This window comes from Chroicocephalus ridibundus, chromosome Z (genome assembly GCF_963924245.1).
Source record: "Chroicocephalus ridibundus chromosome Z, bChrRid1.1, whole genome shotgun sequence".
Classification (NCBI taxonomy): Eukaryota; Metazoa; Chordata; class Aves; order Charadriiformes; family Laridae; genus Chroicocephalus; species Chroicocephalus ridibundus.
Window position 1 is genome coordinate 21,131,632 of NC_086316.1, and position 144,179 is coordinate 21,275,810.

At 40.7% G+C, this 144,179-nt stretch overlaps 1 protein-coding gene across 2 annotated transcripts; it reads right to left on the minus strand.

The window, feature by feature from the left end:
• Nucleotides 1–22,029: 22,029 nt before the first annotated feature.
• On the minus strand, nt 22,030–110,724 carry ZNF608 (zinc finger protein 608). 2 transcript variants are annotated; one of them, XM_063320737.1, is made up of 10 exons: nt 110,600–110,724; nt 106,308–107,356; nt 71,045–71,300; nt 33,338–33,425; nt 30,416–32,867; nt 28,224–28,641; nt 27,491–27,663; nt 26,429–26,582; nt 25,099–25,180; nt 22,030–24,107 (listed from the first exon to the last, which is right to left on the minus strand). In XM_063320737.1, exons 2-10 carry the CDS (start codon nt 107,193–107,195, stop codon nt 24,101–24,103), a joined length of 4,518 nt encoding a protein of 1,505 aa, XP_063176807.1. In that variant the 5' UTR covers nt 107,196–107,356; nt 110,600–110,724; the 3' UTR covers nt 22,030–24,100. The 2 variants fall into 2 exon arrangements, with proteins under 2 accessions (XP_063176807.1, XP_063176808.1); XM_063320738.1 differs by lacking the exons at nt 22,030–24,107; nt 110,600–110,724 and adding an exon at nt 108,314–108,953 and having other exon boundaries at nt 25,095–25,180.
• Between the last annotated feature and the right edge of the window lie 33,455 nt (nt 110,725–144,179).

Below are 144,179 nucleotides of genomic sequence, written 5' to 3' on the forward strand. Positions count from 1 at the left end.
TTGACTTATCTTTTTATCCTTTTCACGCTTTTCCCCCTCCTTTGCTTTTCTATTAGTTACGATTCATTCCATTCAATTTTATATTATTTATCTTAGATTTTTTACTGTTCTGCATGTTGTTCTCTTGCCTTTCTCTTCTGTAACTGTTCTTTTCCTCTCTGAAAGGAGCATTTCCATTCATTCTTTACTGCTTTTATACCCAGCACCCTTTACTGACCCACACGCTTTCTCTCTCCTTCTCCTATGATCTTTCTCTTGTTTTCTTTTCTTTTGCCTGCTTCTCTTCATTGCATTCTACTGTTTCTTTCTTGCTCCTCCCTAACACATTCATACTTCTTTAACCTTTATCACTAGTGTCTCCTTTTTCTTGCCATTGAATCCCTTCCTTTATCTCTTTCTCATTATGGGATTTCCCCACATCCTAATCTTCCATCTTTTCCTATCCGTATGGTGGATCCTATATATGGTGTCTCCTACCCTCTCATTCCTCATGGGGTCCTTCTTCCTGTCCTGCTCCAGAGGATACATTTCCACTGACAGAAATGCTGCTCTCCCAATCTTGCTCTTTCACCTCTTGCTTTATTTATACTACAGCACCGGCTGAGTCTTACCACATGCTTGGGAATCAGTGTACCCAGGGTTTGGATCTTGTGATTTCCCACACAAACAATCCTGATTATTTTCTACCTGAAAGCCACCTGGGTGTATTGTGGGTGTGTGTTCTTTGTCGGAAGCCTCAGTCTCCCTTGCGATGAGGGTCTTGGCCAGGTCATTGCAGAAGCTCCCCATCACAAACTTTCCTTGGTAGTTCAGATTGACTTCCAAGAGCTCCTCTTTCATAGCAATCTGGTCAAAAGTGTTTCTCCTTGGAAACCATTCTTAAAAGAACACACAAGGGTCTTCAGTGGAATTTTTAAAACACTTTATTCTTGGACAATACAGGAACCACACAGATCCATGCTCTAATGAGAATACCTATGTATGTCCCCCAACCAGAGTTTATCCTCCTCTCCTCAGTGATTCTGCAGGTTCAATTTATGACTGGGGCAGCTATACTCCTTTCCTCTTTTTTGTTACTCTCTGGTTTTCCAAGGCCAGTTCATCAGTGAAGCGGGGAGGGAAAGCAGGTAGGTCCATCTTCTGGTGAAAATTTGCTCACCCGTCTCAGGTTATTCACCACTTTGATACCCTGGTCAAATGGCTCATATCCAGTTCTCAGAGAAAGACTGACAACTGACCTCCATCAGCTTAGTCTAACTACTCTTGGCAAAGACAGTTAACAAAGTGTCTCCCTTCACCTCTTACATTCAGGATAAAAAGAATTAGGCACTTGGTTTTATAGCACAAGTGGGATGAAACAATACAGAGGAAAGTGTCATGGACAGTGAGTCTGAAATATAGTGTGTTTTGACAAAATGAGATGCAGACAAACCATCATGTTTTCTTGCACGGTAATGTACAGACATTACTTCATCAGTAATACACAGACACTGGAAATAGCATGTCACATACCTGGAAAATGTTTCTCCTATCCAAAAGGTGCAGTGATCTCTTCAGACCAGTACTTCAGATTGAACAAAATAGTAACTCTTAAGTGCTGCACTGATATACAGCCACTCTTTTCTGATCATTGCTGAGTAGTGCCAACACACAAACTAGCATTCAGAAAGAAGAAGTAGCTGAGGATTATAGGCAGCTCAGATCCAGAAAGAGCCAGAAGGTGTACATGAAAATCCTAGCAGGCATAAAGTCTCAAGTACTTGGAAACAGGAAAAAAAAGACTGCAAATTCACCTAGAAAGTGCCTCAGAATCTGGGAAATACTAGTTGTAGCTACATGAGAAAGAAGTGAAAAAAACAACTGAACTGACTAACTGAAAAAAAACAAACAAGCAAACAAACCAAACAAACCAAACAAAAACCAACCAAACAACCAAACAACCAAAAACAACAACAACAACAACAACAAAAACAAACAGAAAAACACCTGGCTAGGGCCTCTGACCCAGGTTCTGATTGTCTCCAGAGGTAAGTTCCCCTCATACTATGCTCATCAAGCCCAAACTGCAGTTTGCTATTGGGGGTTCCTTAAAACGCCAAGTGCAGAACAGCTGGTTGTCCATTGTCTCCACCTGAAAACAGTGATTTTAAAACTTTGCAAAGATTTCTAGCAGTACTTACACAGAAATCCCTTCTGTTGCTGAAGAATGTGAGCATCCTTAGAAAATCTTTGAATCTAGAACTTACTTAAAGATGTATTTTAGAAATTTCTAAGATTGTACTGTACTTTGTGCTTACAAAGATATGTCCATCTTTGGGCCTTCTATACATGATATTATCTCAGTGTTGTGGAAAATAGGTTGCATCCTTGAAAATTATGAGGTCTGGTTTGGAAGATTTCTTCTGTCTACTTTGTTGAGGTCATCCATCAAAACAGCACATCATTGCTGTGTGGAGTCTTCCACTTAGTGTTAGGATTGTGAATTAGAGAGGCAATGTTCAGATTGCCTTCCATATGTTCCTTCCAATCCCGCCTTTCAAGGGGGTCAGCTAAACAATTTCATAATCCATCAAACACTTGAACATTCTGCAGTTATTAGTCACCTGGAGAAATTTACAGCTTGGGGAAAAGGGCAGAGTTCCAACATGGATCCAAATATTAGGGAAGGCTGATGTCATAGAGTTAAAGGATTTTGTCACAAAGGGAATATTGTCATGAAGATTTAAATGTCAGAAGTTTATGCAGGAACTTACCATCTCACTCAGTTAAAAAAATGAAGTTTTCATAGAACTCAATGCAAAGAGTATGAAGTAAGGAATCCAGAAGAAGACAAGACGGACACTGCAAGAATACAGAATTGGAACAGAAAAATCAGAGGTACCAGAATGGAAAGGAGAAATCTGGGAATGAAGAAACAAGGGTCTTTTAGACATGGTACATGGTCTGACTATCCAGATATCAGGTTAGTGTCAATGCTAAGAGAAAATTTGGCCTGATGTGGCCCAGGACTGGCCTATCTTGCTGCCAAGGCACACCACTAGCTCTTGCTCACCTTGGTGGCCCCCAGGAACCCCAGGGCTCTTCCAGTCAGACCCCAGCCTGTGCTTTCGCTTTTGATTACTGTATCCCAGCAGCAGGAATTCATGTTTACCATTGTCAAACCTCACACAATTCCTTCCAACACAATCTTTCAGCCTGTCAACGTCTCTATAGAGTGGCTATTCCGTCCTTTGTGTGCACATCTCCTCCCATTTTGGTGTCATACACAAACTTGGAGTAGGTGCATTCAGTCCTACCACCTGGGTCAGTTATAAGGACATTGAGCACCACTGGTCCCAGTATTCGCCCTGAGGATCTCTGCTTGTGAGTGGCAGAGAGTTTGACTTTGAGCCATTGACCACCACCAGTCAGTTCAGCCAGTTTTCCATACATCTTGTGGTCCGTGTATCCAGTCCATATCTTAATGGCTTGTCAGCAAGGATGTTGTGGGAGGCTGTGTCAAAAACCCTGCTGAAATCAAGGCAAATGATGTCCTCAGCTCTCCATTCACCATTCATCTCTCTGTTTCACCATGGAAGGTGACCAGATTAGTCACGCGCTGTTTATCCTTGGTCAATCTGTGTTGACTTTTCCCAGTCACAGTCTTGTCCTTCACATGCCTGGATATAATAGCTTACAAGAGGACCCGTACTAGAATTTTACCAGGTACAGTAGTAAAGCTTGTAACATCCTAGATCTGTATCTGCTTTGGTCAAATTGTGACTTCCAGTAACTGTTTTCAGTTTAACACCATATATATAGGAAGGACACAAAGGAGGTACATCCAAAGTTTGTGGTGAGGCGAGGTCCTGCATGCCTGTAATGTCAGTGCCTTCACTAGCCTAGTGGGAACGTACACATATACTTCGGGGCACTTGTTTGAGAATATGTTAGACTGTGTGGGAGTGTTTATTTATGAATGCCAGGATGTTTTGACTTGCACCTTAAGATATCTCTGTTGAGGAGCTGAATGTCTTATCTGAACACCCTAAAAATCCAGGAGATAGGATGAATATTTGTTTGATATATTCAATGGAATAAATACCTGAATGCATTTCTTATAGGGCAACACAAAAGAGGTCTTACAAAATAACAGAACCTTAGTTTGAATATATAGAGAAGAAATCGGTTTTATAGAATAATATAATAGTGAAGGAATAATGTATTTCTACTGTAGTGTATTCCTACCTTTACTTTTAGGCAAGGTAATTTCATCTCTTACACTGTAAAAATAGCACATAAAGTCACAGAAAGGCTGCATTCTTTTTCAGAGGAATGTGAATATTAGCTATTCAACACTGAGGTGGATTCAAGACCCATGTTGGCACAATCAATACAGTTTTATGAATACTTAGTTTATTAGTGTCATAAATAATTAATTCGATTCAGGTAGATTCCTTTAAAAAGTAATTTACTAAGCTGTCCAACAACACAGCAACAAAACAACAGGAATACACTTTGTTAAGAGGCATAATTTTAAAAAAGGATTAGTTAGTAGATTAAAAATATGATAAATTCTTTTCTTCTGAACCTGCAGTTCAACTGCAGCATTGTCTTCAAAAAAATTCACAGCTATGTAAGGCGGAAGGACAAACAAAAGATGTTACTTTAAATGATAAAGATTAACAAAATGTAACATACTATAAAAGATATTTCCCATCTAAAAGAGGTGGTGGTAAATGAATGTATTACTTACTTCAAAATGATTTAAATATTGCTCAATAATTAATGCGCTGCTGTGCTAACGTGGCATTATAGAGAAGAACTAATTCAAAGGCAATTAGTAGTATTAGATGAAAGTTTTGCTTTGGGGATTTTTATTATTTAGAACCTATTTTTTATCATTAATTTAAACTCGATAGCTTGCACTTAAGCTTAGGCGGCTGTGGCCGCCTGCTATGTACAGACTCCGGCGGAGATGTGTGTTCTCAAGCCAGGCAGTCCCTGCAGCTCAGGAGCAGCGATGCCACAACAGCTCCCTGCATTCAAGCCGTCCCGTGGGTGTGCAAACATTTTTAACCCTGCCACCTCCTCCCTATTGTAGCTAAGATATAAGGGAAGAATGCAGCGTCCCAGCTTTGTCTTGCACTTCACTCCCACGGAGAGGCAAAGGTTAAGAATGAGGAAAATTAGGCAGACAGCCCTGTGTGGCCCAGAGAAAGACATGCTATTCTGTGGGGGCCAACTCCCCTTACATAAATGGGAGAAAGCTCTATGAATGAGATCATTTTGACTTCCTTTGCTCACATGCTAATGTGGGCTTTCTTTCCCTTAGTCAAAGCAGGTCAGCCGTGCAGCAAGGTTCAGCGCCGCATTGTGAGCCGTTTCCGAACCCCCGGTGCCTGCGCTGCGACTCGGCTCCGAAGTACGTGATTCACGCGGGCTTTTCCCGCGCCGCAGCCGGCCTGCGAGGGCCTGGTGTCCCCAGAGCCCGTCGCCCTGCTCCTGGAGACATCCCCGCAGCAAAGCCCTCCTCAGCCTACACCCCCAGGGGAGCCAGGGGAAGCGGGCTGGATTTTAGACCACCTTCCAGGGGCTTATGAAAATCAGATTCGTGTGTGCCCAGCCCTCACCAATAACACATTACATTTTAATGGGGGGCAGCTCCCCGACATTTAGTGATCACACGCTAGTCACAGTGATATGCTACCAGACTGACACTCTGCTGCTGTTTGTTCAGTGGCTTCTTTTAATCCTTGGATTACTTTGCCCTCAAATTCTTTTATAGTTTGCTCACTGAATTATGTTCACTCCAGAGAAGTGAATCCAGTTTCTTCTGTTCCCACAGTAATCATCAATTCAAGCTGAAGGGAAAGGGTCAAATTTAGAGGCATGTAAATGGTGGTGTAAATTTCTCATTAGCAAATCAATACAAATCTGTGAAATTCAGTGTCATTGAACCACAGTCAGCCCTGCTTCAAGTGAAAACAAATTCCATTAATTTCTGTGGGAATAGCATGTTTTTCACTCTGCGTTTGATCCACTGGGCCAAATTACCTCTATACCCTTGACATCACTGTGAATTTGAATTAATTAGAGAGGTCAGCATCTCTGACACGGTGAATGTAAATCTGCACAATTCACCTGCTGAGAGGGGAATGGAGCTGAAGCAGCAAAAAAAAAAAGAGTCAGAACAACAAAACATACTTGGCCACCATAACATTTTTATCATCCCCTTGAACCTTGATGGTGGTGGCAGCTTCTAGATACTCAACTTGTGTGCTGCATTAGCAGATTCGTACACTCAATGGACCTTGATGAGCAGATGGCTGGGAGGTGGCAGATAAAGTGCCCAAAAGGCAGCTGCCCTGCACACAAAGAAAATCCCATCCCTGCTGTCCCAAAGCCTGCCCTTGGCTGGCATTGCCCCAGACTGAGTGATGCTGCTGGGGGAAGGAAAGTGGCAGGACCTCCCTGGAGTATTGGCTGAACCTGTGCTGAAAGGCAGTGGTTATCTTACTCGTATTAAAGTCTTTTAAAACAAATTAGAAACAGCTATGAATGAGGAGAAGACACACCCCAAAACCTCTAAGATGTCCTTCAACCAACCAAGAGTCACCCCACAGCTCTCCACCAACACATCCTCTCTGCTCTCCTTCCCAGTGGCTCACAGAGCCCCACACGCCAGGGAGGGTGATTTATCTCATTGCACTGATAAGAGTGGTGCAATTTATTGCTTCTGGTGCAAGAAGGGAAACTTGTCACAGACGTCAGCCAGAGCGCACTCTGGACCAGCGGACAACAGCAGCTCGCCACTTCTACATCCACAGTGTCTGCAGAGGCTGAGAAGACTACTTATTCTCCACTGATTTATTTCAAAAATAGCCTTTAATCAGGCTTCAGCACTTATGGAGAAGTTAAAAAAATGTTGAAAATATAACGTGCATTCAACTGTTTGGAAATCTGTAACGTAGTTTTACATATATATGTGCATGTATACATACTAATATATACATATATATCTATCCATAGAAAAATTTAAAAGTAGACTTACACATAATATGTCACACATTAGTAACAAGAAAAAAAGAAAGGGAAAGGAATACACTTTACTGTGAAATTAGGTCTAACTATAAGCTTTTTAATGAGCTTTAAATTTTGCATCAGATCCAATTTTCTCCTCTTTTTCAAAAGACGTCTTACTCTTGCTCTATCGTATCACAAACCCACTGTAAGAGACTTAAATTCTTGTGAAATAGATGCATTAGTCAGGTTAGGTCACGTTCAGCAGTAACATTGTCAAGGACAGACTCGGCTGCTCTTTTCTTTACTATTTATTTTTCACATTGTCCAGATTTGCTTGATACTGTTTTGCATTTTTAGCACTGTTATCTCAGAAAGCCAAGATAAAGCATTATAGCAGAGTCTTGTTATTATTTCTGAAATATATATGAACAAAAGCCTATGCAAAGTCTAAGCCATTTGGAAAAAAAATACTATATTCAACATTGGAATTGTTTAATGGATCAGATTCTAGTTGGTCCCTTTAGGCAGAACTGTTTCTCCCCCACATACGCATGCAATTAATACCAATATACTTTTACAGGAGATTTGTGGGTACTTAGCTCTGTGTACTCGCCTGCACAAGAGCCTTACAGAACTCCCATAGCAGCTAAAATAAATTTGTGAACAAGCCAAAACAGGATGATAGCACCTACAGGTGTAAAGGCCACTGAACTGTATGCCAAACACAGGAATAGTCGCCCACTTTTCCCGCAACAGATATCAATACACGTTCAGGCAGACTGTGTTGTCTGGACTTAGCACCAGGGCCCTCCTTGCTGTCATGTATCTGTCTGCAAGAGGAGCTGGAGCTTGCTTTGCAGTCTGCAGCGCTGATCCCCATCTGATGCTCACTGAACACACTTTTTGGAAATGGGAGAGAATTGCAATACATTTCAGGACTGTAGATGTGAGGACACACAGCCTGGATTAAAATTCTTGGCTGTGAACGTTTTAGATTTCAGATCTGGATCGCAATCTAAGCAGACAGTCAATGTTGGATTTGCTGTGGTCAGAGTCTCATGCGAGCTGCCAGTTTTATTTCCTATCAAAATAGCAGGAATTTTATGAAAGCAGCTGTTCTGGAGAGATTTTCTGCTGATCTCCAGACTGATTTCAGCTGATTTGCCTTTATCTACCTTGCACCATACTCAAACTCTGGGAAACGCGCTTCAGCGTGCTCTGTGGAGCGACTGAGAGATGAGTCTGCGTACCACCAGCAGACTGAAAAGACTCATCTCACCTTCCCACTTTACTCGTTGGTAGGCTTATATATGTGAAATAGCAAAAAGGCAGAGGAGAACTGCGTGGTGTAGTATCTAACATGCTGTCAGACAGAGGAACAAACACCCAGCACCGAGGTGAAGGCTCTCTCTGCCTCCCTGATGTGAAGCCCCATCCCTTCTGCTGGGAACCACAAGAATACCAGCAGCAACACACAGCTGATGGAGGCTGTAAGACCTCAAGTATGCAAACCCGCAATTAAAACCTCAGCTGGTCCTTGCAGATCCACTCTGATGGATCATGGTACTGAAATCACTTCAGTCTAAGCTAGAGGATCATGAATTGCTTTAATTTCTGCTAGCTTTTGATGGCCCCCTCTGGGGTCATTATTGTATTAGGACTGAACTTTGTAGTACATTGCCAGGTCTCTGCCCTGGTACGTACTGTACATATTACATCATTCAACCAATGCTTCAGGAATTATTAGTCACTAACTTGTAGTGCAATTCTTTAGCTCTAACTGCTTATTTTTGAGTAACCTAATTAAAAAGCTTGCTAAGGATTTCTTCCAGCTCCATGTGGATAACATTCGTATCCTGTCCCTGTTATCATTCACTATTAAGAACAAGAACTGAAACACGCTGCTGCTGCTGCTGCTGCTGCTGCTGCTGTCAAATGAATGCGTCACTTACTTCTTTTTGGCGAAAAAGAATTGGTTCTGTTCAGCCTTAATAAAGGAAGGGTGAAGGGAGATTTGACTGCTGTGTACAGCTACCTAATGGTAGGATGTGAAGAAAGTGGAGCCAGACCCTTTCCAAAGCCAGACGGGTAGGAGAAAAGACAAAAAATACAAGCTGGAACATGGGACATTTCAACTAGGTATAATAAAGGCAATTTTCACTGTGAAGGTGGTGAAATACTGGAACAGAGGTCTAGAGAGGTGTGAGATTTCCATCCTTGAAGATATTTAAAATCCAAGCGGACACAGCCCCTCATCTAATCAAATCTTCTTAGAGCTAGATGTTGGACTACAGACCTCCACAGGTGTCTTCCAGCAGAAATTATTCTATGATGCGAAAAGCAAAACAAGGAGGTGGATTTAATAAAATATGGCTGAGGGTACACGTTTCTCATCTTCCTACACTGTCTCCTGAAAAGTCTCCTAAAGACTATGTCTCATCTGCCCTATTTCCAAGTCTGTATAAAATCTAAAGACAATTCACAGAATTAAATTCAAATGTGCTCAAAACTCTAAGTGACTTTAATTCCCTTTCATGCTGGATACAAACACAAAATGCACTTCCAGGCTTGGCTTCTGTATACCCTGCCTGTCAAGGAAAGTCCTGCTTTACAAACCTCTTGACAGTCAGGGGATCAACAAGCATATGGAAAAGGATGACTCAACCAGATCACCCCTATGATATTGTCTACTTGGCTTTCCAAAAGGCTTTTGACAGGGACTTTCACCATGGCTTTTAAAAACATCTTCACCAGCATAAAAACATATATAGGAAAAATAACTGCCTAAAATCCAGGAAGTTAAAAGTAGGAATAAATGGGCTGTTCTACAGTCAAAAGATAGATATGAGTCTCCAGAACTATAAAGGATATACCAGAAATAGAAAAGGTTCAGAGAAGAATGACAAGAATGATTAATATGTTCCACATAGGAAAAGGGAAAAAAATAAAAAAAAATAGAAAATATTAAAATATTAGGCTGGGAATCTTCAGTGTGGAAAGAGATGACTTAATGTGGAATATGTTAAAGTCTATAAAATCATGAGAGGTACAGAGTGAAGACGACTAGGGAGAAATTGTTTGCTGTTATTTCCAGTACAAGAATCCAGGGCCACCAAAAAAAAGGTAAGAGGGACTGCATGCAGGGCACACAGGTTCGGCAATGTCCATGCAATGGACAATGCATGTGGAAAACTCCTTGGCAAAGGAGGACACTATGTACAGAAGAAGTTTATACTGATTTTGAGAGGAGATCAAAGAAGCACTTTGCAGGGGGTGGAAGTAAATTATTGTATAGAAAGACCACAATAGAAAATCCCCCTGCTGAAAATTGTCAGAAGATGGGAGAGTGTTAGTATAGACACATTCCCTGGTCTTGCTCTTCTCTAGGCGTTTGCTTGTGGCCACTACTGATGACTGAGCTAGCTGTAAAGTGGTTGGGTTTATGTTCTTTGACCTTCCGTTACCCAGAGTACAGAGAAGAGTGCTGAGTGAGTAGACACCCACGCCCCACCTGAGTGCACTGGCTCACCCGTGGCCATCAGCTTTCCTGCCTCCGGGTTGATTCCCCAGTGCTTTGAACTCCCGAGATGGTCGATGTATGTGTGTCCTCCTGAGCAATGTAAGCATGTCCGGAGGCTGCCGCATGAATCTTGGCCATGAAGCTAAATTTCAGCAGACCTGAGATGGTGGGAATAGGAAAGTGAAACCACTGGTGGCCTCTGCTATGTGGCCTGAACCTTCCTCTGTCAAGAGCAGCTGGATTTCCAAGAGAGTTCAGGCTCTTTGCAGGGATCTCCAAATGCGTTTCACGAGATAGTTGCCAGATGCCTAAATCCCCTTGATTGCAGTGCGATAGCACTTCTGAAAATACATAAGACACCTATCTACATCTTTAGGTGCTTAAATCCCTCTAGCGTGCTGACCCTGTGCCCTCCAGAACTTAAAAATAACTTTGCCTAATTGGACTCCTACTTGACCCCGTGTGGTTTGAGGCCTGCTCTGTCTGCATAGGCTGACAGGGCAAATGAAAATATATTAATCTGAAGTGAAAAGCACTTACAGCAGATGGAGCGGGATCCCTTGAGGTACATTCCTGATCCCAAAGTTATGGACAGGCACAGCAATTTTAATATTAATATTATGTTCCAAATAATAGAGAAGCTGTGAGATTATCAATTTATAGCCTAACAAAACATGAATCACACTGTTATATGCCAGATTAAAGGACTGCAGTCTATAACTTTTCACAGTTCCCTATTACAACAATACTATAGTGGGAAATACTATTAAAGAGAAAATTGCTATATGTGGGGTGCATTTTTTCCTCAATGCAATAAAGGAGAAAGAAAGGAAGAAGGAAAATGATGGGGACAGGCCTCTGCCTGTAAATGTGTTTGTGCACATCGAGCTGAGCAGACTTGGCGGGCAGGGTAAAATAATTTAAACTCCACACAAAATTGCTCAGAAAGGCAAACGATAGAGCTGGAGGCATGTCAGACAACCATAGTATACTTACTGTGTGTGCATACGTGCTGAAGGTATATCTGATCACCGGATGATCTCACATGTATGCGTATTTATCTAAGCGTTCCACTCCTTTTTTCTCTCAGAGAGCAGTTTTGTTATCAGACACAGGCATTGCCATGTTTGGCATATTCAGGATTCGTTCCCATGTCTTTGCTATTTTTTTCCTTTGTTTTTTCCATTGCAGTATGAGGCACTGTAAGCACATTTTTTTGGCTCCTGATTAGGCGGAGAGATCTTCTTGTCCAATTCAAGGACGCATTCGCTCACATTTTCAAAGCAGATGATTAGCTGTCCCAGTCTCTGCCAAGACAGTGGGAGTTGCATAGCTAAATCCTTGTGCAGGTCTTTGAAATTATTCTCTCTTGATAACTAATCGCAGCAGCTGACCTTCCCAGTTTCACATCCATCCACAGTTTCCCAGCAGCGATGCAATGCACCACCTACTATGCCAGTTATCCAGTGGCCATTATTTGTGAAAGTGCACAAAAAAAATTTTTTGTCCTCTGTACTCAGTAGGTGTAAGTACTAAGTGCTCTATTCTTAGTACGTGTAAGTACTCTGTACTTAGTACATGCTTTAAACTCAAAAGTGGGTAAATGGGTAATGTGATCCTGGGTCTGATCCTGCTCATCTGACCTCAGTGGTAGCTCAGAGCTTTAGGATGCTACGACCCGCAGATGCCCAACTTACCTTTTTTTTAAAAAAAATGCCATGCCCATGTGAGAAGTAGCCAGCTAGGCACTGGGGCTGTGCCCCCAGTCTCCCTGTTTGGGGTCAGCAGAGCCCAGGGCAGACATGGGGCAGCTCTGTGCCATGCCACAGTGCCTGTCCCCAGCACTATGGAAGGCACATTCAGCCATGGGGCAAGCAGGGCACACTTGGCAACGGCATCCTAAAGCCCTAGAATTAAAATTGCCACAGCCCTTCCCCCCTGCCTCCTGAGGTTACAGCTCAAGAGGAGCAGGAGATGCAGAGGAAACTCTCCTGTTGCTCTCCCGCTCTCAGCAGAGGTAGTCTGCAGGGAACTTGAAGGGCTTCTTTGGGGTACAGTAATTATTAGCTAAATGTTTACTGGATCACTTCAAATGGAAACAGCATCTCTTCAGCAACACTACAAAGGGCATTTCATTAGCAGTGGAGATGAGCCTGTACCAAAAGCTCGGATTCAGAAAGTTCGTGTTCAGCCTTTGTGGCTGTAACCCTGCTCAAATCAGGACGTACTCTTCCCCCAGCTATTTATTTAGCTGAAACACATAAAACTCTTGTTAGTGCAGCTAGGATTGGATATTTCCTTTTTCTCTGTTCCAAGAGAAGCATTGTTCTACAAGAAGAAACAGCTTGTGTCTAAAAGTAAATAGGTTAGCAAAATAGCTGGTGTCAATGGGCAACAGGAGCACTCTCCCCATAGAGAACAGCTCATTCATTTGGGTGGTTAAGAAAATAGGAGCCTGACTTTGGGTGCCCAGGTTTGAAAGTATTGGCCTATGCTCCTGAACTGAGTCCTCTCACGCCCTAATGCAAATCATATCAACCTTTCTGTGCAGCAGACTGGTGAACCCTAAAACTGGATGTTTGTGGTAAACAAACAAACAAACAAAAAATCACCGCTGCCAACTTCAATGATAGTTATCTGAGCTCAGCACTGTGGTGCAGGTACGTTCTTTGCTGGATAATTCCTAACGCTAAATGTACATGTGCATGACAGGGAAAAAAGATCCCAAACAGCCGCGCCAACCTCATTTGAACATTAGATTATTCACTTTCCCAACTAATCAATAATTGTTATAATTAAAATTGATAGCTGCAAATAACATGACAGAGTGCTGCTGCCAGAATACTGATTGTGTATTTGGCTTGGAAAGATAGGCAGTAGCGTGGAACACTTATTTTCCAATTTGCTTTTAGCTGTGTGCAAATTGCTTTAGCTGTATCCAGCTGATTTAGACCTTGCCTGGAGGTACACTAGATTAATTGGGAGCCACACATTCATTGCTTACAGAATGGACTCCGTAATTGGTGAAATTTGTTAGTGCCAGTTATAAAATAACTATATAGTTCTGCTTTTTAGTTGTCCTTTCATTACTCTTTCAGGAAAGGGGAAAAACAATTAGAACCTTTCAGACGATCAAGATTGCTTTTAAGTCTTTATGTAAAACCACCAGTGTGACTACAGTCAATATTTTATGCAAGCAAACATTAGTGTGAATATGGTATTGATTTTTTTTCAAAACTGAAAAGCTCTTCAGCATACACAAGAGGGATTTTTTTTGTCCTTGTTGTGACTGAACTTTAGATAATGAAACCATTATGTTGTTACTACCCAGAGCTTTCAAAAATAACTCTTTGTTCTTTTTTGTATCTTAACTAGCTTATTATTAAACCGTAGAAAAATTCATTGTTGTTTGTTGGCACCCGAGAACACAAAAAAAAGAATATGGCCGTAGCTTTTCTTAAACCCAGGCTCCTTTTTGCCCATGTGTGTGTAATAGGGACACATAAAGCCTACAGCTAAATACATAAATATAATGGACTGCTTCCAAGTTATACATTCTTGTGATTATTGATGGATGTAGGAGTCAAGAGCCATGACCTAGACCTATTTCAGTTTCCTTTGTTCATAGCTTTACCCTAAAAAGGAATCAATTATAAACCAGTTACTTTTCTTTACAACAGCTATGATGCTGGCGATGTTCTGCATCTTACTTGTGGTGCAAGAGACTGGAGTAATTTCACAGAGAGAGTCTGTTCAGGCACAGCCCGTCTTTGTGAGGGGAAAAGATGCTGTTATGCCCACTGACACCTTCAAGGTTTTTGACTGGTGAGGATACACACACAGCAAGGCCATGCAATAGAGACCCTTGCATAGCTCTCTTTTACAGCTCCTGCAATCACACCGTGTGCGTAACCTTTCCCTTGCACATAACATTTGAGCTCGTCGACCAGTTGCAATTAAACTAGATACTTGAACGACACTCTATAAATTTCACAAATATTGGTGAGCAGGCAAAGGAGAGACAGCTTGTTAGTGGCCTCATTTAGGAAAATTTAAGAAGTTCACACTTTATTGAATATCTGAGAGTCTAAAACAGGCAAGAAAGCCATTGAAAACTGGTCTTTATTAGCTGCAGTGGTCACAGAACTATTTGCTGTTCTTCAAGTCTCTTTTCCTTGGCGATTAGCTAGCAATTTGCTTTTGATGGTGTCAGAAGATAGGGGTAATTCAACTGTTGATTCAAGTAGGGCATCTGACCCTGATGCTATCACTAGGGACTAATGGATAGTAAATACAAGAAGCAGGAAAAGCATAAACTAAAAAAGGGTGTCGGGGTGTGAAAGGGAGATGGGGAAGTGACCTGCATCCCTCACTGCCATTAGCTACCCTGATAAAGCCTTCTCCTGAAACCAGGGTCATGTGTTTGCTTTACAGATTTCATATAGAGAGGTTTTCAGTTCTCATCGTACTGATCACTGTATACTAGTCAAATGAGCTTTAGTGTGGGTTATAGGTGTAATTGTGTTACTGATAAATGTTGCCTCCATGAAATCAGTGACTTATATTGAAATTTGTTTTCCTTTGGATCTGCTACCAGGTGCTGCCAAGAATCTGAATGATCTGTGAATGAATTTTGTCCTCTTAAAGAACTAGGAAAAAAAGAAAACCTGTCAAAGTGAATTCCTGGAAGCTTATTTTCCCCTTTCAAATGAACAAGATTAAAAACAAAACAAAACCAAAAAAAAACCACAAAAAAAACCCACAACAAACCACCAAAACATTGCTAAATATGTGTGGAATTTACTATGAAAGTCTAGTACCAATTTTGAACTTATGAACATATTAAATACTGCATCTGAAGATTCATCTGATACCTCATCTAAGTGGCATGCTAAAGTGGCAATATGTCTAGAAATACAGCAGCCAAAACAAAAGCATCTAGTAAGGACAAAACTATCATGTCCCATGATGGAAATATCCCTCTTGCAGCGAAAGATATTCAAGATGGCTTCTTAAACATGTATCAGCCAGTTAATGAGGAGATATGGGTGCTTTGCACTGGTGGTTAGTAATCTAATACCACTATTTAACGGGCCCCAAAAGAATGTAAGAATCGATCTATTTAGTTACAACAAACAATGAAAGAGGACAGAACCAAAGGTTTCAACTTTCTGCCATGAGAGGAAGCGTAAATGGAGACACGCACTTATGGTTTGCCACGTATGGTCTCCTGGCTGATAATTTTCTACTCTGCAATAACATTATCTTCCTCTACTCCTGTCTTCACACAGCAGAGAGAAAACACTGGTTCTTGGTGTACAACATTTGGAAGCACATGAAATCGTGTTCCTTTAGGGTAGGGGAGTTGGATGTGAGCAATGGGAGAGGTGCAGTGCCTTCTAAAGACGAAGTAGTCGAGGCCATGCTTGAGTTTTAAGGCTGCCTTGTGCTTTATCCTGTCTCACCTTCTGTAAGTTGCTCAGACATAATAAGATAACTCTCACTGCTCTTTGGATCATGAACAGCCTGTTTCTTGATGCTGCAGACCTGTGCCACTGAAGAAAGTGGAGCACACTGAGATGGCAGCTCGTAAGCCAGCAGCATGCGAGCCTGCAGCAGCACCCAAGTGCTTCAGGACAGTCAGGTCTGCTCCAAGCGCATTTGCTCCATGTTAGCTGCATAAACAAGGTCCATCTCTCCTGTGCCAGAGCTTTCTTTACCAGGAGCCACCGCAGGCCCCAGTTCCAGTGTTCGGGGACTCACCTGCGCTTGCTCAGTGACTTAAGCGATGCCACTGTTGCTTGTGCTGCTGGGGTGACCTTGCTGAACCCATGGCTCTCCAAATCCCTGTATTTCAGCACAGAGCTCGGCACTGGAGTCTTGAGAGAAGACTCAGAATTCAGCCAGGTCACTTTCATGTCAAAGTCTCCTGTCCTCCCTACCCATCAGGGCCAGCTATAATCACTCCCTCACCTTTCTGTATACAACTTGAATGATTTGTCAGGCCCATACACTGACATACACACACTGCTCTTCTTTAATAAAATAGAATTTTACTGTATCCGCAACTTAGAAGAATTAACCCTTCTACAGGTGGGACAGGTTTTAAAAGCTTGTGACCTAGTGTCAGGTTCAGAAATGAAACTCCAAAGCTGAGCAGTCATTAGTACCCTAGAGAGCCATTTTATTGCCAGTGGGCTACAAAAGAAACCCCTAAGCAAATTAATATCAAATCGTGCATACAGGATTTATGTGTGACCCTCTAACAAAGGAGAAAATGAGTACATGAGCATCTGAGAGAGACCTATGTGTGCATGTACTCAAGGAAGAAGTAAAGAGCTATACTGAATAGCAATTACTGCTCCGCCTCAAGGGACCCAGACCTTACCTGAGTTGCAGAAGCAGAACCCACCTTAAGCCTAACAAGAGGTGCCCTAGCATAAAAAACAGTGGCCTCTGTCTTGCTATTTTTAGTGTCTTCTTTCTGTAGTAGTTTCTTCTGCACCTTGGTTCTTCAGGGAAGTAACTCCAAAAACGGGGACAGACTTTTGGCAGCTAAAAGGGAAAGTGGTCAGCTGGTTTCAACAAAGCCACAAGCCATTTACTGAGGATTTGGCAAATTCTCTATTAAAGGAAGCCAGTTTCTTTCCAAGTAGGAAGAATTAGCACAGCAGATACTTGCGGCAAAGCTTGGTATTAAATTGTTATGTTCCAATGTACGACATGGGGAGACATATTGTGTCATTGACATTTTAATGACCTTTTCTGTCTGGAGCTCTGCTTAAAAATCAGTGGCTTGATGAGGCTCTTCACTGCGAACACTTAAACGGACCTAGTGACAGAGCTGGGGAAAGATGCGGATAAAGGAGATTACAAAAGCCTTGCTCTGGCATGTGTATGCAATGGAAAAGCAGAAACTGAAACCGTCCCCGCGGTCTGTCTCACCCTTCATCTGGTTCCTCCCACTCTCTTCTGGGGAGCCCCAAAGGAAGGAGGCAGAGTCACATTTCTGAAGCAGCCGGCAAAGCAGACCACTGCTGCGTAGGAAGCTTATGGAGGAGAAACCTGCTCTGTGTAATAAGGGTGCCTACTTTGAGCACATGTATTAAGGGCCAGCTCCTTTTAAAGCTAATTGCAAATCTTGTCCCTTTCAGTTAGCCGCGTTGGATGAGGAGAGGAAAAAATTCCCCTCTCCCCTCAAGGTATTTCTAGTGTCACTTGGGACTTTCAAACACAAGTTTATGCTATTGAGGAAAAGGGAAAAAATTAAGGAAAAAAAGATTTTTTTTCATGGCAGCCTGTTAAGTATACAGGAGGTTCTTCAATCAGAAAACCCCAGAGCTTTTTATTCCATGCCTCATTTCCACTATTCTGTAAGAGTTTGATTTGAAACATATAAAGACAAAAATTCCTCTTTCACCTTTCATTTGTCTAATTACAAAAGTATTAGTAAGGGTCTTACTGAAGCCCATTCCCTGCATACCATCCTATTAGAAACAGCCTAAACCCAAGTCCTGTAAGGGCAGCCATTGCACATCCTTGTTCGCAACTGTGAGAGCACAGCCAGGGCTGGGGGCTCCTGGGGGCTGGCGGGTCCCGTCCCACCGACCCCAGCCAGGGAGCTGGGGTATGTGGGTACCAGCAGCAGTACAGCCCCAGCCCAGGGCATCAGGCGGCCCTGGGGCAGGGATGGACAGCCCAGGGCTGAGCCCCGCAGCAGGGCCAGGGGAAGGCTCCATGGGAGGCTGGGCAGGGCCAGCAAGGCTTGGTGGTGCCCTCAGGGCCCTGAAAACAATTAGGAGAACTGCAGTCATTTGCTCCACCTGTCAAGATGTAAGCTGTAAAATTAGTCTCCTGTATTAAGGGTTTAAATAGGCTTTGACAGAGGCTTCCTCATTTAGCTCTGTTTTTAGCAGGCACTGCTGCACTGTTCAGTCTCGTAAAGAAATCCTGTAGCGTTACGCTCAAAGCAGTAAGTAAGCACTATTCTACCATCAGCAAACTCAAATGATGGAAATCATGTAGTTAACGTACACCGTTATACCATCCAAAATGACTGCAGAATGCTGCTGAAACATCTATGAGGCTACTGGAACCAAACTACAGGTGCCAGCTTCGTCTGCAGGAGTTCATTTGTCCGTAACAGAATCTACTTTCAAAGTCCCTAGAGCACTTCTCTGTAATATTATGGCAGAGAATGAGAAGGTTTTTGCATGATAAATATAGTCAGGCTGCAAGTAATAATTACCTTTGCTAAATCCTTAAGTTTGCTAATTTATCAGTCCAGACAAGAAGTTTCAGAGTTGCTACTGTGGCTGGAAGCACTATTTAGCATAAGCTGCACAAAAATTACTAACAGACAGTGTGAGGATTTTAATGGTGTCTACCTTCCCACCACCACAACATGTATAACTTCAGCTGATGTCTCCTCTCCTGAATGAAAACCTCTTGCACTTCTTGGTAAAAGTAAGATTCCCTCAAAAAAATCTTACAGAAAAGGCTGAAGCTATGAGAACTTAGGAAATACTGACCTAAGAAAAAAAAAAAGCTTCATTAAGGAGAACCATAGTTCACAGTAATGCTATAGAGTGTTTAGTGCAGAAAGCTAAGCAAAGGGCCAAAACTGAAACAAATGAAGAAAACAGAGCTTTGCTCTCTAAAGCAGAACAAAGCTGGTTCATTAAGTAATGATTGCATGTCTCCAGTTCCCTCCGATACAAGGAGATACAGCTTCAGGGCTTGGTACCATTCCCAATTTTTGAGGCATTAGATTGCTTCAAAACACCTTTTAAAACTGTCATGGGTGTTGCCAGTTATCTTCAGCTCATTGTTAATAATGGTCTGCTCTAGCCACTCACGGCATCTTGTGCTATCACCCATGAGATGCTATAGCTATTATTCAGAAGGAACTATAAATATGAACTATGCCATATGAAGTGAGACATGTTGTCTGTCCCAAACACTTTAGGCTGAAGAGAGGCAGGATACAGCATAAGATACAGAAAAAAAAAAAAACAAACAACCACAAGTCAAAGGAGGGAGTGTGATAAAAGAAAAGAGAGAGAGAACTAATCAAGGGCTGAGATCACAAATGTATGCAGAAAGTTTCTATCTGTGCAAATAGAGCGAGTTTTGATGATATCCGATGGATAGAAGAAGGCTTATTGAATGGGCAAGTGGTGCTAAGAGGGGGGAGAAGAAAGGAGGAGTAAGAGAGTGTGGCAAGCAAACATTAGAGTGAGATTCTGAGGCAGAAAGATGAGGACAGTACATATGCCAGTTGTGATAAAGCCAGTGACGCCAGAAGGAAAAACGAGCTAGATTCCCTGCTTGACTTTCACTGCTTCCCTCAGAAGAGACAGGGTGGAGAGCTGCAGAAGGGCACTGTGGTGTTCTTTGCTTATGCCAGTTTTTGTGCTACCAACAATCCCTGGTGTGTTTTAGGATGGATTCAGGGGTTCTCTAACTTCATGTGCTTTGGGGGCACTTGTCCTGCCAGCACTTGTCAGAGTGACAAGTGGGACTAATGACCCAATGGCTAAGCCCAACCAATGCACCTTCCAGAAGCAAGGGGGGATGGGGGGAGGGGCATAACACATAATTAGGTCTGTGAGTTCTCAGGTGTTCTCTAAGGTCTCAGGTGTTCCCTAAGGCCACCAGGGAATCTAAAGCTACAAAACTGCAGAAATGTTACTCCTAGCTCCCATTTTCACCAGCTCTAGTCTAGCCCTGGTAGCCAGCCAGCTCACTCAGGCCCCTGTCTGATAGAGTTACATGATGAAGTTCAACCAGGCCAAGTGCAAGGTCCTGCACCTGGGTCATGGCAATCCAGGCACAAATACATGTTGGGCAGAGAACGGATTGAGAGCAGCCCTGAGGAGACGGACTTGTGGTGTTGGTGGATGAGAAGCTCAGCATGAGCTGGCCATGCACGCCTGCAGCCCAGAAAGCCAACCGCATCCTGGGCTGCATCAAAAGAAGCGTGGCCAGCAGGTCGAGGGAGGTGATTCTGTCCCTCTACTCTGCTCTGGTGAGACCCCACCTGGAGTACTGCACACAGCTCTCGAGTCCTCAGCACAAGAAGGACGTGGACCTGTTGGAAAGGGTCCAGTGGAGGGCCATGAAGATGATCAGAGGGCTGGAGCACCTCTGCTATGAGGACAGCGTGGGAGAGCTGGGGTTGTTCAGCCTGGAGAAGAGAAGGCTCCGGGGAGACCTTATAGCAGCCTTCCAGTACCTAAAGGGGGCCTACAGGAAAGATGGGGAGGGACTCTTTATCAGGGAGTGTAATGATAGGACGAGGGGTAACAGTTTCAAACTGAAGGAGGGTAGATTTAGATTGGATATTAGGAAGAAATTCTTTACCGTGAGTGTGTTGAGGCACTGGAACAGGCTGCCCAGAGAAGCTGTCGATGCCCCATCCCTGGAAGTGTTCAAGGCCAGGCTGGATGGGGCTTTGAGCAGCCTGGTCTAGTGGGAGGTGTCCCTGCCCAGGGCAGGGGGGTTGGAACTACATGATCTTTAAGGTCCCTTCCAACCTGAACCATCCTATGATTGCTCAAAAAAAAAAAAATCCAACCCCTTCTCTGTTCACATCCATTTTTTCCCAGTGCAAGCACCACAGGCAGTAGCTCCCTATCTGGGTTTTTTGGGTGTGTGTGATGGGCTCCCACTGACAGACCTTTCATTTCTCTAGCTCCATTCCATGTACAGGCTAGAAACTCAAATAAGTGCAATGCAGAAGCCGTGCTTCACCTTTGCAAGACATCCACCAATATCGGGATGAAAGATAGGAGCAGGTCACTGATTGCTGCTGCTTGAAGAGCAAAGTGGTAGAGCTGTCAGCTGGAAGTAACAAAAAGTACATGCCCTTCCCATGGAAAAGAGAGTGCAAATGTATCTGCACCATGCTGCTTTAGCTGCCCCTTTCCAATGATGAATTCTTGCAGCTATTAGTTTGTAAATTGTCTTCCTTATATTCCTGCTTCAGGTTGCTCACCCTTTGGATGCTCACACTGTGGTGAAACGACCACAGCAGCTGCACGTCAGTGCTCAGACGTGTGAGTGGATACCCTTTGGTTTTAGGGAGTGTGGAACCAGGGAGTCATGCTCGCTGTTGCACAGCCTTTAAGGATATCAGCATGGCAAGTGTTAAACCAAAAGCAAAGCTATGCAGATAGAGGGAAGACAATAACCTTAAGTGGTGGAAGACAATAAATGGCAATGGATGTTAGCCCCTCTTACAGACTTCAAGGATATCACATTAATTATAATTTTAACTGTTGCTTACCCTGTATCAATCAGAGTAATTCATTCCAGTTACCCATGACACTCAACCTTAAACCACACCAAATCAAGATCACCAATCGTGTGAAGTTATAAAACATGTTTTGCTGCAGAAGCATTAATGGCCTAGGCTGGGAAAAAAAAAATCAATGGTACATTTCAATACAAAAGCCACCTGAGCCTTTACTAGAGAAGTAATAAGGCATTTATTATTTCAAGAGCCCTGCATTCACAATATCCCCTTTCCAAAGAAAACACCCCTTCCTTCCCATTTTTTATGAGGCTAATTTGTAGTATGTCACCACTGTGAGACTTCTGAATGTGTTCAGAACAAGACAATAAGAGTAAGCCACAGATGAATGATGTGTAGTAAAAATCAATAAGCCTTATAACTAGTCACTAAGGGAACTGATTTTATGCCTATAAAAATAAAACAATTATAGCAATATTAATGGCAGATTCATCATAGCAATATAAAAAGTCCAAGTGTGCTTGTCTGTTGGGAATCTTTAATTCATCCTTCTGTATTAAGTATTCACAAGGTAGAAGAAATGGAACCGACTTCAAGAACAAGCTTTAACTTGCAGTAATTCACCCTGTCAAAAAAAAAAACAAACACAAAACCAAAAAAAAACAGTGAAACTTTAAAAAACAGTTTTGACAAGCAATATAACTGGGATATGCAGGAAAAGACAAAAGTTAAAGCCTCAAAAATCTGACCAGTAAATCTGATTTTTTTTCATGTCATGATTAGTGACTTCATATTACTGTGTACTGTGTTAACCACACTGTAACAAAACAGGCGGTACAGCCACATAAAGTATTTATTTTGTGGTAACGCAGATTAAGCACAGCAAGGAACTTTTTTTTTTTTTAATCGACACATCCTCTGTTTTTAGGCCTCTATTCATGGGGGAGAGGGGTGCATTCAGATATAATAGAAAAAATTTGCCTATATAATTTATAGCACACAGAGCTGCTCTACAACAGGTATCAGAGAATTAAGTTCCACTAATACCATCCAAGGTGTTACTATGGGCCTTTTTTGAGCTTATCAGTGTCAACTGAAAGAGGTCCACTGCAATCTGGCTTGGACCTCTGGAGTGGACCTCGCCCGCTGGGAGAGGACAACACCACAGGCCCAGCGGGGAGGCATGGGAGGGCTGCAGGTGCACACCAGGAACTGAGCCACAGGGAGAACCTCTGGGCACACGGACTAGTAGCTGTGTGTGGTAGCTGCAGCCTCCGCTGTCTACAACTATGACACATCTTTCAAAGCGGCCCATAGACACCGAGAAAGTACAAAAACAACTTATTTTCTTTATTCTGATTGCCAAATTATTTAAGGCAGGTATAAAAAATGAAAGCATTCGATATACATTTTACATAAAATAAACGAGATTACAGCATAAAACAAGTAACCAGGCAATGGCATTAAAGTCCCTCTTCTAAAACTCAGTAATTGTAAACATTAAAAAAAAGACTGCAGGACTATTCAAGTAATAGAACAATCACAGATGTCTTCTGGTATGCAGGCTATTAGGTTATCTGCCGTTCAAGATTATCAAAAAAGACATTTCATTATTCACAGATGCTCATTATCTCCATTTAAAATCTATACATTATATACAACACAGTTTTTGTGGTACTAGGATCCCCATGCCTTCCAAAGGTATATTTTTCACAATACACAATTACAATGAAACAGTGAATACAGTAACATTTTACACTGATGCATCTTAATAGGAGCCACCAAATAGACGTCTACATTGTACCAAAGTGTCATCACAGTTAGCCTCTCTGAGAGCTTGTGGGAAATATCAGAAGGGTATGCAAGGTTCAGGCACACTGATACATAACAATATTTATTTACAACTGGAAAGAAAGAAAAAAAAGAGAAAAAAAAAGAAAAGAAAAGAAACAAACAGCCTTTTGCGGTTAACGCTTTCTAAACATGACAAATACATATCTCCTTTACTGTGTGGTTCGCAACTTAGCAGCAGACCCTGTGTGCGAGCCTTGGTACTGATACAAAAAAAGTAAAGAATATATATATATTTTTATATATATATGTATATATATATATACGCATATATATATATATAAAAACAGAAGTCTAATTACAGCAACATTTGTTACTCTGTGATAAAATCTGCAATTTACAAAAATGAAATGACTGGTTTTTGCCTGCCATTAAGGCATTTCAAATTAACACCATGGAACTGATGTCTGTAATAAAGCGCTTCCTCATGTGATCCAGTCACATGACAACGTACATCTCCAAACTCATCATTCTCTGCAAAAAGAAAGAAGAATGTTTTAGCATGCAGTATCCTTTTCTCATTGTTTTTTTCTGCACCTCAGATATACCATGAAATGCAATCTGCACAGTACTCTCAACCCCAAGAAGGAAAGACAGCAAGCCATGTCCTCGTCCCTCCCTTGCCAGGAACAACACACTAACAAGTAACCTGTGCCGGCATTTATCTTCTGGGTTCTGACACCCTCACATCCATCAGCTCTTTCAGGGTTGCAGAACTTTCTCACTCGAATAATTATAGCTAAGAGCCTTACATGGTCACTTGTTTTCAGAGTCAGCTTTCAGAAAGACACCCATAACCATGGAATGTTACACTACTATTTAATACATTAAACTCTGAAACTTGACATGGCAGCAATGAAGGAACACTAATGTTAAGGATGCTTTTGGTTTTTCACTTGAGATGGGATCATTATAATACAGAAGAGTCTCTTTCCTCTTGAAAAGCAAGGATGATAGTTGAAGGGTAAATTCTACTGAAAACCTAGTAAATAACCAATGCACGGAATGGGTATGTTAACTTAAATACGATGTCACCTCTAATGGACTCCCAAGCAAACCTCTCTGAAAGCAAAATCAGCAAACCAGGCAGACTTGCAGAGTAGACAAAGTCTTTATGTTTTTCTGGAAGTACTTGGATCTAACTGAACATGAACTTTAAACCCATTTCATACATAATTTGGATCTTACATTATGTTTCATAATCACTTGTTTTATCTTAAAAACATAGTCTATGGAAAATCTCAGAAGACAGACTACTTCTTAATGATCTATGTTACAGTTAAAGGACACAACTAAGGACAAAATGTCACCTTAAAGAGAATAAAACTGCAATTAACCTGAAGTCCCTTAAGTACTTAAAAATTGAGTCATACAAGGAACTGCAGACCATCAGGCTATAAAATCTATGATTTGCTTTCTCCTCTCTATGTTAAGATATATAATTTAATATTTACTGGCTATTTACCTTCTTTGTGCAGGAAACATACCAGATGCAGATGCCTGCGCAGCCACCTGCTGAGTGGCAACAAGGGCAGCAGAGGTCAATCCTGAGGGAAAGAAGAAAGGAAGGAATGTTGATATACTTCTGGTTTTAATGGATTTTTGCGCTCAGAGAAATGTTAGGAAGTAACTTTAAGGCAAACAGACAGAAAACCCCACCATCAGAAAATGGTGGGGGTTTAACGCTATATAAATGGCAAATACTTCAGGCCACAGTGTTAAGACAGTCTGCCCACTTCATATAGTAAACTGAATTGTCCTTGATAGATATTTTACAAGAAAATACAACATTCCTACTTATTGTATTTCTTTCCAAGAAGTGCACTGCATGATGCCAAGTGGTTTGTATGAGTTCCTGAATAGGAAGCTCAGTAGAAATAATAGGCACCAGGAAACAACAAGAATCAAAAGTCACAGTGAATTACAGAAACGGCATACCAGCTGCTCAGAATACAACGCTTTCATAATAACTTATGATTTTACAGTTTTCCTACTGAACAAGCATAATGCATCCCAAAAGGCATATGGAATCACTGAATCAAACTGAGAAATGTCAAGACTTTTACACAGGAAAAATAACTGCTGAGGCACCAAGTGAACGTAATGAATTAATGTCATTTAGCCACCAATTGTGATAGCATGTATTTTGCTGCATGGGAGGAAATCTCCTTTTAATTCAGCTAGAGTCCAGGGCTACAGAAAAACAGTCAAAGACTGGTATAAAACCTAGGGAGAATGAATCGTATCTTACTGTGCTGCTTTTTCACTGGCTGCAACTTTGTGCGCTGCATTTGCCAAAATACAAAGAGTCCTCTTTCAGATGGTCAAATTATAACAAGCTCAAACCCTTGTGACTGTAATGCCTTGTACATAAAATATGTTCAGTATAAAAAGCTTTTGTCTTTGCTACACTTCTTCCATTGCTTACACAACCCTAATTATACAAAAAGGAGGTTGTTTGGTTTGGTTTTTTTACTGCCTTTCAGCCAGTTAATGTCAGTTTGCAGTACGAATCAAAACGTTCATGTGAATGGTAGCCTACCGGTACATCTTTAATGTACTTTAAACTCCAACACCCAGTTTTGGAAACAAAACTTGGTATTTCTCAGGTACGAAGCTATACATTTGCGCTTAGTCCATGCTGTGAATTTTCAAGCTTTCTTCCTAAATGTAAAGCACTTCTGATTTAACAAGGGGATCTCTATTCAAAATGCTTCATGTAGGCATGATTTCCAATGTCAAGGTAACAACTCCATGAGGCAAGCTAATCCCACCATCGGAAATCTTCTGCTCACCTTGAAATGGGTCATATTGTCCAGGTATAAGGGGGTAACCCATTCCAACATGTGTGTGATGGTGCGTATGGAGATGCCGCTGGCTAAAAGGAGAATGACGGTCTCGTTCCCTTTCTGCTTCCCGTTCACGCTCAGCTGCTGATTTTTCCACAGGCTAGCAGCAGAAAGAAAAACGATGTGAAATTTTTTGAAGGGATGAAATCACAATAAAACCACACTTGCCATTACCTGGCAACTACCTTTTGAATTCAAATGATGAAAGTTATTTTTTCTGAAGAACTATCTCTACTGGATTATTTGCACTTGATTCTAATCCAAAACTAGTCTATCTGGCTAATGGAAGATTTTCTAAGGCACAGAGACTTTGAGGCAATGCACTGCAGCTTGAAGCCACCAGGATGACTTTTAGTTCTGGGCTCCCTTCAGCTTGGCTGACTTGCCATTGCCTGAACAACCTAGCTGAGCTGCTGAAAGCTGATGTAAATGAATCCTCATCCCTCTTTAATGTACTCTGGGGATCAAGCCTGCTTGAATAGCAAGAAAGCCCTTTTAAAAATAGAATCAGAGTCAGGGACTTGCACACAATTAAAACTAGCACCAACTTATCTGAAAGTAAAATAACAGTATTTGCTCAATGTGGAAGTCTTCAAAAATGGGGACTGGTAATCTGCTATTTGGAAGATGCGGCTTCTTGGCAAATACAGGGAAGGGATATTACCAAACCTCACAGCCCAACTTCTCATTTCATCATCTGTTTCCAAACAGGAGCTTCCTCTTTAACTGCAATAAACTGTGCACCAGGAGGTGTTTCTGACTCTATGGTTCTACGTGAGTCCATTCATTTAAAGACAGGAAGACTCCGAGCACAGAACTGTGTTATATGTGTCACTTCCAGTTTATGCCACGGAAGCATCCTGACTATAAATTGCTTTTATTTTAAGCAGTACTATAAAGAAGAATCATGCATTCAGAGCTTGATGCCAGATTGTGTGCTTCTTAAAATTATGTTCTCTACCCCTCCCCATATGTACCACTCTTCAGTAACAACAGATGAAGCCTTACAACAGGGGACTTGCTGCGATACTGGTTGGCATGCTGCTGGAGCAAATCCAGTGCTTTGGACTCAGTGGTTGATTTCGCATTGATGCTTGGGCTGGTATTGACTTTCTCCGCCTCTTCTCTCCCTGACATCTTTCCATAAACTGGATAATGAAATCCTGGAGAGAGATAGGCCCCTGCAGGTAAACAATAAATACCATATCAAATTATTGGGTTTACATTTTGGTCACATCAAGGCGGGAGCAGGGGATGCCAGGACAGAGGATAACATCAAAAATGGATCACATGACTATCAAACGGCATCTTTGCTCTTCAATTTCTTCACCTAATTTACCCTGATGAATGGAGGTTATAAAGAGGGTTCAGCTGATAGCCATTTCAGACATTTATGGGTCCTCTTTAAGTGAAAGGAATAGTAACTATAATGGTTCTGACAGTAAGTGCTTAGAATATTTTTATAGGCAATAAACTATCTGTCAGTCTAACAGCAATAGCAGACTGTCAAGGGTTGAGAAAACTGTAGCTGGGAATTGTGACAGTTCATAAAAGCAACATCTTGTATTAAATCAGTTTCATCTACAGAACTTTCCCTAGTGGAAGCAAAAGCAAAACAAATGTCACCCATGAAGCTTCTAATTTACCCTAGCTACTAACAGAAACATTAAAATGCAGGCTTTACTGCATTTTGAGGGTGTAAATCTTAACTACCGTGCAAGGCAATTTTCAGAATACATACCAGGATAGCTGTGCATTAGGACAGGAGAGACTGCGCGATAGGCTGGATGGTTGGGATCGTACATCTGTGGATAAGGATAAGCATGCAAGTACTGGATATATGACTGATGCTGACTCATTGGTGAGGAAACTGCTACTCTAGCACCCCGAGAGTCCTTCCAATTTACAGGAGTCTTTCGATCATCGTTTTTTATCTTGCTCTCATCCACTGATTGAGAATCAGAACGCTTGACCTCTTTAGGCTCCTCTTTAATGCTCGCTAATGAGACAGGAAGGTTAGGCAGGGAACTTTCCTTGTTAGGTGTTTTTCTAGGGCTGTCTTCTTTTAATTTTTTCTCACGATCAAGTTCTTCTGGTTTTTGCTGATCAAGGTATTTGGGCTGATAGACATAATGATGCCATGTTCGTGAATCTGGATCCTAATATGGAGGAGAAAAAAAATTTTGTTCTGAACTTAGATGTTAAAATGAGATCACTATTGATATTTCGCATACTTCAGTTAATGTATTTTTAATAGCTGTTTTAATAACATATCCCTATTACATAGAGGAGAGGTTTGCTTGCTACAGGGTGCCTTGAGCTCAAAGTCAAACCAATATTCTCATGAAGAAGCAAGAGACTATTATCAAAATTTAATTCAATTGCTTCATCTTATATCCTTCTTCATGCCTTTAACTAGTTTAATCATGAAATACATATGCATTGTATCAAAGTTCTAAGACCACCCTATTCATAAAACATTTTAATTAAATCCCACAGAGAGATTTTCCCACTAGAGAGCAAAAAATACCCGTGAACCACAAAATTAAAGCTGGATAATGATATGCGAGAGCACTTGGATTACCTGGAACGATGAACCTGAAAACCTGATCTAGCTGGGAAGATTCTAATGCTGCCTCTGATATTGCAAACATACAAGAATCAGCGGAAGTCAAACATTAAGGCAGACTTCTTCAGCCACCAGTCTTATTTCAAGTTGGTAAAATTACACATGGGTAAGTATTTACCAGATGAGGACCACATGGTTTAAAGAATATGTACAGGATATCATAAATACATTTTTGCATAATATATTACATAGCCCAGTTTATAAACATGTTATAGAACTAGGTAGGTGAGTTCTTTACAAGACTACACCAAATTAGTACTGAGCAGTAACAGGAAGACTTTTTCCAATACAGGATATGCATGACCTAATTGTAAACATCGTCTCCAACTGATAAGACATTTATGGCAGATGCAACAGAAACATAAGCACACAACCAAACGCTTGGACAGGCTGGTTCAAATACTCATTTGAATCAGCAGAAATCTTCCCCTACTCAGGGCTGTACCATCCCACTTCCTTTAGAGCTCCCTAACTCCCACTCACCTGACCCCACTGTACCTTCAAAGACAGCCCGTAAGGGCGAAGTCTGGGATGCACTGTACACCAGACATGAAAGTATCAAGCATTGAGGCCCCAGTTCAGAGCAGAGACAGTCGCATTGCCTTGAATGAAGGCAATGTGACATCTAGGAAGGTCAGCACGAAGCCACTGGATGAAATTCTGGTTCCACTGAAGTCAATGGCAGAACTATCACTGACTTCAATGGAGAGAGGATTTCATCCATTGTGTAGGTCTGTAGGGGCTTGAGGTTGGTTGAGGAGAGAAGGGGAACTTAACTGCTTCAAAAAGGTCACCTTGGGTTAAGATAAAGAGCCAAGCTTCAAGCCAACTCTTCAAAGAACTAGCTCACCCATCCTTAGTAAATGCCAACTGTCATTTAACAAAAAAAAAGAAACACTTCAAACCATGTTTCAAATCTACTTCAAGTCCTCTCACAATGAAAGCTGCTTATTTTGCTCAAAATTTCTCATTTCTGAACTATGCAAATTGCTTAGAATTTACATCTAAAAGAGAAATCTAATTCTATTTTATTCATGCATGTAATTTAAAATAGCCTATTCAGGTCTTAAGCCTGGGTTCTGTCACCACCTTGCAAGATTTTTTTTACTTTTTTTTTCTTTTCAAACAGCTCAACTGAAAGGACTATTGGTCTATTCACAGGCTACAGTACTATCCAGCATGAAAAAAGGATGGAGGTGCTTGTTTGGCTGCAAAGGTAGAAAACCACAGCAGAATCAGGGACAAAATCTTATATGGCTTAAGGATAAATCAAGACACTCTTGTTCAAATTCCCGGGATCTCACCTGTTTAAATCTTGTGGTTGGATCTACTCCCGTTTGCTTCATGGAGTCCATAACAGACTTCATCTCTACAGCCTCCTTTATGAGCTGGTGGTTCTCCATTTGTTTGGCTTTGAAACTGTCAGACTGAAGCTGCTGCTGGTGGTTGGAAAGGATCTGTGATTTGCTCGTCTCCTCACCTTTGTTAGGGACTGATGACCCTATCTTAGTGTTATTTTTGCTGGATTCTGGAGTTGAAGGTGCCTTTGAAATAGTGGCAGATGGAATATTCTTCTGCTTGTTGTCATCCTTCCCAATCTCCTTCAAGGGGGGATCATTTTTCCTTTCACAGTCCCTCCCAGTTTGTGCCATTTTCTGTTCTGCTAGTCTCTGGTCCTCATAGTATTTTTCATACTGCTGCCTGTAAGCAGGGTTAGAGGCCATTAAGGACTTTTGGTCCATATAGAGCCCATAGGCATACTGTCCGTAATAAAGTGACTGAGCAAGTGCAGGGTGTCTTTGCGTTATTACCGACTGATGTTGTGGCTGCAAATTAGAGGAAGTGCTTTCGCTTTTCTTGGCATCCAACGGTTCTGCCTTCTCTTTCTTTTCAGCCTCTTCCTCAGCCTCTTTTTTGATCTTCAGTCCCTGTGGGGTACTGCTGTTCCCAGCTGCTGGGGCACTGACCTGTCCAGAGTGCATGTAACTTGGTGAATAATAAGGATCGTAGCCATGGTAATAGGGAGAATGGGACTCTTTCGCTTGAGCCGATTGTGCTGTGGTTGAAGAATGTCCTTTTACAACACCATCCTTATTAGAAATAATATCCGATGGAGAGCTGGCCTTTGACCTCATGCCCTCTGACCTGCTGTCAGAGCCACCATCATCAGCTGCATCAGAAATATCTGAGTAAGCAGGGCTGTTGGTTTTAGTGGCTGCGCTATCTGCACCGTTTTGTGTCAACACGTGCAGTGGCGCCATGGCAGATTGTCCATTCACCAAAGTGCTGCATTCCATCCTGGAGGCACTCCCTATGGAAGGGCTGGGCGCATTGTCTGTGAACGTGTAAACCTTATCAGCTTCAGCCTTAATACTTGCCATCCTGCTCTCTTGAGACTCTGACAGTCCATTAGCTAACACTTCATTCTTGTTGAGATGGTCCTTCAAAAAATGTCCAGATAAGTCTTTCCCAGACCCTTTTGAATCCTCCAGCTTTCCCAGCTTAGAATCCATCTTGGGGCTTCCCGTCTCTTTGCTTTCTTTGTCCTTCAGCTTTCGCTTCTCCTTTTTCTTTTTGTCTTTGAGTGATGTGAGAGCTGGGTTTACAGTGCTTGGCTCTCCCATAATTGTGGGCTTTGGTTGAATAGGTTTTAGCGGAGGGCTCTTTGGTGTAGCCTGAACAATAGTAGTTGTTAGAGAGGGCAGTCCCGGTATTGTCCCTGTAGTGGTGGTTGTAAAGGCTGTAGTAGGTATAGCTATTAATTGGGGAGGAGTCGGTGCTGGCGCTGGGGCAATGGGCCTTGCTGTTTTCAGTTTGGAAAGGTTTTTATCCACTTTGCAATTGTTGGCTTTCTTGCCTTTATCACCCAAACTCTTCTTCTCAATTAACCCTTCAGCCTCCAATTTGGGCATTTCCGTTTGCAAATTGCCATCTGCTACTGAGCAATTATCCAGTGTGGCTGCCATATTAGAAATTACCGGAAGGCTGTTCAATTCACTGTTCAGACCTTTCTTTTTGCCAGAATTCTTGCCGGTTTTGGAACTGGTAACTGAACCGGGGCCGTTGCTGGTCAGTTCCCTTTTTCCCTTGGGTGTCCCTGGGGTAGTGATGGAGGACGGAGATGTCGGTGCTTTTAGTGGATCAAAGCCTGGCAAATTTGTGCTTGGCTCACTGCATTCAAGTGCCACGTTACTCAATGCTTCCTCACAGTCTGAAATTTTGTCTTCACTGTCAGGCTCGAACTCCAGCTTGTTCTCTGGGTCTAAATGTGCATGAGCCTGATGGTATCGTAGTCCATTAATGTGCTTGTACTTTTTGTTGCAGTTGGGGTGAGGACAGTCAATCAGCACTGGAGAAGAGCAGCCTTGGTCCAAAAAAGTAGTCTCGGGTTTCCCCTGTGGGGTGGTGGGAGTGCTTCTAGAGTTAGTACGAACGCGTTTTCCAGATTTATTGTCCTCCGAACTGGAGTTCAAATCTAACTCCATTGGAGGCTTAGTCTTCCTCTTGTTTGTGGATGAGGGGCTGGCTTTGACTTCATCCATGGCGCAGTTTGGGGGTGTCCTGCGCCCACTTGAGTTCAGGCTGCCCCTCCTCCCCTTCCCATTGGCACCACCTCGATTCTTATTCTGAAGTCCTCTGGACTCTGCAAAACTCGCATCGTTCCCAGGTACAGCTGCAGCTGCAGCAGACCTTGCTCGCTTTCCCCTGCCCCGTCCTCCACGCATTTCCAGGTCACTTGTTGGCGATTCACAAAACCTATATAAACAAGAGCAGATTTCATCAGCAGGAACTGTGAACTGAATGAATTCCAAAACACCACCACTTCTAACAGAACCTTCACACATGTTAAAGATGTCCTTCTTCCAAATGAGAACGCTACAGTCTCCAACGGAAAGTCATTAACAAAGGACAAAAACGGTAAGAACAAGACCACCTAATTAGAACAATTTAGAGAAAAAATTTCCAAACTTACAGAAATGCATTTTTAAATTAGCTGTCCTCTGATTGAGTCGCATGTGTTTCCCCTTCCCTCTCAAAAACACGAAACAAAAAGAAATAAAAACACCCACCCCGCATTTCAGTGTGGAACTGAGAATTACTTGTTTCACTGGTGCACGTTTTCAATTATAACCAGTTGTTTTTTATTAATCTCTGCACGGTCTCTTGACAAGAGATTAGGGGTGAAAATACAGCAGAGAAAAAACAGACTCAGAATGATTGCCTACCTAGGAGGGGCCCAGTCATGCTTTGTGCAGTCCAGCAGTGTTCCTACATAAGTCTTGTTCCTCCATGTAACATTTACCACTAGGACACCTGCCAGTGGGAGAAAAAACAAAGTATTATCACAGTCAGAACAATAATTGGGGTAGGCTTTTTGTTTTGCTCTTTTTTCATTTTTTTCTTTCCTTCCCCACAAAGTGAGACCTTTATTCTCATTTGCTTTCAAATGCTGTGGTCTGTACTCTTCCTCTTTTCTGGTTTCAGTGACCTCAAGTTAAAACCCACAGGAAAAACAGAAAACGACAAAGAACAAGAGTGTGTGTGCGCATGTGTATGTCTGTAAGAGAGTGTGCCTGTGTGACTGTGTGTGTAATCAAGATACAGCTGACAGAAGGAAATGGGTTTTGCCATGTCCTGCTGTAAAACAGCAACACTCACCTCTTAATTTTGCTATTATTGCACATAATTGCTTTCGCTTGGCAGCCAGCCAGCATAAACTAAACACCAGTTACAGTGTTTAAATCAGTAGGTGACTGAGAAGAATCTCCTTTGCTTTGAACAATATGATAATGATGCTTCTATTTATTTGGAATTGCATATATCCAAACACACAAACACACACACACATGTATGCATTGCAAGTTTCGTTCAGCAGATATAGATGGAGATGTGTAGTATTTGCCTTGCTTTTTCTTCTGTGGAAAGTGAGGTACTAGACAAGAAATTGCAACCACACAGCAAAGCTAAGAGGAATCACAATATAGATACTTGGGAAGAGGGATTCTTTGAAAAATGCACTGTTGTTTAATTGCTTTTCCACCTATGACTTTTATTAAATGTAAATTTGTCAGCACACCTGAAGCAGACTTCTAATTCACGTTTATTCAAATTATCCCTGCAAATACGTGCATGGCAAGGATATCCTAAGTAACAATAAAACAAATGTGGGGGATGTCATCCAAATGTTTTCAGGTTGCCCTCAAACACTTCTTCACATAATCTATCATCATGTTTATGGTCTAGCCAGCATAATGGCACCTTTAATTCATTAACTTCCACAGATAAACACAAGGTAGTATTATGTCTATAGCCATGTCTTCTCATTAGAACGTACACTGAAATGAAAAATACATTTTACCTAGCAAAGAAAGGCACAATGCAAAATGTTTCTGATTTATGAGAGGCGTGAAGACAGTAACTCACAGCTGCCAGCCTTCTGACTTGTTTTTCCTCTACACTTCCCTTGTTCTAGCTGCAGCGTTTCTGTAACGGATATAATAATGGCATTGCGCCAGAACGTTTCCAGCCAGCCTTTTTGCTTTGTCTTACCAGTGCCATTTCTAATTCTGCACTAAAAGCCATCCCTCTCTGCTGCACCAAGGTAAAGTAAACATGCAACCAGCCGCTTATTTCCTCAGGGGCCTTTTAACAGCGGGAAGCATTTGAAGTGTTGTTAGCGGAGGTACCAAGGAAGAAGGCATTTCCTTGAAAATTCTCTGTAGCAGATTTGAAAATTATTCCCCATATGGTTTTAAGCTGCCGTTATACTACGGTGACCAGAATTTCCTACGCTGGGGTGGACGGGTCTGAAGGAGGGAAGACGAATGGCCCTCCCAGCCAGGGTAAGAGTCGGGCTCCAAACACCTACAAGGACCAAAGTTAAACCGCTATGCCGGATTTTTATGACCTACGCAAACTTGGCAGCACGGAAAAAAACAACATACATTTTACCCTCGCCGCGAGAGAAGGCGGCTGGGCGCTGCCCGGAGCTGCCGCCGGGCCCGGCCCCGCTCCCGCCCGCCTGCCCTCAGGGGCCTCTGCCACCGCCAACCCCGAGGGGCGCCCCGGCCCCCGTCGCTATTGGTCCTTCTCCTGATTGGCAGCCGCCACCGCCAGCCCATTGGTGGCAGAGGCCGAGCGGGGCGGGGCGGACAGGGCAGCGGGCGGCGCGGGGCTCTGCCGGCCGCGGGGCAGCAGCGCCGCGCACCCTCTGCCGCCTCCTGGGCCCGGGCGGCGGCGGTGGGGCGTTAGGCGGGCAAAGGCATGCGGGCGGAGAAGACCGACGGCCGGAAAAGGGCGCCTGCGGCCGAGGGAGGCCCGGCGGGAAGCGTCCCCCCGCCCAGGAGAGGAGCGGGGGTTCCACAGCACCGGAGCGGCGGGGAGCCTGCGGGGCGGCAGGTGGCCTGCGGGGCGGCAGGTGCCGTGCCGTTCTCGTCCTGTGCTGCCATCGCGGCATGCCTGGAGACCTCTGCTCCTGCCCAGGTGTGAGGCGGAGAACACACCAGCAGAACCACAGGGTGGTGGAAAGCGGGTTTCTCGCAAGAAGCAACTCCAGGCTATGCCCCATCTGCCACTTGCCCACTAGAGATTTCTCTGGTAACCTTGATGCTTTCCTTCCACCTTAGCAGCTTGTCGGCTGCAGCTCCATAAATGCTCCTAGTGAAAATGGCCATCGCTAATTTCTGCTACATTGTGCAGCCCATCTCCCTGCAGCAGCACAGCTGCTCCCTCCTGCCCACGGACCAGTGTCTGTCCAATCTCCTCCTAAGCGTTCCAAGCAGGGAGGGCTTCCTGACTTCCCACGGAGTATTACAGGAGAATTAACTCTGCCATTTACTTTGCCCCAGCTAGCAGCTAGTTCACCTTTATCCGTTTGTTAAAATGTAATTGTTAGGGTTTGTTGTTCGGTTGTTTGGTTTTTTTTGTTGTTGTTTTTTGTTTTTTTTTTTTTTTTAAATTGAGGTGTATTCCTAAAGAAGGCTCCATCTTCCTCAATACTTCTAGTCTTGCCTGTCTCTTTGTGCGCTTTATTTATTTATTAATTTATATAACAGACCTAGGGTTAGTCTGCTACCTATTAATAGAAAAGAGGGTGAAGTAGCAGGCACGGAGTAGGTATAATAATAAAAACCCCTGAAATCAATACACATTTCAGTAATTCTTAGAAGACATTCAAATGACCTTCCAGTGTAAGAAAGTCAATACTTCAAAAGCAAACACAAGTAAGTTCCTCCCTTAAAGTCAGTTACATTTAGCATCTCATTAAGTTTGTTAGTCTTAGCAAAGCCCCCAGTATGTAAGTAGGAGGGAAGATTAATCTCCATGCTGTGTTAGAATAACTGTGGCAAGGAATAAATTTCCTTTCCCTAATGAACCGCACATTACTCAGCCACAGGTAAGATTCCACAGAACCAGCAGTGAAGGTAGCTCATTTAATCTTCTAAGATTACCATAGAAATGGGTCAAGAGAATGTAAGTAACACGGGAGGTAGGGCTGACCCCTAAAGAAACATGCAACTGGAGGTTTATTAGACCAAAGCACTGGAAAATGAAAATGGAGATGAGAAAGGTAAGTAGTCTACATTATACACTAGATGCACTACTGAAGAGAAAGGATTATTGTCGCTGCACCCAGTCAGGGTGTACTGTTACAGGTTTCTTCGATCCAAAATACTTGTCCTGGCACAGACTTCAAGCTCAAAACAAGAACCTCTGCTGCGACACCGGAACAGGTTGCCCAGAGAAGTTGTGGATGCCCCATCCCTGGTGTTCAAGGCCAGGCTGGACGGGGCTTGGAGCAGCCTGGTCTAGTGGGGGGTGTCCCTGCCCAGGGCAGGGGGGTTGGAACTAGATGATCTTTAAGGTCCCTTCCAACCCAAACCATTCTATGATTCTATGACTTCTCTGCACTGTCTCAGAGGCAGGACACAAATAGTACCACAGCAGTCTTCAGTTCAGCTCCGAGTATTGCATCCGAGTACACTGGGCATGCAGTCACAGATGCACTAACCCTTCTCTAAGTTGTTCCAGCTCCTCTTTGGAGTGTGCGTGTGATGGGACATAGCTCTCCACATCCTCCCTCCATCTTATGAAGTAAGTAACATACAACATACAGGATCAAACCTCACTGGGGCTGTGCCAAGTCATAAGAAGTCCCTGTAATAAGACTTCCCATTACATTAGACTACACATAATGTAAAAATCATTTGTTTAGCAGTGCCTGGACAAGAGTGAAAATGCAAAGACAGTCTAAGGAACTCACAGGTTTCATACTGTCTGAATACAGAGATGTATTTTCACCTTAAAAAAAAAGCCCAAGAGGCCGAACTATTTAAAGTAACCATTACTGAAGAATGGGAGATGAATTCAAATGCTTGCAATGCTGTGTACCTGAGGGTGTCGGGCCTCTAAGATTCTAATTCAGGAAGCCTGGCCAAATATCTAATCCTGTTCTTGTGAGGTTGGATCAAACAGTAGTGAATATGTTTAGACTACATGCAAATGTTTCTTCCACTGAGTAAGGGTGTCAACTCAAAGAGTTTCACCAATTACCAGAACACAGTTCACAACATTTGGATGTAATAAACTTGTCCCAAAATGAGGGTGTAAATGTTTTGTTTTAATTTGGTTTATAATTCCATTTGCAAACTACATAACTATTCACAGTTACAGTATATCTGAAATTAGCAATATCTTCCACAATCTTCAGTGTGAAATACCCTAAATTAAAGCAGCCAAGAATAAGAAAATGAAAATTTCAAAAATTACTGCCCATGCTACTCTTTATCATTCAGGAGAAGACAGAGTAAGTGATGAATGTGTTATGTGTAGGAATTACGAGATGGTGTCTAACACAGGAAAATGGGGTCATGTTTCCTGTAAGTGTTACAGTTCACCTACACTAGTCAGTACCTTTTCTGCCGAAATCCATCATTAGCTTTAATCACACACAAAAGCCTTAATGTACAGCAAAGGTGCACACAGGATGTTACCAAGTGCCCACTACTGTCAATAGAAGTCCCTCATTTAACACCAAGGGGAATTTCATTAGTCTGTTCGGAGCAAGAAAAAAATCTGTGTGTTCATGTTTTCCTTCACAATGCATGTACCATTGTGAGCTTTTTTCTTTACTTGTCACATTCATAACCACAAGTTTATGGCAAAAATTACCCAACAACAGATAGGAAAAGCTAACGCATGCCTAGAGGAGCACAAAACCATTTTACATATGCAGTTCTGATAGATATAATGTAATAGTCTGTACAAAATAACTGTGACAATTTGTACTTGGTTTTTATTATAGAATGAAAGGTCACGTCACAAATGTGATCTGTAATAAAATCATTTTCAGAAATCTACAGAATGAAGTACATTTTATGAGTTCTGTGGATGCAATGTATCTGTGCTCTTTCCCTTCTTTCTTCTCAGTGACTGCATAAGGAAGACGAGAACTAAAATTGGCTGTTAACTACATTTATAGAATGAAATATGTCATTGCAAATTGGAAAGGAACTATCTAAATTTCTTGTTCACTACTTGAAAAAAGAGCCATGCTCTTTTAAAGTCAGCCTAACAAATGCACATGTGTTATTTTGACGTAAAAACTTCACAATTGCAAGGCATCTTCAGAACCGAGCCAGGGTACCACTCAATGTTGACTACCTTGACACTGTGCTTCTAGCAGCCACATCCAGCTTGTAAGGATCTACTCAAATCTAACCAGATACACTCTTGCAGAGGGTCCATCATGTACAGAACAAAAGACTGAAGGATCTAGTCTTAAACAGATACTAATTCTTTTGCTTTCTTGACTCTGTTTTCCGCAATGAACATAAACCAAGAATTATGCTTTGTATTCAAAACTTTGAAAATGAGGTCATGTGGTTAGGAATCAAATTATCACATTCATATCTTAAATGCAGGCCCCAGTTTTTGAAAATACTGGCTTTAGAAAACAAATACATTCAAATTCCAATATAAGTAGACATTACTCAATTAATCAGACTGGAAAGCCTGACTTAATGTTTACAGCATAGGCTGCTTTTGTGTTCACATCACAGTAACTGCTACAAAATTCTGTTTTAGTTCAAGTTGATTATTTTCCCAGAAAACTCAAAAGACCAGTTATTTGAATGGGTGAACAGGTATGCCTTCATTTTTGTAAAAGGAGCTGTTCCCTCTGCTCTTAGCAGAGAATCTGGCCAAGAGTATCTGCCAAACTCTGGAGAAAGCAGATCTGCATGAAGTCTTTCTGAACAATTCTGTAACTGATTTGTTGAAGAACAATTAAATGATATTCCAAAACTAGGAACCGTTTGTTTGCTTTTCAGTCACCAAAAGTCCCTTATGTTTAAAAGGTCACATAATTCACTTATACTTTAACATAAGTGGAGTCCTACTTGCTCAAAATTCCCATTTGGTTAACTGTTCTGCCCATTGCCTTTACTATTCTGAGTATCATTTTAAGACAACTTTTGCTGATGACAGAGGAAGATCTACCAAAATATACTCTGCTTTGTAGTAATTTTTTAAGATTACTTCTTAAAACAAATATGACAAATTCTTGTCGCAATATTCCTGTGGCATAGGAGCTCTTCAAAGTTGAGGTGCAATTCTCAGCATTGAGAAGGCATCACATCATCACTTGACATAACATTACAGCAAAATCAATTCCTCGTATCTTTATGATCAATGAGTCCACAAATTTGTTTGCAAACCGAATTCCATTTGCCTTTTGTTCCAGCCTTGCCAAGTACCAATAATCCAGACATGCCTGGGATAGCCAAACTGTGGCATATCTGTCATCAGTGAGTACACTGCCACCATGGATTAAACACATTTTAGTCTGCATCTGGCACTGCAAATTTTTTAATCCCATGTATATCTATTTGACATCACTGTTCTAACAATAACTAAAGTATATGAAGTGTAAAAAACCGCAAGATGAAACTCTATAATCTTAGGATTATCTCAAGCTTTTTCATTGCCATTCGTTTAGTAAGAACAGTATAACTCATTTGCCTCAGAACATCCACCACATCATCATCAATCCCAGATCAACATATACACCTGCAATTCATCCAAGCATAAAAAACACAGAACAATGTTTATATTAGACTTGCAATGCAAATGGCTTATTTCTCCCTGATTGCCTCCATCAAGAAAATAATCTAAAATTAACAGTAAACATTCTACATATAAAGTCAAGTCTTCTACACTGAATACTGATCTGGTAGACATACAATTTATTTACTACTTTAATCACACTCTCTGTCTAGCATGGCACAAGAACTTAACTACATCTACAGCAGGTGCACATGTAACAGACATCAACATCAGCAAGCCTGAGAATGTAATGACTGTCAGGTGGCCTGGAAATGTGAGACGGGTGGGGGTTTTTTGGCTTTGTTGGTGGGTTTTTTTGGGGGGGTTTGGGGCTTTTTTTTTTTTTTTTAAAGCACCCTGCTGCTGTGCTGAATGTTTGAAAAGTCACTTTAACCACATCCTGTAATCAAACCATCTGGAGTGCAGATCTGCAATTAGTCATCCTGGACACCAGACTTGATCTGAACAAATACTGTATAGCAGTGAAGCTGAGAAGACTGGATAGCATCAAGGAAAAGAAACATAATGAAATACTGCTGGTACAGTCATAAACCTTTGAGATGCTTAGCTGTGGTGTTAATTTAGTACTTTATGAAAGCAGAGTAAGCTTAAAGGTTAAAGGGCCAAGAGGCTAAAACCTGCTATTTTAGTTAATGTTGCCCTGCTGGTGGCTAAAGGAGGTTGGCATTACTCTAGCCACAGAAACTACGGCAGCTTCTTCAACAGCATAATAAACTTAGTTCATATCCATGTGATTTCCAGTAAGTTCTGAGTAACATCAACCTAGATTTCATGAATATTTTGTTCAAATGGCATGCCCTTTCTTTCCCCCTTCATTATGAAGCCATCAGTACAATATATTTAGAGTAGCAACCACCACCCTATCTTGAAAAAGCTGTGTTATACCTTCAACGATATACAAACAAAACATATATTGCATGGACTTGCATTACATACTCCCATTTGCATTCAGAAAAGAAGCAGCAATTATACAGTGAGAAGTACCTCTTGTAGCCATGGAGTTGGACCATCAAGGAGACACTTCTTCATCCCACCTAATAATAACTGTAATATATTTTCTTAATCTAGAGGTTTATCCCAGAGCATATAGAAGAATAAACACTGAAATAACTGAAGAAGGCCTGTTTCCCCATGAGCCCATGTGCTTAATACACAAAAGAACACACAGCCACTTCCATCACTGTCACATCTCCCGCAGCCTTTGTTCTGAAGCCTGATGAGCTGTATTGATTTGGGAAAATCATTGACCTTCTTGGAAAACTAGACTCTGGCTTATTCACCACCATCTATTTCTTTCTCATGAAGACAGTTGGTCAATATTCAGCTGAATGGTCAGCTGAAAGAAGCTCTCGTTTCTTTTCTTTTTCTTGCCTCCCTAGTAATATTATGCTTTTCCAGCTTTAGTATAAAACAAAACAGCATGTTAGGAAGACTTGTTGCTGAGGGTGAGCTGAAGTGGTCGTGCCTCTGAACAAAGCTATGACTAAAATGCTAAGGGCAGGTTGGCTCTGGAAAACAGAAAAGCATCTAAGAGCTTATGTCCCTTATCAGTTATAATAACAATGCCACTATAATCTATCAGTGTGTCTTTCTTCTAAAGACAGTCTGCTTAACAAATAACCAATAAGCAAGATCTAAATGCAAATGGAGAGCTGAAAGAAAAACAAACAGTCCTAATGAAATACAAGGATAACTTTTACACTCATTAAAAGAGCAATAAAAGACTCAATGAAAACTGGGTAATACCCCAGAAAGTACATCAGAGTGGGTCCCAAATGGCTCGTAGGTTTATCCACAACTGAATAGTTCTACTAAAATACAAGCTACTTGGAATGGTGATTTTGAAAACTATGAAGCCACAGTGACCAACATAATTTTTTCCTGTCAGATTTATATCAAAGTGATTATATTTTGGCAGGACTAGGAAAGCTTTTGGATAAATTGCTGTTACACCTCTTGAAAGTCAGACCACATGTTTGCAGTGTTTACAGGAAAATGTGCAATTAATGTTATTATAAACTAACCATTGGTTTCTGACCTCCGGAGTACAACTAAAGATTTGTTTTTGTACAAACCTTACCTTTTCTTTGGCCAGAGTAACTGAACCGCTTCACTGTTCTACTGAAGCTTGAGAATAAAACTGCAGTCTTACTTTATTTCAGCTGACACTAAAAATGCAAGTTGAAAATCATTTAACATCTGTGTGTTCTGAAGAAAATCAGATCTGTTTCAGAAATAAAGTATTTTGTTTCTAGCAGATTTTTTTTCTCTTTTACTTCAGTAATCATAACTGTGATTCACATAGCCTGACATTGAAACTTGTCACATAGTCTCAAATTTAGAAGGAAATGCTGTTCTCTAATCCCTCAAATTTCCCACTCGCTTCTCAAGGAGTGTTATTTCAGGTTCTATGTTGGTGCCCTGTGGAACACACGGACACTGTTCTGCCTCCTACTAGAGTGAAAGAAAAAGAAGCCCCACAACCCACTGCCTTTGCTTGTACTCTAGGACCATATGTCACTTGAGATAAGCAACAGAACATAGCGCTTTTCAACTCATCTGTCACACTCGCTTCCTGCAGTTTATATTAATTACAGGATCTCTTCAGCTAGTTATTTCTCTCCCAGACTCTTTTGCTTTTAAAAGCAAGTAAACAGTAAACCAAAACTAGACTGGAGCACAGGGAAAAGCACTACCGTTTAAATATGAGAAGTAAGACCAAAAAGGGAAAACCATTTTTTCTTACCCTGACATGCATTCAGGAGTGCCTTTAATAATCATCTGCCTCATTTCTATTCTTCATCTCAGACACCAGACCACAAAAATACTGTTTTCATCAGCAGACTGTTGAGAAACAGCTGCAGAAATAGGGAAGCTGGCCTGAATTTATGTGCATGTATATCTGTCTATCAAAAAAAACCCAAACCTCTTAAGGAGCTCATACGTTTTTATTTCTCTTCCTAAGGTGAATATTAGGGCATCTCAATAGAAGTTCATGTCCCAGCTCTGATCTGCTACTGTAGGAACAATTTAGTTGGAGAGTAAAAACCAAGCAAATAACAGATGACAAAATGCACCCATAAACCTTCAGGTGTCTTTGGTGATTAGTTCCCCAGTGCTCTACACCATGATAAAGAGCTGCCAGGTGCAAACAGTGGTACAATTATTTATCAAACAGTAGAGCAGCTAATGAAACATAAAGGAATGCAAGACAGAAGAGACAGAATTTGTGGAAAAGAAACAGCATGGATAAAAAAACCAATTCCAAGCCCAAACCATGAAAATGATTCCGAATCTGTAGACTGCAGATACCAGAATTGCAGTCGAGCCAGGCAGACAATTCTGCTCAATCTCAAAGAGCTGCTGCTGATCCATGTACCTCATTGGGATTGAGAAGCAGAGCCTCTTATAAATTATGATGCTTTATTTAAAGTCAAAGCATTTATTTGCTTTTGTGCCAGCTTTGGATCCTTTTCATCTCTAGCTACCAGGCCCAAGAGAGAACACATTCCTGTAGCTCTGCTGGCAGCCAGCTGTGGCCTCAGTAAATCATAAAGCCTCCTAACAAGCCATTCTTTACAAAAGCCAACTGCAGTTACTAGACACGATAACTTCTCTATTATTCCACTCACTGGAATTTAAAATAGCAATTTAAAGCAGTAGCTGAAAACACTGGAATCTACTGAACTGCATTTTACATCTCTCTCTCTCTCTCTCTGCATTAAGCTTCACTTATTTCATGAAGACTTCATTGTCCTCAGCCTGGGAAAAGGGTAAGTAAACACCTGAGACAGACACATCCAAGACAAAGGAGAGGGGGAAAAAAACGTTGGGGATTTTCTCTTGCAGAACTCCCTCAGGATTTCTTTCTACAGCTAATAGGAGACAAGTACCTCTTCTTTCATTCAGTTTGTCGGACTTGCAGAGACACTTCTTGTACGTTTGTGGAGGTAAACTCTATTTAAAGATCTTAATACAGTAATACTCTACCATGAAACACCACAGTAAAATACATAAAGCTAGAAGGGGTGTCTAGTCAAGCATGGGATGTACATTAGAGTCCTATGAATACTGCAACTGTAAATGAGGAGTTCTGTCTCTTCTACCTATTTCCCACCTATGCACTGAAAAGGAATCAATTAAGTACAGTATTGTGAGGCCCACCATTCGCCTTTTTCCTCTTTTTAGGAAAGGCAGATCAAGAACCTTAGGCATCTGAGGGTCTTCTTCCTAGAAAATTGCTTCAGTTTAGGACTGGCAGTAACATTGTATAGATTAACAGATTAAAAACAAAACTATGCTTGAAACTTCACCTTCTACATTTGAAAAACACAAACCAAATATTATCCATTGCCAAGGCTAAATGCTACATAATTTTTACAGCTCTTACACCATAAACCAGTCCTTTTCCTTAAAAAATAGCAGGCAGTGCTGTCCTTCCTATTATAAAATCCTTGCATTATAGTGGGGAAAAAGATGCCCAGAACAGTTACAATAATTTCAGTAGCACACTTAAGATACCAGTTCTGCTTTGTGAACAAGCCTAATGAACTACAACTAACAGTGTTCCTGAGCAGAAGAAAGGTAGAAGGGCTTTTGTTAGCATCTACTGAAGCAAAGCAGTCATTTTGCTGGGACAGAACAAAAGTCAGCTACTTATCAACTAAGCAACTTCAATAGGTGTCAAGAGTTCTGTGGAATAGTTCACTGTTATTTTCTTTCCTCTGTTTTAAATTACATCCCAATTGGGTAAACTTAGTAAAACATCTCATTAACCAGTTGGCTTATTCCAGCTGTTTGTCAATACTGGTACAATGCAAAGGCACGCTACCAGCAAAGTGATCTCCCACTAGCGATCAGTACACTGTCTGCTAGGTTTCTCTCCTCTTGCCAGCTACTGGTTGGACAATTTTCCTCTAAGTGTCCTTTGTGCAGGCTGTCCCAATTTCTCCACTTATTAATAAGAGCCTGGCTAGTTTTCCCTGACCTGCTGTGATCTATGCTGCTACTACAGCTTCTCATGGCTTTTTCACACGCTAGAGCTGATCAACCTTTGACCCTCATAGGTTTAAAAACAAAACTATTTAGACACCAAGAACAGTGGTGCATAAAATATAAGTAAAGTCTTAGGATTTCTAATATAGTCTGTTAAAAATCTCTACATTTCTTTTGGCAATGAAACATCCCTCAAAGGATCATCATAAGCATGCCCTCCCTCATTAAAGTACAACCAACATGATGACACAAACACATATTTCAATATTAGGAGACTGTTTTCCCATGTCACCGAAAGAAAAAAAAGGAGGCTGAGCTTTCAGACATGACTTAATTCTTCCCTTGGTCAGACAAACAATATCAAGATAAAGCTTGCTTTACTCCAGAATCTACACACAAATTTCTGTATAAATTATTGACTGCACTTTGGCCTCATCTGAAATGTTGGCCCCTGAGGCTGATAAGCTCTGACCCCAGGTGGCACATCCAGCCCTCTCACAAGAGGCAGGAACATTATTGCTTTGCACTGAGGACTGCAGCCCAAGAGCCCATCAATCAAGCTCCCTGACAGCTTTTACAGCCTCCTCACATTAGGCCCAAGTCAAACTCCACGGCTCCTATTGTTCACATTATTCTTTTTTCCACTGCTCTGATGAAGTTAGGGCAAGTCCAAGGCTTCAATAAGAAAGAAAGGCATTATGAGCAGCTCAGAGTTTATTGACTCTGAGCTGTACAACAATGGTCCAAAAGCCTCTTCCCTGGAAGTAACACATTCCTAATTGCTAATAATCATCAGTAACAAAGATCAGCCCTTAGACACATACTTGCATCAAAGAAAGGAGTAACATTCAAACAGCTAGACTCGTCATCTTTACATACTAAGAAAGATTTCCTAAGATCATTTTATGCACACCAAGAACAACAACCTTTCAGTCACGCAGAACTGTCATACGAATGTTGGTATGTTCTGTAATATAACTTGTGTAATAGAAAGCCAGTGACCAAACCAGATTTGATTAAAAACATCCCTTGTGGAATTGTGCTATGCTAACTATGGACAAACAGATATGTTCTTCTTTAGTCACTCTATAGTATTTCAAGATCAACATCACATTGGGCTCAAAATGGGAAAACACTTTCAGAACTAATGATGATGTCATTATTTTTCCCTAGCATTCTCCTCAGGTCTGAAGAGCATTTAAGTGGGACTTCTACATGTCTGACATGGAAGAATACTGACTTGTCTTTGAAAACATTCAGCCTCAATTATTACTATTATTTTTAAACAACTGTGTATCAATTCAGTTGCATGCATAAATCTTACTACCACCAACAACAGGTCATTTACGTACTCATAATGTGCTGTCACCAAATGCACAAAACCCTTTTTTTGTTTGTAAGAAGTTCAACATTGCATGGCACGACTAGGTTTTACAGTTGGGAAATTCTTCTATGTCTTTTATTTATTTATTTATTTATCAAAGTTAAAACCAGAACAAAAGGAAAGAAAGCAGTTTTTTAAGGACTCGTTTTGATAGAAATGGAACTTGAGATCAACTAGCACAAACCAACTGCAGTAACTCCAGAGATCGGTTTCCCCTGGATATTGAAGAAAGAAGAAAGAGAGTGGGTCTTTTTCTTTCTTTCTTTTTTTGTGTTCTTTTTAATTAACTTAGCTGTAGCTTTAGATGATTCTGCCATTACAACTTCAGCTTTTAGGAAAGGATAATCTCATTTTAAATTGCAGCCTAGAAATCGATAGCCATAAGTGAATATTTATTTACTTTCTTAAACCTGAATATCAGTACTAAGACAGAGGTACTTTCAATTAAACTGTTTCATCCGCATATTTGTTAGTGCAACGACTTCGCAATTGGACTGAGCTGGTAAGAGATTTGGAGAGCTTTCTGGGAAGGTGCTGGCTGAAAGAACAGCAGCTTCCTTCTGCTAAATCCCCTGATACAGCAGCTTGCCTTTTCAGCTGTCATTCAGTCCAATGTGGCTTTTCATACAAAACCAGAGGAGATCAAGTGCAGACTAAAAGCTTCTTCCCTCCCTGGCTTTGAGCTGAAAGCATATTTACACCCTGAAGAATGAGAACTCATGATTTGCAGTCCATCAAACTGCTTGTTTTCAGATTCTGCTGAAGATGAAGTTTCACAGTTATTTAGGTGGACACCTGAATAAACAGAGCAGTAAGCACTGGTAGTGCTGGAGCATAATAAAAATTAAAAATACAGCAGGCCTTTCAATTTATTTATGTAGCTACTGTGGATCAAACAGTCACAGTATTAGTAACTCAAGTTTTTGCCCTTATGAATATTCTCTTATTTCCTTTCTTAAAAATAGCAACAAAGCACGCAACGTTAAATTTCTTGTCCCTACAGGGACATAAAATGTGGCTGAGAAAAACTGGCAAAGCAGTGTGAAAAGGTAAGCCCTGCAGCACCCTGGGCTGTACACTTGCAGTGTACAAGGATTCCTGTTTATAGTGCTGTCAATTAGCTCTCACTCACAGGCGCTGCATTCAGCTTGAGCATTTTTTTTAAAGGGAAATAAATGTAATGCTATTCTTGTCAACTTCCAAAGCTGAGAAGTAATGCTGCTATATTTAACCTAAATGCTGCTTTTCATGGGTGCTCTGTAGGATGAATGATATCTGATTTAGAAAAACGACAGTGATTTTGCTGAGCTTTCCAAAATCAACACCCATTTTAGTTGAACAAAACAAGAGGCTGCTGAAGCACATTTGTCTCTCTGATGATGTATATTCACTAAATACAGCCCATAACCCACCTACTCACAGCAGCTTCAGTCAGCCTCACCCACAGACCCTTGCAATTTAATGAACAGTCATATCCAACAAATCTTTTACCGATAGCCTGACAGTAGTTATTCTTTTAGACTCCAGGCCCGAAAGAGAAATTTGTCATTGCTTAAATAAATTTTACAGATGTAATAGATAAAGGCAATAAAGAAAACAGGGCTTTTATAAAACGGACTCGACAGAGCAGAAAGCTGTTCCTCTAGACTGTGCGCAGGCGCGCTGGGCTTGTGTGTACCGAAGGGAGATAGACAATGAAGGTTAGGAAGCATGAAATGACAGCCTTCTTTGCTTTTCAGGGAACGTAAATTTTATTCACAGAACGTAAATCTCGAAGTCATGGTTTTCAATCTGCATGCGCGATCACACGAAATTGATTTCAAGGAGATTTGGAAGTATTTAACTCATTGCTCAGAGATGCAAATCCCGTCTTGTAAAATCATTATTGTAAAAATAGAGAAAAAAATGGGTGACGTTTCAAGGGCTCTGCCTATACATTTTCAGTTTTCAGATAGTCACAGATCATTAAACTTCCATTTCAAAAACGGTCCTGTCTGTATTCAAGCACCCAAATAAAGCTGTGTATGTTCCATATGTTTTAGGGCAGCTTAAAACTCTTAATGAATAATACAGCTTAAATGAAAGACATTCCTGAATATGTTTGCCACAATGTAACACGCCCATGCTTATGTTCCTCCCTAAATGAGCAGGAAAACATCCTTCAAATGCTTAGCAAACATGGCAGCAGCCCTAATGTGGATGCAGTGCTGAAAAGTTTTTGGAAATACATAAAAACATTTCTTGACTTTGGCACGTCTGCTGCATCTCACAGTGGTTTTCTTATAACTTGATACCTCTTTCTTGATACTTCACGGCTTATCACAAAACCAATCAGGTAGAAAAACTGTTGTTGTTAAACTAAGAAATCCTAAACCACAGATTCTTAAGCATGGTATATCAAGTTAATACATGATAGCATTAAAAATATCTCTGAAGTGCAGCCTTTTCTAACAGAAAACAGATCTATTCTTGAACACAGATGAGCTTCCCCTGTGTCAATAAACACAAACTGACTGTTTAAAACACAGAGGAAACTGGTTAATTTCTATCTCAATAAAATTTATGAAGCAATAAAAACTGTGTAGTACAAGCTGTGTGGTTTGTTTCACTTCCTTGTCACATGAATTAATGGGGAAAATTCTTCCCTTCATTCTGTTACGCAGGCTCGTGGTGCTGCAAAGGGCACCGTGTGCTGACCAAAAGCCCCGAGAGCCTAATTCTGATTTCCGCTCCTCACCTGCCATTTCTTTATAACGTCTGGCAAGGAGCATTTTAATTTCCCATCTTTGTGATGATAGTGTTTGTGAACTCGATCACCACCTACATTGTGAGTTGTGCTTAGTAATATAGCGCAACTGATGGGAAAACATACCAAAGAAATGGCATGTCTGAACTGGGGTAACTGTCACCACATCATCCTAGTACAACCCTTAATCCCCTATTTATGATATGAAAATGGCAGCTAATTTAAGTTTCTGCAGCCTCTGAATAGGAGCACAATGGAGGGAGGGGAAAATGTCCTGAACATCTGAAAATATATGCCTGCAACAGCAGGAGCAGAAAAAAGTCTGATAAAGACTTTATGTGTAATATTTAGGCAAGTACAACTCTTCACTGCATCTTTTATTGTCATTTACATTCTCTCTGACCATATGAAGAAAGCTGCTTCTGACAGGCCACAAAAGCAAGGCTTCTGGGAGTGTTTTGTTCTTTCTCTTCAAATCCTCCAATGCATTAATTTCCTGACATCTCTCTCCTAATATAAAACTACAGCTCAGTCCTTACATGATCATCTTTGTCAGAACAACTTCCGCTCAGGCAGCAGCTAATCCACTACAGCTAATGGCTTCTGTCAGGAAGGAAGCAAATGAAATGATGCCATCATTATACTACATGGAATAATCTACATACCTCATGTGGACCTCCTCTTTTGGGAAACACCAGCGAGATGTATCAAACCCATGTAAAACCTAGCTCCCTCAGTCCTAACGTGGGAATGCGGTTCCATATAGTCAATGCATTTTTCGTTATAGCCCTGGAGATTGTGGGGGTTCACTGGGGTGGATATTCACCTTTCTGTAGGCTGGGAAACAACTGCATGGAAAGACCCTTGCTCTTGGTCCTCCACTCTATTTGTATACTTGTTATCATCTTTTAACTCACCTACCTGACTTATATCAAGAGGAGTCTTTTGTTTCAGGATACAAGATCACCTGAAGGTGCCCACCTGAAGCCACAAAAGTAATTAGCAAAAACAATACTGTATTTTTCTCTCCCTTACACTTTCTATGCCACATTCACCAGCAGATTAAGGCTGCTTAGAGGAAAGGATGGCGTAGAATCACACAGAATCAGGGCATTTCATCATGAAAAGAAGGCAGCAATGACAGAGAAAGGGTGCCAACAGGGAAAAGGTCAGACCTCCATATGTCTCCATCCATGGGTTCCTGTGAGGGACCACATCTCTCAGAAGTAGACAACCAAATGCAGTAACAACAGATGCCACAACAAGAAGTTTGTAACACTTCAGGAAGGTGTGAAAGGAATGACAGTTGGCTGCCTTTCTCAAATCTTTGGCAGAAGCCTCTCTCCTCACCCAGAAGGCAACCAAGGCTGTGGCACCTTTTCCTCATGGTTTCACTGTGTTCAGAGGTTCTGCCAATGATCTTACTCCGCTCTGGTGAGACCCCACGTGGAGTACTGCACGCAGCTCTTGGGCCCCCAACATAAGAAGAACAGGGACCTGTTGAGGTGAGTCCAGAGGAGGGCCACAAAGACGATCAGAGGCTGGAGCACCTCTGCTATGAGGACAGGCTGAGACAGTTGGGGTTGTTCAGCCTGGAGAAGAGAAGGCTCTGGGGAGACCTTATAGCAGCCTTCCAGTACCTGAAGGGGACCTACAGGAAGGATGGGGAGGGACTCTTTATCAGGGAGTGTAATGATGGGACGAGGGGTAACGGTTTTAAACTGAAAGAGCGTAGACTTAGACTGGAAATAAGAAAGACTTTGTTTTATGATGAGGGTGGTTAGACATTTGAAGAGGTTGCTCAGAGAAGCTATGGATGCCCCATCCCTGAAGTGTTCAAGGCCAGGCTGGATGGAGCTTTGAGTAACCTCATCTAATGGAAGGTGTCCCTGCCCAGGGCAGGGGGTTGGAACTAGATGATCTTTAAGCTCCCTTACAACCCAAACCATCCTATGATCTTTGGGTATTTTAGTCAATTAGTTACTTAGATTACAGAGGCTGGGTTTTTTCTTGTGGACCCTCCTCTGTGACAGAGGCAGAACAGAGTACTAGAGATCACGATATGACCATGCATTTGCTTTAACTGTTAAGGGACACAAGAACATGGAGGTCTTTCTGCCTCTTTTGGTAAGTGAACAAAAGGAGGACTTTTTCCACTGGTCAGGGGATGTTTTCTCCTGGAAGACTTTTCCTGTTCTGTTTGAAGAGCTTCTGCAAACATAATTTTGAGAAAGAAATATTAAGATGACTTATGAAAAGTCCTAAAAAGGGGACACCTTGCTTTTGAAACAAAGACCACCAGCAGAGATTTGACGACTGCAGATTTAATAACAGGAACTGATATGTTCTTCTTAATAAAGACCTGAAACCACCTAAAATAGCTTCCAACTACTCAAAAAAAGTTGAGTAAAAAGTTGACTAAACTAGGTTTTTAATGAACGTCCATGGAACACATTTGTAGATCTCAGGGGTTTTTTTTTCCCCTTCACCGTATTACTGACAGCCCAGACCTAGTTAGTATCTTATTTATGAGAAGTGTTCTTTTTCTATGCAGAGTCCAATGCACTACACACAATCAGAAACAACCTCTTTTTATTAGGAAACCTTTTGGGGATAGGCAGATAAAAAGGCTGCTTGGTGAACTGAATCAGATTCCAAAAGAGCAGCACCAAAGGAAACCTACATTGGATTTTTGTGGTCTCTTTCCAGCTGACAGGACTGGTAGGCTGGTAGAAAGCTGCTACATTTACCTTTCATTTGAAGGTTTTGAAAACTCAAGTGACCCTATAGAAAAATGTCTTGGGCGAAGATTCCCTGTTGCCCAACAGACGTGTTTAACTTTCCTTAGATTTTGCAGACTCATTTTACTTTTTGCTTCTCTCCTCTGAAAAGGACCTTTTTTCCTCTCTTGATAAAACTGCTTAGTGACTATTTCCAAGGACACCAAAATCTGCATTTGGTCTATCAGAAATGCTAACTTGAGCAAAGAGTTCATAAAGACTATTAATATAGAAATTTTGTTTACACTGATAGCATCCAGAAGGAATAAGCACAGTCATGAAACAATTTATATTTCCTATACAGTGATGAATTTAACAACCATTCCTTTCAAGAAGTTTCTGTTTTTTCTGAAAAGAAAATTTTCTATTATGTTTAATCACCTATAGACTACTGCAAAGACACAACTCAGTATTTCAGATGACAAATGGCAAAAGGCAAATCTGGTAAACTTGAAAAACTGGGAAGTGGAGGTAAAACATCCTTAAACCAAAAGACTGCAGGTGATTCTTTCAGTAGCTATCCTCTAAGGTAGTTCAGAAATTATTCCATGCAAAATGGTAGCCTTTGAGTTCATCTGAAGTATTTTCAAATTTCATAGAACACCACCCACTGTTTTAGAAAAATTAAAAGCTGTATTTGTGTCTGATATGTCTGTCTTTAGAGGTTAAATATATCCACTTGAGTACATTTGGGAATTGCTTAAAAGGAGCCTGTAAACATCCATGGATAGGAGGCTCTACCTGACAGGAGACTATCAGAAACATTCAGAGAGTAGAAAGATAATTTCTTCTCTCCAGGGATTCCCCATCTACATAATTAACAGTCCCTTAGCAGTGAAGGCAGAATGCTTCCAAAAAGACTAGAGTCAATTTTGGTCTCTGTTTTTGAAAGCAAAGGCACTGCATACAGAACCTCCCAAATTGCTCTGGATTTCAGATACTCACAATGATAGTTGCTGCAGACATAAAGGATGAATTTGTGTCTAGATAAAAATGCTTTAAGCTTATTTTTCTCATTCTACCATCTCATCTGTCCTGTCCAGAGAATGTAGCAGGCACAATCAAAGTTAGATTGTTATTGGCTGAAGATCTCTTTTCTCCAAGACCTTCTCAATGGGAGATTAGTAAACTATCTACATAAAATACTTTTAGAAGAGTGTGGGGGTTTTCTCGTGTTGTCCATGAAAAAACATCTTCTTTCTTTTAGACATTCGAGACAGAGAGAAATGTAATGTATTTGCAAGCCAGTCGCTCACTGGCAAAAAGGTTCATGGTTAGATAACCAAATGGGCAAAGACTGTTCTTTGGCAAAACTATATGGCCGGACAACTAACAAATTCAAATGAGCTCCTTGGACTTCACAAAACTTCAGTAGTGCAAAGGAAGGCTGCAGAAAAAAACAAATGATGAATCAAGAAAAACACTGTTGGTAAAGCTCACTATTACTGTTTCTCTGTCACAGGAAAGTCAGCTAGATGGAAAACAACACAGAACTAGGAAATTCTTAAATACTGTTACTGATAGGTCATAGGAAATAATGAGGAAAGAATGAGAAAAGTGGAAAGACTAAGAGGGAAATTCAGTCTCTTTATGGCCGGCTGCCAACTGTCTTAGAGATGCCATAAATAAAATATACCTAGCTGTATCTTTGAGCCTTGAAGAGATTTTTTTTTTCTTCTCTCCAAGCAAAACTCAGCGTACAACCAATACCCTTCAAAGAAACAAACAAAAACGCTAATACATATTTACTGCTGGAAAAATATTCCATTGAAATAGTCTGAAAAACTGAAGGAGAAGAGCAGTATATCTTTATTACTCTCCAAACTGAAACCAACAGCTGTCCTCACAGAAGGAAGATTAGTGTTATTTATGTGCCTCACTCAGACTCAACGGTATTCTTGGATCTCAATATGCTGTACTATGTTTATAACACTGCCTTCCCTCATTCCTCAGAAGACAGCTTTAAAAGATTATGTTACAGAAAAGCAAAGGTTACTGGTGAAGTGTCCTTCAAAATTATGAGATATTTACTAGCTAGGTATTGGTATGAAAAATTAAAGCTTAAGCCAAGCACAGGGATAACTTTCCAGCAAAGAGTACCTGCACACTCTCTGCCTTTTTCCTTCTGCTGTATAGATATAACAGTTGGTCTCTTCATTACCAGGCTGGCCATAAGAGACTTGTTCTCTGTTCCATATTTGGTTCCCATGAGCCCTTGATTAATAGCTGTCTGCTATAATTTATATATAGCCCCAGTTTAGGCAACACAATTTCCTTTTTACTGACATTTTAAAATATTTCACTCATGCTGTTCAACTAATTTTAAATATAAAAAAAATAAAGGTGACACACTGTGTCCTAATTTTCTAGGAAATCCCTCTGTGAGAAATAAAAAAACACAACCAAATCAATTATGAACTATCCTGGTCTTAAGAAACACCGAACTATAGAGTTGCGAGGACCTTGCGAAGTTGTCTAGTCCCCCTCCCCTACTTCTGAAGCAGTATCAGTGTCTATCCTGAAAAAAAGTTTGCATAGATTTTCCTCTAATGGAAGACTCCACAAGCTGCTAGACAACCTACTTCATAGCCTCATTATCCTTGCTGTTAGAAATGCTTTTCTAACATCTCACTTGAATTTCTCTTGACACAACTTAGGATCATTATTTCCTGTCCTTTCTGCCATGATCACAAAGAACAGACCAGCCTGTGACAAACAAGATCTCATCTGTCTTATACTCTCCCCAGACCAACCAAACAAAAACCAAAACAAACCAACCAAACAAAAATACCCCAAAGAACAAACAAACAAACAAAATCCTATATCAATTAATTTATTTAAGTATTGTGATATATTTTCTAACTTACGCTGACCTTATTCAGTCAAGATTTGAGTTTAAATAGAGCTGGGGGCAAAATGGAAACTTATTAAATCCTGTGATTAGGAACATAATGCTATTTACTAGTCTATTTCCACCAAACCTGTATTTCCTGCATACATGCACTGTGGCTGACCCGGACTTTCTGTCATAAACACCTTATACTATAGCAGCAGTTAAGCATTACGTATTTTTCAAAAATTATTTCAAGGAATGGGTGTGGAGGGTAGGTTGGTTTTTTTAAGGACCAAAGAGGAAAGACTGTTTCACTGCTTTTTTTGCACTGCTTATAATAGAAACCTCTTGTGAGGTCTTCTAAAACAACAATTCAGCAAAAAGCGAATGCTGAAGCCACTGAGTCAGCCCCTATAAGCCTTTTTTTTCAAAAAGGCAGCTTTCAATGAATCCATTTTAAATGTTTCTCACCTCCCCCCCTCCCCAGTTATTCTTATATAAAAACTTTCCCTCCCAACCCTTTCTCTTTGGAAATTTGGTAACCATAGTTTCTGTGTCCTGCTGAGACTTGATATGTAGAGCTGTATTCTACCTGCTATTAAGCTGCTGATAGCAGTGTTTCTATTGCAATTTATGAGAAATGTCAGTTGAAGGCAGAGAGTATTGTACACATTATATTTTCCCAGCTGGATACCTCCGTGAACAGAAAGCAAAAACATGAATACACATGCACCATACGTTTGGGGGAAGGGAGGAAAGAGACTGCAGGAAAAAAAGGCTGCAGGTTAGATGTGATGTTGGGTGGTCTAAAGCCGGTAGAAAATGAACATGTGAATGGCAAGATACTTCTAACGTTATTAGAAAACACCAGTGGTTCTTAATGCAGTCCTTTGTGCTACATCACCAATACAAAGACACCTCTGCAGACCCCTCAGATGCTTCTTTCCCTAACACATACAAACTGAATTGTCGCCTTTTAAAAAACTGCCACATTCATCTGCTTGTTTCTCTTACCCAGACTTGCAGGTTCTCACTTAATGTTTAGCACAAAGGCATTTTAATCCTGAATGCATCTTAGCCGCTTAGCGGTAATTATACCTGAAGGTCTTCTGGACTTTTTTTCTCCTCCCCCCAGCAGAATGAAAACCAAGTCACCAAGCACAGGAAACACAATCATGTCTCATCATGCTCTTCAAGAGCAGTTTGCTTACTTCAATAGTAGCAGTATCATATAGTGATACGCTTGTTTGTGAAAGTATTTTAGTCTTTCCTGGATAACAACAATATCAGTTTTCATGTTTCTTCATCACATTGACAGCTAATGATAACAGACTGTACAGGAGGGGAACTGATGTCCAATTCAGCAAGGAGTGAACAGAAATTAAAGCAAAATGTTGGTTCTGTCTCCAAAAAACACCAGGGGACCATAACTTTTTCTACACCAGAAAGTACTGCAGACACAGTAGAAAGTATTCACCAAAGATTACTACTTTCAAGCACTGCCTCCCTCGAGATCAGGGGTTCATGGCCACGATCTTCCCTCCAGAGAGTACTGTATCAAACTGAAAGTTTGCAGGCAAGTAGTTTAACAAATCCTGTAACTTAGGTCTACTTCACAGTTCATACTATACAGAAACGTTCACCTGTCAGTGAGGAACTACTCCAGATGTAAAAGTCACCAGTAAAAAAGAGACAGATTATTACAACAGCAAAATCATTCATTATGGAACACATGTTGCTCAAATAGCATATGTGCCTTCCCAAAAGTTATCAACTCTTGTCACTAGGAACTAGCTTCCAAATTTGCAATTAATCTTTGCCATTCCCCAAATCACCTCCTCCATTAGAAGCACAGAACTGAAAATAACGAAAATCCCAAACCTACTAAAGTTAAAATGCTCAAACTAAGGATAGAGCCAATTACCATTTAAATAACAACATGAAACTCTTTGAAGGCAAGGCCTTTTGATCTCGAAGATTCAAATGCTGAACAGTGAGAATCCGAGTTCTTTAAATTTCCAGGGAAAAAGCTACAAAAAAGAACTATGACCCAGGCTGTCAATCATGTGCTTAAATCCCTAGCATTTTTTACTGTTAAATGTAGCTCTCTTGGCGTGTAATTAGTGGCGATGTCATCATCAATACCACAATTAATAAATGCTTAAGTAACTCTTTTCTTGCAGGTTGTTCTGGTGTGGAGGTGCAGGGAGTAGCAAGAAGTCAAGGGCAGACAGACCAAGGGTGAAATGTGAGTTGTATTGTTCATCTTCCCCCGTGTGGAACATTAAATTTAAGATTTACAAGTTTTGATCAACTCACACTTAGTTGTTAATACAGATTTTGCAAATTTGAATGCCTTGTTAATTTCAAATACAAAATAGCTTATGGTCAAATAGCATTAAAAGTCTCATTTGGGTAGAATTATGAAATTTGGGTAGAATTTTGAGTGGCAAAGGCAAACAAATAAAAGTGTACTGAACTGCAGTTCAAATTTCTGTCATTTTTTAATGCTTTCTCTGGAGAGCTGTGAGGGAATGATGCTTTGAAAAGTGTTTTAGCCTTTGACAGCCTATAGAGTTTGCTGATGTCACACTTCCTAATTGACACAACACAGGGTCTGCACGACACATTGCTACAACATTTGTTTTACAAGTGCACATTTCACAGGAAACCAACGATTAATTTCCCAAAGACTTACAGGCATACATTTCCAAAAAGGGAAAAATAAAACTGTTACATATCCACACAAATCAAAATTTACAGAATTGTGGCAGCCAGCCAGCAAAACTACTCCAGGTCTGCTTTCCCATCTGCTTGGCCTGCTAACTGAAAGAAAATAAAATCAAATTGCTCCTTCTGCAACTAATTCTCAGAAGAACTCCCTAAAAAACAACTTCCATGACACAATTTTAATAATGCAGAATGCCTTACGACAATCGGTAAACTTCCTAGCACTGTTCAATGTAGACACAATAGCTTCAGAAATGGGTATTGAGACAAGACCAGTTGCCTCCTCCCCCAGCACTGAAAAGGCACTGTGCCAAGCCACTATTGCTGATCAGAAAACAGACCTCTGTTGATCCTTCCAGCAAACCAAGCCCTCCAGCAGATAAACTTGGACAAATCTTGATGTAGAGCGTGATGCTACTTCCTCCTGTATATGTGCCCCAGCCCTTTGCTTGAGGCTACAGCCCTTGGAGCAGGGAGGGCAGAAACAAATGTGTGTCAGACCCTTGGTCACCTGCACTTACCGCGTTAATGTAAATGAAACTAGAGCTGGCTTACGCAGGTTTGTGAACTTGCTGGCACTGGGGAGCACACACAATCCCTGCTGTTGCCTCTGCTAAATGGGAGGTAACCTACACAGATCAACTGGCCGAGCAGTTGAGGTCAATAATGCCTTCAGCTATTTGTCTGCTGGAGCCCTGACAAGCGATTCTCAGTTTATGGCAGTGTACCGTGTCAAAATCATTACTTTTTCTTTTAATCTATAAATTAAAAACCTGTAGCAAAGACTTGCACAGCTTTTGTCTGTCTACCATTGCCATGGTATACAGTAATTAATATACTACAGGTTTCTACTTCACAGATGAAAAAATAATTTGACTGGGAGCACTTTCAACAGCTGCCCATAAATCAGCCCACTCTCAAGAGTTCAACTCAAGAGTTATTGTGTCTATTGTGCATCTTAAGGTTCAAAGAAAGATTATTCATGCATTCATTCATAGCCAAGAATGTATCCCAGCAATGAAATTTACCCTTCAAAGCTGACCCAAGCTTAACCACTGGATTGACTAAATAATTTAATTGCTCAATGATATGCTATATCCCTTCTCTGAAGATTGTATTTTTGGTGAATTGAGCTAGGTTTATACCAGTGGTATGTTAATGGCGCATATTCCAAAGGCATAAGCAGCTGCTGCCCATAAACATTGCCAAACTGAATAATAGGAATGCAAACAGATCTCCTGGTGCACAGTTAGGTTTTTTTAAAGTATTTAAAAATTGCAGGGTTACAAAATTACTTTTGTGGAAGAAAGAGGCAGAAAATAGATAAAAGCAAAGCTGTTATTTACAGAGAGCCCTTAATAACTGAGTAACGTTGCCAGTGTAAGAACATTAATTCTGTCACCTCCTTTTCATACCCAACAATTTATTTGCCTTTCTGTGCAAAAGAGTTTGTGTGAGTAGATGCAATCATGAAAAGAACAGCGAGTGTTCTCTCACACACTAGAAAGTCAGAAGAGTCCTGGAGAAACTTCTCGCCTGTCAGGAGAAGCTATCCGGTGCAGCTAATTCAGTCAACATTCCAGCCTTTCCTAGCTACACTAAGCCAATGCATCTAGACTGAAGATTAAGGAGAAGGGAAACAATTACATTGTGTGTTACTGCCAAGGATGCAAAGACTCTAAATCTCCTTGAAGCTGAAAACAAATTAGCAGCTTTGCCTGCATCAAGCTGTCTGTCCAAATGGAGGTTTCTTTCACAACAGCATTACTGACTATGCTCCTTGAAGATAACACTTGGGGGATACAAAAACATTTTCTCTAAGTTATTTCCTGTCACTTGCTTGTCTAGACCAACAGAACCATTTGTAACCCAATCACCACCCACTGTCTTGAAGCAAAACCAAGTGCAGATTTACTCCTGCCCCTCAAGAGTCCCTCTCCCCTGTTCGTTTTACTAATTCCACATGCCACTTGTGTGGGCAGAATCAAGATAAGAAGAAACAGCATTAGCCTTCTGATTCATGTTTCATAAAAATGCACCATCACTTGGTAAATCCAAACCTCTTTGCCACTTTTAATCTTTACCTCAGGGAGAAACTGCCTGTCAGTTCTTGTGGAAAATCCTCCAGACTGGGTATCATAGAATCATGGTGTGGTTTAGGTTGGAAGGGACCTTAAAGATCATCTAGTTCCAACCCCTCCCCACCCCGGCCATGGGCAGGGACACCTCCCACTAGACCAGGTTGCTCAAAGCCCCATCCAGCCTGGTCTTGAACACTTCCAGGGGTGGGGCCATCCACAGCTTCTCTGGGCAACCTGTTCCAGTGCATCTAAGTAAAGAATTTCTTCCTGGTATCTAATCTAAATCTGCCCTCTTCTAGTTTGAAGCCATTACCCCTCGACCTATCACTACATGCCCTTGTAAAAAGTCCCTCCCCATCAGATACTGGAAGGCCACTATAAGGTCTTCCCGGAGTCTTCTCTTCTCCAGGCTGAACAACCCCAACTCTCTCAGCCTGTCCTCATAGCAGAGGTGCTCCAGCCCTCTGATCATCTTTGTGGCCCTCCTCTGGACACACTCCAACAGGTTCATGTCATTCTTGTGTTGAGGACCCCAAAACTGGACACAGTACTTCAGGAAATCATTAAATAAATGAGTAAAATGCTACACAGATTCATTCCCGCTGTTGATAGGAAGGTGTCTGCAGGGGAGGCATAGTCATTCAAAATCCTTGTCAAGCCCACTGGCACCTGCGGTTTCCCTGGTCAACAAGAAGCTGCACCTTGGTGTAATGGCACAGTGGGTCAGCCCGTCAGAACTTCAAGAGGTGGGGAAAGGAAAACTCAAGGAAACCAGTCTGCACAGCTTTTGGGACACAGACACACACCAAACCTAGCAGACAACTCCCAAATAAGACATGAAGGTCTGCTGTGGGAAGTTTCCAAAGCAGGGAGGCTGGAAGGAAATGCGGGGGTTCAGTGAGTGCCTCCACCCCCACGCGCCGTGGAGATCTCTCAGCCTTCCACCACCACTTGTGAGGACAACTTTGCTGCCGCCTGTTGTCTCCCCACCAGAGCTATGTTTGAACATTTCTGCAGCTAAATCTGTTTCTAAAAAACCCTGACTAGCCAATTTAATGAGAAACAAACTACTGTGTCACTATGTTTCAAACCCAAGATGTTTCACTCCAATCCTAAGTAGCCCTCCAGTCTGGAAGAAATGGGGCCTAGCTGGGGTTTGCAAAAAACTGGTGAAGCTGAAAAAGATCAGAAATCGGCTACTGTTGAAGCACTAAACTATACTGCCTCTTAAGAGTCACACAGGTCTGACGTGCTTGGAAATACTGAATTCTTAATTTTTATACGACTACCAAGGAAAATTTTCTTTCCTTTATACAACAATGGAAAAATGAAAGGCTTTTTCAAGTGCTTGCAGACCGTGCTGAAATGTCATTTTCTCTTTCACAATTCAACATAAATGATCTGACTTACTTTCATTAAGTAAAGAACATTAGTAGCTTCCACTGACCTTAGTTCAGGCTGTATCACTTCCAAATACAGGTGTCTAGCTGGGAATTGTTGCAACCCAGGAACAATTTTTTTTTCTTCCTTTTTTTTTTTTTTTTCCAATTGCTTAGGCTTGTAACGAGTGATACTTCTTATTTTGAAGCTAGCTGAAGTCTACCAATAGCCAGCAGTTCTTCTAGACGAAACTGGCTTGAATGCAGACAAACTTCTACTGGCTTCACTGCCATCTGTGGTAGTTCGAACAAAATTTCTCAAGAAGCAAATATTAATTCATTGCAAAACTTTCTCAGAAACCACAGAACCTACAGTCATAACTTTCAAGACTTTAATAAAACTGTAGAGAATAACCTAAAAAGTAAGGTTTTTTTAAAACATCAGTGGTATTCTGCTAAAAGTTGACATGAGCTTATCTCTTCCCTAAGGAAAAGAGCTCCTTTAGTGAAACCTGAGACCCTTCTTTCTGTTTCTAAAATCTAGCAACTAGAGGGGGTCACATAGCCTCAGGCTTTAAAAGATCCACAAAAGCCAGCTCTGTATGAATGCAAGGCTAAGAAGTACAGGTTCAGTCACTGTAGGGGAAAGTAAACAGGCAGTAAAACGTAATTACTTGTTTCAGCCTACTTAAATGCAGAAGTTTTAAGTGACTGGGGGGAAAAAACCCACTTCTAGATTAACTGAAGATTGATCTGGAACTGCCCCTGCTCTAAACTGATTCTCCACAACACTTGTCCTGAGTGTTAGGGACCGGCTACAGAATTGCCGTCTACTGACAACTAACTTCAGTTCCATTTTATTAATGGAGGTCTTTATACTACTGGCTAAGTCACTAGAGAAAAAGCAACTGGCCTGATCTCTCCGTTAATGCTCATATAGAAACAACAACAAAATTCAAACAAAACAAGATCACTTAAATACACTAAAATATCACCCCAAGCAAAACCCGAGAAACTTCCTAAGCTTAACAAGTAACTGACATCTATTAAAACAAAACAAAACAAAAAAGTAGGATAAAAGAAGGCTTTTCTTCAATATTCTTTTTTATTCTGATTAAATCTTTAGCAAGAGTAGTAAATTCTGCCTTTAAAAATTAATTCTATGGTCTTTTATTTACGTAGCTATATCCTCTTAAAAATTCTTTTGAGATTTAAATTTGCAGCTAGTAAATACAAACCAGTGTTAATTTGGATAGTGTTTCAGCTTTAGTTGATACTCTTTAAAAAAAAAGCTCAAAAACCAGAATTAAATCCGAGTGCTCTAATAATGGCCTTTTGGTTTTTAACCCAGATTTCCCCCTCCCCCCCAAATCTCATGGCATTTGGGGATATAAAATTGTTGCACCTCAATTGTGGTTTCCATTGCAACACTAACTTTAATAAATCTAGACCTAGTTTTTCAGTCTAAATCAAGAAAGCTATTTCCCTTGAGCTTTTCTTTTTTGATATTCTTTGTCTTCACCCTGAACGTCTACCTTTCCTGTCTCCCTCTTTTAGAACAAAAATAAAAGCTGTAATCTTTTAGTAACCCTGAAGGCCAAAGCACTCTTCACTGGTCAAAATTTTTTAAATTGAGGTTTTTCCTTCTGCTTTTTGGATTGCCTCTTGTCATGAAGAGTTCCAGACTAGTGGCTGGTTACTACCACATCAGTAGTAACTAGGAAGTATTATGAATATGCCCTCAGGGTGACAAAATGTAAGTTTCCACCAATTCTAAAACATGAAAAGCTGGATGTTAGGCCAGCCACTGGACTTATACAGGCAAGTTACTCCTGATGCCAAAAGCAGCTTTTTGCTATGTAGCCTGAAACTCAGGAAAAAAAGATTATTTTATTAATTTGATATTAATCTGTATTAGTGAAAACATACAGTCCAGGAACCAAGACTACTACAGAAGACCAGCAATACTTAGGAGTGTAACAAAACTGGAACACCACAGCTTGTCCTAACTAGTTAAACTATGTACAAAATTAGAGTGACTGTGAGAACATCTTTGAATAAGTGGTTTAATCCCTGAACCACACCAGTTAAAGATACCATTTCAGTTGTGCTTTCATTCCTTACTCCAGCAGTATTTATTTAGTAAGAAAACACTTGCACGCATACACACTTTCTTTATTAGCAGTCATCTCTCCCCCCTGCTATCTACAAATCCAAACACCACATGTTGCAAGTATTTTGTACTGGAACAGTCTCACTTCTAAGCAATCTGCTACTATTGAGATTTTGCTTTTGAGCAGTAAATGCTCAAAACTGTTGCTGTTCTTAAAGCAGCTCCTCAGTGTTCATAACCTCACTGCTTGAGCAGGCTCAGTTTCACATTCAAATAGCTCCAAGCAAATGTTTCCAATCTCAATTATCCTCCTTCCTTTTTCAATGCACCCTCCCTGCCCCCATATGCTTGTTTGTAAAAGGGATAATTTTCTATGTATGTACAAGCAGTGCAGGGAGTCTTCCTCTGTAGCAGTCTGGCAATATACAGCTTTTTATGTAAGCACTGTCTGGAATTTGTTAAGTTTTTTTCACTCTCTGTTTCGGGTTATACCAAGAGGGTTGCACCCAGTCTTCTCTCTGAGCTATAAAATGTGACATTTGCCAGGCCCCTTTAGATAAGCTGGCCATTACTACGCTGGCTAAATAAGGCACTTTGGATATTTTTGGTCAGCTATTGCAACTGTACTATGGCTACACTCTGCTTAGCATTACCTCTGTATCCGTAAGAGTGAAGCAACAGGACAAGCACTAGGCAGTAAACAAATCACGCACCCCTCCTTGCAATAGCGATGTTCAGCCTATCTAAACAAAGTTGTAGCATTAGCACTAGTTGGACCCTGCAGTGTGTACATGTTCAAGGAGAAACACTGACGTTTAAATACCAAATTTAACATTTAACAGCATCTTTACATGGATTTCCTAAGTGCTTTTCTTCCAATGGTGGTCTGCAGTCTTCAAAAATCTCCTGAAGCGGTGCTGTTTGGAAGGAATGGAAGGGGTGACAAACTAGCTTGACTTCTCCGCCGCATTAAGAAAGCCTGGAAATTAGCAGCGGTTCTGTTTTCACCTCTTTTTTTTTTTTTTCTTTTTTTTTATGTTACACATCTTCACTAATCTGTGATGCTTTCCATCGACTAGACAAACAGCTTTGAAGTCAAACTACCGTTTAAGTAAATGACTAATCGAACGTTTCTGGAAAAAGGTGTGCTTTGTGAGGGAATCAGAATTAAACTCAAGGAGGTCAAAATATCTACCATCTGACATACAGCTCTACCAGCAGGGAACATCCATAACCTATTTTGCATTTCTCCTTCACTGAGAAGGTTTATACTGACATGATTTGTCTACTGTTTGCTGTGAACAAAGAGCCCGCAAAGGTTTGTTTATCATAGCCCAGCTTATTCACAGCAACTCATTAAAGCCACATCATCTCAACCATGTACACTTGGTTCATAAGAGACAGTCCCAATGGTTTAAAACCATTTTGAGGGGCTTCTGTGGATAGACGGGAGTTTGGTTCTAAAATTATTATTTGCTTCACTTATTTTAGATGAAAACAGTATCATAGACTACACGTTGTTGTCAATGGGGAAACTGAAGCTTGTGTGCGACAGTGTCTTATGAGGAGCAGGTGAGGGAACTGGGCTTGTTTCACCTGGAGAAAAGGAGGCTGAGGGGAGACCTTATCGCTCTCTACAGCTACCTGAAAGGAGGTTGTAGCCAGGTGGGGGTTGGTCTCTTCTCCCAAGTAACAAGTGATAGGATGAGGAAATGGCTTCAAGTTGCACCAGGGGAGGTTTAGATTGGATATTAAGAAAAATGTCTTCACCAAACGGGTTCTTAAGCACTGGAACAGGCTGCCCAGGGAAGTGGTTGAATCACCACCCCTGGAGGTATTTACAAGATGGGTAGACTTGGCACTTAGGGACATGGTTTAGTGGCGGACTCGGCCAGGTTTATGGTTGGACTTGATGATCTTAAAGGTCTTTTACAACCTAAATGATTCTATGATTCGGTCAAAACCAGTTCCTTTTTTGTTTCTCTCAGCACAAACATTTTGTCTTATAGCAATAAAATATATCAAAATTAAATTACTGACATACTGGCTTTGACCAAGCAGTCTGTTTAGCCCACTCCTTGCCTCTGATGCTGGGCAGCACTACATGTTTCAAACAAACGTGCAAGAAACACTGCAGAAGCCAGTTACAGGACAACGTCACAATTTATGTCCCTAAGCAAGCATGTACACTAACAAGGTCAGGCAAACTGTTGAGATGACCAAAAAGGCCCCTCAACCCCAACAAACCTCAGTGTACCTACAGCTAAATCGCTCTCACAGTACAAATCCTTTAACATTAAACTCTTAAAACTTTTCTCAGATAGTCTGTGTACGTTCCAAAGTACAAACCCCCAAACTCCTTTTGTGAAGTAGGTAGAGCTTTCATAAACCACAAACATTTTTATGCAAGCCTGTGGCTTCACGTTGTGAGATATAGCCCATTTCTCTTTTGCTACAATTTTCTACGTAACATGTACCAGATGTCAGACTCCAAGTGCCTTAGATAATACAGTGAGACAGTTGAGGTCTATAAAGAATCACCTATCTCAGACTTCCTTACATCCAGCGATTTACTGGGTCTGGTATCACAGACAGTAGGAAGAGGAAAAATTAAACACATCTCAAAATATAAACACATGTATAGGCCTTTTCTGAACAGATGACATTTTGATACTGACTGACATTCATACTGGTCTGCAGATGACTCACGCGACAGTAGAAAATAGCCGTATTTTAGGTGTTCTGTTAATGCAGCTAGCCAAAAAAACTACCTTCTCCACCAACTGCTCCTCTGTAACACGGACCTAACAAAGCCTGATTTTTGAGCAGTATCTTCATGCTCTCTCCTATAAAAATACCCACTGTCTTTCAATTCTGAACTGAATACGGTGGTTGACCACTGTTTCCTGTATCCATCAAGTCAATGGTCTACATCACACAAAAAGGACAGAATATAAATGCACAGTCTGAAAGCTTACCCATTTTTAACAACTGTATCTCTTTGTTTAATAAAGGATATTATGTCTCTCTATAAACCTTGCCTGAGGTCAAGACAACAGTGTGATTTAATCACGTTTATCTGAACTTCTATGAATTATTGTAACGTTCTTTGATAAAACAGATTTTTTAAAAATCTCTAATTTCTGCATTTGTTTACTTACATATTTAACACAGCTTTCAACATTACAAGTTTCACTGTTTTATCATGCCTTTGTATTTGTGAAAGTAGGAAAATGTGGTTGTTAAACCACAAAAATTGCTAAGGGGAATCAGAGGCAGTCAGACTACTTCTCATTCTTCTATTTCTATAGATTCATACACACCCTTACTTATACACACATGTACAAACACATATATAACCAAAGATGTTTAAAACAGACTGTTCTTTTGAAATAGGTTTTGCAAGACTAATACCACATAGTAAGGCAGGGAGGAATCCTCATCAGCTTTGTGCAACAGATAAGTTTTCAAAACATCATCTATGCATATTAGTTACAAACATGGCAGGCTGGGAAACCCATACACAAGTACCAGCGTGCCTCTTTGTCATCTAAGACTTCTCCTTTTTATGGAAAATTTCTGCAAAGTAGTGTCAGAACTGATGCTAGGATAAACGTGGAATACCCTGGAGATACTCCCACCAGATTTCTGAGATCCAGCAGATCCCACTCCTTACATTTGACAACAAGTCTCAAGTTACAAAAATCAACAAGCTAACCCTGACAAGAGGACATTTTAGAAAATACAACTCATTTCCCCAGTATTTGTTACTGAAAAACAACAGCAAGTTGTACCCAAACTGCATAAGGAGGAGGAATGTCAGTGCAGCAATGTGAGAACTCCAATGCCTCATGTAGACAGCTTGTGCTGCACACAACGGCAGCAAGGTGACGGATGGCTGTCTCCTACACAGTTTTCAAGCAAACAAGACATCATCAAGAACTAGTGCTTCCCACATCTAAAGGCAGACTCTACTACTAGATGCAGAACCAAAAACAGGACATGACCCAGGGCAACTGCGTGTGAGAAACTAAACAAAAAAAAGCAAGCTCTGAGCAATTTAGAAAGTTGGTTGGCGGTTTCCCTTTTTTCTGGGTCATTTTTATTTCCTCCAGGCAGTAAGAAACAATTACTGCTCTCTTCAAAACTGTTTTCCCAGAAGATAATTGCACGATTTAGCAAGTACCTGATTCTAGATAAACCTTATTTCTCAGTATAGAAATACAGACTTTTAACAGCTGTTTCCCAGAGTATCAGAAGAACCAACCAACCAAACCAACCAAACAAAAAAATACACTCCAATAATACTACCAAGCTGTTTTTTGTGAAGGACTTCTAATGTTACTGGGTAGCAGTTTCTGGTGTCAAATACCCGCATCAGCTGCCAGCTTTCAGGTTGACTTGCCCATAACCATTTCTCAATCCACTACTACAGGGTAGCCTTAACTAGTCCCTTCAATATTCTTTTTCTACAGCCATTAGCACCACTTTGGCCACATTATCAAGTCATATCCAAACAAGGTCATTATGCAGATGAAAATGCCTACTGCCTACATAGGTAGAAATTAAACACTACACAACTTAGTAGCGCAACTGAGAAATGCCCACGTGATAACCAGCAGTCTCAGTCAATTATATGGGTAACAACCTATGGTTAGTTACAAAGCCCTGTAATAAAATGTGACAGACTCCTGATGCCAGCTTCCCTCTACACATCTTAAGATTGAAACACTCTGGAAAAAACGGTCTGATTTATTAAATCTGCTGATCAAGTCAGCTGAATAGATTGGCATGGAATAAATGAAAAGAGCTGTAGTAACAACTCTCCCTTTGATCTGCCACAGTTTTGTTTGAAATCCAATGCTGCTTCACCCCCCACCCCTTGGAGTGATTATCCTAAAAATATGACTAACAAAAACAAACATTATCCTTTTTCTGACCTTGAAGAACAAATGCAACAGAATGTGACAACTTGTTTAACATTCCTAAAAGAAAACTGGTTATTTCAGACACCAAAAACCTTCAAAACATGAATTCTCATGAATTCTCCTGTATAAAGCATATATTACATTTAATAATGACTTCATCTGATTTCATCTTTCTCTACTCGCTCTAGTATTCTTATTATAATAACTGCGATCACCACATCCTTTCTGTATTTGCATTCCCACAGCTAGTTGCTGGAGCACATGAAGACTGCTCAGCAGCACATTTGGTTCACAGTTCCCATATGCCATAGAGTACGCGGACATCTATTCTCATCACCTCACAACTCATCTTACCAAGTGGCTAAATCAGGTACAAAATAATTCAGACATCTCAAAACACAAGCCAAGGTCAGAATTTTTCATACCTTCATTTCTTAGAATTGTTTTACGTTAAAAAGCTAACGGATATATAGACAGCTAGATAGACGTCAGTTTGCATGTGTGTTTTTATTAGGTTTTGGAAAGCAGTGAAGGGAGTGAATGTGAAAGAAACATATGGGTATCACAAAAGAAATATGTATTTCAGTTGGTCATTATGAACATCAAAATGGTTTTAGATGTCAGCAATTACAAAGATTTCAGTTAGAGTACCCTGGATTTACACCAATTTAGGAAAGGTCATGTTCTGGCCTAACTGAAGTGAAAATCATAACTGCAGAAAATGAGTATCTGATAATCTTCCTTCTGTTAAAGATAAATAGAAGACCCATCTGCACCCTGTTTTCTAAAATTTGGCAGAAATGGCTTCACACAAGCTGCTATATAGCTGCTTTCATGAACATGTCAGAAAATTTGAAAACAGCTAAATATATAGATATATGTGTGCCCCAAATGTCAAAACTTAATTAAAATGCAAAAATGATCATTAGGAACTCATTTTTCATAATACAGTGTTGATTGTGAACACTGGGAAAAACAGAATAAAATTTATGTTATTTTCTTCAGTCCGCAGGGTCTGAAACAGTAAAACACAAAAAGCACAGTACAAACCATACAATATGAAATCATAACAATTATCTTCAGTCTCTTAATCTACATCCTAGCTACATTTCTACAGTATGTTGGAATCCCATTTTATCTATTATTATAGTCACTCATAGCTGTAGCGTCACCAAACAGTATGTGTAAAGCTGTGAAAACAGGCACTTTCAAAACCATTTCACTCAAACTTGTGGTCATTGACTCCAAGTTGTTTCAGAAAATTGTTTTAGACAAACGGGGAAAAGATTAAAGGAGTTAATTTCTATTAACTAACAAGAGTTTTTTAAAACAGTAGAGTGCTGAGAAACTGGTAGATGGAATGTCATCCTGACCAGAACGCACTTTTTTTAATACTTCACTTCTGGTGCCAAACCTTTAACAAGGCAGGCTTCTTAAATTCAGTGGGGGTCAGAAGTTTAGTTTATTCAGCAAGAATAACACTATTAACAGCTACTGCTCTTTCATGTCAACACAGTTAACGCCCACACATTCCAACTCCAGTTAATACAGGCCAGTCAAGGAAGATTGGAACCGCTAAGGGCAGTCATCTCTGCAGGGATATTTTAAAACAGAATTTATACTGTGCTTTAAAAACAATCTGAAAGGATCAATCTACCTTATGAATCTGCTGTAGACATACACAGAGAGAAAGATGGATGGATGAAAGCATATAAAAGCAAGTAAATCTGACTCTCTCTATTGATTTTTGAGAGGACAGTGTAGAGCACTTTGGTGAGGTCTTATATATCACTGCAAAGGACCAAATGCCATTGTGTGTATGTCTGAAGGATGTCAGGATTTATCATGAAGCAATGCACTGCTGTATACTTGCATTATATCCTTTTGTAAATAACCTTGTTTTCATTGTTGGGGGAGGCAGATCACTAAAAATTAAATAATCCTCAAAACAAATATAAGAACAATCACAGGAAGACTCTCAAGCAGTCGTAACTGGAGCAATCCACTGTTATTAACCCCAAAACTGCAGAAGTTTAGTGTACACATGCAGGATATTTAGCATTAACAGGAGAGAGCTGGTATTTTAATACTGAGCTTTTGAAAACCGAAACAGAAAAATCTGCATATCACAGCATAATCCTCTTCCTATTTACTTTGTTCTGAATCATAGCAAATCAATGCTTAGTATTCCCCAAAGCTCTCCAGCACTCCTACTTGGCCAAATGCCTTCAAATGCTATTAAAGAAATCACTCTGGTTTAGTTAGCAGTTCTTCACCAGATGGAACACTTCTCTTTGAGCAAGAATGTTTTCCTCTTAAAGCATGTTTCAAATAACCAAAATGCAAACAATAATCACATCAAATTGAATTTCTGCGGGGTCTCTGGGGCTTCTATTGTTATGTAATGGTGGCATTTTTGATCATAGTGTCTGAATTCAAAAATATTCAGCTTTCCAAGTTTTCTTCTAAACTATTCATATATCCAGTCCCATCACATACACCCCTCTCATGATGTACATTTAAATAGCACATTTATGCTATTATGTTAGCTATTTCTTCATATGCTTTTGTCAATATAGCAATAGGAAACAATTCTATTGTTAACTGGGCTTCCATGGTAGGTCATTTGGAAAATACCGTTGCTTAAATAATAAAAAACATGCCATTGGTTTTTAAAAGAAAAACTCACTAGCTGAGCTATAAAGCTGTGACTGCCATTATACATAATGATGTCCCAACAGACTAGCAAGCCCTTAGTTAGCACCCAGGCAGATACAGCAAAGTCTTCTCCTCGTTAACATATCTCACAGACAAACCTAATGGAAAAGACAATTTACCTTCTTCAGTTTCATGCCACACAATTCCTTCCAAGTTCACGCTGGTCCCAGGCTCACAGGGTCCAAGGCATTCAGGTTCTGTTACTACTCCAACCTCGCAAGTATTTACACCCACTGAACGAGTCCGTACCAAAAGCTGCTCGACTGGTGCTGCAATATTGGATGAAGATGGGGAAAAGTAGGAAGGCAGAATCTGAGGTGTGATACTGCTGGAAATCGGAGGTGGAGGTGCAGGCACTGTAAACAGGGGATCAACCTGAAAACAACAGACAAACTTACTATAATGGTGCTGTGAGATTTTAAAAAAAAAAAAAAAAAAAAGAATAAAATAAATAAAATAAAATAAAATAAAATAAAGAAAGCCCAGTTTGCTGAGACTGCATTTGTGTATGCAGGGATTTGGTGTATCACAGGTAATTTCAGTCTTATGAGTTTAATTTTTTTAACATCAGCCCAAATGCTGCACATGAAAAATTAAGTACAAAAACATCTATCATGCTAAACAAGGCAAATTGCTAAGTTTCTACAAGATTATTCCCTGTTGTCATAGACGGCTAGTATGAAATAACAATAAATTTTAAAAACAAGGACTAAGGCCACTTTTTTCTTGGCACTGACAGAGACTGATTTGTGGACGGGAATTAATTTTGCAAACTGGGAACTTCATTTTCTATTTGAAGAAAAACATTTATAAAGACAGTACAAAGACGTATAAATGCCATTTTTTTCATGTGCATCATAGAGAACTTAGGACTTGGAACAATTCTAATATCCATATGGCAACAAATATAATCTCTTGTCATCCAATCACTTAAAATACATTAGGATCACCCACCTAACAGCTTACAGATAACATTTACATCTTTCTACTTGAAATAACAGATGAGGACTTTTACAAGAACCTATCCAAACCATCTAATTTCTCAGGGGTTCCAAAATGCGTATTCAGAAGAATACAACTCGCCAGACAATCAGCCTGTACACAGACAATTCACACAGAGACAATATATATATACGGACTGAATAAATTATCTTTCCTATATGACATCCAGTGTACCCAGTAGCAGATTTTCTGTATACAGATTTGGCCTAAATGTTCTCAGTATTTTACTGAGGCCATAAGGTCCTTTGTCACATAAAAGATAGCTAAATGAGGATATGACTGTGCCCACTCAAATAGCTAAACCACCTAAAATTCATATTTCTTTGGCCCACCGGATCATAGATACCACACCAAGAAATGATTCTGCAATGATTTTTTTAAAATGTCTGCTTTATAGCTGCTTTCAAATAGGTCATCAAATCTCTTTAAGTCTATGCTGTTTTTTTAATTGTGGACCCTGTAAGAAAACTCAACAGAAAAGACATAATTAACTCACTGTACATTGTCATCTAGGTTTCATTCAAATGTATCTTAACGTAGATCAAAGTTAATTTTGTTTCTTTTAAAGCCAAGCTGGCAAATGGAGATATAAAAAGAGGAAAGGACTAAGAGTATTGTCCTTGTATTATATATCCTTTGTACCACAGATCAACTCACTTCATCACATGGCCACTTTTCATTAAAAGAAAATAAAATGTAAATCTGAAATTAAAAAGAACTTTTTAAAAATTGTAACAATTGTTACAGTTGGCCTTTGTAAAAATTCTTTTGCTTTGAGCATCATTCATACATACAAACTGGGAGCCAACACTTTTAATTGTGCACAAAAGCCTTAAGTGTGCTAAATATTTAACAAAAATGTTTTGTATGATCTTTGTATGACCAGCCTGGATTCTGATCTCAATTACACTAGTACTAGGGAGGAGAAAGGAGGGACCTGTAACCACGTTCTTCTCCAAACTCTTCCTTATTTTGGTAGGGTGTCGAGGCAGTGGGTGGGTTGTGGTGGTGTTTCATTTTATTTAGGACTAAAATAATCTTCAGGTTAGAGAGATAACAAAGTAAAAAAAAAAACAAACTCAAAGCAATATGTGAATACTAAAAGCATCCATTAGGAGTAAAAACATGCTAATACCAGCAAAATTCTACTGAGTAAAGCAGAGCTCCTGTGGCATAAAAACAATGCAGTCAAGTAATGAAACGGTATCTTTATTCTTCTCTTTATGCCATTGCAATTGCAGAGTTCAAGCATAGGCAAGAACGCTTTGCAGAGCGCACTTGAATGCACACAGGCAAGTCAAATATCAACTGACCCCAAGAGCAGCAGTTACTTGTGCTGTCTAATAGTAAGCGCAACATAAATCCATAACCGTGTCTGGCTGGTAGGGGAGGACACCGACTGTACGCTGTGCAGGCTCTGGCTGGCTGATGCCTGGTGGAGGCGAAGCGTTGGATGGCACAGAGCCCTGCTCCCTGGCACTGGCTGCCTGATGGGGCTCTGTCGGTGACAGGGGGTCGATAGCAACCCCAGGCATCATTTAGAGGAGTTCTTAACGTATCCTACTTCAAGCTGGAAGAGAACCAGGATCAGTAGCTGGCAGGTAAACGGAGCCCAGTGCTTAAGAAAAGCTAAGCCACATCCCTCTGTAAAACCTAAAAAATGCTGATGAATGGCCCATTTGACAGTTTGCATGGTGTTTTGTAAAGCTGTGCAAAACCTCCTACTACACACGCAACATCATTCTTCTGTAAAACATCCTCGTCACAAAGCCAGAGGAAAAACAAAATGTTTGCTATTATCATACTAAACTAGCCAATGTTTTAAATGAAATGTAGACTAAATTGGCAGATGTGTCTTCCATTTTCCAAGTATTATAAACAGTGAGGGGGAGCTAAAGAAAGCACAGATCTGACAGTGTACCCTTCGAAGTTCTTTGTTACAAATATTTGTACTCAGTTCTGGTTTATTTAGACCTGCTAACAAATATTCATGTTTTCCACTAGGAACACATAGGACAAGGCCAAAGGGTGTCTATCGCAGTAAAAGGGACTGTTGCTCTGTGAATTAAAACACTAAGCCTGGTTGAGAATTAAATGGACATTTACTGCCCCTGAGGTTCCTGTTCGTTGCACAAATACAACCTTACTCATAAGAAAAAAGAACATGTGCTAAGCTTAAATATTGCTCCAGCTTTCCATGTTTTAAAATTATCCCATCTTGTTTGATAATCGTAACATCAGCACAGCAAAGTGGTGGTTCTCAGCAATCCTTGTGGTGACACAATTGTTTTCATGAATTCTCCAAAGGGCACTGATGTAAGCTATTAGAGGCAAAGAGAGAGGCAGGAAGGCTGCCATCTCCAGTGGAAAAAAGGCACATAAGACTAACATCTGGTGGTGGCAGTCTGTCAAACTGAGGAAAGTTAATGTCAAGAACAGATGCTCTGCAGTTTCTCACTGTTATTTTTGCCTGATTATTCCCAGGTGTTGGCGCATACTGAGCAGTAGCCTTGCTGTTTATCACACGAGAGATTCCAATATGAGAATGAAAATCTAAATCTGAAAAAGGTTATTTACATAGATGCTCTCCTTATACACATAATCAAAGGGCTTCAAAAAAGATAGAAATATTCAAGCAATATTTTCTTCATTCACCTAATTCCAAGAGCTTTTGAGAGCTGATTAGTGACAAAGGCTACAAAGCTGGAGTGTTATTCATGGCAGCTTTCCACTGCCAAGTGTTTGATTGTATCAGAGAGCTATGGCTCTCAGTAGTAGAAAGCTCACAGAAAATGAAGAATGCTTGCCAAGCAATGTAGTCAGTGCTCCATGGAGCCCTCCTCTATCTGAACATGAGCAAAAAAAAAAAAAAATTTTTGGTGGCTGCATAGCATTAGCCAGTATGAGGAGGAAGGTGTGGAAGAGAGAGGAATATCAACCTAACTAGAAATGGGCAAGACTTCCTAATAAGCAGGGTTCTCCTTCAGTTACTCAGGCACTTTACATGCTGGAATTAAGTTCTGCTCATCAAAACTCACCTTCCTGATGCAGTGTAAGCTTTTAAGATTATGTCTGAAATTTTGTGTCCTTTGTACACAATTTCCTGACAACCAGGAGGGATTCCAGTGGGTAATGATGCACTCACAGAAGAAGGTTTGAAAGGACTTCCCAAATCAGAGAGTACGCAACGTCATACTACTGCAATCAGTCATAATGTATTACAATTCCTGCTGGAATGGGAGAATTTTAAGTCTTCATGGGACAGTCTCTCATGTAGTCCTGTGGAAAGCTCACCTGAACGAAAGCAGAGCACGATACCAGGAACATCTATGGCCCCATTTGACATGGTACTAATCTGACAGAAGGATTTACAGTAGTAGTCAAAATAAAATCACTTTTCACAGAGATTTAAATGGATAACTTCTGATCATATTATCAAGTGGAAGTATTCTGTATCTATGTATTTTGTTCATTTCAAATTTGAAAACTTTCAGAGGGGGTGTATCTTAAGTGTGAAACGTTTCTGTCATAAATCACAAAATGCAAACTAGAAAATAACTGTCATGCAGCCAGGCCACGTGATTGTGACGCATCCAGTGTGCTATCACATATATACCTATGAATGTATATATAGTTCCACTTCATTAATGAAGGTATATCTCTGAAGGTATATCTCTACGATGACATAGCCCACCAATCTAAGACCAAACACGGCTATACACTGGCAGTGTCACCCACCAGGGGATTTTGAAATGTCCATGCCAAATGCCATTTAATCCATCTACCAGTATACAGCCTGGAGAAAGGCAGAGGAGCAGGTTTAAGGCTCAGGCTAAGCCCTTCCAAGGACACACTGCTTTTTAAATTGAGAAAAAAATCTACTGTAAGCATTCCCTGTGGGAATGTCTGCACTAAAAGAAAGAATGTGTAAAAAAGATCCGAATCCTATTATGGGATATACCTAAAAAACAAAGCCTGACCCTTCCCGAAACTAAATCCTTCCTTAAAAAAAGACACGAACAGAAAGACTGAAAGGAGCAAGAAACCTCCAGCCTTAAAAATGATATTGACAAGTTCTTTAGAGCTATGAATTAATATTCACAGAATCACTATGTCTGAAATGAGAAAGAGGAAATAAAGGAACTCAGCCCTATATGGAAGTTTTGCTTTCTCCAAATTGCTTTTTCGAGATTTTAAGGTGAAAGGGAGATTACCTTGGTTTTATATAAAGTATGCTTGCCCCCACCTTAATTTTCTAAAGCAACAGTGACCCCAGAAGACCTCATTCTAATCTCATTCACAGCATCATAAATCAGAAGTAATTCTAATGAAATCAATGAAACTACTTTGGAAGAAAACAAATGTGGGAGAATGTGACATGGAAAAAATGTCTCTGCGCTCAGGAGGGTGTCTGCACTTCTAGACATCTCATTGATTGTTAAAGCTTTTCTTGCTATAAACTTTCCCCCACAAAGACTTTACATCTCTTAAAACTAAAGTTATTCCTTCATATTCCACCACGTAACAGAAATTACCCATATGAAGAAACTCCATTTCATCTGAAGAAAACTCAGTTTAATCTCAATTTAGTATTTCTTGCATCTAAATTCATATAAATTCACACTCAGAAATGTTTTGACACCATACTTAACAAAACTGATGTTTTGTTTTCTTTAAGATAATAAGGATTTAGTTATACTTTTGAAATACCTGTCATTACCTAAAGGCATTTTATTTATTAAAACCCATGCTTAATATCTAATAAAGGCATTTTTGGCAAACAAACGAACGTTCTATATCAAATTGTTGGAAGAAAAGGTCAGTACCATGAAGGACATGCTTAGAAAATAGGAAAGAAATATTACAAGATATGGATGTAGAAAGAATTTTGGTCACAGGACAGACATATCTATAACAAGCCTTACATTCAAAATACAGAAAAGTCAGAGGTACTAAGGCAGTTACTTTTTTTGGTCAACTTAGCTGAGAATCACAACAGCTTAAATATAAAAGAAGGATGAAGGAGATTCAGGCTTCCTAAATTTCATCCAATTTTAGACTTCAAAACCTATGTTCAAGAATAAGCAAAAAAATCACTTATGCTTTACACATATTGTAGTATGGATGCAAAACCTAACATGTAGTTGTGTTGAACTGAGTAACACAAGTAGCATCTACTTGGAGATTCCAAGTATTTCCTACCCTTAAAATGAACTTCTCCACTTCAAATCAACTGAGTAGTTGAAGCAAAGAAAAAAAAAAAGCAAGCAAAAGACAAACTATCAGAAACTGACACTTTTTTTGCCAGTAAATCAGCAAATCACTCACATCTGGAATAATTCCAATATTCTGAATATCTTTTTATTATGCAAAAAAAAAAATATCCACTTAAAGCTCTTACTATGCTACTAATGTTTTAATACAAGGAAAAAGGAAAAAAAAAATGTATTCAAGATCTTCTGTGCTACTCCCATCAGCTGCTGAACCTGCACACACAGTTCTTAAAACTCAAGAGTCTTTTGACAGTTACATATTCTTCCTACATGCAGACCTCCAGACCTTCTCAGACATTATGTGACTGTATCTACAGCACCTCCATTGACATGTTAATGCTAATATTTTTCTAGGGCATCATTAATATACAATGAAGACCACAATGAAAAAGCTTTGAGAAGGATCTAATGCAGAAACAATGGTGCTAAACAACAGGCAAAGAAAATTCCTTGTTGTCTCTTATATCTTCTATTATAGCTCAGATGCTTGGGATTTCCCAAAGCCATTCACTCCTTTTACTGTGGGAAAGATTAGCATTTGACAGCTGCCAGCGATATCCTTCTGCCAAAGGCTGCATCTGTGAAAAACTGTATGTCAACTCTAACGTTTGGCAGAGTCCTGGGAGGATGCCCAGATCACCACCTGCAAATTTCTAGTAACGACATTTCTCTTCTTTCAGCCCAAGAAAATCGTATTCATTGAGATAATTCTGTTCATAGGTCTCTAGAACACCTTTCTCCATTGAAACCTGATTTCTCTTGGTCAGCTCTTCAGTCTTGCCCTTCCAAACTTTTCTTCAGTCAGCCTGCGTGCTTTGCTAAGCCTTAATACAGAATCAACAAGCACTGGAATTTGCTTGAGATACCTATCCTGTTCAGAAAGATACACCGTATTCCACTGTCAAGAAGGAATTTCTCTGAACTGTTTGGGTGTAGACAGATCATGCCTAAGATGATCTCCAGTATCAGACATTGTCATGCAACTGAGTATGGTAAAAATAAAGGCACAACCATTTGCTGGTAAGGATTAGGTACTGCTTTATCGAGTTCTGTGACCCTTCTCTTTAATTTCTCTTCCAAAAGCTTGTCAAAGAACCTCTGCAATTCTCAGAAACAGAACTGAGTTTCCTTGATTGTCTATGTATAACAAAAACTTTTACTTGCCTAACTAGATTCTTATAAAACCCCTCATTTGACTTCATGGCCCTATATCTATCAGTATCTATAGACCTGAAAATTTTTAATTTAGCTAGCCCTTAGGTTTCTTAGGCCAGACAGGTGGATCTCTGGATAATATATTCTGGTATTATTGCCCTAAACCTCCCACTTGGCCTTTTCAGTAGAGTTTAGGATTACGTATCCGTTAGTTTTTCCTCTATATTTCTGAGACCAACTTCATGATATTAGCTACAAACACTGCCAAGTGTATGATACCATCTCCTCATCTTATTTAAAGAACAAGACAGTATTACTACTTTTAAGAATGGGACACAAACATTCATGATTATTTAGCAAGTCACTAACGAAAACTCTTCTAAAATGACCTTTGAGCATTCCTTTTCAGTGTGATAGTTCAACTGAAAAAACAGCTGAAGTATTATTATTTGTCTAGCTCTGCAACTACCTGCTGCTAAATATCTATAGTTAATAATAAAATCTTTATTCTCAAATGCAGTCTGAGGTATTTACAGTATCTTAGGGAAAGCAAATTTATTATAATTTTTTTTTTCTTTCAATTGGTGCACGCTTTTATTGTGGTGTAAATCCAGAGTAGTTCCACTGAAGCATAACTATGGGCAGAATTTGGACTGTAGCGTTTGTTTTACCAGGGAGAAAAGCAATTAGCATTTCAAATAATTTTTCAAAAGCTCTAAAAAAAATCTGAAAATAATACATGCACAGTTAACCCTTGTGAGGAGGAAACCACTAATACCTATTCCCTCCAAATTGTTTTGGGCTTTTTTTTCTCTTTCTAAACTGAACATGGTACTGATGCAAAGTGTCCAATAATCCTGAACGATAAGACTGAAGGATTAAATTTACAGTATGAAGGCAAATACAAGAACTGGAGTCAGCAAGGAAGACCTTTCTAAATTTACTTACCTACTTGCCTCAGCTGTGAGGCCACACAGTTTTGGCAGAGAGGAGAAATCCAGGTTTAGTGTTCACTTAATTCTCTTTCATGAGACCATCTATGCTACCAGCACCAAATCATCTGATTACAGGCTACTGAACAGGCGGACAAATCTTGTTCTTTCTGTAGCTCAGAAGCAGGTCACCTTGAGATCTGCGTTCTCATGTCCCTACCTCAAAGACATGCTTCCCTATTGATTTTGCCTTAGTACCTTGGGATCCTCATTAGCATGCTCTCTAAGCACCCAAACACAGATAAAAATTTACATTCACTGAGTTTTAGTAAGAGCTTATCATTCATGTCTTGCTGAGAAAGAACGGAAGCAGGCAAAGGATCTGGTTTCATCCAGAAAATCCCAGACACTGTTGTTGAAACGCTGTTGTGTTTCAGTACATCAGTCTAACCTTTAACTTCCTCCTTTCTTACACTCTCATCAACTATTTTTATAGTGTAACAGTGGGATCAACACCTGCTGCAAATGAAGTTCCCTTTCTGTTCAAATAAAGCAAAAGAAATCAGTAGTCCAAGTATTCCACTTTTCATATATTATATTGTGCAGTAACTTGCATCTTCTATTCTCTGCTCTGCCCTTATTGTACATATCCTTTCTATTCTATCCACTGCATGATGAGCTTATAACAAAAACAAACAAAAAGAAACATTTTTGTACGCATGGTTGAAATTCAAATATTTTGCTCAACTGAAATAAAAAATAAACTTAATCTAAGCTGTCATGAAATCATGAAATGACTCTGGCAGTTCTATCAAACTATATAGACAAGTACAGATCCTTTGAAGAAATGAAACTGCAGTTTATCAAGTGTGATTTATAAGCAACACTGATTTAGCTGGGAGATAACACTGCTTTCTAATCATTAGTAGTCAGACAACAGCCATGTGAACACATCAATTATGGGCCACTGCCAAAAGCCCTTGAGATCCCAGAGATTAACAGCCAATCCTCTGTTTTACAAGCTCACATCAAAAGGAATATTAATAAGAGGAGGGGCAATGTGAAAGCTTGTCAGAGTAATTCACGCACTAAAACAAGGCATTTTTCCCTTTGCTCTGCCTTGAACTGGTCCATGAAAAAAGCTGGCATCAGCTATGAAGCACAAAGCTGCCAATTTCTCAGAAAATGTTTTTCATTAACATATGGGAAGTTGTGAAAGGCTGCAAAAGCTCTATTTCGTGGATAAAGGCGACAACTTCTATGTGTTCCTCTTCTGAATGTATCAATTATACAACCTCAATCATTATTCAGATATTTGGAAATGAACATCCATGCACAGAAGTGTTTGATTGCTTTTCTCTCCCTCAAAATCAGAGCTGTTTACTATTATAAACAAATTAGCCCGCCTTCAAGGCATCCATTTACTCTGATTCGCTAATGACTTAGAAAAAATAAAGTAGAAATACTACCAAACTCATCTTCAGGTGCATTTCGGTCTTCAAATGCGTGGAAAAAAAATCCCACAATCGTGCTGCTTACTGACTACTGTGCAGGGTGGCTGACTAGAGCTTTACTCTTCTTACATATAAATGAAAGGAAACAAAACAAGAATATACCTCCAAAGGAAGCAGTTACTCCTCTGTACAAATGTAAACATGCCTATTGAGATGAAGCTCAAACAACCTGTTGCTGGCATTTTAAATGCAGCAGTATTAACTGGATAGTCTTTAAGCTTGGTCCAATCACTGCCCCGTCATCAGTTACCCTGTCTGGACTCTACTCAAGGGTCTAAAAATAGAGAGATGTCTTGCAGCATGGCTGCAAACAACCTGTGTCCAATTCTACCGATGCTGTATTTAAAGGTAAGCAATCTGGAAGAGGGCATTTTTTGGTTTTGAGGACTTTCCAGAGCTACCTTTATATAAGCTATTCCAGATATTGCCAGCAATTAACTTCTGAGCAAAGAGGGGGCAAGACACAGGAACTTTCTAGACTGTCTCTGCTGCCCTGGAGCCAGTAATGTGAAAATTACACCTCTAGGCACAGCTCCAGAATACATACTCTTTGTTAGATGAGCCAGTTTTCAAAGTTCCCACTTCACTGTGACCTTCCAAACACTCATTCCCTTCACTTGTTTTTACCTGGAATATTTCACATATATATCCCACTGGAGGATGGTGTATTGATAGTCAAATTGACACAGCCAAGAGGGTCACAGTCATACATGGAAGGACACACAGGCACGAAGCATTTCAAACAGCACATTCAGCAGAAATGCCCCTTTAGTAAACAGCTGGAGCAAAGAGATGTCAGTTCCAGATTGTTTGCTTAGGTAGCCATGACAATGTTAGCTTTACTGCTTCAGGGACACCTGTAATGGCAATTTTAATAAGGGCACAGTCTTGTATCAGTTCTTGCGTTCCCATAGCTGAACGGGTGGACTACTCACCTCTGGCCAAAAGAAAGAGAATCCCACAACTTGTCTCATGCTTTTGGTGGGATTCATCCTGGCATGCCAGTTAGTTATCCAGGGTCCAAGGGAAAGTGTGAGTGACAGCTCAGTTTGAAATGGGTTTCTGCAGAGGTGGAACCAGAGCCTAAGTGTGTGTGCTTTGCACCGAAGGAGACAGACGGCTCTCACACAATCATTCTGTGAGCGTGGCCACGGAGATGGCAACTGCTGGCAGAGAAGTGCAACATCTTAAACTCACACTGGTCCTTGAGAGCTTAACACTGCATGTGAGTCTTTTGCTCACTTAGGTTTGCACTTTATTTTGCCATAGCAAAAGCAATGCCTGGAACACACCAGGTCCTTAAAGATGTATCACTTGCAGCTTAACAGCTGACATGGTTTTAGAAATACTTTTTCGCTTACCCTAGACATGTTTTGGGAATATATCCACTGTTTTAAAAGAAAAGATTCCCTCTGATATATATCCAAAAAGGATATGTTTCTCTTACATGTCCAAAAAGAACACCATGCTATGAGAGCCAGACTAAAACATCTCAAGTTTTTAATTTCAGCGTGTGCTCTCTTTCTGTCATTCTACGAGGACTAGTGATTTTGCAATTCCATTGCTTAAAAGCTAACCTGGGAAAACATTTATCAAGCAGATGTCTTCCAAAGCAGTAACTTTATAAGCGCATCATAAAACAAGAAAGTGATTCAACCATTGTGCAGCTGACAATGGCAAAAAAACCCAAAAAAACCCAAAAAAAAATTCTGGAATGAAAAGAAGTTAAATTTATTAAGAGGCCATGTTTTTGTTCAGCTGGCTGGGACAGGAAATTTGTCTTCCAAATGTTCTCTAACATTGTTTTCAAATTTGAATGAACTAATACAAACTAATACCAAATGTTGGACTTAATGCGCCAAGTGACATGAGTTAAGTTTGACAGGAGCGGCCTCCCAGTATCTAGCAAATTAAAAAGAGAGACTTTATCTATTTTTAGACTGTTTTCAAAACAGGGTCAAGATTTTCTAAGTTTCCAACTTAAAGACGTCATTTTCAGAAGGCACTGAGCAGTCTGCATACAAAAATCTGGGACTTTTGAGATGTCTCATACCAGGCGATTCGAGATCTCTTAAATCATAATTGAAATTTTGACTTAAGAGCATAAACAACTAACAGAGTACCTGGGTCAATGGGATCCTATTGGAAAAGTGGAGACTTCATGTGACTCTAATGACTCTTAGGTTGGCTTTTACTGTGCCTCCTAACTCACTAGCAATTAATGCAGGATAAAACAGTGTTGTGGTTTAACCTGGCAGGCAGATAAACATCACACAGCCATCCGCTTGCTCCCTGCTCCATGGGATGGGGGAGAGAATCAGAAAAAAGGTAAAACTCATGGGCTGAGGTAAAGACAGTTTAATAGGTCAGAAAAGGAAAAGAAAATAATAATAATAGAATATACAAAACACATGACGCACAATGGAACTGCTCAACACCCACCGACTGATTCCCAGCCAGCCCTCAAGTAGCTGCCACTCCCCCCTTTCCCCCCCCCGCCCCCCAGCCAACTCTCCCCAGCTTTATGTGTGGAGCACAACACCATATGGTATGGAACAGCCCTTTGGCCAGTTTGGGTCTGCTGTCCCGGCTGTGTCCCCCCCCCAGGTTCTTGTGCACCTTGCAGGCAGGGCAGTATGAGAAACTGAGAAGTCCTCGACTTCGTGTAAGCACTGCTCAGCAACAACTAAAACATCAGCGTGTTCTCAACATTATTCTCATCCTAAATCCAAAACACAGCACTATACCACCTACTAGAAAGAAAATTAACTCTATCCCAGCCGAAACCAGGACAAGCAGCAAATGAAAAGAAAGCCTTTCATAAAGTGGAGGGCAGGACTTAAATTAACTCACTTTTGGTGGAGACCCTGTACAAATGCTTCTCAGGTTCTGCATAGTACAGTGCTCAAGGAAGTGTCAAAATTACACAGATTGAATGAGGGCTGTCAAAGAGGGAATGCATTAGAATATAACGATTGGATGATAGCCCTAATACAGAGCTCCTCATGATGCACAGCAGCAGAATCTTCATTCCAAGCAACACCAGTTACTTTTTAAATTCACTATTAGAAAGGTTTTCAGCACTAACTGCGTGAGGCTCTAAACACTTATTTGCTTTAAGACAGTGTTAATGACTTAGTTAATCACACAATTTTATAGTTCTGTAATGTACTGTGCTGTAAAAATTAAACCAGTGTTTATTACACCTCTGCTGCCTTCCCTTTCCTTCTTATTGGACTGACTCTTAAATGGGTTAAAGCAAATACTGTACTATAACAAAACATAAAAAGTGCACTGGTTGACAACAGTTCTCAATATGTAACACAGTATTTTAATTCAAAGCCTACTCGCAAACAAGGCAGTTCAAAACACTACTCCCAGATAGTGAAATTAATGGCATACTTCATTTTCTATTTTGAGAAAGCTACTTCATCTGAAAATGCAGAAAATGGTATCAATGCTAAATTACATTAAAGGGATACTGACAGATTAAAAAGTAAGCTACCATGCTGGCATTATTACTAGCATTTTAGATAACTGAAAAAGGAAGAAGTTAAATTTTCTTGTCATTGTTTTTATTTGGTTCTGCAATTTCATTCCTTTTGGACACTAAAACCAACCTATTTGGTTTTCCATTTTGCATCTGAAATACAAAAGGCAAAATACAACTCAGTTTATATTTTTGCAAAATTACGCGTTTTTGCAAAGTCTCTTTGATGTCAACCATGTTTATGTGAAAGGCCCTGATACCATACTGTTAAAACTGCGTTGAGAACAAAGCATCCTTTATCACTGGAGAATCGATATGACTAATGGCCAAGCAGCAAAGACTGGATCAAAGATACACGAAGATGCACTGTTTGTGTGTTGAGAATTGAGAAAGAAGGAAAGGGGCACACACACACAAAAACATTGGAAAAAGCATACACAGACATCCAATATACAGACACAGAGTTGGTGGATCTTTGAATACAAGCAAAGAACTTCATACACATTCTTACATTGCAACCCAGCCTTTTTATAGAGAAAAAAAATGGCAAAAAGAACCAGATAAACACACTTCTTTGACCTTGATAGGCATGATATAGAAAATTCTTCACTCTTACACAGCAAAGAAATAGGTATTTAAGCTACCCTAGACTGGATTAGCTTGAGGATCTACTGAAGACTGATCACTTGCTTTCAATACTGTTTATAATTAAAAGGGAATCACTGTGAGTTTTATTAAAATTAATGTCAGGGCACTTGAATTCTGAGGAGTGTTTGTTTACTGCTCCATAGAAAGAACACAGTATCTGTTGTTCTGCCCCCAAACAAGTGAATATTATTTCACATTCTCAAATCACGTTAAGGAGTCTGTAGGAATGGACACAGTCGGTGCTTATGGCATAGTACAGCTAATTTCCATGCCATAATGCAAACAATTTGCTATGTGGTTCTAAAACCTAGGAACGTTGAGATCACAGACGCATTTCTTTTGGTCTGAATTTAGGCTCTAAAAGCCACTTTTGATGGAGCTATTCTGTATGGAAATATACTGCCAATTTTCAATAACTCCATGATCTCGCCATCCCAATTTCACTGACTATAAAAAGAGGATAGCTTCCCCCCACACACACTCCTTCCCTCTGGGTATTGTGAAGCTTATGGCCAGACTGTGTACTATATTTAATTAGAATTTAAAACCCAGAACTGATGCCAGATTTTCAAAATAGCTCACAAATCAAAACAAGAGGCCAGATGTTCACAAGAACAAAGCACACTGGGTGCATGGGTTTCCCTCAGATTCTCATAATGGCAAAAGTAGGTGCTAGACTGTTCAAAAATCTTACATAGTTGTAGGTGTTAACCACATTAAAAATCTGCCCTTCAGAAATGAACTCATAATGCCTCCAAGTTCTTTGAGATCCTTGGAAGAAGAATGAAATAACCATGCATTGAACTAGTTAGAACTAATTCCTCTTTTCATTCACGTAAAAGGAATCTGGAATTTGGTCTCCCATCTGTTTGGGGGCAAGGAAGAGACTGTTTCTTGGCTCCCTTTTTCCTTAGTGTAACACAGAAAGCTTTCTGCTTTTTTTGCACGTGTTTGTTCTAAGCAAAATGAAGAAAGACGACTAAAAGTGGAGTAGGGTAGGATGCCAGTGGATAACTCTGACAAATTAAGCTATGTTTCCTTCTCCCACACACAAGCCTTCAGCTTAGTCCAATACATCACACGAGCACAAGGGAGGAGGATGTATTGGCTTTTTCTGCTACACTCACATTTGCATGAAAAGGAGCAGTCAAACGAAAATTAAGTACTTAAACAGCTTAAAAAAGCACTGGTTCGGAATACTGTACTTCAATAAAACATTCATTGTTATTCAATGCTTGGCAAATGACATTGCCATCACATACTCGCAGAAGAACCGTGAAGAATAAATGCTATCTGAAAAAGAGGCTTGTACTTATGCAGCGCTAATGACCATCTCAAAGAGCGATTCTGCATGGTTACATCCTCTTTGAGATTCACAGCTGCAGCTTCACAAGAGCAGCCATACATCATAATCTGCAGCCATTTTAGGCTACCCTTGTGCTGTGGAGAGCAATATGGGCAGTCAGGAACTGCTAATCTGCAAAGTTGCAATCAAAAACAAGTTTATTCAGCGGCGATGAGTGAGGAGGAGGTATTCAAATTCTAATACCAACAACACCTTTGACTGTAACAGCGGCGACACGGGGAGGGGGAGGGAAGAGACCTCCACGTTTAGTTCCATTAGAGAGAACACATACCCATTTTTGTAACTGCTAATTCATTATAACAGTGGCACGGAGCAGCACACAAGCCGTTCTGTGAAAAGGTCAGATACCTGTATTTTAGGATTATAACACTCACGTTTTAATTAAGGCGAGGAATTTGGTTATTGAACAACACGCCGATCCTATAAACGTCATTAATTAACTAATACACAGTGACTTTTCAGAAAGTTAACAGCTTGGGAACAAGCATTATTTCACCTCGCTTTGAAAATGATATTCAAAGGAAACGTTAATATCCACTAAATCAGTCACAGATTTTGTGGGCAAACCAACGGTAGCGTCCACTTTCTAGATGCACAAGATTTACAGCCACACACCCGTCACACCACAGTATCTTCTCCAATGCGTACTTCTTCAAGCTCAAGTATATGGAAGCAGCTACAGGTCTCTGCACAGCACATATCTGTGGCTTATTAATACAATTCGTTGGATCTTTAATTAGGTTAGACAAAGTAGAACAGTCTGGAAACTCTTTTGTCATTACTGTGCTGGTTTGCCTCCTACATTAAATCTTTGTCTCTTTCTACAACTACCTAAAGCCCATTTCTCAGGCCAGGTCATTCAAGGTATCCCTCCACTGCCCTGTAAATGGCATCGGTCATCATCATGATAACTACCACGATATCTGTTGGTACAAATTCGGAAGAGGAAGCTCCAGAAAAGACAAAAGGGGCTGGTACCAGTTTAAGCCATCTGGAGTTCAACCAGAGGTTAACTGTAACCAGGAAAGGTGGGGTTTTGCTTTCAGCCCCCTGTACTGCAACATCCAATTTACATCTCTTGTGCTTCTTAGCCTTCTCTTGCTGAGATGAAGTAGCTTGAAATCCAAGTTACTACAAGCATAAGCATCTATATGAAAATTAAAATTTTCATTTTGTTAATTGGTTACTGACACAGCCTCCTCTGCACTGTTAAAACACATCTAAGCGGAACGAGTTCATACAAAATGTCCTTTCATTACTGAGAAGCTACGTTTCCCCGTTAAACGCAGCACTCGCAATATCTGGCGAGGGCAACAGTAGGATGACGAAGCCAAGATTCATGAGTCACACGCTGTGTCACAACACCAAGTGGGTAACACAGAGAAGACACCAAGTCTTACACTCTCCTGGTGCCTCCTCCTTTCTAAAGAGGTGTCTTTTTATTCCCTCATCACAGGATAGCTTATAGAAAGCTATCTGACATGCATTAAATGCCCAACACGCAGCATGCCATTTCTACAGTCACATCGCAGCTTGGCTCCCTAAACACAATGGATTTGCACATAAGCACAGAATCTATCAAATTACATCACTTGCACAAGGAATCCTGTGGTTACCTCTTTCCATAGGTTACCATTATCTATTTCATCGAGCACACAGGGCAATCAACGGACCAATGAAAGATCCCCAAAAGACCGTTTAGCACTCAAGAGTGACATAAAGACAAGGCTGTTCCAAAAAATAAAGGCTGTTGGCGCCAGCTCCAAAAAAATGTGTTTTCCAGAGTCTGGTGGCAAGTGTGGAAACAGGAGAAAAAGAAGAGAAAAAAATAATCCCTCCTCAGGACCAGAAGACAGTTGTTGCTTAACCTTCCCCCCCCCCGACAGCTTCCCCTGAAGAACTGAAGGGTGAATTTTCATCTTATCTAAGTGAACTTCGTTCATATGAAGTGACTCAGTTCTGGCTCCTACCATTATACGTGAAAACCCTGTCCTTCTTGCTATCCGTGATATTCTTCGTAGCTACCTCCAGAGTGTCCGGCCACCAGACAGCCAGATGAGAAGTTTCAAATGTTGCTAAAGAGGAGGTCTGGATGGAGATCTCCAAGACAGGACACCAAAGGAAACAAGGATTTCAGCATCAGGTTTCTACAGGCACAGCCCTTCAAGTTAATGAAAGGTTTTTTAAAAAGGAAAGCCCTGACAGAGTTGTTCCAGATACTTGGCTTACCCTGGAGACTTCTATACATTTTTGCAGTTTCATGACACATTTGCCTATTAATTTGGAAATACGTTTTTCTCCTCAGTAACCGTTGATAAGTCTACAGAAACAACAGCGGAAGATGACAAAGTACACCAGGCAACCAGAGATTTGATGACGTATACAACCAGTCAAATGATCAGGAGGGTCTTGTGGAAAATTTTGTCCCTATATTCCACCTCTTCTACTAACATTGAATACAATGCAAGATGAGAAAAAATGAAAAGGCACTACAATGTGAGATTAAAATGGAAGGAATTAGTATCACACAAATGCAAGCAAAGGCAAGAATAATCACCGATCTATGGAAATAAGGAGAAAGAATTAAGTATAATTCTTAATAAGCATAAAGTAGTCATGTCCTTCATGAAGAAAGCAGGCAATGTGATGTAATAAAGTAAAAAGACTTTCAGTGCTTCTTTCTCTTGATTTTTTTTTTTTTAAATACATTGCACTGGTTAACCAGGAGATTGCAAATGTCAGTCTAAATGCCCACATGAACTCAGTACATTCAGGCTGGAGTCACACATCTTGTTACACCTGCAACTGAGCTCAATTGAAACGAGGATATCAAACCCAGCTACTCACCACCAGCCCCTCCTCACCTACTGTGGAGATCACTGCCTTTCCCTCCACAGTGCCCATGTAACCCTAACTTTCACCAGCAAAGCTGAACACTGGGTTAGAAAAAAGTACACGATTGTGGTCACCTGGACTTCCTTTTTTTTTTTTTTTTTTTTTTTTTTTTGACAGAAGCACTCTAGGGAATGGCCCACCTTGTAGAAAATAGAAGGGAAAATAAGAAAGTAAGAAAGTACTCATCAGCGATGAGTATTGATACTATTCTGGGTAGATGCTGTTAGAACCCCACATGGGATTACAGCTCAAGTTTTATTTTCAGAAACCTCCCAGAACTGTTCCACCGATACCCGCAGGCTGAGGCACGCTCTGGCAGGCAGCTACCAGTTTTGTCCTGGCACTGCTCCACTCACACCCATTTCACAGATGCAGCTCCACTACACATACAAATGCAAAGGCTACAGTACAGCCAAGACACCTGCAGACACTCCTTCGTGAGAGAGTTGTGCAAAACCTTTTGTGAGAGAACTGAAAAAAAACAAACATGACCTTTTGTGGCTGGAAATCAAGATAACAAGATTTACCATAGCCCACTTCCACGCTGGCAAACCCATAAAGATAACAAAGAATTTCTGTAGTGCTCTAAGAGGAGTTAGTCTTGGAGGTACTGGTTCCTGGAAATGCAGCCTGACTTAAACCAAACCAAAGAAATTATGTTTCCCTACTCACCAGACTTGTAATGAAGCTCACACCCCAAACCAATGAACGCAGTAATTCAACTCTAAAGTGGGCTATGAGTTCATTTTTAAATGAAGCTGTAATTTAAAAGGAGAGTAAATTAATCTCAAAGTAACTAATGTTTCCTCACTGCTCATAGCCTGGTCTCTCAGCAAATGCTTTACAAATTTAGTAATGACTAAACCAAATTAGCTTAATTACCTGGAAAACCTGATATACTGACTTTCAGTTTCCAGATCAGATGACCTTCTCTGAATCAAAACACTGAAAATACAGAAAGTATGAGATTGAACAACAAAGGTGTCACACTCCTCATGCGCGGAGCTGGTTTCTATTCACTAAAGTAAGTAAACACAGTGACTCCTTTGTGCAACACAGGCAAGATCAGATCAAAACCACACATGGACCATACAAACGCAGGCCAAACAGGACAGAGTAATACATACTCTGACATCTGCATTTAAGCTTATCAAAAGTTTGTCTCCTGCAAGATACTGAAGTTTGTTAGTGGAGGTTATACCACTCACCTTCCACTCAGTTCTGAAAGTAATATTGTATTTGCATGGCTTTTCTTGAAATAATTAAAAGTTGATAAACATAAGAAAGAGGAAGCTCTTATGCCACCATAAATATCATCGAGAGCTATTTTTATCTTAATGAGTTAAAATCATGTCAGCAACTTTCTTTTCCTCGTAATTTTACCAGCCCCCGGCTTCCAGTACAACAACAAAGCTCAAACTAAGCCTGTATCAAATTTCCCCGAATCCTGAGATTAAAAAATTTCTTGGGTTTAAATTGTTTATTTACAATGCAAATTTCCTTTTGAATTTAGTGAGACCCATATTCAGGGCAACATTGCTTAATAACTGTTTTTTACTGTACTGAGGAGACAGAGAGGTTCATTAAATCTGTCAAGCACTTGGATATGGTACTACTGATGAAGAAAACCCTTAACTTTCTATTACATACTTCACTACATTGATCAAAAATGGAAGACACAGCCTGGAGTGAATTTGTCCACTGATAGTTAAACCTCACATACCCACAAAAAAAAAAAAAAAATTGTCTTGAGAATGTATGAAACTTCATCTGTTATTTCAATGCTACCATTTTTAACCCACCATGTGAAGACCATCCAGGCATCTGTCAGCAGCAGTAACAACAAAATGATATACTTGTAAGTAGATGCAAAAAAATATTACCACGCAGAGGATATGCCTTAAAATTTCCTACTGTAAATTTCCTATTACAGACTGGTTTTGTAGCTCTGACAGTCACATTATACAAGTTCTAAAGTACAATGTGAACAAAATCACAATACCAGAACATAATGTAAAGTTCTTTAAGGGTCGCTTACAACACTGCTTTCAATCACTTAAAATACAATGTCAACGCTCATTTTATCAGATAGATAGCAGATAACAGACTGGTTTAATGTTCCAACAGAAATAGTTATTTCAGTGCCTAGGGAGAAAACAAAGGGATATAAACGTACACAAATATGCAGATAATTAGACTGCATGTAAGAGACACAATTCTTACATAACTTTCGAGGCAGCACTCTCATTGCAGAGATGTTTGTGCTAATGGTGATACTCATTTCAAAGCAGCCAGATTCTGCCTCTCCGTGCAATGGCCCGTTATGTGGGAATACAGCTACATGCACTTCACCATGTACTATCTCTCATTCTCCGGATGAGGAAATGCAGCAGAAACTACATACAAAGAAAAAAATACTCTATTAAGAATACTGTTGTTAGGGTTACTACGTAGTAGACTTCAGTTTGAGAGCATAATATTTTTAATAGCACAAGCTACTGGCAAGCTCTTTATGTTTGTTTATACATAAGCAGAGAGTAACATTTTATATAGGCTCAGTAAATTTCAATCAAGCAATATGAAAAGAAACAACACACAGCGTTGCTAAGCACTTAAAAGGCCACACCTGAAGCTCATTAGCTTTTTTCCTGTGGTCTTACAGAAACTATACAATATAATGTACACTAAAAACTAGATTTCAAATATGAACTGACAAGTTCTTTTTTTTCCTGAATCTTTTGATTTTTCTTTACATCAACTTGCCACTTGCCAGTCAAAGGGATAAAAACCTCAATGTCCGTTTTGTTATAATTTAAAGGTGATCAAACGAAAAGCATGTTTTGTAATTACTTCAGATGAACACACACAACTCAGCAAATTCAGCTATGCCTACTCCCTCTCCCACGCGAAGTTACCTGGGGCACTGAAAATGTAAAAATTTATAGCCAGTTTTACACAGGCCAAACATACTCCAAATCAAAGCCAATTTTCACACAAAAAATAATGACAAATTTTCCAAGAAGGTTTTGCCTACCAAGCTACTGGCAGCAGAGATGCTCTGTATAAATAAAATGTTTTCTTTTCCATGATGTTTGGGTTTGTTTTTTTCCCTTAATATATATTTTCCCTATTCAGACTTCGTAAATTCATTTTCACAGCAGTTATGGTGGGGAAATTACAGTAAAGTAGTCACAGAAAATTCAACACAAAAGGTAAAAGTTTTTAAAGGCTATAAATCACTGAAAAAGAAAAGGTTCAAATGAAGACGCTTCAACAACCTTTACTGTAGAGTTTACTCCACTTCTGCCATAATGCTTTCTTGACTTTGATCTTTAAACCAATGACTCATGAAAATGTTATCTTCAAATTTACAGGCCACCAGTAAGTGGGTCTTTAAAAAAATGTTGTACAACAATAAAGCAGGAACCACAAGCACTTCTTAACCATTTGAACTGTCAACTAATTAATTATGATACTGAAACAAAGGCCCATTTAAAAAACCTTACTCTTAAAAAGGAAAGAGGAGAAAAAGAGGGGGGAGCGGGGGAAAGAAGGGGAAAAAGGTCTCATGAGCAAGCCAAACTGCATTTCAGGGAGCGAGGTTCAAGAAAATGTATTATGTTTGCTCACATTAACAGAGGCATTTCTCCCCCACCCCATTCAGACGGAAAACAAAATAGGGCAGCTCTTCTTGCCACCGACTGGTGCCCCTTAGCTGGAAGCAGCTCCAGTTGTCAGGTTCCTGTCAGCCTGTAAAACGCACCAACACTTCCCTTCTCCCCCTCTTTTGTTCCTACTTCATATGTGCACTTTGCTCAGCAGTCTTTGCTGTTAAACAATTCTTTTTCTTTTTTTTTTTTTCCTTGCCTCCTCTGCTTTAGGAGAAGCAAAAATAGCAGGACTTAGTCACAAAATATAAAGCTCATTTCCTGTACCTTAGTGCCTCATTCTTTCACCTCCTTGTCCTTAGGATTTGGCTACCAAATAGGTCTTAATCTGTAAACAAATGATTTGCTCTACAATTAAACCATTCAGTTCTGTCTTTTTTTCTTTCTTTCCTTGGCTGTTGGCTGCTGTCCAATGTGGAGGCTCATAGGTTCTTCTATTATTTAGTGCTGGTTAAAAGGCAATAAGCTCATTTGGAGTTTATAAAACTATAAGCTATCAACAAAAGCATTTAATGCTTCTCTGAAGCACTGCAGCTTTTGCCTGAAAAATTAATAATGTGTGTTTGGGTGTGTGTGTGTACACATACATGTGAATGTGTGGGGATTTTTTTTATGTGCTGGCCTAGTTAAACACTCTGGATGTCTTTAAGTCAGCTGTTGTAAACTACAAATACATGTATTTCACTCCACTTTTAATTGTCTGTGGACCTTTTTCTCAAGAACTGACAATCACAGGAACTGCAATTCACCGTGGCTACAGAGCTGAACCTCAAAGACTTTGATGTTGTACAAGAAAAAAAAAAAGTCATGCTGCTGCAGCATTTCACAATGTTTGCAAATATTGTTTCCTTATAAAACGATGTTGTGAATCACAGGAGTCTATTAGAGTAAGCAAAACCTTTAGAGAAATAAATAACATGTTAGGTTTCTCATCTCTGCAGTTAAAGAGTTACTCACAACCCAGGAGAAAACAAAATGACATCAAGGTGATTTTCCTTTATCTCTATTTTTACATTTTTGTTCTTGGTGGAAAATAGGCTCCCAGGGACTATGAACCAAAACACAGCATGTGTGCGTTTGCCTTCATTCAGGTATTTACACATACAACACAGGACTAGCAGGCTACCACCTCAATATGGGACGGTAAAGACAATGAAATATTTTTGAAAATGTGTCTATAAATAAGTGGATTATTGTAAATGAAAAGCTAAATTTACAGGTGTTAATCTCATTTAGAAATGACAGGTACTTAGCAATATCAACTTCAGCAATATACTTCAATGAAATTCTGCAAGCCTATTTAAAGTCTATTACGGCTGCTGACATCAATCTGCCAAGCTGCACAGTGCTAAGCTCCACTAAAGATTTGCACCTATAAATTTAGCTACTGTTATATTTGAATTAAATACACTGTGTTTCTCCATATAGGCAACTACAGACATAAGGCACTGAGGTAGACGGGCAATAAAGCAGAATTGTCATGGAGCCTCTGATACCAGTTTTGCCTGAACAAGGGCTGAAGTTCAGACTCCCAACTGGGTTTACATTCCAGCCCTCTCCACAGTGTTTTAGTCTGGATTTCCAGACTTTCCACTTAAAATTTCACTTTTTCCCCGATGAATACAACAGTAAAGGACATATTCCTACTCCAACTGCTCATAGGAATATGAACACTACAGGAGAATCCCAAAACCTCAACTTACATGAAATATTTTAAAGGTACACCCATGTACTCATGTATATGCATGCATGCACACACAAGTACAGACACATACAAAGGGACACACACACACAGTTTATAATTAGCTGTACCTATTAAGACTCAGCAAAGACCAAATGAATGCCTGTTTCCCTACCCCCAGCCAAATGACAACTTCTGGAGCTGCAGATGATAGGTGGCAGGCAGACAGGTGGCAGATAAGTATATTCGTCCTGAAAAATTAGTTAAAGGTTAAAAAAATAATAAATGTTGTGCTAGTCCTGTGGAAAAGAAATGTCTCATATCCTGAAGCGGCACAGTTACCACAACCAAATTTTACCCTTAACTATAGGCATTGTTCATTTTTCAAAAATTTATCTATATGCAATGCAACTTCAATAATCACCAACCAGCTGAGAGGGTTTTGTAAAAATTAAGCAGTAAGAAGCATTTTAAACCTATAATATATATTTCAGTTTGAGGAAAAATGTAAATCTTGGAAGTAGTTTGAAAATAGTTGGCAACTTTTCCTCCCAGAGTAAATCTGAAGGCTCAAAAATAAATATTCAAGAGCATTAATTTGTTTCTAGATGTGTGCGTGCAAGTAAAACAGCAGCCATAATGTGGAAATTTGAGTCACATTTTGCAACTAATTGGAAGCAGATTAGAATTCTGCCTCAGGGGAACATTGTCAAACTAGAAGCTGGAGCAAATGAAGAAAGAGGTGAAAGCATCGTGAAGAGCTGACAGATTTACAGTGCTCAAGGCAATAAACGGGTACTAGATGAAAATGAATGTGCTTCACTGTACTGCATGCAGTTTTCAGTCATATCTCAGCAATAACAGCATACAGCCACGAACCTATTATTTTCAGAGAGATGGTGAACGAAAGAGTAAGAATGAACAAAACACTATTCAGGCGGTGTGCAAAAAAATATAAATTATACAGTGGCTCAAGTTGTTACCAGAATAATCAAATTGGTCACACTGGGCCCTGTTTTGTAACCTGGACTCATCTCAAGCAGGGCTTACACAGACATAATGCAATGAACTACTTACTTGAGTTGAGAAAGGGCTGTAAGCCCTTGCTTACTGTGAACAAGAGTCAAAGCATTAAGCTCTTAAGAGGGGGGGGGGAAATCACAGAGATTTTATATTTTTAAAGCTAAGAAAGACACAGAACCCTGCAGACAGATAAACTGGAGGCAGGAGGGAAAAATCCTTTTCAGAGGGTGATTAGGAAAGGTTGGAGGGGAATATAAAAATGAAAATAAAGTGCAGGGGCTAATGTACCAATGCTGTAATGGAAACAGCTGCTGGCTTTCTCCTTCAGTGTTTGGCATCTGGTGCAGCATCACAGGAAAGACTGTTAAAGGATCTGGACATGAAATGTAAATACAGACTATTAGCCAAAACTCAGTTGCTGTATTTATAAAACAGTAGCAGCTCTTTTTTTTTTTTTTTGTATGTGTGTGTATATCTATATATACACATGCATATATACACCTCCCCCATATATATGAATACATATATTGACATACATGGATACATACACGTATACAGTCCTGACCTTAAACAGCAACTAGTACTGCTATTACATGACACTGCACCTTACTACTGGCTGAGGTGGGTAAGAACATGGATTTAGTTTTTTAGTAACACTGGGTGTGGAACAACCACCTTCATTGTTCTCAAATTGCAGCCGTATTTTTTCTTCAAATTCCAGAACTCTGGTGCAATTCAACATACACTGCCTAACGTTAAACCCAGGGCAAAAATTAACCAGTAAAACATTATGTCAAATATGTTCAATAGATCCAGAAGTACTCCTGGAATATTAGATCCTTATTGTCAGTGAAAGCTAACTAAACAACTCCCTGGACATTTACTAAATCAAATTTAAAACTCCTAGCAGCAAAACAAAGTTCAACTGAGTAATGAGGTCCATTTCTAATTGTATTTGCTTCTAACTATTACCTTTTGTCGCAGAGATACAGATTTGGTTTCATTTCCCTCCTTCAAAAAGGAAGAATTGGCAAGAACATGAAACCCTGAAACATGCAACTACTGCCATTACTCCACTGCTATAAGCCTATAATAAAGCACAGATTTGATAGTACTATCCATGTAGTGTGGCGAACCACACACAAATAAACAGTTCTCCATGAAGAATGAAAACCCAAAGACCAAACCCTTCCAATTCAAACATTATTGTTGCTTTTAACATAAGCCATCCACAGAAATCAGCCAAGGAGGTGACAGGAAATCCAAAAATAATTTGGTCTGGCCCTATGCGCTATGAGAAAGGAGATTACAAGTTGCTTTTCGCTCTTTTTACTGGCTGAGGGAAGCAGTGAAAAATGTAAAAGCTACGCGTATGTAGCAGACACCTATGGTACCACTCCTGCGACAGACATATTTCTACCATAGCTCAGCACAGCATCACTGAAATTCACCAATAAAGGTAGCATTTGAGCAGTGTGAATTTATGGGGGGGGGGGGGGCAGGGTTGGTGGTGGACTTAACAAAATCCCTGAAGTAATTCAATCGCTAAAATGCAAATGACTAAATGTGTGCAAAATCAAACTGTCTAGTGCACACAGTTAAAGAGGCCAGATGTGTCTCAAAATTTCCTGGGAAACCGAGCCGAAACTTGGCAATTTCTTTTATCAGAACGAAGAAAGCGAGCTCTAGGAGTTTATAAAAGTGTGACCAATCGGGGCTTAGTCTTCTGTTGCTAATTGAAGCATGAAAAAAAGAGCCAGTTTCTGAGGGTAAGCTACAAACATATACTTTTTATATTCCACTGCCACATGATAAAAAACAGAATCAAGATGACTGGTAGAAACTTGACTGGCAACCAAAGACCATGCTATTATTTCAAACTGTTATGGGAAAGCAATAAAATTGCTACCAGGTCTCCTCATGTTACTCCTCAATAAAAAGAAGCCATCAGGGAAATAAGAGGAAAAGAAAACACATCAAAACCTCTAAAGTTCCTTTAAGTAAAAATACACTTCTGTGGCATAATGCCATCTGCTTCTTGGTTAACTGACAAGACAATTCAACAACTAGAATACCAGTGTTTTGAAAACATCAAGTAACCACAATCAATATATTTTAGTTTGCTCTTTTGACTGCAGAAACTGCATTCACGTGCCTCTGTTGGCATATGCTTCAAACATTCCCACGAGGACATTTTTCTTACGTTATTATTTGGTGGAGATTCTTAGGAGACAGAAACACCTCAGCCAGGCTGGTGCCCAGGAGTAAGATTTAAGCTAGGAAGACTCAAAAATGGGGAGAAGATGATGGGAGAGGATAAGGGAACCATATGTTCAGTGTTTATTTTTTCTGAACAGTTGGACTCGATGATCTTAAAGGTCTTTTCCAACCTAAATGATTCTATGATTTGTGAAGATCAGTAAATCAAAATGGTTGAGGAAGATTATCATAAAGGACATACAATTCAACATGGCACGTCTTCACTTCCAAATTACTGAAACAAAGAGCTTCACATTTCATTCCCAATGGCTTTGATCTGAATAAACTCAGTGGATGTTACATGTAGATGCTAGAAGAGTTGATCCCTTAGTTTTGAGGTTCAGCAGTATTTGCCAACAAAAAAGCAGACATATTATAAACTTTTGTCACTAAAATACAACTTTCTTACTTACAGTGTTGGCTTAAGGTTTCAGAAAATTTAATCAACAATATAGCTACCCTAGAGCTGGAAAACCTACATATAGTGTCATCAATCCTATCTCATTACATGCAACTCACCCTACGCCCTCATTTAAGTTGTTTAATCAAGTAATCTTATATATAAGCATATGTATTATGCATGTGTACATGTACATGCAACCAGGGGCATCAGAGCAAACTACCTATTCCCACCCCCTTGAATTTTCTCTCAGCTTCTTCAAAAAAGGGGGAAAAAAATTTACAAAGAACTTTCTTGTCAGTCAAGTCACTCTGAATAGTTTTACAACCTTTCATTCAAATGTAAAGGCTTTGTTCCCATTGCCAAGACCATTTAGTCAGAATTAAAAGAGAAAATGCAATAGAGAATGCTTACTGAAACCCTGGCTACAGCACAACCAAAAGTCATAGTCTGATCTTCATATTTGCCCAAATGGCTATTCATAGCCTGCAGTATATCGTGATTTTAATTCAAGAATGTAATTATAATGAAAAAAAAAAATCTTGCGATTTAAAAATCTCATTTTAACAAAACCCCTCAAGTCCTGCTATGAAAACTGGTTGTTATCTTTATTAAAATTATCTCATTTCAAACATATTTTTAAGTAAATTTTAAAAAGCTTGTATTATTAGTCACTTTGGTGAAACGCTACACCACAAAAGGACTCCACTGGGCACCAACACTGGTGCAAGAAGGGAAAAAGAAAAAAAGTTCCTCAAATTGAAAAGAAAAAAGATAATAATTATAAAATAACTTCTCTAAATTTTAAAAAGCTATTTACTTTTTCTAATTATGTCATCATCAGAAATTTTCATTAACACCATTTTGCTGTCTTTCACCCAACAGGGGAGGTTATGACAGACTAAAATTTTAAAAAGATTGATCTATTTTCTGTGATTATTATTATTAAAAAATAAAAATAACTCCTTGACACGTAAACACACTAAAACACTATTTTTTTGCAAAACCATGGCCAGCCCTTCAGCTGAAGTCATGGTATCCACAGATCCACAGGTGTGACCCTATCTGAGGACTCATGGAAGGATGTATTTCTGTTGTAAGAAATAAAGCACAATTGAGAAGTCAGATAATCTCTCCAGCCTTCCAGGAAAATGCAGTGACATATCACCATGTACGTTAGAACATTATGTAAGTAAAATATAAAACTGGTACAGTGCTAAGTATATTACGTAAAGAATAACCTGGTTGTTGGATTATCTGTACAAAGTATCTCAGCTCAGAGCAAGGCAGACTCTAAAACTTGGTTATATTCAGCAATCCCAATTATATATGCCATGGAACAAATCTGGAACATGTAGCTCACACGCCATTCAGAAACTGAGTACTGTATCTGAGAAATACAGAACATGCGGTAACAACACAAAGCTGCCTAAGTAGCTGCGGAAGTAATCTAACCTTTTTTCAAGGGTGGGTGACGAAAAACCAAAATAGAAGTAAAGGTGGTGTTTCTAATAGCAGAAATGTTAGGATTTCTGAGACCATACTCCCGATGATGCTCATAAAATGTGCTCGATACCACATGTACCAATAACACCATGTAAGATGTGGAGAAACACAGGGGTTTGTTTTACTCTTTTACTCCACACAAGTAAAAAGAATGCTTCAAAAAGAACACTGCATCCAAGGCCATGGCTCTAGGGTCAAGGATGCATAGGCTGTCAAGATACTGCTGACATATTGTGCATTTTGAAGGAAATTCTAATTCTAAGCATAGTTGGCCTTCATCCACGGACTCCCATTTCTTTATACCCTCTCTTTAGGCAAGTCTTCTCATCTACTGTTTCACAGATTACACTTGTTGACCTTTAATACTATGTGTGGCTCTGAGACATATGTGTAATCCTAGTGGCTTCAGAGGTGACCAAAGGGTGCCAGGATATAATCTCACACTCATTATTAACCTCACAACTGACACCTTTTTGGGGATATCTCAGACACCTGCTCTCCTACCTGTCCAATGGATTTTAACAAGTGGATGCGTGCATTCTAGCTCTCAACTGGAACAGTCTTGAGGTGGCCTGGGTAGTCAGCAGGGCTTACTCAACTGTTCTGAGACCCAGTGACCTCCAAACCATGGAGGCACTGGGACCACCATCCATCAGGCCAGCAGGTACAGAACATGGTGGGATTCTGGACACATGCAGCACAGTGACGCAGGAGAGAAACAGAAGCAGATCTGTGTAGCCCTGTACAATGTACAAATTTTCAATTGATAATGGGTACCGTGATGTTCCACCCTGCACCTACTCTGAACAGTCTTATCTAAGGGAACTTTTTTTTCCCCCGCTGTTGTGGATTGTTGGGTTTTTGTGAATACACCTGTTTTACAAAACAAGCACAGGACAAGGCCTGCTCTCGCTGAAGGAACAGCATTTAGGCTACTTTTACAAATGCAAATCGCATGGATAACACAGAGCAAATAAAGGGGAACCCGCATGCAACATGCAAAGGATGTGTCCAATTAACAGAGGGCAGGCCACAGAGTCTCCCACAAACGTCAGTATGATGGAGCCTACGGATGACACCTTTTAAAAACTAGATCATTCCTTTCTTTAAAAAAAATCAGGAGTTTTAGCACACAAGAAAAACCGCACGTTTCAGATTTATGATTTACGTTGTTGTCGATAAAATAGCGTTCCAATTATCAAAGGCCTGGTAGGAGAAGCTGGAATGCATTATGTGTTAATGATCACTACCAGGGGTCCAAGCTTTACTCTTTTGTCAGAGCTGCAGCAGATCCTCCCCGCAGCTTCACCATTAACATGTCTGTTTCCTGTCAGACTACTCAGAGATAATGTCATTTATCTCAGGGCGGCACAAGACCAGTCATTAGCTTCAGTAAAAGACCTCAAACAAAGGCCGGATGGCGTTTTATCCAGGGCTGGTAGGCTGCAGCCAAGAATCTCATTGCCTAACAGTTCAGAACTTAAGATATCTTTAAAAGAGTAATTTTCCCGCTATCAACGATTCTAGAACACTTCTCTGAAGAGCAGGAAAGTCTCTGCATGGAAAATTTTAGTCAGTGGTTTTATCATGTGCAATTAGGTGACTGATAAGAGCTTGCTAAAGTTATCCTTTGAGAGGCATTTCCCCCCTCCCTCCCCCCTTTCCTTTTACCTCGTCGGGAAAAATTGACAGAATAATTCAGGTTCTACCTAAATAGTAAGACCTTTGAAGAGCTGACCCTTATTGTGTTTGCCTGCAGGAGGTGATTCACTATTATAAATTCTTCAATGACTGAGCTTCTGGAAATCTCTTTAAATGAAAGTGGAACTGGTTAACTGTATGTACGAACATGTGTTTTCACAGTCTCTCCTGTATTATTGCATTTCAGAAAGCTTCTATAAAGTGCCAGGTGAACTTTTTAAAATAATGATAATAATAATAAAAAAAGAAAGAGAGTCGAAAAAATATGAGCAAATCTCAGCTATTCAATTCCTGGTTTTATGCTGAAAACTAGGAACAGATGGTACTTTCCATGTACTTGAATCTGGTTATTGAACACCTCTATGGTTACGGGAGATTTTGCTTAGCACTTTTAACATACATTTCATTTATTGGACTATAAAATGCTACTTTGGAAAAACAAGTCTTTATATAGCTATAATTAAAACAGTCTTGCAGGAAAGCCCTTTAACATGGAGAACGTGGTTAACCTCATGACATCTGGACAATCAATCCTTTCCTTTTTACTGGGTATTTATGAAGTTATTAAAATTGTAAAATTACCAATGCCCAAAGCGAAATTATTTTTTTTTTCCTCTCAGTAGTTCCGAGTAAGGTTATCAGCTCCCCTTTACTTTATGCTCTAAATGTTCTAGGCCGCCCCCCCCTTGTGCTCCGCTGGCTCTTGCTTTGCAGGGGAACTCAATAGCGGATCTGGCTGTACATATTGGCAGAGGTCGGCAGGTTCACATGGAAAGCCAAAGGGCAACACCTCTTCACCCAGCTCAAAAAGCACCGTCACACTACGAGACAGCACTACAGAACTTTAAGAACCTTGAGCTGTGCTTATTGTTAGACACCCATAGTTATCAATGTTTTTAACAGCTAAATCCCTTATGTAGCTTTCAAAACAGTTTGCTGTCAAACAACAATGGACTTTGTTCTTTAATTACAGCAAGTGACCTCCCTGCCCTTTTATTTCACAGTGAATAAACTACACCCAAGGCCGGCAAGAGAAGTACATGAAAAGCATATCTCCATAACATCATTAATCAAAGCATGTACTTAAATGATTTACATCAATAGGTAAAATGCACAGTTCCCCGATGGAGTGTAAAACACCCTCGATCCTGCTATTAAAAAAAAAAAAGTGAAGGTAAAATAAACAATAGCAGCCAACATGTTAATTTGCTGAAGACAACTTTCTGATGTGAAATGCAGTCTTAATGAGAAGCAATAAGCTAACACAAGAGAAAAATTCAGTCCTGGAGTATCACTAGACTGATTCATTTAAAAACTGCAACTAGACACCTCTGATTACAGCTTTGTATCTTCTGTATTATTTTCACGTAAGCATACTGATTTTCACGTGCCAAATACAATTTTCCTGTATATCAGAGTAAATTGTGGCTGTCTGAATCCCCAAATCTCCCTGTAACACGCACAAAGCAAATTCTTGTAAATATTCTGAACACTTTTCAATGAAACAGCTGTTAAGAACACAAAAAGCTTTGCTAAAACAGATGAAGAGTTCATGCTGACAAACAGTCAGTAACTGTGCTAAAAACGGTACAGATGAAAAATGGAAAATGGAGACAGGTTTTAACACCAAAAATCTTAGGAGTGGTTAGCCTACCTGTCAAAGCTACTTATTCAGACATGTCACTGGTGGGTTAACCACAAGATGGTCTGCACAAATATAGCTCAAACATCTTAGAATTACAGCATACTTTGACTTTATCCACATATTAGGGGAGTGGCGACTTTTACAACATACTTGCGGTTTCGGCATAAAAGAGCCAGCAGAACACAGTCATTGATTTAATTAGGCTTCATAAGATCCAATTTATCATGTTTTACATGACTTTCTGCAGCAAGGAAACAGAATAAATAGACCAAAAATAGACATTGAAGCATGCTGTGAAAGCTAAACAGTGACTACAACTCCTGGGAATCTGCTCCAAGCTTTTCACAAATAGTAAACAAATGCAATATTATATTCCACACCACATACAAAAACCTGTAGATTTTGCATTGGCAGGCATGAACTCATTTGTGTCTAAGAGGAAACATCCAAATTCATGAGACGTGTCTTTCACAACGTTAAGATAGCTGGAAATTTATTTTCACAGGCAGGCTTGAAAATTATTTATTTATCTACAGACACAAGGTGCTTTGTGCAAGTACACCATATACATTCTAGTGTTTAAACAGTGAAAGTGCGAGAACACTTAAGGAATCTGAAAGCCTTAAAAATGTATCTTTCTCATTATTAAACAGATGGGAAAAAAGCCATTAGAACAAATACAAAACACTTAAGTTTCAGTAAAAGAGCCACAGGCTGGTTTTAAGGTTGCAACCGTTGTCAGCAAGGAGCTTGATTATTATTGTCTGTCTAGAAGGGGCCAGTCTTTGGGAAGAGAAACACTCAGGGATGTTATTTGAGGCAGGGAGCAAGGACAGCACTGTGCCAGACAACGGCTAATGCTGGGCGACTCCGATGGGCGAAGCCCACATTGAAGTCAGTGCGTGTCCACAGCAGAGGCTGTGGCTGGAAACGCAACCTCAAAACCTCCTCCTGGAGCAACAGCTACACATGCCAAGTGCACCAGGGGCTCCAAAAACCCCTCCACACACACGTCTGCTCCGAATTCACATGCCATCCAATTTACACTGCACGTCAGGTTACTCCCATGTACATGGATCCTTCATACAATTTCCTGTGTGACTAGAGAGTGAAAAGAACACAAAAACGGGAGAAACCACACCACCCTCTAATCTCTGTTGCCATGACAGCAGCCTTTGAGATACTGAAATGTTCAGATTGCCAGCTAAACAAAATTGTTGAATGTGAACATTTGGCTGAGAGATTAAAAGGCTAAGGGGGTGGCAAAAGGGCAGTACCTCCCACATTCCAGGCAGCCACTGAATCCAATCAAATGGCTCTGACTCTTTAACCACAGCCATTGTGAAGACCGGATTAGGGCAATTTATCTAGATAGTTAAAACAGATTAGAGAACTGCAATTTGAAGACTATTGGCAACAGAAGTAAATGCCTACTGTACTAAGTTAATAAAGAGACCGTGAGATTTTAGGACACCTTTCCGCCGCGAACAGAACTTTCACAAATCATGGCACAAATGTACACACATGAATTACAGCAATCTGTTTTTCTCATCTGCATTTAGAAAAGGTCACAAGGCTCATTCAAATTCATCCGTAGATATGCTATCTTAAAAGCAATAATATGCATACAATATGAAATTTAATTTGTTCTTTGCCTTGAACAGAAGCCCTTGAAATTATCTTCCAATTTTAACAAATATCTGATGTCGTGAACACCCAAATCTAATCCTCCAGTCGACTTAAGTACTACAAAAACTCCAACATGATGGAAATACAAAAAAGCCGGTAACGGATCATAAAAATACGTAACTTTTCCCTGAGACCTTCAGCCCTTCCAGACGCTTGCAGACCATATAGTTAACACTGACCCGAAAGTTTTCCCATCCCTGAACATTCACTCAGGGAAGTTGTAAAAGCAGGTAATTTAAGACCAACAGCTGACAATAAAGTCACAATCTAACACCCTGAGATTGTTCATTGGGGGTGTGTGAGGGTGGTGTTGGTTTGCTTTATTTTGCAGGCAGACCAGGTTATCTTTGTTTAACAACCTGTAGAATTCACCGGACTCATAATCCGGGGCCAACGCTTGCCCCAAGGTCCCCCAGAAGATGCCTTCTGCCCTACAGACAGAACAATTCCCGCCGACACCAGAACCTCCTTCAAACAGCGGTTAACAAAAGCCAAGCTCTCCCTCCACCCTTCCCAAAGAATGGAGTCGTGGCCATCTATTCTGAGAGAAAGCATCCTTCATAACGCAACGTAACAGAAAGGAAGAAAAAACACACACCCCCATCTGATTTCTTTCATACATTTCAACCACTCAACAAACGAGCAGTTCGCATCCAAGAGTCGGCGGGGCTCAGGCAGGAAAGCTCCCCCCAGACGGGAGACAAACTGCTCCCCTCTGTTCCGAAAGCTCTTTTGCAGACAGGCACATCTCAGCACAAGGTGCATTCCCTTCCTCCCAGCCTCCTCCTTCCAGCAGGACGAGAGGCACCTCCTGGCTGCTGGCTCCTTCCTCCCCGTCCTCAACGCCAGCTTCTGGGGCCTCTGGGCTGCCGTACCACAGCAGCACCCAGGACGACAAGCATCCTGTGCCTCCACAAAGAAGCCCAGCGGTGGAGCCCGGGACTCTCCCGGTGCCTCCTCTTTCCCCCACCAAGCACTATCTCAACTCCGGACAGCGGGTCAGGGGAGAAGGGTCCCTTTGGAACTGGGAGAGGAACAGCCACCAATGCCCCGCCAGTGCTGTGGAGAAGTGTCAGCACATAGGAGACCTGCTGCTCCGGGTGCCTGAGCTGCAACACCCCCCTAGGCAAACACACCGACCTCCAGCCTGCAAACACGTGCCATCCTGCTGGTACGGACACTGCTGCTCTCTGCTAAAACCAGGGACAGCTCAGTCAGGGTCATCTCAGGGTTTCTGCTTCTGGGCAAGCACAACCAAAAAGAAGACTTAAAGACAGAAATGTTCTCCAGGTCTGAGGACAGGGAGGGGGAATCTTAAGGAAGAGCAGCACACTCAAAACATGGTGTCCTCTGGCTAGGAAAGAGGTCTCAGGGTTGTTTGGGGTCTTTTTTTTAAGAGAGAGAGGAAGAGCAGATGCACGTCACAAGTACACAGCAGAGAGAAGGACACAGGAGCCAAACACACAGTTGTGGAACATTTATTATAGACACAAGGAGACACAGAAGAGAAGAGGTGGAGAGGAGCTTTGTCCTACCTTTTCTGTTTTCAATTTCTTGATTCGCCTGTGGCTCTCCTCCTCCTCCTCTTCCTTCTTTACCAAAATAGAGTTCCCCATTAACCCTGAATCCGGGGTACTTTTGCTCACCTCCCCCACAGCAGAGGAGGTGCAGTGGAAGGGGCTGCTGCTTCCACCACCGCCTCCCTTGGCCCCAAAGCCATAGAGGTGCCCAGGGGGAGCCTGGCTATTGCCACCCCCACTGCCGTTGGGGTGGCCCTGCTGCAGGTCGTGCTGCTTGTCCTTCCTGGATTTTCCTGCATCCTTATCCCTCTTGGAGCCTCTGCTGCCCGGGGCTTTACCTGGTTTCTCCTCTTTGTTTTTCCCACAAGAGGCAATGGTGGTGGTGTTGCTGGTGTTGTTATTATTGCCGTTTGGGTTACTGCTCACGCTTTGACCCAATGCTGAATTCATGCCAGTTGCCTCTCCAGGGCGCCCTTGGACTTCCTGCCTCTTGCCAGCACTGCTGATCTCAGGAATCCCATACAAGGCAGCAGAAGGCAGAGATTTATTAGCATCCTTAGAAGTTTTACTCCTTTTCACTTTTGATTTGCTAGTCTCTTTGTGAGAGGAATTCCCCTGGGGAGCAGAGGGCTGAACAGAAGCAAATTTTAGGCCATCAGCTAAGGCTGAGGTAGCATTAGCCCCACTGGAAGCCAGACCCCCGCAATCCTTGGAGCTGGTGTTGCTGCTGCTGGTGGTATTAGTAGAATTATTCATCTCAAATTTCTGTCTGTCCTTTTCCAAATCGGCGTCCAAATCGATTATTAAATTCCCAACACCGATTTCCCAATCATCGCCACTGTCGTAAGTGTCAACCGCGTTTGGATCCACACCTTTTTCTGCAGTGGAAGTGTTCAATGACATCCTGAAGATGAGATCTCTAGAGTAAAAATCCGATGAACTTTCCTTTGGAGATGCGGGGACATTCGTTTATCTCCGTTGGGCTCTCTTTAAGTTCAACTCTTCTTGTCTTCCTCCCCCAGGTGCGTCTAGGTTCACAACCCGCAGTCCACGTCCACCTTGTCCTGTGGGGAGGGGGGAAAAGTTGAATATTTCTTCTCTGGGTATTACCAGAATATAAGACGACTAATAAAAAGGGGGCAAGAAAGGGGGAGCGAAATCATGCACCATTGCCACGTTTTTTTCTTAAGTTTGTTAAACCGGAGGCAGCGGCCGTGATGCTTTTATAGTGAGCATCTTTAATCTAGTTGTATACCAACGTCCACAATTGCTCTTAAAAAGTCATGTCCACAAAAAAGGGGAAAAAAAAAAGATAGAAAAAAAAAGAACTACATGATTTAAATCCACAAAGCTCAGGAAATACAGTCTTAGAAGTGGTGCCTAGCTGTTCGAGCACATGTTGTAATCTAACCCCTTGGACCACCACCTAGGCACGAAAGGGAGTAAAGGAAGGACACAGATTCACTCTTCACTGCATTCCATGGATTTTGTGGCTTTAAACCAGACCCTTGAAGTTTTGTGACTCTCCTACATTATCTTTTACCCCCCTTCTACTTAATCTCTTGGGGGGGGGGGGAGGGAGGGAGCACTAAGGGAAGTGGGAAACCTAATTTTCCTTGCCACAATACAGCTTCTGTTAAAAACCAACAACCTATAAACACAAACGTCTACTGGAAAATATTAACTCCATAGGTTAAAAAAAAAAGAAAAAAGAAAAAAAAGAAATAAAAAGGTCTTCTTTCTTTAAAAAAATTATTCTCAAGATAACAGTTCTAAAAGCAGTTCAGCAGTTCTAATGTACTCCTAGGTCACACAATTGTTAGGTCTGTTAAATATAGTATTACTGACTGTACAGGAAACTGATTAAGACATACACTTTAAGTGATCTGCACCAAGGTGGCCTCAGTGACCGCAAATGAGTGTGTGTTTGACAAAGCTTAGTTAAAACGATTTTTAAAGGGATCTCTCCCTTTTACAGTCGACTGTCGAAATATTTATACATATATAGGCATAATGCTTACCTTTAATCCTTTATCATTTTTTAATTAAACCAGCAAATCAAAATGCTGTGTTCCCACTCGTCTCAGCAACAACTCTGTGCCTCATTTTACTTAAAGACCAAGTGATCAAGAAGTAGAAAGCAAGTATCATCTCAGCCAGTATAAATCGGTCAATAACATATCTCCCCTACTTTGGCACACGGATCAGAAGTCCTTTTTTTTTGTTTGTTTAGGTTTTTTTTCCTCCTTGCTTAAAGAAAAAAAAAAAAAAACAGTAAGAAAAAAAAAATGCTGATCCCCACAACTTTAGCAGCTGGTTGGTAATATTTCACATTCAGAACTGAAGCATCAAGGACCAGATTTTTGTTTGTTTGCTTTTCCTGAATGAGCACCGAGAGGTAATAATCATCACAGTTAATTTAAGAAGAAGAAAAAAAAAAAAAATGTTTCCCCAACTTCACACTCCGTCTTCAGCCCCGGACCTGGGAGCCATCCTGATCAGTAAGTAATGATCCCATGAAACAAACCTACAGGCGCCCGGGTGTTACAAGACAGAATGTGCTAACATCGGGATAAATTAGTGAAAGGGAGGAAGGAAAAAAAGAAGAAGAAAGGACTGAAAATCTGGGCTGGATTCCGCCTGTTAGTTGGGAAGTGGCATTTTTTTCGCCCGTCCTGACAGATCTGATTTCTTGAAGTAACTTGAGGGGAAACGGAGGGGGGGGGAGGGACGGGGGGGGGGGAGAGGCGAGGAAGAGGAGGAGCGGGAGGGGGGAATCACTGATCTGATAAACCGGTTATCAAAACATTTTGTGGGAGTGGAGGGAGGACAGCGTGCTCTCAAACCAAGTAAATTTTCCCAGGGATAAGCTTTTCGGGGAGGGGGTGGGTGGGTGAGGATGTCTGCCGTCGCCCTCCCCCCTTCCCCCCCGCCTCAAATCAACGCTTTTTAAAAACGGTAATAAAATGGGGGGGGGGGGGGGGGGAAGCATAGGCACAAATCAGTTTCAAATTGCTGTCTCGGAAGAAATAATAATAATGGGGGGGGGGGGGAAAGGCAGTAAAAAAACAAACACACAAACCAAAAAACAAACGGGAGCTTGGGCTAATCAGTCATGCGGTAAGTAATTCAGTAATTAGAGTCCGAGGAGATAAAGCAGACGACCCTTTTTTCAGGACAGATCGCTCCCACCTCATTGTCTCGGCAAAGCCTCGCAGCCTACTTCTTACCCCCTCCCCCTTCTTCCCCCCCGCCTTCCCCAAGTCAGACGGTCTCGGAGCTTTAGCTTAGTATTTTTAATTAGCCGGCGATGGGAAGCTAAAAGCCGTAATGAATTGCCGGTGGCGGGCGGGAGGCGGGGGGAGTGAAGTGAGGGGAAGGGGGGGGGGGAGGAGGGGCGCTCGCGCCAGCAACCGCCAACCCCCGAGGCGCGGCGGTTCCGTTACAGTTCAGGCCTCCCGCGTCACGTGAGGCCGGCGGGCTCCATTGGCTGTCGTGACAACAAAAAAAAAAAAAAAAAAAAGGAAAAAAAAAGAAAAAGAAATGGGTGACAAGCGCATCCAGCGAGCGCCGGACGGCTCTTTAACACGCCAAAAAAAGAAAAAAAAAAAAAAAAACCAAAAAAAGCCCAACCAACCCCACATCGCGACAGGCGGCCTCTCACCGCCACACACCACCCCCACACAACGGGGATGGGCGGGGGGGGTGTCCCTGCAGCCCGGGGGGCTCGCGGCGGCGAAGGACCTCGGGAACCCGCCGTTACCTCGGGGCCGACCGGCGACCCCCGCCCGGCCGCCCGCCCCCCCATATACCCCCCATCAACCCCCCATCTCCAGCCCGGCGTCCCGGTGTGAGGGGAGCGGTGGCCGGAATGGGTCCGTACCCACCCCCCCCCACCGCACGTTGCCGCTCCTAACGAGCGCCGGGCCCGGGGGGCTGGGGGCGAAGTGGGGGGCGGGGGGGGAGGGGGAAGGGGAGGTCTGCAGGCTTGTCTGGCATGGTGTCACTTTTATTTTTCCCCCTTGGTTAGTTAAAACCCCAAAAAGGCACCATGCTTCAACACCCCCCGAGTGCACCGTCAAGTATGATTTGTGTGGCTACAGTGCTTTCACCCTCTTTATTTCCCTCAAATAACTCATCCTGCCTGTGGGATTCCTTTTTTTTTTTTTTCCTGCTTAAAACCCGAAAAAAATCCCTTGTTATCTCAACTCCCAAAACTCTTAACGCTCCCCTTTGCAGAGAAAAAATTAAAAAAAAAATAAAAATCCCCTCTAAGTGCTATAGACACACCACGCAACCGTACTTACGGTCTGTATTGGATCGAGTTGACCTTTTCCTTCTAACTGCATTTGAGTGTGTTTTTGTTGCAGCCGCTTTTTATTTTAGGGAAGGGAGAAAAAAAAAAAAAGAAAAAAACCAACTAATGTCTTCAACAGATTTATTGTGTTTGGAAGACGAGAGCACACCAGATACCATGAACCCTCCTTTCTTTCTAGAAACAAAATTAAAAAAAAAAAAAAAAACACAAAGGGGGGTGAGGCGGGGGGGGACGGTGGGGGAGGAGAAGGAGCGGCGCCTCCGCCCGTCCCCGCACCGCCGGACACCCCCGGGGGAGGCGGGCGCTGCCCCGCGGCGCGGCCGTGGCGGGGGAGTGGGACCCGCTCCGCCGCGCTACCTGAGAGCGACTTTTCTTTGTTCACAATGCCCTGTCCCTGCCGGCCAATCAGAAGCCAGCTTTTATGAAACCGGGCTCTCCGATTGGCCCGCCGCTCCTCCTGCCTGCCGGCGAGGGTGAGAGACGGAGACGCGCGCGCACACACACACACACACACACACACACACACACACACACTGTACGCACACATACACCCCCCCCGATGCACACCCCCCCATACACACACGCACCATACACACACACACTGTACACACACACAGACAGCGCACACACACGCAGATACACACACAAACACAGCCCTCAGCCACAGCCGGCAGCCTCCTGCTGCAGCCAGATTACAAATCATGTTTCCCATTTCAATTATCCTATATAACATTTAGGGCTTAGGGAAAAAAAATAAAAAGGAAGAAAGAGGGAGGAGGGGAGAAAAAAAAAAAAGAAAAACCAAGGTGGAGAGTAGCTCTGCCAAGACTCACACGTTGGGAGGAAGACTCCCTCATTTCATTTTAATTTAATTTCAGGGCAGTTTTCGAAGAGATGATGAATGATTTTTATTTTTTTTTCCCTGTGCCGGTTTCAAAGAGGCAATTTAGAATCTCACTCATAATTTTTAAATGCCCCCTCATTCAAAATTATAACAGCTTGAAGCCGGCGAGAGAGGGCTGCTGATACACATGTGCGATTATTTTCGTGCTTAGTGGAGGAGAAAAGCAAACAGCGTCTGGAGGAAGGGGCTGGAGGGAGGTTCGGAGCAGGGCAGCAACCCCCACCTCTGCTCGGGGCGGGGGGGGGACACCGAGGCACTGCTGCTGCGCTTTCCCACCACCCCGCTCTCTTGCATTCCCCCTCTCCCTTCCCCTGCTTGCGTATTTTATTCCACGTTCATTTTTACAATATGGCTTAAGCTAGGCAGGTCGTGTTTTATTGTTTTGGGTTTTTTTCTCTTTTTTTTTCCCCCTCTCTTTTTCGGAAGGAGGGGGAGCAGAAAATAACCCTTTTGTTTCCAGGCTGCTGATTTACTGCTGCACGCACTGAACTGTGAATGCCAGCGACCGTATAACTACCACGTGAACATCCTTTCACAGGAATTAGTAACACAAATCTTCCCTATCGGGCTTTGTGTAGCTCGAAAATATCCCCCTTAATCATCCCTTTTGTTTAGGTTGGGAGCCATTATGCTACACCACTGCGTTAAATTGCGTTTAACCCTTCGTGGACGGCAGTGGGGGGCGGGGGCGGCGGCCGCCCGCGGCATCGGGGGGTTGGACCCTGTCCTTTTTCATGCCCTTAAGCACGGTTTACCATCCCCACCCCCCACCCCCTTTTTTTTTCTTTTTCCTTTTCCCTTGATCTCACTGGGAATTATCTCCCTGTGAAAATCGATAGGGAATGTTTTTCTTGCCAAACGCACGCGTTGCCCAAGTCAAGGTTTCCGGCGAGAGCAGTCAAAGCGTGGCATTTTACGATGTCCTGCACACCCGTGACAGGGTGACAAAATACCTCTTTGGACGTCATCCAGCTGAGCAAATTACGGGCGTCAGCGTCCCCGCGTTACACGCTTTCCCATCAAAGGGGTGATTAGCGGAGAGGTAGCGGAGAAGTAAAACCTCCTAAAAACCTGGTCGCTGCCGGGGCATCGGGAAGGTGACGCAAGATGGGGATGGTGGGGGTGGTAAAAGCCAGCCGTGATGGGGCAGCCGGCTGTGCTTTGGCCACCGAGCCACCGCGCCCAGGTCCTTCGGGAGCCCCGGCTGCCCATCGCCCCTCACCCCGGCCCCGCTCCGAGCCCTCCGGGGTCACCGGCACAGGCTCCCGTGGGAGGCCTGGAAGACACCTGGAGAAAAGCCGTTTCGTGTCCCCTTGGTGTAAAAACACTTCCCCTTCAGGGGCTGATAATGAAGGGTTTATGAGCAGAGGTGAGTTCATTGCCAAGAAGGCCCTTGATCACATTATTTTTTTAAGTGATTAAAAGGGGGGGGGGGAATTAAAAGAAAAATTAAAGGCAGGGGATGTGTGTAGCACAAACACGAAATGCCGGGGTGTGAAGGCGTCCCTGCCCCCCCGCCCCGGCGCTGGGACGGTGGCCGGTGTGGGTGCCCCGGTGGCTGGGACGCTGCCGGCGGCAGCGGGGGTGGCCGGGCATTTGCAATTCGCGGGAGAACGAGCATGCATAATGTCACCAGGTACTGAAAATCACAGCTTCCCCCGGGGTAACTTTTGGGTGATTTCACTCAGTGGGTAGCGAAAATTTTAACATCAGCAACACCGAGCCTCCTTTTTTTAGTCCGCTTAGTCGCGGATCACTGTTCCTGTTTCTTTACAGTATGTATTTTTCAGATTTAGGTAATGGCCCTGATTTTTCAATATCGACCTCTGTTTAGACACGTTTCACTTTGGGCTGCTTCTCGTCTGCGAAATTACAGTCATTTTCACATTATTATACAGTGAGTAGGAGACAGTTTGTATTTAGCGTTGGGTGGGGGAAGGGGTATTATGGGAAGTGATCTGCTACGGTCAGCACATAATTTCAGCCCAAAGAAAATTGCTTCTGAATAGATGGTCTGTTAACTAGCCAAGGAACAGTCACTGGGAGAGATTGCAAAAATGCCTCTGCTTTATCTGCGTTACACCATCATTTTAATTTCTGAAAGCAGCGGTCCGTGGAAGAGCCGTCTCTCCAACCACAGCTGCCAATTGATGGGTAAAATATCTTCACAAACCTCCCCAGATCACGAAATTCAGAGGGGAGCCTCCCCTCTCGGCCCCCCCCGGGCTTTTGTCTATGGCTGTGCAGGGAAGGAGCCTGCCCAGCGTCCTGCATGATTACCGAAGCAGGGTTTTATTTACCCAGTTCTGTGGCAGAAGTTACAGCAGGACCACTCGCGGGCACCGTGGGTGCATCTGCAGTCGCTGATTCCCATGAGTGGGCTGCAAAAAGACCGCTTAACTCACATTGTCGTGTCAGGTTGGAAACGTCCCCATTTCAAAAAAGAGGCCAGCGCCTGCTGTGTGATTTAGTGGCTTTTTTTTTTTTTCTTTCCCTCTTTCGCCTTAATTTCTGCCTGCTCGCCAAATTAAATTACAACTTTGCATTCGCGTACGTTTTACAAGACAGACAGAAGGCCAATAAATTAGTGATGTTTGTCTAAAATAGGAAATCCGTTTTTAATTGATGCAGCTGCAGAGCGCTAATAATCCCAAAGAGATCCCCCATCCACACTCCCCCCCCGTTTTTTTTTTTTTTTTGATCTTGCCTGACATATGCATCACACAGCCTGAGAAAAATTACAGCCAAACGCCTGTTTTTTGAGGGAAAGGAATGCGCGGCTCCCATCCTACGCTCCCGCACGGCTTAAAAACACGTTTGTTATGAGGAAACGCTCTTTTCTTTTCTTTTTTTTTTTTTTTTTTTTTTTTATCTTGTCCCAGAGCAGCCTGGCGACAAGGTCAATGGGGGAACCTGTGGGGGGAGGACACGCACCACACCCCACCATCATCCATGGCCGGAGCGGCGGCCAGCTCTGGCCCCGCCGGCCCCGCCGCTCCCCCGGCCGCCGAGCGGGCAGCGACCAATCAGCGCTCTAGAAATCGCTTTCCCGACCTCTCATTGGCTGAGGCCGGGCGGGGGCGCGCCCGGCTCCGCGGCGGGAGTTGGCGGGGCGGGGGGGGGCGGCCGGGTCACACACACATCCCCGTCCTCCCAGTTCCCTCGTCCCCGAAATCACGGGGCATCTGTGTCCAGGGGCTGGCCTGGGTGGGGAAATAAAGGCTACAGCAAACACTTATTCACGGGAGACTTCGGGAAGGGCTTTTTCCCAATCCTTGCCCATGCCCCATCCTGCTAATAGGAGGAAATTTAAGGTCACAGGTGTTAAATTTATTAATGTCTGAAAATGCCACATAGTCGTACCATCACTTGCAGCTAGGCCTTGATTACCTTCCCTCAGACGACCTCTTCCAACTGCACCCTTTGTTCCTGCGTTTCATGTTGCAGGAGCAGAGGTACGTGTATATGCAGGCAGCCTCAGTATTATACCTCTGCAAAGGTGAAACCATTATTAATTTTTCTTCAACTTTGCACTAGAGGACAAAAATCTCTTTCTCTTGAGGACTTATTTGCCAGGTTAATTAGATAAACAATGAGTGTCACTTCTCTCATAAACAACATTTTGCACATAAAGGGTTTCTCACCTCAGATTTGAAAGTCAGTACATTGGAAATTATCATATTGATCTGAAAATTTTGGATCCAAAAATTTTTGGAAACATCCTTATAACCCGCCGAATTTATCACAGCCTATCCCACAGTCCTGTGGGTGAGCTTTTAATTGATGTGCCAAACTACTGGCTCTGCGGATTAGTTGTGGATAATTTATTACAGCATTGCAGACTGCCAGTGATCCATAGACGGACCGAGTGTGGGAACTGGTGATGCAAACATACAGAGGAGTCATTATACACTTGGCAGACACTTATGTTAGATACTACTTTTTGTTTTGAAAGAGGCAATGCTAACAATGTTTTCTTCTTCTTTAGAGCAGTCCATAGACTCTCTTACATTTATTTGCGTATTCACAAGGAGTCTCAGTTTGTTATCTAGTCTAAAGGTCAGTGTATCTGACGTTTCAGTACACAAATATAGGTTATATATGGAAACAAAGTACTGCTGTGGTGTTTATCGAAGAGCAACAAAAATGGCCTGGCAACAGGCAACTGGAGGGAATGATTTCTGAAAGACTCTGTGTGCATGTGTGTACGTATGTGTATTTATTTGGGGGTAGGGAGAGAGTGTAAAAGGTAGACAGAATATCCCCTGAGAGCACAGGGGATAAAAAAAAAAAAAGAAAAAACAAAAGAAAAACAACAGTTGAAGTTTTTTTTAAAAAATCCTAACAGTGAAGTGTGATAAACAGTGAAATAAATAGTGTCCCAAAGGAAGTCCTAATGTCCCATTGCATAGGACTTGCAAATTAGGCTGGAAAAAGTGCTAAAAATAAATACTATGGGGAATGACTCCATTCTGGCATAAAAATGGACTGAATGACCTAGTAAGTCTTTTCCAGTTCCTAACTTAATAGTTCTGCGAAGTTGTGCTGTAGAATTTGAACTACAAGCCTTTTACCCAGACGTGAACATAGCCTTCAGTCCACTGTATAGATACTCAATTTCTCCTCAAGTCATTTAAACAACAGCTTGTTTACTTATGTAGTGCATTGTGTAAACATTCAGATAATATTAAAAACATGTATTTCTTGCTTAATAGACTGTTTGCGATGCGAAACAGGCAATACATGTTAAAATCTGTTATAGCCTGTTGTCATAGCCTTAGTACTCTATTACACAGTGTATTTTTTACAGCTGCCTTCATACAAAATAGCTTAATGTTCCACATTCGATTATAATTTGTAATAGAAGTGATGGATGCAGATTCAGTATTTTGGTCGGGCAGCATCCACGTTATAGTAGTGTGAAGGTGAAAAACGTACAAAAGGCCAGTGGCTGGGTGCCATACTTCAAGTTTTCAGAGGGAAAAAATGAACATGGGGAAATGAAACTGAGGCTTAGGGAGTAGGATTGGATTGTTTTATTAGAGAGAAGGATAGGAGTCATAGGCCAGGGAGAGGGAAGATGAGTCTTGAAATGGAGTTTGTGGAGAAGTAGCCAGTTAGACACAAGGAGTCTGTGGCAGAAGCAGGGGTGAGAGGGATTTGTTGTCCAATGTGAAAGAAGAGCAAGAAGCATGATGCTGGATGAGTAGAAGGAACAGGCCAGCAGTAAGATCAGATAGTACACACTAGGAGTAACATAAAAATGACTAAGAGGCAGAGTGTGTATTGGCTGGTGAAGTGAAGAATGAATCTGTGAAAGTTTTCGAAGCCAAGGTTAGGTATATCAACCTCAGGGGAGGAATGAGGAAACATGCTGCTACATTTTTGACAGAAAGGAGCTTGAAGAGGAATGACCCTGAAAACTCACCAAAGAAGTTATCAGAAAGCGTTTGGGAGTTGAAGTCTGGTAGATGTAAAAAACTGCAGAGGTGTGGAAGCAGAAAATAAATGCTCTGGGACAAGATGAATGCCTGAGATCTTGATAATCAAGCCGAGAGGCATTTTAACAGATGAAGTATGTGGGCCACTGGAGCTACAAGTGAAGAGAGTATCCCTAAGAACTTCTCTATATGTACCAGGGCAGGCAACTGTGGCCTCTTGCTTTCCTGACTGTCTTTGTTGCTCTCTTCTTGTTTCCTTGGCTGTACTGGGGCAGGAGGAGAGAAACACAAAGAGAGCTTTGTACCCTCAGCTGCACAAGGAGGGACCTGCTGGAAAAGAAGCGTGAGGAGACAGAGGTCAAGACAGTAGGAAAGAAGGAGAGGGGGGTTTGAAACCAAGAGAGGGGTACAGAAAAGAGGACAGCATATATACAAAAGGGAACGAATGTTGTCATGAGTGCAGAGGACGGGGAGCTGGGGGAGTCTGTTCTCAGCTGTCTCATAGTTATCATTTGAGCTTAGGAAGTTCATGGTGCTTCTCTCTGCAATTGGGCTATCTTAACTAGAGTAACTAAAACAATGCATGGGTGTAAAAATATCTCTAATTCCTCAGCCAAAAATAATGCAGCTATGTTTTTTAGTGGAAGGGGAGGATGGATCAGATGAGACATTACTCACTTTCAAGGCTCATATTCTCTGTGGGGTTACCTGAAGCATTGCAGAACTGCATTCTTGATGTTTGAGGAGAAGACCCATCCAGCCTTGAGATACTTTCTGCATAGGTATGATTGCAAAAGTTTAATTTAAAAAGGGAAGAAGAAAATAAAGAAGAAAATGGCAAGAAAAAAACCTCTGAGAAATGCATAGATTTAGAAGTCCCGCAGTGTCAAGTCACAAAAAAAGTAATGTGAGAATTTCCCACGAAAGGCAATAAATCACCTGAGAATCCAGAAAACTTTATAACATATTCAAAACGATTTTCGTGATGTCTTACTCTGTCAATATGTGGTATGTGTACAACGCTCTGATAGTCTTGTTATGCTCCTCGGTTCAACGTCTAGGAATTGTACCACAGCAGGGGCCATGAAATTTAGCTGGTGTTACACACTATAGCTGTGACACAAGAAAACAAGCATCATCATCAGTGGCTGATCATTCTTCTTATTAGGGGGGAAAGTTAAGATTGTAGCTAAACCGAGTGCATCACTTCTGTCTCTGTTTTAAAGCAGTGGCGTGTGCTCAAGCTGGCACTCTTGTCAGACACAAGGCAGAGGTGATATGTTAAGCTGGTGAGCCTCTGCACAATCTGGACTTTGGAACTTGTGGGTCTTCTCATCACAATGCTTCGGCTGCCTTGCTTGTAATTCCGTGTAACAGTGATCGCTTACCTTACAGGGTGCCCTGAGGACTGTGTTTGTTAAGCATATTGAGATCAAGTGTAAAGTGATTAAGAACATCTGCATTAGATTTAGACATGTGTATTGCAAATAACTACTATTAAAGCAGACCTTCCAGTGGCTGAAACTGCTCTCTTCTTTGGAACTAGGGAAAAGAAAGACAGTCCAGTCCAAAGAGTCACACGCAGGTCTCAGCTTTATCTGCCTCATGTAAAGAGGCTCGGTGCTTTCAAACCCTTTAAGCGTGGACGGCTGCTGACTTTTTGTCTTCTTTCCCGAGCAGCCCCGCGGTGTGAAAAAAGACCTGGTGCACATTTCGTAATTCTGGTTAAAGAAGTCTTGAGTCCTTAGGAGATGCTCAGGGATTTTTGTGGAGCCTAAGGTTTTCTGTGGTGTCCTAGAGCCAGAAGTGCTATTTTTTCAACTGTCTTCCAACAGAAATCTTGTAAAAGAACCTGGAAGAAATGCTGCGAGGATCGCTGCTTCTACAGAGTGTATTCTAGCTCATATTCATTAAGAATGCCCAACAGAAGCTTTCCAAATTGTACTTAAAAGATAAGGATGCTTATGAATTATTCCATACTCTGGAGCACAGAATGGTATTTTGCAGAGTACACACTTCTCCTTCCCTTTCTCTCCAGATTTGAAATTTAGGAATAAATTATAGAAATTTTACTACAAAATCGTGCCTTTTCATTTTACATTTCTATAATTTTAAGTGTACACATGTAGTGCCCTCAGAATTAAAACACTGGGGTTAAAATTCTTCCTGGAAAAGCCATAGATTTTAAACAGCGTTGTTGGGTTTTAATTTTAATGGTGATATTAAAAGATATCTGTAAGTACCTTGATATTCATAAGAAGTATTAAAATGCAGTGTTTTGATTTGGAGAAAAATTTGTGTGAACTATTTCTAGCCGTAAATCTTTTTATCTGGCACTCTGTGTTTTGCTGGTTAAAAGCATTCCTCTGAGGTCAAATAAAAATTTGTAATCAAATGCAGACCAACTTTCTCTTGTACTGCTGTTCAAAATGGTGAACCAGTTCTGAAATACAATCCTTTAGCATATTATTAATGAAAACATTGACTCTGAGGTCAAGGCTTTTCAAAAAAAAAAGAAAAAAAAAAGGAAAGAGCACTTTTTCAGGAGAATATTTGTTGTCTACTCTTCTTACTTGTTCCTTGTAAAAAAAACCTGGGTTATAGGTTGTCTTCTTGTGGAGAAAATGTTGTTGTCAATTAATGCATTTGCAAGTGCACAAAATAAGTGAACAATGGTTTCTACATGATTGCTTTGCAAGGAGTAGGTGTGAGAACTGTGCCAGTGTTGACGACTACCCGTATCACATTTGTAGTTCCACAGGCTTCAGGGTGAGGAAAAATGCCAGAGTATGACCCTAAGCAGAAAATATGAAGCCCTAAGTATTATCTCCCCAACACTTTAACATGTTCACATGCTTCAGAATGATCAGAAACTTCCAAGGATACGTTGCTGTATTCACACACAGTGTCACAACAACTCAGATTGCAGATAATCGTTCCTAAATTCAGTTCTCCAGAAGGTATTTATAGAAAGAGCTTTGAGGAAAATGTGATTGTGTTCCTTTTATTTCTCTCTATTTTAGCCTTATTAAAAGGAGAAACTATGCATCTGAAAAGAAAAACATGAAGAGGAGACCCCATTGCCATTACTTTGGAGAGCTGAGAGGTGGAGAATGAAAAAGCCATTGGTCTCAGTTTTACTACCACAATGGCCTTTTATGAGAGGGATTAGATACGCCTAGAGCTGGTGCAGCATTCAGTGCTGCCCTGGACAACAATCTGTAAAGAAAGACGATAAAAATCAGTTTGTCATAAGGTTAAATCACCACAGACTAGCTAGATTGGCTTTTCAGATTGTTTTTCATTTGGGGAAACGAGGAAAAGCAGAAAGAAAGAGAGAAATATGGCTTAAAAGCTGTTTCGTTGGGTTTTTTTTTTCCTTCTCTCTTCTTTTTTTTTTTTTTTTCTTTCCTGCAAGATGTAGCATTCAGAAAACATGTTGAGCGAGTTGAGGCACTAAAAAGATCAGTCTTTGGTTGCTGAATGAAAGACTGTTGTGCGTGTGACTCACATACTAAACAGAAATCTGCCTTCAAAGCCTATTTTACTGCCTAATTATATATACACAAAATGTAGCTGTCTGTTTCAATCAAATCCCACGAAAAAGAATAAAACTCCTCTTAAGATGCAATTTTCATGGTTTTTCATAACCTTAGAACACACACTGCTAATGCAAAAGGGGGAAGTACAGCTGCAAGGTCCAGATAAGGCACTAGTAATTGTTTTTCTTTTAATTATTACTTTATGAAGACATTATACCTCCTACTCAGAATGAGGAAAATTAGTGTCCTCTCCTTTTTTTTTTCCTTTTTAAGGTTTTCCTTTTTTTTTTTTTTTTTTCCGAGAAAGCTTGTTGTTAAGCATTTCAGGAGCAGCCAGCAGCTATGGAAAGTACTTTTAAGCAGCCTCTGTTAATAACAAGCGTTCAGAAGGGATCTAGGAATTCCAGCCCTCTACAAACCTTTGTATTGCACTGAGCACTCCATATGAACAAAACCAAATATAGAGTGAAAGAATGCACCATAAAATATAAAATAATTGCTGGCAATCAGCTCTCTTGGAAACCTTCAAGCTGGACAACATGTGTGAGCCATTTCTTTTATGAGAGACAAAAAACCCCAAACTGATTTTAGCTCTTCCTGCAGTAATACAAGTATGTGCATGTGTGTGAGTATATGTATGTACACATACATATATATATGTAATTTTTTAAAATCATACTATTCAGTGGTCTTTTTTATTAACTTCAACTATAAAGTTTGATAAGCCATTACTAATTTATATCCTCTTGCAGATACTAATCATTAAAATGAAATTATGTGTTAATGGCTTATCCAATCTATATCTAATTGCTCCTTAAAAGTTTCTTACTCTGAAGACGTCCCTGGATATCTCCCTGGGAGACTGGGGCGGTAGAGATAGACGTTACCTCTGCAAATCGCTGTACCAGTGGAAGAAGTACTGCCCATCATCTGCCTGGGGATAGCACATCATGTTCTTTCTGACCTGAGTGCTCCCTAGGCCGTTCCAGCCAAAACAAGACAAATTAGCAAAACTATTTTCCCACTGTTTAAGTAGTTGAACCCACTTACGCAGAAGTGAGTTAGAGGGAGCTCTTACTGGAAAAGGTGAAGTTTAGTAACTTCTGGGAAGAGGCATGGGAGTACGGTGATAAACAAGTCACAATAGACTTAGAAAATAACTATTCCATCTGCAGTGGTTGTTTACAGCCTAATAGTCATATCCTGAAGCTGTGTCTATTGTTGTTAACGCGTTTATTCTAGTAGAATATTCTTGCTAATTACTAGAGGGAATAAGGTCAAAACTGGTCACTGAAAATTTAATTCAAACTCACATTTTCTGTCCCAGTCACTGGCATTACTTGTGCTCACCAAAAGGCTGATCTCTCCAAAACTGGGCAGTCTGTTAATTGCAGATTTAATTAGATAAGGGGCCCGACATGTTCTGCTGTGCAATGTATGTGCATTCAGCCAGAAGAAGTTTTCTGGCAAACCTTTCTCCCACCTAATCAACGTCTAGTAATTTAAACTCTGACGTGACACAGCGATGGGGTGCATGGGTAAGGTTTAGGAGTTCTAGTTGGTGTGGCGAGCTCGCAGGTTTGCTGTACTTCTGAATGCCCTTGGCAAATGGGTATCCAACTCACATGGACTGCGTCTTCTCTCTCCCAGACTGGTTACAATGGAGGCTTGTTGAAAATAATGACTGTACTTTAGCCAGACAATAGGTATGCTAAGGAGATTAACTGAAGCTACTTCCCTTACCTGCCTGCAGGGAGGGAATTCGGAGAACAAACACAGAACAAAAGACTTATGGATCAAGTGAAGTTACGGCAAAGTATGCAGGGGTGTGACTTTACAGCACACTAACTACTGCACTCTTTCTCACATGGGCATCCTTTGTGCACGGTAAGGGTGCAGCTCAGCCAGACACTTGAGCTGCTCTAACAGCTGCCAAAAGGGGCAGTCCCATTCTTCAGGCTCTGTTTTCCCACTTTTTCTCCAGCCCTTCAAGCTGTGTGGTCTCATCCTCTCCATTGCACGGCTCTGGCACTCATTTGACCCCTAAGTGAATCAGTGGAGTTTGTTAAGCCAACAAAAAAACTGTTGACTGTTTTGTGGGGTGAGTTTGCTGCCGGCTCAGTGAGCTGAATCAGCTGGCTCTGCAGCCGGGGGACCAGTTGTGTCACCTCTGAGAGAGTCACTGTCAGCGTGTAGGTTAGGTGGGAGTGAGGGAGCTGGAATTGAGGGCTGAACAGAGCAGGACCACCCCTTTTAGTCACAACGAAACATGAAATTGGGTTATGCCATTTCATCTAACTACATCGCAAGGACAGAAACCTGCCTCTTCTCAGATTGCTGTCCCAGCTGCCATCACCACATCTGCCGGCTGAATTGCCAAAAAAATACGTTTTAAATCTAAACCAATCCTTTTCACTTTGCCAGGAGCACACTAAGACATATACTCGTGAAAGAACCTCATTCAGAGGAACAGGTAAAAACTTCTGGTACCTAGAGACAGAAACCACTTCCTCTGGCATGGCTGCAGTAAAAAGAAATGATCTCCCTCTGTCCTTAGAGCATCCGCACTGTGAAGGATTTACTGCAGAAGAATGACTGTGCTATAAATTCACAACGCTATACAGTAACTTCCTCGCTGAAAAAAAAGAGCAAAGAAATCAAGGCGTTGGAACAGGGACTCACAGAGACACATGGGAAATCCTAGGCAAATGAAGGGAAGAAATAAACCTGCTTTCACAGCACAGCAGAGAGGTTTGGCTGTTAGATCAACATATGTAATAGATGATCAGCTGAGCTGAAGGCAGTAAATGGTTTGGAAGACAAATGGTTTGGATGAGCCATACAGAATATTCTGGGCCAGGCTATTGACTATGGAAGAATGTTCCAAAATGGTAAGAAATCAGGAGTGAGGAAGTAATTGCAAGAGTTACTGTTTCTTGTCTAGGTCTGTGTATTTTTGTGTTGAGTGAAATTCATTGAGTGATTTTAGAAACCCAAAGTAAATCTCTGTATGGCTTTTTTCAGATAGAAGGAACCCAATACAAAGTCACCTGATTTCTTGCCACGTTGCCCACTGGCTTCATCCCTGTCTCCTGGGCAGGCTACTTATTTGTTGAAGCATCGCATGCCTGACTCAGACTCGCCCATGGGGACTGCTTTGTGCTGTATCTCCCTTGGCCTTCAGTGCATCAGTCTGGGATGTGTTCACTGGCACACATGGAGCACAGATTCATATTTTTTCACAGAGGATTTCAACAGTCTTATTCTTCACTGTGAATTTTAAAAAAACATAACTTTTTAGTGACATTCTTGACACATTCACTTTGTCTCTTCACCTCTAAAATTGAACATGGAGAAATATCTCTGAGACATCCTTACTCCTAGGAGTGGCACAGACTCACTATTAATTCCAAATCTATAATGGGGTATCAGTCATCCAATCAATCAATTGATTTTTAAAAAAAAAAAAAGAAAGGACTCCAAAAAAACATTGTCATATTGTTACGGTGGTGGAACTTATGACTGTAGTAATACTACCAACTCAACATAATACTATGGCATCACCTAAAGCCAATGGGACAGGTACTGCTGCAGTTTAGTCTCAGATAAAGCCAGTGGTAAACTCTGGTTTCCAGAGGCAATGTTGCACATGCAGTTTGGGACACTGCAGGCATGCAAGGCCCTGTCAGTTGACTTTAAACTTGCATTAATGAAGTTTTTGGAAGCAAACATTCTCAAAGACAGAAAAGAGGGACCAAAACTTTTTTTTTTTTTGAGTTTTCTTACGTCTTATTTTCCACAAAGAGGTGAAGAAACCTGAGAAGTGTGTGGTTTATTTCTCAATCAGGTATTCATAAACACCCCTTCAGACTATGTGGCAGAAGCCCAAATATGACAGAGACATCTAGTAGACAAACTGCTGGGTAGACAGGTAGTATGGATGAGTGCAAGTTCAAGTGTCATGTGTGAAGTCTGTGGCAGAACTAGGAGCACAGTCGAAATCATTGGACTCCTCGCCATTTTATAAGAGAACACCAGAGTATGGGTTTGGAAAGGACGCTGTACAAGAAGTCCAAATCCCTGCCGTTGCAGAAAACCATGCAGTAAGTATTTTAGGAGGTTCACAGAACATGTATCCTACATACTACTGAAACGTCATAGGCCGCAGAATTCATTCTCAAGTCCTACAGCAAATACGAGACATATATACAAGCAACGAAAGCCACAGCTATAGTATATGTTCGAGGATGGCAGCAGACTTTTTTTCTTTTTCCAATGTTGTAAGCCTCTGCAGCAGAGGGGAACTTGTTAGACAAACCTCCCAGACAACCACTGGAAAAACACTAATTCTATAGAGGAACATCAAGAGTACATGCCAATCAGATCTGAATAAAGATTGTTTCCAGACATCAGTTTAGCATAAAGTTGTGGAAAACACACACGAAACAGATGTCTCATAAAATTCATTGCTACTAGAAGCATCTTCTGCCTTCAGCTGTGACCAGTCCCTCTGATGATCCATAAGAGGAACATTCTTTCCTAAGTAGCAAGAGAGCATTAAGTTCTCTCACTGCTTTTCTGCGCTGCTCTACTACAGAAAGCCCATGGTTGCTCAGTGAAAGTTCATCAGGAAGGAGATAAAAAACTTAACAGTGGCTGAACCCCTGCAGAAATGTCATGATTCTCTTAAACCTTGTAGAGTTTGGTGCTAGGTGTCCTTTCCAGGATGAGGGTCTTTACTAATGTGAGATGCCATTTACCTCTTCTATAGAAAACAGCCTGTCCCGTCAAGGACTCGGAAGTGGCAATATCCCTCCTGCACATCAAAGAAGTCAGGCAGGGAGTATGGGACTTTCCAAGGAGAGAAGGATTGCCTTCAATCCTCAGTCCATCCAGCCCCAGCCAGGAGCCTTTTTTGTGCTCTCACCCACACTGTGTGTGAGTGTGTTATATTTACTTCTGTGACTCTGTAGAGCGGTATAAGGCCACAACCTTCTACAGACACAATTAGGACAAGCCCAGATTTTGCATGCTGGCTGTATGAAAAAAATTTCTGTTATCATTGAAAAAGAGAGCATTTAATATTGCAGGCCATTGCTAGGCCATTGCAGAATAGCAAAATAATGTTAATCTGCCTGTTTTAATTTTATAGTTCAGCAGTTTAGTTTCCATTCCTGTTACTGAATTGCCTAGGTTCCTAATTTTTTTAAAAACATGAATCTAGTGTTTTTGACACTTCAGTATGTTCTCAAGACAGAGATAGCTGACGGGAAACCTCATGTCACCATAGGTATTTCTCCTTGGGGTTTTCAGTAAGAATTATTTTTGCTTCAATTATCCTTTTATGCCTGTAACATAGTAAAAACAAACAAACATTTAATGGAAGTTCACAAGAATGGACGAAGGAATTGTTACGGTCTACCATGTAGAGCATAAAGGTATAGTGTAAAATGCATCTTTTACACTTGCAGCGACATCAGCATGAAATACAAAGCGTTATGGTACTAACGTATGTGCACATACAGAAAGAAGAGAAAGTATGAAAGGATAACTGATTTTAAATGCTCTTTGATTATTGACTTTTCTGTCTTAAAATATTGCAGGATTTTATTACCTGTTTTTTAAAATTCCCAGAAGCCTAATTTGAGTTACATAAGAATACGTTAACACATTTTTAAAAGAAATGAATAAGTAAAAAGGGGGAAAAAAACACTCCCACGGTCTAGAAAGAATTTTAGTGGGTTTATTTAAAACTTCTAAAAAATGGGTTAAGTGAAGGAGACAGCAACAAAGCCTTAAATATAGATGAGCTGACAGCAACATAGTAGGAAAAAAATCTCATATCATTCTGAAAGCTTGCTACAGCACTGCTAACATATTTTGTTACAGTGCTCTCTTAGTCCTTCACCAAATGTCTAATTTCAGATCCGCTTCACGTGCCTTCCTTGCAGGGTTTAATGTACGTGATTAATCTTGACTCGGCTTAATACTGCTAGGAATGTGGCAATGACCTCAGCTGAACACTGGCAAAGTGATTAATGTTACATGAACTGGGATATTTTTTACTCGGGATCCTGAATAAACACAGACATGCTATATTCCGTTACAGACCTTTGCTCAATTGAAAATGTACTGTGGTTTCAAAGAGTAATGTTTCAGATGCAATAAACAACGTTAGAGGAAACATGGCTCTTGTTAAAGAAAATGCTGTTTCAGGCTAAAGTCCCAGTGATCATAAAAGATATATGATGCAATAAACAAAATGAACCACAGGCAAGACAGGTCCATTCGGTGACTAACCACTGATTGAATTTTCCAACACTCCTAGACATTCTGTGAGATAAACTATTCACAAAAGGTTGGTATTAAATATAAGGTTGTAATTTCTTTTTTTATTTTTATAGTGAGGTCCAAGAACTGTATGAATGTCCCCTATTCGTTGTTTGTGTTTTTGAATTTTTTATGATATGAGAAGACAGGCAAACAGTTGCTATGATTGTCAAATGTCTTAAATCAAGTAGAGAAAATGCAATAAAACACAGTTTCCATGGCAACACATTGTAACCTAGTACCTCTGGATTATGAACCAGCTCACATCTATGATCATTATTTGTTGACAAGCATAAATTGAGCCTAAAAGCATTAATTTCAGAGATAAAACTGGAATGTTGAGCTAAGTAATAATAATGTTTAAATATTTCCAAGGTAGTGGCAGCAAATCAAGGCTAGTTATGTTGCCATTTACATAATGTTAATAAGCTAAATGAAAATCTTTTATTTTCAAACCTTTCAGGAAAGATGTAACGAATATATACATCTCCAAACCTGCAAACAGTAATTGACATGTATTCTGTGCTGCTAAAGGAATACAATAGGACCAATTACACAAAATCATATACAAGACATTGTAACCAAATAATGTGATTTTGATTTGCAGTTGTTTGACAAAAACCTGGAGAAAAAAAGAACCAAGTATTTCAACACCTGTTTACCATGACCATTTCCCTCTTCTGCACACTGTTTTCCCTATTGCCCATTGGACTTTTTTCGTAGGTCGCTATGAAGCACTAAAGCAGAAAAAGGGAAATGAACTTTGTTGGCAGAATTTGTGTATGTCTGTTATCACCACATACATGTCAAAAGCATAAAGGGGATCACTTTGTCTGTTTTTCACAACTCAGTAAGAAATGACCAAAACAATCAACAAGGATAATGAATCTGTTTCTGTGTGCTTCTCACTCTTACTGCTAGTATTCATCATCCTCTCAGAGCAGGAGCCCCTGGAGCTGCAGGTCTCCATTCACAGAGGCTCCAACGGCCGTTGCAGGAAGCTCAATACCAGGCATGTTGGACCAACTGCACATTGCCTACAAAGGTGCTCTGCAACCCCGCAGGTGTCCCCGGAGCTGCCTGGGCAGCAACGATCAGCTACCTTCACAAAGCAATGGAAAGCAGCCCATGTCCTGGAAGTCTGATGCTTCCATCTTACTGTGCGTGCACAGGAACCATATCCCATGCCATTCAACTATTTGAGATCACCCTGTTTCTAGAGAGGATCCAGTGTGTCAGTCTGTGTCTTTTCTCCACGAAACATAAGCTCTGTGAACTTTTTTAGAAATCTTCTTGTGCCTTATCACCAGGCAGGAATGGATATTTGTCTTCGTTGTTGCGGAATCAAAATCCCTGCCTTTCAAAGGCTTTGGTATAACTTTTTTTAAGGCTGTGCGTCTTGACTATTGCCTTTACGTCACTGCTGGAGTTGAGAGAAAGACTTGATAAGATAGATCCTAAACATAGATTTGTACTTGGGACCATAGCTTAGGGGGCTATTTAGAGAAAATTAATTATTCCCCTGTTAGTTAAAAAAAGTCAGATTCGACCAGCACTAACCACTGGAAAAGGCCGATTCAATAAACATATGTGGCAGCTTTGGGAACAATGGAAGCATACAGCACCGCACAGCCATTTATGGCTTTAGAGTCTAGTTATGTGAATGAATAAATCCTTCTTAAAATGCAGATTTTTTTTTCTGGGTAGATGGCAACAACTTTGTAAGAACATTCCTATAACATTTTGTAAAAAGCTCTTGCCAATTGCAGAAACAAGTGGCTTACAGAGGTTTGCCTAGCAGAACACACCTACTCCTTCACAGTCATTATTATGTAAATACCCACTTGAAGACCTTTAAAAATACAAGCTTCTTGGGATTATTTGTGTAGGACAATTGCTGTGATATATCTTAATGTCTATAAATAATGCAGTAAGGGCTCTAATTCTGACCATCATTATGCCTTAAACATTTTGACATTTTCTGTGGCTTAGGGAAAAATACAGAATTGGCTTTCATATAAATACAGTGGAGCTTGAATTTTGTATTTTAAAGATCACAGGCATTCCCAGACATTGTCTGGGTACCTGAAGGGCAACACCAATCCCTTAAGGGACTATGGGAAAGTTGAAGTAAGAAACCTAGTTGCATCTATTTTTGGAAAATTTTGTGCAGGCCTGAGATTCTTAAAAGTTCAGTGATTCACTGAATGATGTATTGTGCTTGAAAAGAATCTTCAGTACAGAGGGAACAAAATGATATTTAAAAATCAGAGGCATGTAGTTCTTTTCACTTTACCAGTTGCCTACCATAAATAAACTCCAAGAGGGGATGAAGAATTAGCAATTAATCATTGTCATTCTAGTGTGGGCACAGTCAGCCCACGCCTTTTTTTTTTTCCTGTGAGGTGCAATGGCTCCAATAGAAACTAATGGAAAAACAGAATCTCTGTGCAGCAGGTTGCCATTGAAGCCAGACCTTTTTCCCTGATCTCTCTGTGATCTGAACACACTGTCCATAGCTTGTATTTCTCTGTTTTAGACAGAATTAGGATCCTACTTGGATTGTTCCTCCTGTATGAGTATCTACCTCAGGCGCTAGATGTCCTTATCTTGGCACCTCTGCATCAAAAAATGCCTGAGATGTGCTCCACTTTGCATAGGAGGAGCCCTCTTGCTCTGTGTTCTGCTGCTATGTTGGATCTCAATACCTTCACCTTTCTCACATATTGCGTTTTCTCTGTGGTTTGCTCATTACACGGCGACTTTGGAGGTAATCAAAGCTAGACTTTTTGGATAGAATCTGAATTCTGAGGGTGATTTATGAAGCATATTCCTACCTAGACGAGGAAACCCATAATCCTGTATGTAGCTAGATACCGCTACAGTTCTCAAGACAGCTAAAGTACTAAGTGTTCAAGTGTTGAAGTGATGGACAATGTACAAAACCCTATTAAGATTAGATAGCTATATGTTTTTCTCAATTATACTACTAAGAAAAGAGAGTTTAGAAGAAAGAGAACTACAAAGGCTAAACTTGGTAGCATCAAGCATAGGCTTTCTTCAGAAAGGACTAGACTGTTGTAATCTTTAGGGTGATTCTTGGGCTGTATTGCCTGAAGGAGATGATAGGATCAAGTATTCTTCAATGCTCTTCAAGAGCATTAGCAGTCACAAAGTTTAGTTTCAGTGACAGTGGCTGGAATATCTCTCAAGGATCTGGTACTTCTTTTGGGGAGGTTATTTCAGCAGACACCATAGTTACTTGCCTTGTTTTACAGCTTGATCTGCTTGCTCTACGGTGGTGCAAATTCCGCTGGTTTTCTGCAGTGAAGCTGGCGTGGGCCTGTTGCACTGCTACTGCTACTTTTTTTTTTTGTTTGTCCAAAGCGTGCCTTCCTCAAAGTCAGTAGGGTTATCTGGAAGTAAAAGCAGAAGAACATAATTGTGGATTGGAAAAGCACAGGAACATCTCTTTCGCCCATTAAATTCCCAATTAAACACATCAGTGGTCCAAATCATTTACAAAGGCCAGTGCAAGGTCATGTAGTTTATGTTACTTAGGCAGAATAGTTTATAGTTGGCATAACTGTTCTGCTGAGCAGATGATATGCAAACAGGAAACGTATATGTACATTTTTAAGGTGCCAAAGCAAAATCCACAGGAAAGCTTTAGGCTGCAGGAACTGTTTAAGTTTTGCCACATAATACACATTAAAGGTTGAAAGACTATAACAGATTTATTGAGCTATTCTGTTAACTTTTCTTCTCTCTTCTCTTCTCTTCTCTTCTCTTCTCTTCTCTTCTCTTCTCTTCTCTTCTCTTCTCTTCTCTTCTCTTCTCTTCTTCCTCTTCCTCTTCCTCTTCCTCTTCCTCTTCCTCTTCCTCTTCCTCTTCCTCTTCCTCTTCCTCTTCCTCTTCCCCTTTCTTTCTTCTCTTTCAAACTGCATATATACTGCTATGGGTATTCATAGCTCTGTATTTGCTTTCAATATATCATGGCATATATGCTCACAGTTTTATGCTAAAAATCACTATGAAATTTGTTAAGCAGACTTGATAAACACATGAAGTATCCATTTTCTATATTAGCTATCATGTTTAAAGGCTGTAGCTCACGCAGTTCACTGAGAATTTGCTCAGACAAAACCAAATTAGAAGCTGAGTGAAGCCAAATGAAATGACATCATACCCGAGTTTAAAATTGGGCCTCCTACATCTTGGCCATTAACACCTGTCTCTCTGATTCAAAAGTAGCTTCTTCTACATTACAAAGTATTTCAGCTAAAAGGGATAATCTATGTTGAGTTACAGAAGCTTAGAAGTAATAATACAACATAAAATTCCACCGTGTTTGTACTGCTGCTTTGTCCAAGAGACATTAGAAGGGATGAATTTACTAGTGGTAAATTCATGGGGGTTTTACGCGATGTTTTAAATTGATGCATCTTCATGTCGCAGCCTTTTGCTCATCACTGTCCCCCTTACCGAATGTCAAAGAAGGTCCCACAAGCGCGTTGCTGAACAGCCTGAAGCATGGTCCTTGGTTGCCATGCAAGCCCCTGAGGTGCGGCCCTTACCTCCAGGGTGAGGTCAAGGCCCCACCCCTTGCACACCAACAGGTCTGGCAGGGTTGAACACCAACGGGTCTGGCAGGGCAGCCCACACATTGCTGTGCACAATGTGCTTTCTGAGCCCCACAGCCCCAGTACCCGCTGACGAAGCTCTCTGGAAGTCCTCCCTCCTCCACCGTGCAGGCCTGCCTCATGAGTGGCACATTACAGCCCTAAAGGTTTATGACATTTGCATTTACTCTAATGCAATTATGACTATTGACTTGCACGCATTAAGAGTATGTTGCACTGGGAGGAAAATTTTTCTTTTTCTTTCTTTTTCTTTTCCTTCTTGCTTCACAGACAATATTTTTTACTCTGCTTTAATTAATTGGATCTTGGATTGGATTTAGGAGGTAAAAGATGTGTTTGCCTAGCTGCAAGCTAGAGTGCTTTATTCTTTAACTCCAGCTTCACAGAATGAAGTAGTAGCTGTCATAGCCAATCCACAGCATTTAATTTTCTAAACTCAGTTTTGAGAGGAAAAAAATACCTCTACTCCTACCTTGGGAAAAGAAATAAGACCAAACCAAACTTGAGATAGTTGAAATTATGGTCTATTCAGATGAAGTGGGCGAAGGAAAGGCTACTCTACTGGCATGCCCTTGTTCCAGCTCCTCTTATCATTAGTAATTCTATTCCATTCTTATCTGATTATGCAGGGACACATTAACTCGCTGGCAAATGAATACGCTATGGAAAAAACTCCCTCAAATGCAAATTAAACAGGAGTTGCTGATACTGAACACAAGGAAGCTTCTTGTACTCCTACCCGTCTGCTGACAAGGAGCTGCCAGCCACCCTGACAAAATCTACCCTTCCTACAAAAAATAAAAGCCCTAATCTAGCAAATATTGCAGAAATTATGCCTCTCTCATCTCCTTGGATGAAATCTGATATTCAGTAAACCCTTAACATTCAGACTTATTACTTATCTGACATTATATTTTTGAAATGCCACATTTCAACCTTTAAAATAAAGCAAAGAGCAAATGTAGTTTGCATGTACGTGTCAAGTGCAATTGGTGAACCCGTAGACACACTTGAGCCCAATCCTCAGGGGTGCACGATTTTTCCAGAGTCTTATCATCTCTCCCAGGTCAGTTCAATGACAACAGTAAAACTCCAGCACCTTGCAGTGTTGGACAAGTAGCAAAAGAACCAACATTTCAATGCCTTTGTCAGGGTTTCCATTCTGGTCACCTTTCTAAGGTTCAGTAACACTCCGTCCCCCCAAAGCTTTAAGATGAGAAAGTGTCATCTGTGTGAGAAAAATGCCAATCAAAACAAACAAACAAACAAACAAAACCGAATAAGGATTGAAGATAATTCAAATAGACCATACACAAATATGCACACACACAGATGCGAGAAAACGACTTGTTTCTTTTCAATTTTACTAGTATTTAGTTTTCATTTTTGGACCAAGACAAAGTCCTCATAAAGTTGTTTTTAGAGCTGTACTGGGTAATTTCTAAACATTTAATGGTGAACATACCACTGTACTTTAGAAAAATTACATTTATTATTGCTCTTTAATAGAGTGAAGGTCTAGGTGGACAGGAGATTGTATTATGCAGTATGTTTCTATGTTCTTTGAATACCTACCAGGCCTGATTCGCAGCCAAAACAAGGATCTGTGCTTCAAGCCAATGCATGCAAAGTGCATTCAACATTCAGGAATATTTGATTTTGAAAGTGCATGCAGTTGTATATGTTCATAAGCCATTTGTGTTAAGTGGGTACTTGTATTGCAGAGAACTGAACACATCGAGGCTGCCAAAAAAAACCTGGATACGTTTTCAGGTTCACAGTCAAAACTCCTATTTTTTATCTACAATACAAAGCTTTTAGGAAGTAAACATGGAAGACGGCAAGCATGAAGAGCTGCAAAAAACAGAGGGTACAAATGGCAGCTCCTGTTCTTTGAACTGCTTTCAGGAAAAATTTGCTAATTTGCTTAGGTTCTATGTGAGCAGATTGAGTGAAAATAATTATTTTCTGTTTTATATATGTCATGTCACGTTACTCATACTTTTTTATTTTGTTTTGTTTTTATCTGACACAGTTTTATTTCACTTCATCCTTCAGATTAAGGCAATGAAAACTAAGAACTGGCACAGTATGAACTTACAATTTATTTAATACTTTGACTTTCCAGAGCTCAAATACCTCTGATCCATTTGTTTCATGGTGTTAGTTGGCTTAACCTTTTTAGATTTCTCCAAACAAAATAACTTGAGCTGCAGCAAGCTGTTTGCCAGGGATTTGAACTCTGGAAAGAATGGGGGAAAAAAGCCACTTAGCTCCTGCAGTGTGTTGGAGAAAATATATTTACTCTTGTTTGTGTGTTAGACTCCTGCTCACCTGGCTTCATACTTATTACTATGCTGATTCTGCCTGTACAATACGCTCCCTTTTCCAACACTAGTCCTGGTAACTGCTTCTTGAAAGGTACAGGGCACGAGGAAAAATAATATTAAAAACAGTATTCAGTATGAATGCCCTTTCACTATAAGGTGAAGTGTAAATGTAACAATTCCTGTCTATAATCTGTATTTGTTCCATGGAAAAACTATTGAAGGTATGGTAACTGCATGAAAGGATCCCCTGTATTAGCACACTCAGGTTCTTTACACACATTATTTTAAAACATAGCTTCTTTCTTTTTGACGCAACACTGTGGCTTTTCTTTTTCCAACAAAAAGAGAGAGAAAGGGACCAGCCATACCATATAGCAATTCAGCTTGGAACAAATAATAGAAGCCATTACTTACAGGGTAGAGGACTTCAGCAGTTCTGAAAATGAGCTGAGGCTTATAGGGAATAGTCATCTGAATGGCAAAGCTGGGTGGCTCTCAAATAAGATTCAAGAGATGAAATTTTACTTTTATGGGTTTTTGTTGGTTTTTTTGCAGTGGGATGGTTTTTACAGGAGCACTGTGTTCGAGCAAGATGTTCGTATTCTGGAGAAAACACAAAAAGGAATCGGAAGAGAAATTTGAAGGCTGTAAAACAAGCCTGCCTATGAAAGATTTGGGGTGTGCAGTCAGTTTTGTTTGTCACAGAGAGGTTAAATGGGAGCATTGGTCAGTTGCAAATTCCAACGAGGGATCAGAAATTTGCTGATATGGAGCTCTATCAGAGACATAACTGCGTGGAATGAATTGGTGATAAACTTAGCCAAACTCAGGCCATCTCAGTGCAATCTTGATGGGGGGCATCCCATTTAACAATAAAGGTCATTAACTACTTTTACTGCGTGAAAAGATTTTTGATAGATTCTCCATTGCTGGTTCAATGAGGGGAATATGTGCCCAACTCTGGACATGACCTACAACCAATTTCTTCAGCTTTATTCCTACGGCTTCTTGGGCAGCAGTACAGCATCAATGTGGAGCAGGGCTTCTCTTTCTGAGCAGCAGTGACCTGATATAACCGTCCTGTCAAGGTAGAACATGCCTGTGAAGACATAGTACGTGTCCTCCCTGATAGACCTGGAGAGGGGGAATGGCAAGAAACAATGCAGGGCAGACACTTGCCAGCATATTCTGGCCCTGCTGCCACAAGGAGCAGCTATCAGTCCCATCCACAGCCTGGCAGAACATGTGGGGATCTAGCAGGGCTGGGGAATGTGTGACATGGATGCTGGACACATGATATGTGGTACGTTTGTCATCATAACCCCACATCTCTCCCACTGTGGCAAGCAGCATTAGCTTCCGTGGGTGTGAGAGTAATCTAGCGATCACCCAGCCCTTGCTTCAGCTCAAGGAGTGTGTCTTGCCCATGTTTTAGTGGTGTTTTTTTGTGAGAGGGATACACAACTGAGAAAAAAACCCAACCTATAAATGAAGAGCACTGGTTCATTTTGTAGGAGTCACTAGGCAGCCTTCAAGTCATGATGACATTGAAACACTAGTGACCCAGCTGGGGTAGGCTCTGTTTCTAAATGAAATGCCTGTGTTATTTGAATTTCTTTTTGGATCGCTTCATTTAAAATGGACTGGCTTCACACTGTCAGTGCCCTTCAACAGCTTCGCCTGAATCTCCGCATTATCCTCAGGTCAAATTAGAAACCTCATTCAGCCAGTCATCATGGCTGGCTCAGAGCAAAGAAAGTTACAGTCAGAGTAATAGGAAATCATTTCAAATAATGTCTTCTTATTACTGTGAATTCCGAGGTTTTGGTTTTCTGAAATATATATATAAAAACACACACACATGAAAAGAGAGAGAATGTTTGCCAGGTGGTGTGTTTTCCAGCCTCTTACAGCTCCAAAAATATTCTAAGGAAGATTTTATGGTGAATGTTTTCCGATTTAGCACAATTATAGCAACTGAATATTTGACCCATTTTCCTTGGAGGAGTGTTTTCAATGGATCCTTATACAGCAACAATCTCTCTATTCTTGTGAAAGCTGTGGGTTTGGGTGGTATTTTTTAAAATTTTTTTAATTTAATGACTGCCACATTCCACTGGAAAAAAAAATAAAAAATATCGCTGTACTCTTCTTTCTCCCTTGCTTCTCTGCTACTTTTCATTTCAGGTGGATGATGTAAAGTCTTATTAATGAAGAAGCAATCTGTGATCAGCATCTGAGAGCTCTTTATACACTGTGCTAACAATGTTTTGATATAGTGTGTGTGTCCCCCCCCGCTCTTTTCCCTCCCCCAGCTGGCTTCCTTTGCTGCCTGGCGGTGTCTGCCGTGCTGCTGCCGAAGCCTTTGCTGGCAGGCTGCCCGGCAAGCAGCTCTCCTGTAGATTTCAGCCTCTCTCCAGGAGTTGCCTGCCTTCAGCATAATGGGCAACATTGAAAGCAGCAAGGCGTTCGGTCGACAAGGTCAGAGTGCCTTTCATTCCTGCAATAATCAACCAGTGTAGCTCTTCCTCAGACCTGGGGAGAGAGAAGATAGAGGTCAAAAGAGCAATTACATTTCACGTTGACTCCAGGAAAGGCTTGGAACACAGAACTGAAAAGAAAACAGCATAGAGTCTCTCTCTCCCACATTCCTTTTCTGGTCATTATTATTAAAACAGTGCAGCAACCATGTCCATTATAAGCACTATAACATGAAGAACCATTTTCCTCTGGTGGATGAGATCCTTCTTCTCAGACATTTAACGCTGTCAGCATATTGCAAAGGAATGTAAATGAGAAACACCATGTATAACCAGATACAGTGAGTAAAGGCTATTAATTACGTTTAAAATGTTAACCCTCGCCAACTGTGGAGCAAGTAGTTGCACTAATTTCATCTGTAGTCAGTCCTTGAATTATTGTAACTTTATTTATTTAGTATTAAGACGGTAATTTAGGGAATATAATTTAGATGGAAATGTCAGTAATTTTCTTCTGGCATATTGTCATTACAAAGCTGTCTTTATTTGACCCTACAGCTGCTGGGCCTAATTACTTTAATGGCATTAATTGTAGTGACCATTGTGGTATTGTAGCTTTTAATTGCTATTACTGCATAGCTGAGATCATTGCGAAATGCGTCATGTTTATTTCACAGACATCTTCTGTTGCTTCCTTATATTCCTAAAGCACAGTCTGCCAAAGATTTAGCCAAAAAAATCCCCGTGAAGCATAAATCTGAGACAGCCCTTTAAGCAGAGCAACCTGCAAACTCTAATGTTAATATAGTGTGATAGTAGAAGAATGTAACTGATCCATTTACTCATTGCCCTACCCTGTCTTTATGAAAGCTGAATTAGCTTGGTGTTGACAAAGGATTAAGAAACTTGGTAGTGACATTCCTCACAGTAAACAAAACCTCCCTCATTCCACATTTCACACTGAAGGCAGCCACTTCAAGAATATTCACTTCTTTGTCTCCAGCTATAGAATGCAAACATGGCTTTATTCCACGGTTTCCTACGAAACGAAATGTGAGTACAATGTCTCTATCCCACGGAACACCTGGTATTATTCACTCCTCCGATGAAAGCACTATATCACTAACGGATTGAAAAACATATTTATTTTATCAACCATGACAAGGAACAAGATTTTTTTTTTCTTTGCAACATTATGGGTGCATGGTGAGAGGAAGAGATGCAAAATTTCACTCGAGCTTTTTGAGAGAGCTCAGATATCTGCAAATATAGTAAAATTAGTAGCCAACGTTTAAAAAATCACATGTAAAGACAGCATTGCTCTAGGCCAGGTCCTAAAACTTAGACTTCACCAAAGCAAAACAAATTGAGGATTCAGGGGCAGCTGGATCAAGGCTGAATAGGGATTTGGTTAGATGGTGGAAGCCGTTCACAGCCCAGTAGAATGTATTGCTCTAGGCTTACCAGCTCTGACATCGCTCTGTCCGTGTCAGCATTTGACCCATAGGGAATGGTGGTTAAGATTCAGTTGTGAGAGTTGGCACCGTTTTCTCTTCCATTTCAGTGATATCTGCTGGATGCAAATCCTATTCAAATAGTTGGCATAAGCTTTTCTGTGTTTGTTTTTTTTTTTTTTTTTTTTTTTCCCTTGATGGCTACCACTTGCTAAAGGATTGAGTCTGAAGAGGGAGTTCTGTGGTGTGTATCATCAGGAAAGGCACAGCCTTAAAAGGATGGTTTGGGATGGTATTGCAATGGAAAATTCTGCTCATTTCCCTTTTCCTTAAGTTCAAGTGAACTTTACAGATACACGGACAGGTCACAGGAAAGAAAGCGTTTGTAAAAGTGTTCCACAGGGAATAATCCTGCAATAATAATCAGCTAGATAGTCTGTGTGGGGAAAGAGGAATTAAAGGAATACAAATGTTAACTTTCTTGGTACTGTTCTAAAAATCACACACAATCCGTTCAGAATATGACAACGTGCATCCGTTTTCCCTTTTTGAAGATGTTTCCCTACCATGATGACATTTTCGAATTATTAGAAATATACACGATACACCTTGAAAATTTGCTCTTTCAAACAAATATATTGATTGCTCACCTTTGCATTACCTGGGATAACCTTAACAAAGGACGTGCTGCATCAATAAGTGATCTTGATTCTGTACTGTTGCTCTCATTGAAACAGGTGATAAGACAATGCCATCCTGCAGAACTACGAAGAGACTACTTTATTAAAGAGGGACTTAACTGAATGACCTAATGTTACACGCAGCTACAGGTATTACCCAGAAAGGAGAAAAATGCAACACTGGTAAATTATTACTAAGTCTGTATGAGCTGTGTGTTTCCATTCCTAGTTTATTTATAAGTTCTCTACTAGTAGAATACAGAATTTTTGAGTCATGTCTTATTTATAATATGAAAGAATTCACAGGGCTCTTGTGTCATGAAGCCTCATCGTTCACTGCAAATCTTGAGTTGCAGGATTAGGCACCTGTAAGCTGGCAGTGCTGCCAAAATCACAGCCATCTCTCTGCACAGCTGATGTTGCCCGTTCCCTCTGTCATGCTGACCTGCAACGTGCCAGAAGCAGCATTTGTGAAGCACACACTAAAAGCAGCAGTGGGAACCAGTCCATCACAGAGAGGCGGTTCATGCTGGGCTGTCTTTCAGCGGCATCAGTTCCCTGATCGTGGCTCACGACACAAGCGTACGAGCTGTTCCGTTGGCTCTGGCTGCAAGATGGCACCAGCCTGGAGAGGAGCAGCCAGCAGCTAAGGTGACAGAGACTTCTCCAGTGGCAGGGATGGCATGGGTGCACCTCAACGTACGGCTTTAATATTCTGGAATACTTCTGTGATTTCTTCTGTTGACTCTTTTCTATATACTGGAAACCTACACTACTGTGAGCAAAATGCAACTATTAATTAGTTAAGTATATCTGACAACAGCATTATAACTGGTCAGAGATGTATTTAAGCCTGGCTTTTTTTTTCTTTTTTTTTTTTTTTTAAGTAGTGACCGTGATTCAGGTTGCTTTACTACCTACCTTAAAAGCTGTGATATTCGTAAAATTGCATCCTACTTAATATGTCTCATGATAAAAACACTCAAAATGGTGGCCTCAGTGTGCGGAGGGAAGGCGAGCAAGGCCTGGATGTGGACGAGCTGCAGGGATGGTGAGATGTCCTGGCTGACATCGCTCAGCTACTCTAGCAGAGCTCAGGGTAGAGCTCATTTACTGAGACAAGCATTTGGGGTGGCTGGCTGATGGATGTACTTCTCCAGACAAGAAACTGTATTAGTTTACTCCCTAGTCTCTATGTAGTCACTGTAAGGAATAGCTTAGAAAAGTACAAACCTCCCCAACAGCATATGATATAGTTCAATCTGTTAAAAAAAAAAAAAAGCCCTTTCTTATAAAAGTCAGGGAAAAAACTCTCATCAACATTGTTCAGAACAGGAAAAAGACCAATAGTCTATAAAATGTGTGTATGTGCTCTGTTTATGGAAATCTATGCAATATGAAACATATGGTAATGCCACATGGAAGGAAATATTTCAAAAAAATATTTGCTAAAGGAATAAGCCTGTCAAGGGAAGAGTTAGTGACGGAGCTCTTTAAACAATGTTAAATATTTCAATACAGATTTGCCCTCATTTTGTAACTTCAGCTCTTATTGATGGGAATTATTTATTTCATTACATTTTACTTTATTTTCTGGTACCTATCCAGACTTCTTGGAATCCTCTAAAATTTAATACCTAACCAGAAAATGTAGCATTTCTCAGTAAAAGATCTTTATCCATTAAATTGCCTATGATGAATTTTCCTGTTAGCAGGTTCTCACAGAACCCTAAAGGAGGCCTGACAATAGCACACCATAAAAAAATCAGCTAAGTCACCCATAATCTTCAGCTCCTTCTCTTACAAACTTGAAGACTCCCCACATACCTGCAAAGATAAGAAAGACTTTGCAGCATTCCCTGAAGAGCAACTAATGTGCAGCTTGAGACAGGGTAGAAATGAGTTGACTAAACTACTCCAAAGTCAAGTCTGTTATCATCAGAAACTGCTCTTGAAACCAAACTGAATTCCTTTGAGGTTGATCGTTATCTGACCATGACAACCTGTAGAACAACTACAATGCAAAATCCCCCTTGAGAATGACTCCACAAGCTTGCCTAAAATGTCCATGTTAGCAATCCCTAAATCTCCAGTGATGTCTTTCCAACAACCTCTCGATCTCCCTAAATTGCCAAGAAGATCTGCTTTAAGACAGCCGGTGGCTAGCTCTCGTTCTTACTGTTGTCATTCAAAGTGATTCCCTACCTCTGATCATGTAGAAAAAACTGCAGCTCCTGAGAGCACACCTGCATAAGCACTATACTAAACAGCATATGCTCACATTCATCTATCTCTGCCATCTCTCCTGCGAATTGTCGGTGGCCAAACTGCCATCAACACCATACAGACTAAAATAGAAAATGGTGTGGCTTCTGCTGTCAGAACATTTCTTTCAGTGCTTCAAGTCATGGCTTCACGTCATCTCATGTTTTCCTCACTGAAACTAAAAGACAGGGTAACCTGTCTGTACTACGGCTTGTAATTACTTTACATGTTTTCTTTGACGCTGAAACAAGCTTAAGACGTTCTTCCCTCCACCTGTCCTCAGCTGCTTGTTTCTACCTGCACACCAAAGGTTATTAGCCCTCCAGCAAGGGTGGTTCATCAGTCTGGGGGGGCCATGCTGTTGCCTAGAGCATGAAATGATGCTTAAAAAAAAAAAAGAAGAGTTAAAAAAAGGGTTGGGCTGTACTGTTTAGAGGACATCTCCAATACTGACATGGAAAGTTTGTCTTCAGCTTCTTTGTTGTAAAAGAAGTGACACTTACCGCTGGTATGGAGAATGTGGAGAAGAACTGCTGAGGAGAAGTTTCATGTCAACCTAGAAGAAATTGTGTACAGGGAAAAACTGCACATCGTGTCCCAGGATACGTTGTAAGATTTGTCTTAGTTAAAGGCTGTTTCATGAAAAGTAATATAAAAATTAAGTAAGTTAATACACAAGTGGTGCATCAAAGAAAGTTGTGATTAATCTTCTCTGGTGGGGTGGTCCAACTTAACAGACAGTTATGACCTTTCAAAAATGGATTTCCATGTGTTGTTGTTTTTTTCCCCAAAGAGTAGCATGAAACATTGTTATGAATGCTGTGGGCGCTATTATAGATATTAGAAAGTCCACAGGCATAAATGATGGCCCAGTTCTTACACCATGAAGTGCAGTTAAATATACTTCAGGACAGAGGATGTTAACTTATTAGAAATAGCAGCAGTGAATCAGTAAAGTCTTGGGGAAAATGAAAAAGCTGTGAAAGGGTAGGGTGTACAGATATAGACAGTAGGGTGTACAGAACACCACATATGCATGAGAAGAGGCATTATTTTTATTTTTTATAAATCTAGGTGTGAAAATGCTTCAGAGGTGATGAGCAAGGATGATAAAGTCTTTCCAGTGGCTCCTTACATGGTTGCTGAAACTTCTGCAGCTTCTTCTTTGTCCTGGATTCTCTCGGTTAGTATTTACTCCCGAATGAAATCCCTCTGAAGACTTTATAAAATCCAGGAATAATATCTCAACTAGTTTTTTATGTGCAAGGGTCAGGGGTGCCTCTCAGCGTGGCTCCTTAAAGGGGTGACTTGGGTGTCAGGAAAGAGAATCCTGCTGGACATTGCATCCTGAGCTTCCCAGAACATAAAGGAGAGATTTTCTCAGGCACAATGGACATTCACCTTATCCCTAAGCGAACGAATAAATAACACATAGACAAAATTGATACAAATACTAATATATTTTATTTTACTGTTTATTTGTATTTCATATTTTGCTATAACTATATTTAAAGTTTAATAGTTGACTATTTTTATTATTGTTTTACTTATTTTAATATAAATAATTTAACTATAAATAATTAAATTAGTTAATAAAACATTTGGGGTTTTTTGCTGCTGGAGACATCCTCTGGAGAAAATCTCAGTGTCTCTTCAAAGCATTTATTGAGATGAAAAATAATGCAGTAGAATCTTTTGTCTTCATTTGTTTCATTTTTTTTTTGCAATAAAATGTCCAGAATTGAGTTTTTGTTCCATGTTGCTGTTTACAAGACTGTTATTGAAACATCTTGAACAAAAAGCAATTCAAACAGCATTTACTGACTGAGTGTATCTTCTATCTTTAAATTTCTTATGCTTTGGTCATGTGGAAAAGTAGAATTGAAAATACATCCAACAATGTGCAATGAAGCTCAGCCTGCTCATTTAGAAATTCAAGCTCATGGCGTGATTTCCTCTCCTACTGGCTTCAGCGACAGTCTTGTGTGCTAAGCTTATGATGGACGCTATTCAATCTAAGGACCTGCAGTTGTAATTTTCCTCCCCTTTCGATATATAAGGGACACGAAATGTAAAAAAACTTCAGAATAATTCCTTCAGGTGAGTTTTAAGAATCATTGAGTGGAAAGGTATTTGTTCAATTTCCTTCAACAATTTTCTTGTAACTTTTGAGAAAATTGAATCATTATCCACAGAGTAGGTGGTGTAATTTTGGTTATGATCCACATTTGCTCTTTTGCTTAATAAATGGATGTAAGCCTCATTTTATCAGACAAAGTCAATCCTGCTTTAACAGTGGAATCACTAATGGCTTCATCATTTTTCATAAATCTTTTTATTGCTCTTCTGTTCCCTTTAGCTCCTTTCTTACTGTTTTCAGCTTTTTGGTCTTTTATAGCTTTACTTTTCTATATTCCCTTTGCTTTTTTACTTTTCTCTTGTCATCCTTTCTTTGTGAGTAAATGTCTTCTGATGCTCCCCTGTACTCTCATCAGTTTGCAATTAACTTTGCCTGCTTATGTTTCTCCTTTTTAAAGCTAGTATTTCATGTACTCACTTAGTCCCACCGTCTTCTTACTCTGCCTTTGTGGAGTAATATAGCAAGAATTATCAGATTAATAAGATGCATCATGTCTATTTTTGGCCCTTTCCATGCCCATATGAACACCACCTGAAGCAGGAATCAGCCCAAAGTTTAGACAATCTGCTCTCTCTCTCTGGTCCTGCTAATCCTGTGTTTTTTTCTTTGGAATAAAATAGCTTCAACAAAAAGACTCATGAGTGCCTCAGACCCTTAATGTCTTATCATTTGCTGATTTTGATGGGGAAAAATTAGAGGGAAGTGGTGGTTTTATTTCCCTCTGGCTGGAGAAGCATCTGATGAGATGACTTCTCATGATTCTATGAGTGCAAGTATTATACTTTGTAGATGTATTTAAAAGAGAGAGAAATGATCCTCAAAGGAAAGATTTCAGATAGCCTTCTGTTGGAGGAGATTTCAGCCTGTTGGCCTGCTAGGATGGTAACTTCAGTGCTCCATGGGTTGGCTTTGCTACACCCTGTTGGTACGTGCCTAACTCCCACCAAGCCCTCCATAGGCATACCATGCAACCCACCCAGGGACCCCTCTCAAGAACCCCGGGTAACTTAAAGTTGTCTGTTGTGGCTAGAACTTTTTGGAAAAATCTGTCCCTAAGTAGTGTGGGAACAGTGGTGTCGTCATAAAATTTGGAAACCCACCTGAATTAAAGCATGTACTTTTAGAAGGCTATTTTATCTGTATTGCTTATCAAAGGAGCAAAGAAAAATAGGTTCTGCCTGAGGACGCAGGTACTTAAGCAGGCTGACCCACCCACCGCAGTCTAACATCCTGGTTTAAGCACTTTTAGTAGAAATATAACATGACGTGTAGGGAATACTGCCTTTAGACTCCACCAGTTTGGTGGATTGGATTCCACTGATTTTCTGGTGTCACTTTGCTGACAAAATATTTGACCTGT

Coding starts and splice junctions, on each gene's coding strand:
- ZNF608 (XM_063320737.1), bottom strand. CDS start 107,195: ATGTCATTGAACACTTCCACTGCAGAAAAAGGTGTGGATCCAAACGCG. Junction 33,426..71,044: donor GTGGCATGAAACTGAAGAAG/GTAAATTGTCTT, acceptor TCCCACTGGCAG/GTGTCCTAGTGGTAAATGTT. Junction 25,181..26,428: donor ACAATATGACCCATTTCAAG/GTGAGCAGAAGA, acceptor TCTTTCCCTCAG/GATTGACCTCTGCTGCCCTT.